General features: G+C 44.1%; 2 protein-coding genes and 2 pseudogenes across 4 annotated transcripts; 2 read left to right on the top strand and 2 right to left on the bottom strand.

Moving 5' to 3' along the window:
• Nucleotides 1-16,897: 16,897 nt before the first annotated feature.
• TUBGCP5 (tubulin gamma complex associated protein 5) lies at nt 16,898-111,507 on the top strand. Of its 3 annotated transcripts, XM_036420126.2 has the most exons (23): nt 16,898-17,081; nt 26,576-26,629; nt 26,741-26,849; nt 43,654-43,750; nt 44,097-44,176; nt 44,542-44,677; nt 59,592-59,709; nt 64,704-64,793; nt 65,737-65,830; nt 66,307-66,553; nt 71,157-71,359; nt 75,081-75,196; nt 76,372-76,640; nt 84,808-85,006; nt 86,303-86,491; nt 87,592-87,774; nt 94,231-94,315; nt 94,411-94,531; nt 94,965-95,134; nt 96,967-97,092; nt 97,698-97,786; nt 109,998-110,098; nt 111,115-111,507. In XM_036420126.2, the coding sequence occupies exons 1-23, from the start codon at nt 16,942-16,944 to the stop codon at nt 111,159-111,161; spliced, it is 3,063 nt and encodes a 1,020-aa protein (XP_036276019.1). In that variant the 5' UTR covers nt 16,898-16,941; the 3' UTR covers nt 111,162-111,507. The 3 variants fall into 3 exon arrangements, with proteins under 3 accessions (XP_036276019.1, XP_036276020.1, XP_036276023.1); XM_036420127.2 differs by lacking the exons at nt 43,654-43,750; nt 44,097-44,176; XM_036420130.2 differs by lacking the exons at nt 71,157-71,359; nt 75,081-75,196; nt 76,372-76,640 and having other exon boundaries at nt 16,899-17,081.
• LOC118708708 lies at nt 53,110-53,606 on the bottom strand (annotated as a pseudogene).
• LOC118708706 lies at nt 71,370-72,163 on the top strand (annotated as a pseudogene).
• On the bottom strand, nt 91,101-91,852 carry LOC118708707 (transcription initiation factor IIA subunit 2-like). Its single transcript, XM_036420131.2, has one exon. The coding sequence runs from the start codon at nt 91,708-91,710 to the stop codon at nt 91,381-91,383; it is 330 nt and encodes a 109-aa protein (XP_036276024.1). The 5' UTR covers nt 91,711-91,852; the 3' UTR covers nt 91,101-91,380.
• Nucleotides 111,508-113,443: the final 1,936 nt, after the last annotated feature.

Below are 113,443 nucleotides of genomic sequence, written 5' to 3'. Positions count from 1 at the left end.
TAAGGTCCAGGTCCCACAGCAATGAAGACATGGGTCGCCATGATAACCAGTCCCTACAGCACAAGGGGCGGCCCAGCTCCTGACCTGAAGGAAATGGGGACCTTTGGAAACTGGATGCTAGGAGGACTCTCAGGGGAGAAGCAGTGTGCCTTCTGGGACCCAGGTCCTGTTGAATCCCAGGGGTGCTGGAGTATGGAGCAACTGGTCACCTATACTCACCCTGCAGCCGTCCTGCATGCTGGAGGAGGTATGGGGCACCTGTGCCTCCTGCAGGGGCATCGAGTTAAGGACCCTATCTGTCAGGTCCGGTCTATTCTCCTGTGTGGAGCTCTGTAAAGACAGTTCCCAGTCAGCAGGGGAAAGCCTCAGAGCCCCGTCTTGCTGGTTCTGTGACTCCTGTGACCCTTCAATCCAGACACACACACACACACACACACACACACACACACACACACACACACAGTGTGATCTACTTAGACCTCCACTGGTGAGGAAAAGGCATGACAGCCTGAGGGCCTAGGATTCCCATTGGCACACATAAAAGACCCCCTCTGGACCCATCTCCAATTACCTGCCCTGCCCTTCCCTGCTATTGGGTGTGATCACAGCAGGCCCTCTAGGTTATCCACTGACCTGAAAGCTATACCTGTCCTGGGATTCTCCTTTCATGTCCCTCTTCCCATCACATGAAGGGGAACGGATGTGGGCTGCACAGGGATGGCACCCAGAGCAGGCTGGCCTGGTGTGAATGGGTCTGACCCAGGCCACCTTCTCTTACCTGAGGGGATCTTCTTGAAAATGGCCAGAGATGTCGGGCACGAGTGTTGAACCGTCTACACAGTCTGGAACACCTCTCACTGCAGGGTCTCTGGGAACCAGAGCCCTGATGACTGGGAACACAGCAAGAGAACATGATGAACTGTCAACCGTCTCTTGCCAAGTGAGTGGCAGTTGGGCAGTTGCTCGAAAGTGGGTGCCTGGCTACATGGATTCCAAGTTCTATTAGGAAGTGACATCACTTCTTGGAATTGCCCCCTGCCCTGAATCCCCTCACATAACAGATAGTTAGTCCTGTGGCCTGCTGACTGCTCACCCACTTTCTCCATGGAATATCCAACAGGGTACACAGTGACCCCACCACACCCTCTCCACAGCCCCTAAAAGGTCTTGCTGCAGCCAGGGTCTTAGATTTGAGGAGATAAACCTAAGCTCAGACTCAACCCCTAGTTCTTACCTCCACTTGATCCTGGATAAGTCACTGTACCTGTCAGGGCCTGCCTCTTCCCTGCCTGCACATTGGGTTATTGCAGCATTTGCTTCTTAGCGATGTTCAGGCTCATGAGGGGGAGTAGCTGGCAAGTAAAACGAGGACTGTCACAGGCAAAAGTGCCTTAAACCTTCTTTTAATTTCTATTGTCACATCTTCTGTGTCTGATTTTCTTCTATTCTCACACAAAATCACTGGATCTAGCTTGTGTGTGTGTGTTCACATGCGTGCACACTATTGCTAGGTTGTATTGTGTTGACAGAGCCCTGAATCTCAGTGGTTTAAAGCGGCAAAGTCTAATTTCATAGCCAGGTGACTTCAGTGATCTGATGGATCTAAATAGAGTTCCTGTCTTTTGGATTGCTCATCGTTTTTCTTATTGTAAGGGTGAGAGTAAGGACTTCCAAGCTCTTATATGTCTGAGTGGAAATCAGAAGTTGCCATTTTATTTGACAATGGACTGTGGTGGACATGCCTTCTATTTCCCCCTTTCTAACAGCTGCCAATTTCCACATCCAGGTGGTTCTGGAAAGTATGGTTTGGGCCTCAGAGTGGAGGTATGAGCACATCTACCTGGCTTAGCCACAATGATGATGGTTGCATGTGGACATGTGACTTCAGTGAGTTTAATAAAATTATTTCTATTAGTCACAAGAGAAAGAATTTTGTTTGCATATGTCTCTTGGCCTATTGAAAACATGCTTAAAGTCACTAATCATCCCAGAGATGAAAATCAAAACCACAATGAGGGCGCTAGCCGGTTTGGCTCAGTTGATAGAGTAGAGTGTTGGCCTGAGGACTACAGTAAGGTCGTGGGTTCTATTCCAGTCAGAGGCACATGCCCAGGTTGGCGGATTTATGTACAATAGGAGTCATGCAGGAGGCAGCCAATCAATGATTCTCTCATCATTGATGCTTCTATCTCTCTCTCTGAAATCAATTAAAAAAAATATATTTTTAAAAACACAATGAGATACTATCTCTCACACCTTCTGAAAGGCTATCATCAACAAGTCAACAAAGGACAAATGATGGTGAGGACCTGGAAGAAAAAAAACTCTTGTGCACTGCTGGTGGGAACACAGACTGGTGCAGCCAATGTGGAAAACAGTATGGTGTTTGTTTAAAAAATTAAACATGGAACTCCCCCAAGAAATCAGAAACACCCATCAGAAAGGATATATGCACCCCTATATTCACAGCAGCACAAAAGCTAAGATTTGGAAACAGCCTAAGTGCCTATCAGCAGATGAGTGGATTAAAACACTGCAGTACATATGCACGATGGCATACTACGCTGCTGTAAAAAGGAAAGAACTCTTACCATTCACAACAGCCAGGTTTTATCTCTGGGATCAGAGATAATCCACGTTAACATGTCTTGCTATTTCTCCTTTGCACAAATTTATGACCTCGTCCCAGGAGATCTAGGGACCAAACTCCTACCATGTCTGCTAGCTCTGTGCCTAGGTGCCCAGGGCAGGAGTAGACACCCATTAGGTATCAATAAATGCCTGTGGGTCAAAAGTGATCGCTTAAATCCTTGATTGAGGGCAAGGACCTTGTGATTTCCCTCCACATTTTTCTTCAAGTGCCCAGAGAAGCACATGGCATGCTCTGCCAAACATTTGTCACTTGGTATTCACAGAGTTTGCTGTGTTGGTGCCTTTCTTCCCCTGTCTGGCCCTGAGAGACAAAATCCCAGTGGATAGAATAGAGTGGATGCTGGCTTTACCCAGTGGCATGCTGCTCTGAGGTGCTCCAGAACCACCTTCTGAGACACTGTTCAAGAAAACCTGACACCCAATCTTACTTACTGAGCAAGCTCGTTGCAGGGGTTGTAGTTTCTTAGTGATTCTTATCTGAGGGAGGAGCTTAGCGGGGACCCAAACCTTGCTGGAGGCTTAGCCACATGATTTCCCTTTAGGCCGACAGTACTTAGGTCTTCTGTGCCCCAAGATCTTGACTCTGCTTTTGGAACATTGAGGGGAAAGAGTGATTCTTACCCAGAAGTCCTGGGTCTCAATCCACTGAGAAACAAAAGTAAAATCACCCGGAATCCCATCACCCGGGGATAATTACATGCAAGGTACAGTATCGGAGTATTTGCCTGTAGTATTTTCCTGTGCATGTTGAAATAGTTTCTGTCTTGTTTTCATTATCTCACAAGAAATGTCTGTTGCCCGTAAACGGCTGCATAATATTTTACCTGTTTAGGTTCCATCATGTGCTTAAGCATTGCCTATCCCATGGGTATTTAGGCTGTTTTATTTTTAAAAAGCATACATAATGCTGTGATGGATATCTATCTTCATAAAATGTATCTATTTGAATGATTTATTCGGATCATTATCCATAGAAGTAGAATTATGGAGCCAAATTATATAAACAATAGATATTTTAATATCTTGTTTAAAAACGAAATTCCCAATCTTAATGATTTGGTAATGCACTTGCAGGTTTTTCTGGTGACATAGAAACACACATATGTAATAAAAATCAGAATCACACAAACTTGTGCTTTTAATTTAAACTTCATCATGGAAAATTGTTTTCATATCTGTCTTAAGATAACACGACACATTTCTACAACTGCATAAGTATTCATTAGGTATGCACAATAATGTATTTTACTCAGATGTGTACTCATAGATGGTGCAGTAATTCCAAATGTTTATGTTGACAATGTTGTCATAAATTTACTAGTACTCATACATTTTCAATTTTACACTCTTTCTTGAATTCCTATAAAATAAGTTCAAAGAGGAGAGTTGTGTCAAAAGACTGAACATTTTTTTATTTTTTTATTATATTTTATTGATTTTTTACAGAGAGGAAGGAAGAGAGATAGAGATAGAAACATTGATGAGAGAGAAACATCGACCAGCTGCCTCTTGCACACCCCCTACCGGGGATGTGCCTGCAACCAATGTACATGCACTTGACAGGAATCGAACCTGGGACCTTTCAGTCCGCAGACAGACTCTCTACCACTGAGCAAAAGCAGTTTCAGCAAAAGATTGAACACTTTCATTTGTCCGGATACCCTCAATTATTCTCTAGTAAGGTTTTCCCAATAAAATAATTCCCTAAAACATATGAGTGGCTATTTTATTACACTCTTTCCAGTACTCAGCTTTTCCTATTGCTCATCTGCAAGTGGAAATAATTTTTCTGAACTTTTCAAGGGAAAGTATGGTTAAAATTGTTTCCCTGGCTTCATAACAAAAGAGCTCCCTACTTAGCTGATTTGATGTAGGATTCAAAGTGTGGTAACATTTTATGTCTCAGTTTTCCTTCCCCAATTTTACCTGTACTGCGACTTTCCTTTGCCCTGTTTCCCTGTCCTACTCAATTCGGATTCTATTACCACTAACTTCCTCTCTTCCAAATTACACCACCATCCAAGACTTCCCATGCATCTAAATACCCTCTTGCCATCTCCCCTGCTCACCACTCAGGAGTTCAAACTCTTCCCCACATTAACCCTTTATGCACCTTCTGGAGGGCGCCTGGTCTGAAATGAAAGGTCATCATTGATTTGACCGTGCACTGGGCCTCTAGTACACGAATAAAACTAGATGATTTTAATCTCCTGGGCCCAGTCCACCATTGACATTTCATGATTTCAACTACAAGTGGAGTTACTTCTTTTCCTACCTTTCCTGTTCTTGTCCTAGTTCAGGCCACCCTCCCCACCTGTTGGGCCACTGCTCTCTCTGCTTCTCATCTTGTCCTGTCTTCAGCCTGTTCCCTCCCTGCAACAAGGGTGATCCATTCAACTTCAAACCAGCCATCTCCCTCATACCTGCTTAAGACACTTTAATGACTTCACATTGTCTTTAAAACACAAAACAGAACGACTCACTGGCTTGTTGTGCCCGGTAGCCCTCCCAACCTCAACTAGTGCCTCTCACAACTTCACTCACAAACACCTCCTTTCAGTCCTCGATGCACACTTCTGTGCCTTTGCAGATGTTCTTCCTTCTCTTTGCAAATCTCTTTTCCCAACTCGCTGAGTGTCAGGTGCTCTCAGCAGACTGACTCAGCTTAAATATCTCTCTGAGCAAACCTCCCTGACCATGGAGCCTAAGATGTTGCCCTTTCATCCCCACCCCCCATGACTCTCTATTTCAGATTACTGATTCCTTGCAGCATTTATCAGTTTCTGGTTATTTTGTCCTGTCTGCTTGCTTTGAGGAGCTCTCTCCGGTCCTGGTCTACAAACTCCATGAGGAGAAGGGAAGCAATCATATCCATCCATCCATAGTGGAATCCCCAGCACCTAGCCCCATGCCTGCCATCTAGATAATTATATTTTTAAGATAAATTTCTAGAACCAGAATTTGTCTAATCAAAAACATGTCCAATTATTTGTTTGTTTGTTTGTTTGTCTGTTTATTAAAGTCACAAAATGACAATGTTGACTATACACTTTTCTCCTTTTTGGTGTGTGAGGGAAAACAATAATAGGGAGACAGAATTTTTAGAGAGAGAACTTGAGGATCAGCGAAACCAAGATGGTGGCATAGGTAAATGCCTAACTGCAGCCTGGCATAACAATTTCAAAATATACAACTAAAATACAAAACGGACATTATCTAGAACTACGGGAAAGTTGACTGACTGGAAATTGTACAATTAGAAGGAAAGAGAAATCCAGAAGGAAAATCAGAGGAGCTGTAAAAGCCTAAGATACAGAGACACAGTGTGTGTGTGGAAAGAGGATGGAGCTGAAGAGGAGGGGGTGGCTGAGTGCCTGACTGGCATTCCCTAGAGGGAAGGAGATAAAAGCACTGGACTGTGCTGAGCCCCAGTTGCGACTGCACTGAACCCCAGTTCTGGGTGAGACCCTGGGGACCCAGGCTCATACAGAGGGAATCTGGGCTGTAAGGTGGAAACTCAGGGGAGTGGCGAAAGGCAGAGTCCCGGAGGTGCCCATGTTGCATGCAGAGGACTGACTGTTGACTGTGCCGCTGGATTGCTCTAGCAGGAAGGAGACAAAAGCTCCAGACTGCACTGGACCTCAGTTCCAACCCCACTTCCATCTGCGCTAACCCCATTTCTAGGCTCATTTTGGGAGAGAGTAGACTATCTGGTAGTGGGCAAAACTTGAGGGTACCTTTCTCTCAGAGGTGCTTGTCTCAAAGGACACTGAGGAACACTGAGACTCAAGAACCTCATAGGGCGGGGTATAGGCTCCACTCTGAAACTCCGCCCCATGCAAGCTGAGCACAGAGGCTTTTGCAATTTTCCAAGTCTAGTCGAATAAGGCAGTCTCCCGGCATAGACACAGCTGATTCTCACAGCCAATTGGCCTGGAGGTTAGTTCCTCCCAGTGATACCAACAATAATCAAGACTTACCTACAATAAGGCTGTACACACAGTCCACAAGGGAGTGCACCAAGAGTGTCCACCTCAGGTAATTGGGAGGGTGACCCACTGAACCATATAGGACAACTTAGCATACAAAGCTACCCTACCAACACAGAGAAGCTGCAAAAATGCCGACACAAGGAAATAGATCACAAATAGGAAAAAAAATGGAGGACAACAAGCAACTGGATATAGTGTTCAAAACCACGGTTATAAGGTTTTTCAAGAAATTCTTAGAAAAGGCTAATAAAATAAACTAGACCTATGAGGATATGAAAAGGGATCAATTAGAAATAAAGAATACATTGCCTGAAATAAAAAATATTATACAGAGTCAAAAAAACAGAATGGAAGATCACAAGAATCAAGTCAAAGATTTGTAACATAAAGAGCCAGAAGACACTCCTCCACAGAAGCAAGAAGACAAAAGAATCCAGAAAGTTGAAGATAATGTAAGAAACCTCTGGGACAACTTCAAGCAAACAAACATCAGAATTATGGGGGTCCCAGAAGAAGAGAGAGAGCAAGATACCGAAAATTTATTGGAAGAAATAGTGACAGAAAACTTTCCCCACCTGGGGAAAGATTTAGACTTACAAGTCCAGGAAGCGCACAGAAACCCAAACAAAAGAAATCCAAAGAGGACCACACCAAGACACATCATAATTAAAATTCCAAGAGCAAAAGACAAAGAGAGAATATTAAAAGCAGCAAGAAAAAGCAGAGAGTTACCTATAAAGGAGCACCCATATGATTGTCTGCTGATTTCTCAATAGAAACCATGCAGGCCAGAAGGAAATGGCAAGAAATATTCAAGGTGATGAATGGCAAGAACCTACAGCCAAAAATACTCTACCCAGCAAAGCTATCACTCAGAATTGAAGGCCAGATAAAGAGCTTCACAAATAAAAAATAAAAAAGCCAAAGGCATTCATCACCACCAAGCCAGAATTATATGAGTTGCTAAAGCGGGATGTTTAGGAAGAGGAAGAAAATAAAGATAAAAATTATGAACAACAAATACGTAACTATCAACAAGTGAATAAAAAAGCCCAAGGGAATTAAAAAATCTGATGAACAATATTAACTGGTGAATATAATAGAATCAGAGCTATGGAAGGGGAGTGAACTGACGATTCCTGGGGGAAAGGGGTGTGAGGGGTGCGGGAAGACACTGAACATAAACTGTGCACCTATGGATGAGGACAATGGGGGCAGGGAAAGTGCAGAGGGTGGGGTAGGAACATGGTGGAGGGGAGCAATGGAGGGGGGAAAAATGATGAACATTTGTAATAATATGAACAATGAAGATTTATTTAAAAATAAAAATAAATAAAACTAACTAAATAACTAAATAAATAAAATTTAAAGAAAAGAATAACACTTGGAGGGAGAGAGACAAAGAGAGAGAGAGGAGAGAGAATTAACTGGGAAGCATAATTCCAAGCCATTCAAGAAATATGAAAATAAATTTACAAAAAACTGGAAGAACAATTATAAGCAGTTTGGTATTTGCTTCAGTATCTAGTCCTATCCCAATGATTTCTAGCATAAAAACAAATAGTTTCTGGGTCTCACATATCTGCAATAATTGTCAGTATAATTTATGATTGTTATCCTTGCTTCTTGGAGAGATGCCTTTCTCAATATTTGTGATTTAGCTCCAAAAAGTTCCTTTTGATATTTCCTTAAGGTAATGAATTAATGAGGAAAAAATCTTGTTCATGTTCCCTTGATTTACCAGTAAGGAGTGCACAACAACTTCAAAAACAACAACTAAAATCAAAACGGACTTCATCCAAAAACACAGGAAAGCTCGCGGACTGGAAATTTACAACTAGAAAGAAGGAGAGAGGCTCCGCAAAGCGCTCAGGTAGGGAGACACTCAGGCACACAGAGGAAGTGCAGCCGAATGCCTGGATGGCAGGAGGAGAAAGGAATTCCTGATTGCACTCAACCCTTTCCGACTGTACTGAACCACAACACCAGCCAAAGGCCAAAAAAAACCCGTGGACCCAGGCTCATATGGGTGGTGTTTGGACTGTAGAGAAAGGCACCCAGAGACTCAGAGACTGTGAGGCTGGGGGAGCTGGGAGCTGCAGCGGGCAGGGTCTACAGTTGCGCTCCAGTGAGTAAGCGCTGAGGTCTGACCGTGTAGGTTGCCACTGCCTGTCCATAGTGGAAGGAGTCAGAAGCTTCAGACTACAGAGACCCATCCCAATTCTGGGCGAGCCCCTGCAGCACCCACGCTCTTGCAAGGGGAATCTGGGACAGTCAGGCGGAAACTCAGGAGAGCCACAGAAGGCAGAGGTCAGGCAGAAACTCAGGCTCTCGCACAAGGGCAGGGCTGATGGGAAGCCAAGACTGTCAGCTCAGCCCTGAGATTTGGCCCCATCCAAGCTGAGCACAGAGGCTTCTGCAATTTTACAAGTCTGATCCTATAAGACTGTCTCCAACACAGAAGGTATCCCACAGTAGACACAGCCAATACCCACATCCAATTGGCCTGAAGGTCAATTCCTCCCAGGGGTACCAACAACAATAAAAACTTAGCTACAACAAGGCCATGCACGAAGTCCACAAAGGGGAGCACCAAGAGTGTCTACCTCAGGTAACTGAGGAGGCTGACCCACTGGGCCATAAAGGACACCAAACACACAAAGCCATCCTACCAACTCTGGGAAGCAGCAAAAATGCAGAGACAAGGAAAAAGATCTCAAAAGAAAGAGCTGGAGGAGAACAAAAGACTGGATATAGAGTTCAAAACCACAGTTATAAGGTTTTCCAAGAATTTCTTAGAAAAGGCCCATACATTTATTGAGACCCAAAGGACACTCCTCTGGAGAAACAAGAAGAAAAGAGAATCCAGAAAGTTGAAGATAGTGTAAGGAGCCTCTGGGGCAACTTCAAGCGTGCCAACATCAGAATTTTGGGGGTGCCAGAAGAAGAGAGAGTGCAAGATACTGAAAACATATTGGAAGAAATAATATCAGAAAACTTCCCCCACCTGGTGAAATATTTAGTTTTACAAGTACAGGAAGCGTACAGAATCACATACAAGAGGAATCCAAAGAGGAACACACCAAGACACATAATTAAAATTCAAGAGCAAAATACAAAAAGAAGATCTTACAAACAGCAAAAGAAAGGCAGCTGGTTACCTATGAGGGAGCACCCATACAACTATCAGCTGATTTCTCAACAGAAACTATATAGGCCAGAAGGGAATAGCAAGAAATATTCAAAGTGATGAATAGCAAGAACCTACAACCAAGATTACTGTGTCCAGCAAAGTTATCATTCAGAATTGAAGGGCAGAAAAAGAGCTTCACAGATAACAAAAAGTTAAAGGAGTTCATCACCACCAAACCATTATTATATGAAATCCTAAAAGGTATTGTTTAAGAAGAGGAAGAAGTTCAATTGAATTAACAATCTGAGAAACAGAGTAAACTGGTGAATATAATAGAATCAGGGGCAAAAAAAGGGAGTGGATTGGTAATTTTCAGGGGGAAAGGGGTATGTGGGGTACAGAAGGAGACTGGATTAAAATTGTGGAGCAATGAATGAGGACAATGGCAGTGGGTAAGGGCAGTGGGAGGAAGTAAGGGCAGAGGGTGGGGCAGGAACCCGGTTGAAGGGAGCCATGAGGGAAAAAAGGAGAAACAATTGTAATAATCTGAGTAATAAAGATTAAAGAAAAAAAAAAGACCTGGGATGATTTTTACCACCTTTATGGTTTATGTTTCATGATGTTAAAGAAAATTCAACAAAAGCCAAATAGTAGAAAATAAACATATGTGAAATAAGTTTAATATGGAAGTTAATGCAACAGATATCATAATGAAAAGTAAGTTTGGCACATACAAAAAAACCCAGCTGTGGACCAACTTATTAATAAATATGACTACAAAAGACTAATTAAACATTAGCATATCTACTTTGTAGTTTATACTGGAACACAACATATTGGAAGAAATAATATCAGAAAACTTTTATATCATGAGAGCTATTAAACGTGATATGATGGCAAAGGGATCCAACACAACATCCATGATTTGGTTCTAAATAATGTCTAGCCCAGCCAGAGGGGTTGAGCATCATTCTGGGCACTGACAGATTGCTGTTTGGTTCCTGGGCAACCAATTGATGCTTCTCTAACATTAACGTTTCTCTCTCTCTCTCTCTCTCTCTCTCTCTCTCTCTCTCTCTCTCTCTCCCTCCCTCCCCCCCATCCCCCGTTCTCACTCTCTCTCTCGCTCTTGCTCTCTCTCTCCCTGAATTTTTGGGGAAATATTAAACATTTTAAAGCAAGTTCATTTCATTTATTTTTAAATCTTTATTGTTAAAAGTGTTACATATGTCCTCTTTTTACCCCATTGACCACTTCTAGCCAATCCCTGCCCCTTCCCCAGGCCTTCACCACCCTATTGACTGTGTCCCAGGGTTATGCATATGTGCATACAAGTTCATTGGTTGATCTCTTCTCACTTCAAATGTTTTTTTGCTTTTTTTTTAAGGTTGATGCCTACCCACTTGCTCACTCTGATCTGTTCTCTCTCTCACTCAGGTCACAGGGAGGAATAAGCCTCTGTGCTGTGAGCTGCTATCTGCAGAGACCCACATGGCCTAGAACTGAATGAGACCAACAGAGGGCAAGTCAGGCCTTCCATGCAAACTGAATCCCAAAGTCCCTCGGGCTCAGCTCAGACCCTCAGTGACACAGATCCTGCCTCAGGTGAGACCACGGTAGCCCCAGCTGAGCCATGCTGATTCCTTGTCACAGATGTGTGAGCTAATAACTGTACTTGTTCAGTCTGTAGTGTGGGGGGACTCTAAGCAATATATCACTAGCACAGTCATCCCACACCCGGCGCTGGCTCTGCCCCCCTTTCTTCCTCATTTTTCTCCTTCTACCTCCCTCCAGCCATCACCCCTTCACTTCTAACACACTCTGCCTCCCATTTCAAGGATGGCTGTGAAACTTAGGAAAGGACCTGGAAAGTAGAACCAAACTGAAAAGTGTAATTTGTAATAGGAACCAGCATGTGTTGAGACCACAGTTCTGAGCTTCCAAAGTAAGGAGATGCACCACCCAAGGTGTGTGGCTGCCCCTCCAGGCCCATTGCTAGTGCACACAAATGCACTAACCATCATCATGGACCTCTAAGGTAGACCGGCCCCCTTGATTTTCAGACCTCCATTTATTTCACACAGCTTTCATAGGCTGTCATGGTGAAATCAGGATTAAGAGGAAAGACAAGTACTTATTCATCTTTCTTGTTTAGGAATCGCATCCTAAAGAAAGTTTGTACAATGTTCCCATGTTGGGCTCACGTTCTCAGTGCTAAGGTCCCCAGGGTCAATGGTAGGACTCATCACACTCCATTAGAATTTCCTTTCTATCCACATCAACCAACGGGGCTGATCTCCTTGAAAGCGGGGAGCTTGGGTGTGGTCCAAAGGTAATACCCATTTGCCCTGAGACAGTACAGCTTGAGCCATGGCAGGGTGCCAGACAAGGCTGTTAGTCTATCCTCACCAGCATGGTTCAGAGCAAAGAAGAGACCTGATGTAAAGGGAGAAGCCAGGCTGCCTTCACAACCTCATTCAGCCTCGGGGCATGAGAAAGAATTGCTGACCTTAGAGGAGATTTGGAAGCGGTGCCTGGGGAGGAGGTGAATGTGGACCCCGGGCCCTGGGACATTCCCTGTCCCCTTTTCAGCAGATGGCCTTCTGCTCACAGGATGCCTCCCATCCAGGGGCCAGGTCCAAAGAATGGGGAGACCAGCCCCTCCTTTCAGAGAACCATGAGCCTACATGAGCCCCAGGGGACCCATCGCCCCCACCATGGGGCATCTCACAATGCAGTGTCCCGCAACCCCTACAGCCCTGTCTATGGGCCAGGTCCACAGGAATGGGGAGACCAGCCCCCGTTTCGGACAGCCATGGGCTTCCATGAGCCCTGGGGGCCCCCATTGCCACCACCACAGGGCATCTCACAATGGAGAGACCCGCGACCCCCACGGCCCTGTCTATAGGCTTTGACATCGGGGAGAGAGCGGTGTGAAGTCCCCGAAAATCACTTTCCACTCTGGGGGCACTGACCCGCCCCTCCTGAGGTACTTACTGGTTGCTGGGCCCTGAGGGCCAGCTTTCTGCCCCATTCACGGCGAACGCCCTTCCTTGAGGACAAGGGACCTTCTTGCTGGCATCCAGTCTGGACCACGGAAAGGTGGGGCTTTTGTGACCACTCGGGACCCCTGTCCTCATTCACAAGGCCCCATGGCCTTTTCCACTGGACCACTTCCAGGTGTTGCCCCTGGCCCCTACCCATTCTTGGCTTGGCCGCTTCTGGCTGATCATCTAGCCTGCCCCCCAAAACTCCCAGCCCCCTTGTTTAGGTCCCTGTTTTGGCAGCTGTCCTCACAGCCAGCAGGCCTTTTCCCCATGTCCCTGGCGACCAGCCCTTCTCGTGCTTAGGTCACAATTGCTGGCTCTTCACCTGGCCCACCCCCTTGTTGCCATGACTGCCTTCAGCTGTTCATTTAGCCCCTCCCCCTGGTTGACTTGACCTCCTTCAGCTCTTGGCCTGGCCCCGCCCCCTTGTTCCATAAACCTCCCCATCTTTCATTGGACCAATGAGCGAGCAGCACTGGCCAGGCTGCCCTGCTCCTCACACATGGGAGCCTACCGCCCCCCCCTTCTGGAAGTGGTATTTGGTGCCTAAAAGCCTAAGGGCAGATGGCCTTTTGATCACAGGTTGCCTCCCACCCAGGGGCCAGGTCCACAGCATGGGAAGACCAGCCTCTTCTTTCAGACAGCCATGGCCTCCATGAGCCTCGGAGGCCCCCATTGCCACCACCTCGAGGCATCTCCCAAGGGAGAGGCCTGAGACCCCCCAGGGCCCTGTCTATGGGCTTTGACATCGGGGAGGGAGCTGTGTGAAGTCCCCGAAAATCACTTTCCACTCTGGGGGCACTGACCCGCCCCTCCTGAGGTACTTTTCTGCCCCATTCACGGGGAACGCCCTTCCTTGAGGACAAGAGATCTTCTTGCTGGCATCCAGTCTGGACCTCGTGAAGGTGGGGCTTTTGTGGCCACTCAGAACCCCCATCCTCATTCACAGGGCTCCACGTCCTTATCCCCTGGACCACTTCCAGGTGTTGCCCCTGGCCCCAACCCATTCTCGGTTTGGTGGCTTCTGGCTGATCACCTAGCCTGCCCCCCAAAACTCCCAGCCCCCTTGTTTAGGTCGCTGCTGCCTTTTCCCCATGTCTCTGGCAACCAGCCTTTCTCATGCTTAGGTCACAATTTCAGGCTCTTCACCTGGCCCCGCCCCCTGGTTGACTTGACAGCCTGCAGCGCTCTTGGCATGGCCCCTTCCCCTCGTTCTAGAAACCCCGCCCCCTCGTTCATCCGACCAATGAGCGAGCAGCACTGGCCAGGCTGCCCTGCTCCTCACACACTAGGGCCTACCGCACCCCTTCTGGAAGTGGTGTTCGGTGCCTAAAAGCCCCACTGCAGATGGCCTTCTGCTCACAGGGTGCCTCCCACCCAGGGCCCAGGTCCACAACCATGGGCAGACCAGCCCCCGTTTCGGACAGCCATGGCCTCCATGAGCCCCGGGGGGCCCCCATCGCCACCACCACAGGGAATCTCACAATGGAGTGACCCGCGACCTCCACGGCCCTGTCTATGGGCTTTGACATCGGGGAGGGAGCTGTGTGAAGTCCCCGAAAATCACTTTCCACTCTGGGAGCACTGACCCTCCCCTCCTGAGGTACTTTTTGGTCACCGGACCCTGAGTGCGGGCTTTCTACCCCATTCACGGGGAACGCCCTTCCTTGAGGACAAGGGACCTTCTTGCTGGCATCCAGTCTGGACCACGGAAAGGTGGGGCTTTTGCTGCCACTCGGGATCCCCATCCTCATTCACAGGGCCCCATGGCCTTATCCACTGGACCACTTCCAGGTGGTGCCCCTGGCCCCTACCCATTCTTGGCTTGGCATCTTCTGGCTTATCATCTAGCCTGCCCCCCAAAACTCCCAGCCCCCTTGTTTAGGTCCCTGTTGTCGAGCGGCTGTCCTCACAGCCAGCAGGCCTTTTCCCCATGTCCCTGGCGACCAGCCCTTCTCCTGCTTAGGTCACAATTGTTGGCTCTTCACCTGGCCCGCCCCCTTGTTGCCATGACTACCTTCAGCTGTTCACCTGGACCCGCCCCCTCGTTGTCTAACTGCCTTCAGCTCTTGGCCTGGCCCCGCCCCCTTGTTCCAGAAACCCCTCATCACCCCCACCATGGGACATCTCACAACGGAGTGTCCTGCAACCCCCACTGCCCTGTCTATGGGCTTTGACATCGGGGAGAGAGCTGTGTCAAGTCCCTGAAAATCACTTTCCACTCTGGGAGCACTGCCCTGCCTCCTCCAAGGGTACTTACTGGTTATTGGCTGTGATGAAAGTATGGACATTGGAGGTGTAGCTCAGTTAGCTGTGCTTCTTCGTGTATGCCACACGGATTTCAACATGTCTGAGGAATTATTGGAACTAGTACTGATGCATAGCACTAGCACAGGGCAAGATGTATTTAATTATGTTTTTAAACTTCTGCAAAAATACAATCTAACTCTCTCAAAATTAACTTCTTCTATAGCTACAGATAGAGCTCCTTTGATGGCCAGAAAAAACAATGGTTTCATGGCATTATGCAAAAAAAAAAAAAAAAGTGAAATTTATGGATCCAAGATTCAGCATACACATGCTTTATACATCAAGATTTATTATGCGTGAAGATAATAAACATGGAAAATGTGATGACATATACCAAAAATGTGTCAATTTCATAAGATTTCAAAGTTTAAATCAGCGACAGTTCTCTACTTTCTTAAGCGAATTAGCGAATATTCTGGCTCGTCCTATAATATTCCTTCAAAAATTATTTAATATAACTTATTTTGAAAATACTCAAAAATTTGCATATGAAATTATTTCCATGTTTGGAAGTACTTATCAGTGTGAGCAGTTATTACAATTATGAAAGGGAATAAGCCTCCTGTCAGGTCCAGAATTATCGATGCTCGCCTGGGGTCAGTTTGGAAAGTAATCACTGTGAACAAGATTTCCCCCCAAGTAGGAAAGATAGTCGCAGAGAAGACATGCCAAGTTTTCAGAAAGAAAACATTAATTTTATCATTGCTCTTGTCCTTTTTGTTTATACAGTATACTTATGTTTCTATGAAAATTGGAGCTTTTTTTTTCTTTTGCAGTCCACATAAACTTAAACCTTGCTTATTTGGCCCGTTAGCCTTTGAGTTTGCCGTGCTTGGTTTAGACTGTCTCAGGATTTTTATCTTGTCACATTACTACAGGAACGCAGTGTAATAAACCACAACTAAACCTAGCTCCCTAAAAGAAAAAATAAAGGTCTATGTCATAGGTTTCAGAATGGTTATGAGCAATAATTAACAAAATTTAAAGGTACAATTTTAATTACGAACCACAAAGAGACCGTTTTGGCCAGGGGAGAATAAGTCCTTTTCCGGCCACCAGGCGGCGCAGCGCTCGGCCGGGCCGCCACGCTGGCTGCAGGTTCAGGATCCCTCGGAGGTCACGCCAGGAGAAGATGCTCCGAGAGGGCATCTTGCATCGTATTAGTCTTTTATTGTATAGGTTATTGTATGGGTTATTGTATGGGTTATTGTGTAGGTTTTGTATAGGGTTGTTAGATAGGTTATTGTGTGGGGTTATTGTATGGGTTATTGTGTAGGTTATTGTATAGGGAGGTTGTGTAGGTTATTGTATAGGGTTGTTAGGTTATTGTGTGGGGTTATTGTATGGGTTATTGTGTAGGCTTATTGTTAAGTTATTGTATAGGGTTTTTATATAGGTTATGCAGTGCTTCACATCCCTGTGGCTATTTCACAGCTGCACTCTAAGGCGCCTGAGGGGGCAGGCGGGTTCACTATGATAAGGAAACAGCTGCTGTCAGAGCACCAGTAGTTACACCAGCCCCGCCCCCAGGGCGTGGTTTTAATCTGATGAACAAAACGTCTACCTCTCCGAGGACGCTCCTAGATTTCAAAAGGCAGACTCTGCCGCCAGCCAGATCCGCCCGGCTATCGCGAGAGCAACCTAAGCCTTTCCCCCACACAAAACGCAGTGGAACTCTCGCGAGAACAGCCTCTAAAGCGGATCGCGGTAACAGAGAGAACTCTCGCGAGAGCGAGAGCGACACCTCCCCCCACACACACACACACACCCCCCCCCCAGAGTACTTGGCGGCTGGGAGCCGAGAAACATGGCGGAGCCGTCCTGGCGCCGGCTGAACCCGCACCTGGAGCGCGATGTGCGGGAGCTCGTCCGCCACGTGGCGGGCCTCCGGGACGATGCAGACCCCAACTTCCAGCTCTGCCTGCACTTCGCCTGGTCCAACTTCAGGTGGGGGGCGCGGCGGCACGGGGCGCGGGCTGTGCGGTTCTCCTCGTCCCTCCCCGGCGTCTCCCGTTTTTTCTACAAATTGAATGAGTGGGTTTTTTTTTTTGCTTTTATTTTTTATTGATCGTATTGGGGTGACATTAGTTAATAAACTAATGTAGGTTTCAGGTGTACAATTCTATACTACACCGCCCCAAGTCAAGTCTCCTTCCATCACCATTTATGTCCCCTATGTCCTTTTCTTCCTCCCCCAACTTATTTTTATTTTTCAATTACAGGTGACATTCAATATTATTTTATTAGTTTCAAGTGTACAGCATACTAGTAGTGATTAGGTATTTATGAAATTTCCTAAGCCATCTCCCTGTAAGTTTAGTTCCCACCTAGCACCATACGTACAATAGTTTTTGCAATGTTATTGACTATACTGGAGGCCCAGACCCGGAGGGGTCCCTCGGCCTGACCTGCACCCTCTCACAGTCTGGGAGCCCCCAGGGGATGTCTTGACAGAATCTGTGGGGGAGGTGAGAGAGGCTCCTGCCACTGCCAGTAAGCCTGGCAGCCATGAGCCCTGTTCCTGCATTGAGCATCTGCCCCCTGATGCACAGTCACATAATAGCAACCGGTTGTTGTGGTTGATTTGCATATTAACCTTTTATTATATAGGATTCCTATGCAGCACTTTACATCCCCGAGACTATTTCATAACTGCCAATTTGTGCTTCTTAATCTCTTTCACCTTTTTCACCCAGTCTTCCTCTGGCAAACATCAGTTTGTTCTCTGAGTTTGTTTCTATTTTGTTTGTTCATTTTGCTCTTTAGATTCCAAATATAAGTGAAATCATATGGCATTTGTCTTTGTCTGTCTGACTTTTTCACTTTGCATAATACATTCTAGGGCCATTGCTATTGTCACAAATGGTAAGATTTCATTCTTTTATTTTACTGGGGTTTTTTTTAAGAGAGAAACATTGCTTTATTGTCCTACTTATTTATGCATTTACTAGTTGCTTCTTTTTATTTCTTTTATTATTTTTTTAATAAATCTTTATTGTTCATATTATGACAAATGTTCCTCATTTTTTTCCCCCTCCATTGCTCCCCTCCACCAGGTTCCCACCCCACGCTCTGCCCTTTCCCCACCCCCATTGTCCTCATCCATAGGTGCACAGTTTATGTTCAGTCTCTTCCTGCATCCCCCTCTCCCCTTTTCCCCCAAGAATCGTCAGTCCACTTCCCTTCCATACCTCTGATTCTGTTATATTGACTAGTTAATATTGTTCATCGGGTTTTTTAATTCCCTTGGTTTTTAGATTCACTTGTTGATAGTTACGTTATTTGTTGACCATAATTTTTATCTATATCTTCTTCCTCTTCCTAAAAAACCCCTTTCAGCAACTCATATAATTCTGGTTTGGCGGTGATGAACTCCTTTAGCTTTTTTTTTTTTTTTTTTGTGAAGCTCTTTATCTGGCCTTCAATTCTGAGTGATAGCTTTGCTGGGTAGAGTATTTTTGGCTGTAGGTTCCTGCTATTCATCACCTTGAATATTTCTTGCCTTTCCCGTCTGGCCTGCATGGTTTCTGTTGAGAAATCAGTTGACAATAGTATGGGTGCTCCTTTATAGGTAACTCCCTGCTTTGCTCTTGCTGCTTTTAATATTCTCTCTTTGTCTTTTGCTCTTGGAATTTTAATAATGATGTGTCTCAGTGTGGTCCTCTTTGGGTCCCTTTTGTTTGGGGTTCTGTGCTCTTCCTGGACTTGTAAGTCTAATTCTTTCCCCAGGTGGGGGAAGTTTTCTGTCACTATTTCTTCCAGTATTCTTTCGGTATCTTGGTCTTTCTCTTCTTCTGGGACCCCCATAATTCTGATGTTGGTTCATTTGAAATTGTCCCAGAGGTTTCTTACACTATCTTCAACTTTCTGGATTCTCTTATCTTCTTGCTTCTGGGGAGGAGTGTCCTCTGGCCCTGTTTTCCAAATCTTTGACTTGATTCTTGCGATCTTCCATTCTGTTTTTAGGACTCTGTATAATATTTTTTATTTCAGACAATGTATTCTTTATTTCTAGTTGATCCCTTTTCATATCCTCATAGGTCTCGTTTATTTTATCAGCCTTTTCTAGGAAATTCTTGAAAAACCTTATAAGCGTGGTTTTGAACTCTATATCCAGTCGCTTCTTGTCTTCCATTTCTTTTGTTTGTGATCTGTTTCCTTGTCTCGGCATTTTCACAGCTTCCCTGAGTTGATAGGGTGGCTTTGTGTGCTAAGGGGTCCTATATGGTTGAGTGGGTCAGCCTCCCAGTTACCTGAGGTGGACAGTCTTGGTGTAGCCCTTTATGGGCTGTGTGTGCAGTCTTGCTGTTAAGCCTTGTTTGTTGTTGGTATCACTGGGAAGCGTCGATCTCCAAGCCAATTAGCTACGAGGATTAGAAGTGTCTCAGCTTGGATGGGGCAGAGTCTCAGGGTGGCACAGCCAAGCTTTGGTGAATCCTACAAGATTGGTTGCAGGCACACGCACCTCTTTGGTATAGGCACAGACAAGCTCCAAAGCTGTCTGTCCTTCCCAAGGAGAGTCCTATTCGCTGCGAACAACAAAGCTAGCCACTGGAAGTGCTTCTGTGCTTTGCTTGGATGGGGCAGAGTCTTGGGTGGTGCAGACAAACTATATTCAGCCCCTCCCTACGAGGGTCTGGTTTCTGAGTCCCGCAGTAATGGCCGCTGGCTTCACACACCTCCGAGAGATCTCTGCCCACTGCCTGACAGTCTGGCCTCTCCCTGTCTGGGACCGTCTGTCAGAGCAATAGGCTGGTTCTCTTTTCCTCCTGAACAAGAAAGCTAGCCACCGCACATTAGCTGTCCGCCCTCTCCGCGGGCGCAGGGAGTAAGCCGGTAGCAAACTCGGCCTGCCCTCTCCGCGCTCCGCAAGCAAGCCAGCAGCGAAGTCTGGCAGCCGCCTTTTCACGCGCACAGTTCTCCACACCTTCACAGTTCCTGAGGTTAAGCGTGCCTTCTCCTTTCCAGATGGTAGAGCCTCCTCTCTGCCAGCCAGCCTGCGCTTCAGGGCCCTGTTTCCCGTTTTCCAGCTCTAAATTCAAATTTGTTGTGGTAGGCTGCATTCGTGTGTCTACCCTATGCCGCCATCATGGTTTCTCTCCTACCACCCTGTTTCCCCAAAAATAAGACAGTGTCTTATATTAATTTTTGCTCCCAAAGATGCACTAGGTCTTATTTTCAGGGGATGTCTTATTTTTCCATGAAGAAGAATACGGTATACATTTATTGTTAAATGAAAATAAAGGAAATTTATTACCTGTATACGGTACGGTAGTACGGTAATTGTTAACACAAACCAGACAAACTGTGAATCCTACAGTATCAAGAATTTACTCATTTATTCAGTGACAATCATACCATCATCTTCTGGAACATCATCATAACAATCCAATTCCTGAATTTCCTGGTGAATTTCTTGTGACTCCATTTTTTTCAGAATCAGTGCACCACATCTCTCATGATTAGCAATAGCACTGTCTTTAAATGAGTACTTCTTGTCAAGGTGGCCTGCTCGCAGTGCATTTGCAATGCAACTGTCAGTGATTTTCTCCCAGGAATTCTTCACCCAAGTCACAACTTCTTGCAGTTTAGGTTTCACAAAGTTTCCACGCTGATTTCTCTCCATTCTATTTTCAATGTAGTCATTAATTTCCGCGCGCAAATTGTCTTTGAATGGCTTGTTTATTGCAATATCAAGAGTCTGGAGATAGGTCGTCATTCCTGCGGGAACCATTATCTGATCTATTTTTCTTTCGTGAAGAAATGTCTTTATGTCTTTAGTGTGGTGAGTGCTGGCTGCATCCCAGACTAGCAGGCCTCTTTGGCTCCCTCGCATAACAAGCAGCAGCATTAAATCGACCCACTTCCTTATAACTGGTTGTGTGGCCCAGGCTTTTTCAGTTTCAAGAATAAAAACGCCCAAAACATGTTCAATCTTTTCCTTCTTGCCCTTAGAAATGATTAAAGGAGGAATTTTAGTGCCATCCAGACGAATTGCCAAAATACAGGAAACACATGCACTTTCATAAGCAGTGGAGGGAATGTACACTAAGGAGGCACCCCGCTGTTCAATTGTTGTTTGAGTGATTGGCCCATAAACACTGCAGTTTCATCTATAGCACATGTGTCAAACACAAGGCCCGTGGGCCAAATCCGTCCCGCCAGGCCTTGCAATGTGGCCTGCACCACGCTGTCATCACTGCACTCCGCTGCGTTTCCATCACAATGACAGTTTATGACTGTTCAGTAAATGATTTGGCCCTCGATTTAGGCTGGATTTTAGATTTTGGCCCCTTCTCTGATTGAGTTCGACACCCCTAATCTATAGCAATCATGTTGGAAAGACTGTATTTAGAGAAGTCAGCATCATCAATAAAGGACTTGAATGCAAGTGCTCGCTTAATAACTTGAGTATCTTCCAACCTAAACAATGTTGTAGATCTTCTTAAAGACAGTTCACTTCGCTGAAGGAAATTATCCAGCCACTGTTGTGATGCTTTGAAGTCTTCGGGGGCTATGTCAAACTGTGCTGCCATTGCAAGGGCAAATTCTTGAATCTCAGCCCTATTCACAACCAAAGCCTTTGCTCTCCTGTCAACAACCCACTCACAGATCAGGTCTTCCAGCTCGGAAAATAATGGTTGCCGACCTGATCCACACTTGCACTTTTTAGCATTTCCTTTGTCCATTTCTTCAATGAGGTTACCATACTCTGCTCGCCATTTTCAGACCAGTCGGATACTCAGCATCTTCTCTTTGCAGAAAGCAGTAAGATTTTGGCACCAAGAGTCTTCCATGATTTCTTTCTTGTACTCCACGGAGTAGCTTTTTCTTTTTGTGCTCATTTCTAGGGGTAAAAAAAAGGAATTGGGGTATCAAGGTGGGGGGAGGGGGATCACTTAAAATGACACAGGGGGGATCAGAGAGGGAATTACCATTTTAGTAGCCCCTTTTGATCCTCCTGTGTCATTTTGATTGCCCCCTCTGATCCTCCTGTGTCATTTTAAGTGATCCCCCTCCCCCCACCCCTGTGCCACTGAACACCTTCACCAGACATCCCCCCTACCCCTTTATCAGACATTTACCCCCTGGGGCCTGCCTGGGGACTGTCACTGGGCTTGCTGGGGCCTGGATCTGGGCTGGAGCAGGGTCTGCCACTGACTGAGAACCTTCAGTCATCATGAGGGCGGCCGTGAGCATCAGGTAGTGTCACCAGAGACAGACCAGCACTCACCACCTTCGCCGTGTCCCGTCCGCTCTAATCCTCCTGTTCTTCTACATGCATCTGCGAAAGTCTCCTCCTCTCTCCCGCCCCGCGCTCACCGCTCACTCCGACCTCCGCTCCGCCTCCACACAGCAGTGACGTCAGGACTCCGAGTAATGTCACTGGTTGCTAGACGCCAGTCGGGGCAGCCCTAGCAACCAGTTTATGGTAAATTAATTTTCATTCTGAGACAGAACCTGGGGGGCCTTATTTTCGGGGGGATGCCTTATATTTCACTCAGAAAGAAACCTGTAAGTAGGTCTTATTTTCGGAGGATGTTTTATTTTCGGGGAAACACGGTAATTGCTTCTTATATGTGATCAGAGATTGAACTCACATCCTTACTCTAACTAACTGAGCTACCTGGCCAGGGCAAGATTTCTTTCTCTTTATGGCCGAGTAATATACCATTCTATATATGTATTACGTCTTTCTCTAATCATCTATCCATGGGCATTTGGGTTGCTTCCATATCCTGGCTACTGCAAGGACAGAAACTAAAATGTGTATATAAAGTAATTTTTCTATTAATCTTTTTAAATGGCAGTAAGTAGATGGACAACATAATTTCAGAGTTGGAAAAGGACTAAGAAGTTACTGCTTCCTTTTATACAGTGAGCAACTAAATTATAGTAGGTGAATTATGTTCCAATCAGCTATTTAGGGGGTAGAATTAATGTTATTTAGAAGTGTAATTTACTTCAAGGTTCAGATTGTAGGCTTTGATACTAAAAAAAAGGAAAACAAAAGTCAATGAGCTATTCTATCTATATCCTCCCATCTAACAAAAGAGTAATATGCAAATAGACCATCACTCCAAAACACAAGATTGCCTCCCCCAGGGGTCAAAGATGGCTGCCCCCATGTGGACACAAGGTAGCCACCTCAAATTGGCCTGCAGGGGAGGGCAGTTAAGAGTGACCAGCCCTGCAGGGGAGGGCAGTTATGGGCAATCAGGCCATCAGGGCAGGGCAGTTGAGAGAGACCAGGCTTGCAGGGGGAGGGCAGTTGGGGTGGACCAGGCCTAGAGGTGAGGGCAGTTGGGGGAGACCAGGCATGCAGGTGAGGACAGTTAGGGGTGACCAGGCTGGCAGAGGAGCAGTTAGGCATCAATCAGGCTGGCAGGGGAATGGTTAGGGTTGATCAGGCTGGCAGGCAGAAGCGGTTAGGGGCAATCAGCAGGCAGCCAGGTGAGCAGTTGGGAGCCAGCAGTCCTGGATTGTGAGAGGAATGTCCGACTGCCCATTTATGGCTGACCCAGTCAGACATCCCTCAAGGGGTCCCAGATTAGAGAGGTTGCAGGCTGGGCTGAGGGACACACACATCCCTGTGCATGAATTTTGTGCACCGGGCCTCTAGTGTATATATAAAAGTCTAAGTGACCAGCCAACTAGCTGGCAGGTATGATGTGCACTGACCATCAGGGGGCAGATGCTCGACACAGGAGCTGCCAGGTGACAGCAATTTTGCAGACTTCCCTCTTACACTCCAGGACCTCTCGGGGGATGTTGGACTGCCAGTTTTGGCCTGTTCCCCACAGGCCACGCCGAGGGACCCCACCTGCTGGAAGGATCCTGCTCACTCTGCAAACACTCTTTGAGCCATGGCCCCAGGTGTGGCCAGCCAGGAAGGGACCATGGGAGGTTGGCTCCAGGGCATGTCCAACCCTTCTCGCTCCTCTAGCCACCTTCTAATTAATTTCCTTTCAACAAATACGGATCTGTGCACTGGGCCTATAGTAATTTAAGATTCTTTAATCCACCAGGAAAATGAACAATTTGCATTTGCTTTTTTAGAATTGTGGCCATGTTGTAGGCCCTAGAACTTCAGAGAGAGTGAAATGTGGTCTCTGTCCTTGAGGAAGAAAGAGATGAAAGTTAATTATATATGATGATGATAGGGATTCTTAACATGAGGGCCTGAAGATAGAATTCAGGTGTTCTAAATTTGAACAAGAAAAAGTTCACCTTAACCTTTAACTAAAAGGTAGCATTTCTTTCGATTATGAATGAAAGCAACAAGCTTACCTATGAGTGTGTCACTATTAGAAATCACATTTCATATCCTATCTAATAAAAGTAACATGCAAATTGACCATACCTCTGCTATACCCCCCAAGCCCCACCCACCAGCCAATCAGGAGTAAGTATGCAAATTAACCCAACCAAGATGTCTGTGGTCACTGAGCAAGCAGGAGGCTTGGGTTTCCCCAGCAATGGAGGAAGCCAAACTTCCAGCACATCGTGGCAGGCCCTGGCCTCCACTCAAGGCTACAAAGTTTCAATTATAGAAGATAAATAAATCCCAACAAAAATGGCTGTGGCCATGGAGCAAGCAGGAGGCTTGGCTCCGCTCCAGGCTACAAAGTTTCAATTATAAAAGATAAATAAATCCCAGATACCAGGGCCTCCACTAGGGCCGCCAGGGGGCGTGGCTGGCTTGCAAACCACCACAGACCCCTCACTCAGGCCGCCCCACTCCTCAATGGAACCCCTACCCTGATCCGGGACACCTTTGGGGCAAACCAGCCAGGCCTCTAGTCTATCTATTAAAAGAGTAATATGCAAATTGACCATCACTCCAACACACAAGATGGCTGCCCCCATGTGGTCAAAAATGGCTTCTCCCATGTGGACACAATATGGCCAGCAGGGGAGGGACCAGGCCTGCATGGGAGAGCAGTTAGGGGCAAACAGGCTGGCAGGGGAGTTGTTAGTGGTGATCAGACTGGCAGACAGACGCGGTTAGGGGCAATCAGGAAGGCAGGCAGACAAGCAGTTGGGGGCCAGCAGTCCTGGATTGTGAGAGGGTTTTCCCATATCCAAGAGGGTGCAGGCTAGGCTGAGGGACACACACTGTCATTACCCCCCCCACCCCCATGCATGAATTTCTTGCACTGGGTCTCTAGTCATATTACAGTTGCAGATACTTCTAATATTGTTTATGTCTCGTTTTAATGTTAGTATGGATCCACTGCTATATCTTTTTTTTTACATTTTTTTATTAAATTATTATCTGTGTACATATTTTAACATTGCCCCTCCCTCCCCAGAGTTTTGTGTCCATTGGTTGTACTTACACGCATGTATACAAGTCCTTCGGTTGATCTATTATCTCCCCCAGATCTCCCTACCCTCCCTGCTGTATTTTGACAGTCTGCTTGTTGATTTACTGACTCTTATCTATCTTTTGGTTCATCAGTTTATAATGATCTTTATTATCCAGAAATGAATGAGGTCATGTGGTGTTTCTGTCTTATTTCACTCAGCATGATGTTCTCTAGTTCTATCCAGGTTGCTGCAAATGATGAAAATTCCTTCTTTTTTATGGTAGCATAGTATTCCATTGTATAGATGTACCATAAGTTTTGGATCCAATCATCTGCTGACGGACACCTAGGCTGTTTCCAAATCCTAGCTATTGTAGATTGTGCTTCTATGAACATAGGGGCGCATATATCCTTTCTGATTGGTGTTTCTAGTTTCTTGGGATATATTCCTAGGAGTGGGATTACTGGGTCAAATGGGAGTTCCATTTTCAGTTTTTTGAGGAAACTCCACACTGTTCTCCACAGTGGTTGCACCAGTCTGCATTCCCACCAGCAGTGCACGAGGGTTCCTTTTTCTCCACAACCTCGCCAACACTTGTCGTTTGTTGATTTGTTGATGTTGGCTATTCTGACAGGTGTGAGATGGTACTGCATTGTTGTTTTGATTTGCATCTCTCTCCACTGCTATATCTTAATGCTTTAAAAAGGAATGTTTCTTACTTATCACAAACTTAAAAATACTTCACAACTGTATTTCAGTATACTTGGTTTCCTTTGTATTTCATTTTATGATTTAAGAGAGAGGAATCCTGACTCTTCACTGGGCTTTATTAGGCCATAAAAAAAAAATTAGGAACAGTATAGGATGTGCTATGCTGGGCTTAAATACAGGCCATTATGGGAAGTCAGAGAATCCAGAGGACAGGTACCCCCACCTGCGTCCTGAAAGGCCCCTTGAGCGCTCCCTGAGATGCATGGTGGTTTGCCTGGATGACGGGGGGTGAAAGAGCGAGCGGAGCACTGTTGAGCATAGCTGAGTGTAGGGTGTTTGGAGACATGAAGGGCAGTGATACTGGTCTGCTGAGGTAGATGACAAGATTGATGTAAGAATTGTATTTTGTCCTCTAGATTTCATCGTTTCTTGGATGTCAACAGTCATAAAGTAGAAAAGACAGTAGAAGGGTAAGTCAGTTTATATGTGTGTGTATATGTAATTATTCAAAATATGTGTATTTTTATAGATATTTTTGTTAATTTAACTTTCTTTCAGTACATTTTTTAAATATATTTTAGAATTTATGAAAAATTCATCATTCATTCTGATCTCGGTAAAGCTGCCAGTTGGAAGCGATTAACTGAGGAATTTCTAAATGCTTCGCTCCCGAACATACAGGAAATAAAGGTAGGCGTTATATTGTGAGAGCTCTCTTGTGTATTTTGCCATTTCCAGTCTGATTATTGTCAACTACTTTCTGTTGATTAAACATTAATTCTCTTAGTATTGTTCACGGGCTAGAGAGGAATATGCTGGAAACTGACTTAAGTATTGTCATGAAGCCCAGTGTGCTTCAGGCTTGAAATAAAAGAAGAAGCTTGTGTTTGTTGAATCATCTCAGCCCCAGCCTGCTGTGAAAATTGAGATAAGAGCCCTGGCTGGTGTGGTTCAGGGGATAGAGCGTCAGCCTGCGGACTAAAGGGTCCCAGGTTCGATTCCAGCCAGGGACACATGTCTGGATTGTGGGTTCAATTCCCCCAGTAGGGGACGTGGAGGAGGCAGCCAATCAATGATTCTCTCTCATAATTGATGTTTTTATCTCTCCATCTCCCTTCCTCTCTGAAATTAAAAAAAATATGTGTGTTGTTTTTTTTTAGAAAATTGAGATAAGAAATTGACATAAATAATAGCACTGTTTAGCTATCTCAGGTCTTTTAAATGCTTCTCAGCACTTGGCAATAGGAACTTCCTGTAGAATGCTCATTAGATGCCAAGTACTGTTGTGAGCACTTTCAGTCGTGTGTCCCCAAGATCACCTTTAGGCTTGATGATGCCCTAGAGAAATTCACAAAACTTTAAAAAAAAACTGCTCTTCTCACAGTTACGATTTATTACAGTGAAAGCATCCAGTCAGCAATGAGCAAAGGGAAAGATGCCTACGGTGAGGCCCAGGAGAAACCAGTCACAAACTTGAACATAATCCTTTCCAGTGAGTTTCATGGGAATGTCCTAATTCACCCAGTGGCTGTGTTAACAACACATGCAAAGTGTTGCGAACCAGGGAAGCTCACCTGAGCCTTGGTGTCCAGGGTTTATATTGGGGTGACTTGTTGCATGGATGTACAGTGCCCATGAGGCTGGCCTTAGCAACTCAGTCTCCAGCCCCACAGCAGTCAAATGAGACCTCTGGCATAGGAAACAGGCATGTGCTATAACTCCCATTGTTAGCATACATGGTCTGGTGTACGGCCAAAGCCTCTAGCATACAAAAACCCTTTTCTCTGCAGGATAGTCCACAGGCTCAGGTTCTCTCTTAGGAGCCAGGCGTAAGCCGTCCTGCAGGCTTTTGAGGTGTTCACAGTTTAGGCAGTCTGTGCCTCCTGCAGTAACTTGTTTAATCTTCATGGTAACCTCTGTTATTATTGTTTTTAATATATTTTTATTGATTTCTGAGAGACAGGGAAAGAGATATAGAAACATCAATGTTGAGAGAGAATCATGGATTGGCTACCTGCTGCCTGCCCCCTTCTGGGGATTGAGCCCACAACCCAGACACGTGCCCTTGATCGGAATTGAGCCATGACCCGTTAGTCCCCAGGCCGACATTCTGTGTACTGAGCCAAACCGGCCAGGGCAGTGCCCTCTGTTGATGCTCATAGGCTTTCCCTTTGTCTGCACAAAGGTGTGGACCTTCTTAGGACTAGGAAGAGGGCTTTAGACATTTTAAGGAAGGGCTATGAGGTATTTCTGGAAAAGAGAGAGCTGCAGTCTCTGAGTCCATGCTGTGAGGGTGAGCAGCACACCTCATGTATTGTTCCTGCAAAAGAAGAAAGCCACATCTGTTTTATATCTCTTGATTCATTTTGTATAGCTTCCTGGTAGCCTGTAAAATTTAATAAACAGACCCTATGGGACACCGTAATAGTAATAAGAAAAATAATGGCAAATGCTTTTACAGCACTTATTACATGCCAGGCACTGTTACTTTCATAACCACCACAATCAATAGATACTGGTACAGGAATCATTTTGGGAAGGCTTTATATAACCTCTGTTTCATATGTACCAATGAAAATACCTATGTTTTGCAAATAATTAAATGAAACAGTGAGTGTCACTTGTGATTTTTTACCGTGACCTTTTCATGGCCATCCCCGATCATTCTTCTGTGTACCCAGCAGTAGGGCTCCCTGAATACTGGGACCACATCCCCAGCCCTGCAGTGGCCCATGCTGGGTGCTGCACTGCAGAGCCCTCTCCCTCCTCCCCCGGTGAGCCACCCCGTCCTTTAATATTCATTCCAGGCGCCTGAACAAAGAAGATAATCAATATTTGTTGAAGAAATAAATCTGTGTGACCCTTTCTGCAACACTGTCCCTCATACAAGTTCTTCATCAGTATAATGATTAACAAATATATTTCTCCAGTTTCTATTTATCTTCTCAGTAAAAGTGTTTTTTAATATTTATTGTGGTCAGTGTTACAGATGTCCCCCATTCCCAAACCTTCCCCATACTATGTCCATGGGCTATGCATATTTGCATATTATAACACTAGAGGCCCAGTCCACAAAATTCGTGCATGGGGGGTGTCCCTCAGCTCAGCCTGCACCCTCTCCAATCTGGGACCCCTTGAGGGATGTCTGACTGCCTGTTTAGGCCCAATCACAATCCAGGAATACTGGCTCTCAACCGCTCACCTGCCTCTGCCTGATTGCCCCTAACCACTTCTACCTGCCAGCCTGATCACTCCCTAACCACTCCCCTGCTAGCCTGATCAATGCCTAACTTTTCCCCGACCAGCCCCATTGCCCCTAACTGCCCTCTGTTGCTGGCCTGGTCACCCATAACTGCCCTCCCCTGCTAGTCTGGTTGCCCCTAACTGTCCTTCCCTGCAGGCCTGTCTTCCCCCACAACTGCCCTCCCCTGCAGGCCTGGCTGTCCCCAATGGCCCTTCCCTGCTGGCCTGGTCACCCCTAACTGCCCTCCCTGCTAGCCTGATCACCCAAAACTGTCCTCCTCTGCTGGCCTGGTCCCCCCAACTGCTCTCCTCTATAGGCCTGGGTTCCTCCCCCAAAACTGTCCTCCCCTGCTGGCCTGGTCTCCCCCCAATTGCCCTCCCCTGCTGGCCCAGTCACTCCTAACTGCCCTTCCTGCTGGCCTGATCACCATTACTGCCTTCCCCTGCAGGCCTGGTCCTCCCCAACTGCCTTCTCCTGTAGGCCTGGTTCTCCTCCCCAACTGCTCTCCTCTGCTGGCCTGGTCACCCTTAACTGCCCCCCCTGCTTGCCTGATGATCCACAACTGCCCTCCCCTGCAGGCCTGGGTTCCCCACAATTGCCCTTTGCCAGCCTGGTCACCCCTAACTGCCCACAACTGCCCTTCCCTGCAGGCCATCTTGTGTCTTGCAATGATGGCCAATTTGCATATTACTCTTTTATTAGATAGGACTAGAGGCCCGGTGCACGAAATTCATGCACATGGGGGGTATCCCTCAGCCCAGCCTGCACCCTCTCCAATCTGTGATCCCTTAAGAGATCAAGCCTAAACAGGCAGTTGGACATCCCTCTCACAATTCAGGACTGTTGGCTCCCAACCGCTCACCTGCCTCTGCCTAATTGTCCCTAACTGCTTTTGCCTTCCAGCCTGATAACTCCCTAACCACTCCCCTGCCAACCTGATCACGCATAACTGCCTTCCCCTTGCTGGCCTGGTCTCCCCCAATTGCCCTCCTTTGCTGGCCTGGTCACACCCAGCTGCCTTCCTCTGCTGGCCTGGTCACCCCTAACTGCTCACAACTGCCCTCCCCTGCAGGCAACCTTGTGTCCACATGAGGGCAGCCATCTTTGACCTCATGGGGCGGCCATCTTGTGTCTTATAGTGATGGTCAATTTACATATTACTCTTATTAAATAGAATGTTCTTTGGTTATCTCTGCCCTTCTACCTCCTACTCCTCTTCAGTCATTCTGTCCCATGTTTCTATGCTGTTGGATATATATTATTCATCAGTTTACTTTGTTTGTCAAATTCCACATATTAGTGAGATTGTATGGTATTGGTCTTTTTCTTTTTAAAAAAAATATATTTTATTGATTTTTTTTTTTTTTTTTTTTTTTTTTTACAGAGAGGAAGAGAGAGGGATAGAGAGTTAGAAACATCGATGAGAGAGAATCATCGATCAGCTGCCTCCTGCACAACCCCTTCTGGGGATATGCCCGCAACCCAGGTACATGCCCTTGACCGGAATCAAACCTGGGACCCTTGAGTCTGCAGGCCGACGCTCTGTCCACTGAGCCAAACCAGTTTTGACGGTATTGGTCTTTTTCTAACTGGCTTATTTCACTTAGCATAATATTCTCCAGGTCCATCCAAGCTGTTCCTTTTGTACATTCCTATAGTATTCCATTGTGTAAACGTACCACAGTTTTCTTACCCATTTATCTATTGACTACAAGCCCAGTGCATGAAATTCATGCATAGGTAAGATCCCTAGGCCTGGCCAGCGGATCGGGGGCCTCTCTTGGTGGTTAGGGAACATCATAGTGAGTGATCGAACTCTCAGTCGAACTCCGGAGGGGACTTGGCACATGAGCCTTTTAAAGAGATAGGGATAGAGACAGAGACAGAGACAGAGACAGAGACAGAGACATAGGCAGTTGGGCTGTTTATATTGTAGATCTTAGCTATTGTAATTAATGCTGCTATGAACATAAGGTTGCATATTCTTTCTGATTGTGTTTTGGGATTTTTAGGATATATTCATAGAAGTGGGATTGCTATGTCAACAGGCAGTTCCATTTTTTATTTTTATTTTTTAATAAACTCCATACTTTTTTTCATAGTGGCTGCACCAGTCTGCATTCCCATCAACAGCATATAAGGCTACCTTTTCTCCACATGCTCACCATGAGCACTTGTGGCTTGTTAATTTATTGATGATAGTCATTCTGGCAGGTGTAGGGTGATATATTATGTAGTTTTAATTTACATCCCTCTGATGATTAGCAACTTTGAGCATCTCTTCATAATTCTATTGGCCATCTGTATGTTGTCTTTGGAAGTGTCTATTCAGATCTTTTGCCCAATTTTAATTGCATTGTTTGTCTTCCTGGTGTTGAGTTGTGAGTTCTTTGTATATTCTGGAAATTAACCCCTTATCATATGTATCATTGGCAAATATGTTCTCCCATACATTAAATTCCCTTTTAATTTTGTTGGTGGTTTGTTTTGCTGTGTAGAAGCTTTTTAGTTTGCTGTGGTCCCATTTGTTTATTTTTTCTTTTGTTTCTCTAGTCATAGGAGATATATCAGTGAAAATACCACTACATGAGATGTCTTAGATTTTAAGGTTTGGTGACACATTTAAGTCTTTTATTCATTTTGAGTTTATTCTTGTGTATGGTGTAAGTTGGTGATCTAGTTTCTTTTCTTTTTTTCTTTTTTCTTTTTTTTTGTATGTGTCTGACCAATTTTCCTAACACCATTTATCAAAAAGACTATCTTTACTCCATTGTATTCTCTTGACTCCATTGTCAAATACTAATTGATATTCATCTGGGTTCATTTCTGAGGTCTCTTTTCTGTTCCATTAATCTACATGCCAGTTCTTGTGCCAATACTGTTTTGATTACAATGGCTTTGTAATATAGTTTGATATCCAATATTGTGATATCCAATATTTGTTCTTCTTTCTCAAAATTGCTATGACTATATGGGGTCTTTTTGGTTTCATATAAATTTTTGGAATACTTTTTCTAGATCTGTGAAACATGTCATTGGTATTTTAATAGAGATTGCATTGAATCTGTAATATTGCTTTGGTAGTATAGACATTTTAATGATACTAATTCTTCCAATCCATGAACACAGTATTTGCTTCCACTTGTTTGTATCTTCCTCTATTTCCTTTTTTCAATGTCCTATTGTTTTCCTAGTGCTGGTCCTTTAACACCTTATTTCCAAATATCTTATTTTTTTGTTGAAATGGTATACATATAAGATTGTCTTAGTTTCTCTCTCTGAGAGTTCATTATTGGTGCATAAAAATGCCATGGATTTTGGGGTGTTAATTTTGTATTCATAAATTCTGAATTCATTTATTAAATTGGTAGGTTTTAATGGAGTCTTTAGGGTATTCTATGTATAATATCATGTGAATAATGAGTTTTTCTTCCTCCTTCCAATTTGAATATCTTCTATTTCTTCTTATGTTTGATTGCTATCACTAGGACTTGCAGTACTATCTTCTTAACACTAGAAGTTGACATGAGGTTTTCTGTATATTGTCCAAGAACTTGGTTTTCTGATGTTAGCTTCAGATTTTCTTTCTTCACTGCAGAGAGGTCTTGAAGTGTATGTTGGAGTTCCAACACTTGATTAATAAGTCGTGTTTTTTCCTCCAGTTCCACCTGATTTTCAGGATCAACTGCATCCATGTCAGCATTCATCATCCTGGGTAACAAACTTTTGGACCTCGGATACAAAATCCTTGGTAACTGGTCTGCCGATCCAGGCGCCGGGAGGGGTAGGTACCTGGCGGATGCTACAGGCCCCGACACTGGGAGCGATGTCAATTTTGAATGATATCTTTGCTGGATAGAGTATTCTTGGATTCAGTCCCTTGCTTTTCATCACTTTGTAACTTCATGCCACTCTCTTCTGGCCTGATGTGTTTCTGTTGAGAAATCAGTTGATAATCTAATGGGAGATCCCTTGTAGGTAGTTTTCTGTCTCTCTCTTATAGCCTTTAATAGTCTTTCTTTGTCTTTTACATTTGCCAATTTAATTATATGTTTTGGAGTAAGTCTTTTTGGATTCATCTTGATTGGGACTCTGTAATTCCTGGTCTTTTGTGACTTTTTTCTCCACAAAGTTAGGGAAGTTTTCTCTCATTATTTCTTCAAACAGATTTCCTATTTCTTGCTCAGTATCCTCTCCTTCTGGCACCCCTATGGTGAAGATGTTGTTTTGATTTGTGTTGTGCCAAAGCTCCTTTAAACTCTCTGACTTTATTCATTTTTTTTTCAGTTGCTGCTGTGCTTGGTGTCTTTTTCTACCTTGTCTTCTAACTTGCTAATTTGGTCCTGAACTTCTTCTAGTCTACTGTTGAAACCTTCCATCGTGGTCTTCATTGCCTGCATTCTTCATTTTCTCTTGATTCTTTTCATGTTGGTGTATTTCTCATTCAGCTCCTTATAATTCTCATTGAGCTGCTTGTATTTCACATTCAGCTGTTTGTGCATCCTTATAACCATTACTCTAAATTCGTTCTTTCTTTCATTTACAAGTTGTTTCTTTGTATTCCATTCCTTTATATTTATTTCTATGTATTAGATCAAGCTGCTATGCCACCCAGATTTTTGGTGTTGGTCAAATGTTTTTTGGGACCAGTGGAACAGTGTCTCAATCTCCTGGCCTCCTGAGCTGGGCTTCCCCCACTCAAGATATTTGGGTTGCCCTGTTGTGGTTGTCTCTTGAATGTTGTCCGTTTGTGGATGGAGTATCCTCTCAGGGTGTCTGATTATGTGTCTCATTCCCTACCATGTTGTGCCAGCCATTGAGAAGATGCTGTCTGAATAGCACAAAATACAACAAGATAAGACACAACACAGAAGGAAGAGAACAAGAATGTATACAAACCCCAATAGCCCCATGACCACGAGAGAAAAGAGAATTAAGAAAGAGAAAAGAGCAAGAATGATGGGACAAAAAGAAAAAATATATGGAGGAACATAACAAAAGAAAAACAAATAAAGCAAAAGGCACAAACAAAAAACATCCAGAAAAGTTGGGTAGGGGCAGAATCTATAGATATAGAGCTTAAATAAAGAAAATAAGTTTTGGAATCAGGTAATCTAAGTCCTTTTACTTTTTCTTTTTCAAAATTGTTTTGTTTATTATGAACCCTTTGAATTTCCAGACACCTTTTAGTATCAGCTAAATTTCTGTAAAAAGCAATTCATATAATTCTGGTTTGGTGGTGATGAACTCCTTTAGCTTTTTTTTTATTAGTGAAGCTCTTTATCTGACCTTCGAATCTGAGTGATAGCTTTGCTGGATAGATTATCTTTGGCTGTAGGTTCTTGCTATTCATCACCTTGAATATTTCTTGCCATTCCCGTCTGGCCTGCATGGTTTCTGTTGAGAAGTCAGCTGACAATCGTATGGGTGCTCCTTAATAGGTAACTTCCTTCTTTGCTCTTGCTTCTTTTAATATTCTCTCTTTGTCTTTTGCTCTTGGAATCTTAATTATGATTTGTCTTGGTGTGGTTCTCTTTGGATTCCTTTTGTTTGGAGTTCTGTGCGCTTCCTGAACTTGTAAGTCTAATTCTTTCACCAGGTGGGGAAAGTTTTCTGTCACTATTTCTTTCAGTATGTTTTCGATATCTTGCTCTCTCTCATCTTCAGGGACCCCCATAATTCTGTTGTTGGTTCGCTTGAAGTTGTCCCAGAGGTTTCTTACATTATCTTCAACTTTCTGGATTCTCTGGCCTTCTTGCGTCTGCGGAGGAGTGTCTTCTGGCTCTTTATGTTCCAAATCTTTGACTTGATTCTTGCGATCTTCCATTCTGTTTTTAGGACTCTGTATAATATTTTTTATTTCAGACAATGTATTCTTTATTTCTTGTTGATCCCTTATTATTTCTAGTTGATCTCTTTTCGTATCCTCATAGGTCTTGTTTATTTTATTGGCCTTTTCTAGGAGATTCTTGAACAACCTTATAAGTGTGGTTTTGAACTCTATATCCAGTCACTTTTTGTCCTCCATTTATTTCGTTTGTGATCTATTTGGTTTAGGCATTTTCACAGGCAGCTTTCCTGATGGGGCGGGGTTTCAGGGTGGAGCCTACAGCCTTGGCTTCCGTCAGCCCCGCCCTATGTGACTCCTGAGACTCAGGGTCCTTCAGTACTTGTTGCGAGCGCCTCTGAGAGAAAGGTGCCCTCGATTTTCTCCTGCTGCCAAACTGTCTATGCTCTCCCCCAATGAGTCCGGTATTGGGGTTCAGTTCAGTTGGTAGTGGGATTGGAGGTGGCGTTCAGAAAAGTCTGGAGCCCCTGTCTCCTTCCCATCAGGGCAATCTCGCGGCACAGCCGGCCGGCCCTTCTCTGCGCGCAGTGTGCGTGCCTCCGGGACCTCCTTTCGCCGCTTCCCCGGAGTCCCGCCTTACAGCCCGGCTCCCTATGGATGAGCCTGGGTCCCCGGGGTCTGGCCTAGAATTGGGGTTCAGAGCAGTTGGAGCTGGGCCCAGCACAGTCGGAGCTTTTCTCTCCTTCCCGCTTGGAACCGCCAGCCAGGCACTCGGCCTCCCTCCTCTCTGGCTCTGTCCTCTCCGCGCGCCGCGTGTCTCCGTACCTTGGGCTTTTACAGCTCCTCCGCGCTTCCTTCTGGTTTTCTCCTTGCTTCTTGTTGTAGAATTTCCAGTCAGTTGACTTTCCTGTAGTTCTGGGTAATGTCCATTTTATATTTTAGTTGTATTTTGTTGAAATTGTTGTGTGCGGCTGCGGCTAGTTGCCTACCCGAGCAGCCATCTTGGATTCTCTCTCTGGAATGCTTTTTCTCTCCTTATAGTTTCTTCATCACAGGAACAAAACTTGCTTTATAGCCAGTTGAAAACATTTGCACTTTAACCAATATCTGTGAAGTGTTTTCCCATGCCTCATCTCATTTGATCCTCACAAAAGTCCTGGGGTAGGTATAGAAGATTCAATGGAATCCTATTTTCCTTCTTTCTTTATTTATTTCTTTATTGATTAAGATCTTAAAAATAGGTCATTATTCCCCATTACCCCCCACCTTCCATTCATATTCCCAGCCTCCCTGTTGTCTGTGTTCTTTGGTTAGGCTTATATGCATGCATCTAAGTCCTTTAGTTGACCTTTCCCTCTTACTCCCACTCTCCCCTACCTTCCCTGAGGTTTGACATTCTGATTAATGTTTCTCTGTCTCTGGATCTATTTTTGTTCATAAATTTATTTTGTTCATTATATTCCTCAAATGACTGAGATCCTGTGATATTTATCTTTCTCTGCCTAGCTTATTTCACTTAGCATAATGCTCTACATCTTCATCCATGTTGTTGCAAATGGTAAGCATAGTATTCCATTGTGTAGATGTACTAGAGTTTTTTAATCCACTCATCTGATCTTAGCTATGGTGAATTGTGCTGCTATGAACATAGGGGTGTATATATCCTTTCTGATTTATATTTCTAGTTTCTTGGGATATATTCCTAGGAGTGGGATCACTGGGTCAAATGGGAGTTCTATTTTTAATTTTTTGAGGAAACTCAAGTAAAATAGAGAAAATAAAATGACACTTAAAAGAAAAAGTAAAATAGTAGTAGTAATAATACTGATTGAAAATTAAAATGTAATTAAAAAGGTAAAATCAAGTGAGGAAAAAAGAAAAAAATTAGTTTCTGAAGTAAAAGATTTTAAAAAATTAAAATAATAAAAATAAAATGTGCAGTAGTGAAGGTCATTCACTTCCTCTACTGTTCTGTTTGGCACGCCTGTTTCTCAGTCAGGACAGTATTGCAGTTCCCTGCGTTCCACCGCTCCTCAGTGTTGTAAGCCAGCCCTGATTTTTAAGCAGGCAGTGTGTCTTACTTTCTTAAATTCCTTTATTTATGATTACACAAGAGGCAGTTTGTGATTCAGCCCCCGTGGCAGTGTTTCTGGATTGGCCTCCGGGTCTGTAGATCCTCTCTAGCCTGTGCTTAGGTCTGCTTTCCCTGTGACACTCAATGCTGGTCTGTGGGAGTGGGCCGCCCCCGAGCTGGTTCTCCGACAGTCACTCCCCGCTCTGACCCCCAGGTTCCAGAAAAACAACTTTCCCCTGCAGTCTCCTAGGGTGTCCCCAACTGGGCAATCTCATGCATTGGGTCTAGCATTCAGAAGCAAGGATTCAAAGAGGAAAAAGCGGAAGTGTGCAAACTCTGGGCCACGTGCAAGTCTGCACAGTCCCCTTTTCCCCGTGTCCAAGCAGCTGGCACACTTCCAAACCTTCAGGCTGTCCTGTGTCAGATCTGAATGGGTTGGTTTTTAGAGATCCCCTCTGTTAGCAGCTCTGAGGACCCCCTTCCACATTCACAGATCACGCCATCCCCAACAGCCACGGATTTTTCTAGGTGCAGACTTCCCCGGTCCTCCAGCTCCCACAGTGTGCGCTTTTCTCTGTCCTGCCGGGATCAGAGACCTCACCTTATCCCAGGCGACATCTGACCTTTCTTGTGGTGGAGTGTAGAGCTCCTCTGAATCGCGTGTTCGCGCCAATTGGGGACGGGTGCTCCGGGGTTCGCAGCTGGTGGGTGCCGCAGTTGTAGATTTTCAGGCTTCCGATAACATCCACTTTCCCCTTCAAGATGGCGCGCTCTCTGCATCTGAGCCATTGGCTCCGGGAGAGAACCTAGCAGCAGTAGAGGCTACCTGGACAGGGGCGCCCTGTCCTGCAGTCCCCCACCTTTTCCTGTAGTTTAGCTGTCCCTTAACTCACCAATAGACACTCCCCGTGAGACCCTCAGCTTTCCTATCTGCTCCAGGATAAGACTCGGAACATGTCTGTCTCTTCCATCGCTATTTTTTTTTCTGTCAGAATCCTATTTTCTTTTCATTAGCTGGAAAACAGAGATTTAGAAAGCCTAGAAACTTGACTCAGCTGAAAAGAAGTAAGAAATGGTGGACCTAGAAAATGACTTTAGGTTTTTTGTCACTGCACAGAATATAGTCAAACACTGCTGCAGTTAAATATTTCACTCTTTGTTCTCCCTGCATGATCTACAATAATAATCTGCTTTGTGTTGATTTTTACTGCTGTGTTGTGAACAATTACCTGAAAGAGAAGTTTGGGTGCTTCACTGGGTTGGAAAACGTTTAGCTACATCAGAAAGCAGGTCTAATTAAGCAAGTTCATTCTATATGTATAAAAGACTAAGTTGATTGGCAAATGTGCAATACATATAAAGCTCTCTGGCACCAATCGCACGTGTGTTTTGATGTGTCATTGTCGATCATGAATTTGGTTGATACTTCTATTATAAGGGGTGAATAGTGATATTAAAATATTTCTTCTAATTAATTTCCTCTCAGTGTGCATGAATTCCTGCACCAGGCCACTAGTTTTCTATAACCATGTCATCGCTGATTAAAGTCACTCCTTCCTTTCTGGTCTAGAGTAGTTTTTGTTTTTCAGCTTACTGTATTGCTGGAAACTTCGGGAAAATACTGAGCAAAAGCCAGAGTGCACATCTGTGCCTGGTTACCGGCCTTGGAGGGAAAGCTTCAGATATGGCAATTAATTATTATATTACTTGTAGGTTTCCACTGAATTCCCTTCAGCGTCTTGTGCATGTTCCGTTTTATTCCCAGTGTGTTGAGAGCAAGTGTTGAATTTTTGTCAGATATCTTTCTGCATCTTTGAGATGATAATGTTTTTTTGCTTTGTATTCTATTAATGTGATGTCTTCTTCAGCTGGAGCTGCCATAACAAAATACCAAGGACTTAAAAACAGAAATTTCCTTTCATAAGCTGAGGAGGCTAGAAGGTCTAAGGTCAGTGTGCCGGCCAGTTTGGTTGCTGGTGAGGACCCACTTGACTGGTAAAAGGCCACCTTCTCTCCAAGTCCTCACATGGCCGGGAGAGCTCTTTGCTATCTCCTTTTGTTGTTGCTGTTAATTCTCACCTGAGGATATTTTATCCCATTGAGTTTTAGAAAGAATGGAAGGGAGAGAAAAGAGAGGGGGGGAAAAAATCGAAGTTTCTTGATTGATTGCCTCCTGCACGTTCCCTGACAGGGTTTGAGGATTAAACCTGCAACCCAAACATGTGCCCTTGAACAGGAATCGAACATGTGCATGAGCCACACTGGCCAGGGCTCTGCTGTCTTTTTTTATCCCATCAGATCAGGACTCCAACCTCATGACCTAATAACTTCCCAAAGACCCCACCTCCAAATACCATCAAATTGGGGATTCGAGTTTAAACATGTGAATTTGACATTCAGTCCATGACATATGGTATATAACTTCAAATGATTTGGGGTATTCATCTGCTTTATTTGTGTGTGGACTGAGAAGTACATGCATACTTAAGTCCACTTTCAAGTCTGTCCTTGCTTGTACTTTGTTAGTTCTCATCTCCTCTGTGCACGAGCTCCACTCCCTTAGCCAGCAACGCGTGAGAGGCATGGGTCCACTCGGCCTGCTGTGCATATTACAGCCTCTCGTCAGTCCCAGACATGTGGAGAGTTTAGCAACCCCCTGTCTGGCCCCCAGGAGCTGCTTGGTGAACCCTCAGCTGTCCTGCCGGCCCACTACTTGCTCCACACGGCCAGCAGTCACTGGCTCCCCTGCTCACTTGCCACTGCAGTTGCCACTTTAACAGACAGCTCTCAGGATCAAGTAAACCTCCTTGGAGAACAGCAACAAGGCTGCTTGTTTTCACTCTCTGTCCAGTCCTAGTTGAACTGCCACTTTGATGGAGCTGGAGGGAGGCGGGGAGATGGTCCCAGGCAGATGTGCCACAAACTCACACTATTCGTTAACAGACTCTGCGGCCCATCAGACGTGATCAGGAGTTTGCATCCAAGAAAGAGAGGCTTTATTAGTTCAGGAAATGGTGCCAAGCCCAGAGTCATGGGTAAGCAATGCTCAAAGACCTGGCTCGCTGATGGCTTCCAGGGAATGTATATGGGGGACAATCATTAATCATGGTATGGTAGCTAACAGAGTTGTGATCATGCTCTCTGCTGATTGGTTGGGACCAGAGGAGGAAGTAGTTGGTTTTTGTATCATGTCCTGATACAATCATGGCATTGTTCTGTCTGGTTTCTTGAGGATGTGGTCCGTGGGGTTATTCAGGGTTTCATGGGTCTAGGACAAATACAACTGAAGTTACGGTTTTATCTTTACCTTGACGAAAACTGTTTCCGAGGTCCACAGACCTGAGGCTTGTTCTTAAGACGGTTTGTTTTTTAAATATATATTTTATTGATTTTTTACAGAGAGGAAGGGAGAGGGATAGAGAGTTAGGAAGATTGATGAGAGAAAAACATCGATCAGCTGCCTCCTGCACATGCCCTACTGGGAATGTACCTGAAACCAAGGTACATACCCTTGATCAGAATCGAACCTGAGACCCTTCAGTCCACAGGCTGACACTGTATCCACTGAGCCAAACTGGTTAGGGCATCTAAGACAGTTTGATGTTGACCAGACTCTGATGTCCTAAGAGGGAGTGAATGGGACAGAAAAGAGAATGGGTCATGTTTAAGAAATAGAGTTTCTGAGTGGTCACAAGGTCATTTTTATGGATTAACACTTCCTGTGCTTGAAGCAGAGCACTGAAATGGTTGTCGTGGCAATTTTGTGCAGCTTTATAATTAGTTTTTGGGGACAGGGTTTTAAGACTACTACCCTCCATTATTCCATAGTCCATACATCTTTCCTCACTCACTGATAAGTTTCACCTCTTTCAGGTGCACAAACCCTCCACACACACCCCCCAAATCCAATCTGACAGTAATTGTTAATAAATAATAGATTCATATAGTGAGAGTTACTTTCTTCAAGCGCAGTTGACCCCTTGAACAATGTGGGTTTAACCTGCATGGATCCAGTTATATGCAGTGACCCACTTCAATTGAGTTACAGCACTCAAACCCAAGTCATTCAAGGGTCAGCTGGCAGTTGGGAATCTGTGTATGTACATTTTTCATTGTGTGCATGGTCAGCATCTCAAATCCCTGCATTGTTCAAGGGTCAACTGTATTTCCATTTTAGATTATTTTTTTCTGGGGAATAAAAATTCTCTGTGAAGGAATCTCACACATTTTTAAGCAGATGAGAAATTACCAATAAAAAGGAAGCCCTTGCAACCTTCTTAGTGAGCTTTATGTTTCCAGGAAAGTTTACCAAGTTTGTATTCTATCTCTAGCATCATACTAAGTGGTGGAAATACAGAGTAAAAAAGACATGGTACCACCAAATAGTTATCTTAACTATTATTATTATTACTAGAGGCCTGGTGCATGAAATTCGTGCACTAGTAGGGAGCCTAGGCTTGGCCAGTGATCAGGGCCCATCTGAGGCAATCAGAGAGGCCCCCTGCTGGCACCCGCCTTGGCTGGCCTGGGGCCTGTGGGCTTTGGACAGCGCCTGCATTGAGCATCTGCCACCTGTTGATCAGTGCACATTATAGTGACCAAGTCGTTCTGTCATTTGGTCGATTTGCATATTAGGTTTTTATTATATAGGGTGATTTAACACAATGGAGATGGACAGAAGGTGCTCTGGACAACAGAATAGGGAGTTGGTCCCTAATCTATAGGTATTAGACCTTCCCATCCCTCCCTTGAATTTAACCCACCTCTCTCCTTTCCATGCATAGTTTTGATTTTTAACAAATTTGGAGCATTTTTATTTTGATAACTTTTTAAATATAATTTAAGTTTTAAAGAAATATAAAGAAAAGTTAAAGAATAGTAAAAGGAACTCCTGTGCTCCCTTGCTCAGTTTCAGCAATTGCGTCTAACCTGGAATAGATGCCTTTCTTTTTCTTGACCTGTGCAGGCCAATTATTGGTAACTTGTCTCTCTCAATTTAGATGTGTCTGATGATTCCTCATTATGATTTAGGTAATGCATTTTGGACAGATTCCTTATGTATGCACATTTGAAGTATAAAATATGGGGTGGTACATACATGATGGACAAGTCCTTGGCCACTAAAAGCATGGACTCCTACCACATGGATAGACCTAAAGGGTGTTATGCTGAGTGAAATAAGTCAGGCAGAGAAAGACAAATGCCATCTTATTTCGCTTGTACGTGGAATCTAAAGGACAAAATAAACAAACAAAACAGAAACAAGCTCATAGATACAAGAGAAGAGACTGGTGGTTGCCAGAGGAGTTGAGGTTTAAAGGACTAGGTGATAAAGGTGAAGGGATTAAGAAGTGCAAATTGGCAGTTACAGAATAGTCAGGGATATAAAGTATGGCATAGGGAATGTAGTCAATAATATTGTAATAATTATGTATGGTGCCAGGTGAGTAATTGAAATATTGGAGGAAATCACTTTATACCTGAAACTAATGCAAAATGATATTGAACGTAAAGTGTACTCAAAAAGTAAAATTTCTAAGGATAATTTAGAGGTTAGGTTTTATTTATAATAGGTAACTGGTGCACTGATTTGTGCACACTGAAAGGAAAAATAATTAGAAGAAATATTTTAAAATTACAATTTGACATTTCACCCTCGGATCCTGGGAGCAGGATGGTGGCCCCACCGCCTGCTACCCATGTTGGTTCCTGCCTGCAGGGGCCCGATCGCCCTGCCAACCATGCCACTGCCTGGTTCCCAGGCACTGAAGGAGCCTGGCGGCAGCCCCTCCCCCACCACTACCGCCCCAGTGCCACCCGGTTCCCAGGTTCTGAGGGAGCAAGGCAGTGGCTCCATCCCCACTGCCCTGGCTGGTCACTGCCTGCAGGGGCCTAGTCACCCCACTGATCCAATCCCAGGGTGACTAATAACGGCGAAGCAATCGGCCCCCACCTGGTAACCAGTGGCTTGCACCTGCCTTGGTGACCAGTGGCTTGCAGGTGCCACTCCCCTACTCCACCATCCTGCCCTGGTCCTTCTCTTGTCGGGGCCCATCAGGACCTGCAGCACTTCCACTGCTGCCCGCTGCCAGCGCTGTGTCATCAACACCCACCAAGTTCTGCTCCACCCCCTGGTGGTTAGCATACATCATAGCAAGCTGTCAAACTCCCAGCAGAACTCCCAGTTGAGGGGACAATCTGCATATTAGGCTTTTATTAAATAGGATAATTCATGTTTTCTCAAACTAGAAAAAAAATCAAGTACATAGCAGTCATGGGATTATCTTTTCTTTACTCAAGCTAATTTTAAAAGGCTCTTGCCAACCTCGGTGGCTCATACTCTTTTTTTGTTTTGTTTTGTGTTTTTGTTTGTTTGTTTGTTTTAAAGACAGATGTGCACTATTCCATATTGTCACTTCTCCTATGTCTTTCTGACTCGCCTTCAAGCAGCAATTACGTGGAAATACCAAGAGATAAAGAAGTGGGTATGTTATCAGATACTCCATTATACAACAACAAAAAATATTTTAATGCTTAATTGTTTTTTATAAACTTTGTAAAAATTTATGAAACTAAAATATTTCTGTTGCCTTGTATACAATTACAATTGCAAATTTTCATTTAAAATATGATTCTGACTTTGTAAGTTGAACTAATCTCAATTATATGAAGGGAAAAATTATTTTTGATAAAGAAATTTAAATGTATTAGAAACATTTTCAAGTGCATTTTATTTTGAGTTTTGGTAGACTTTTTCCTTATAGGTTTGGGGTGGATTTTTCCCCCACACATATTTAATAAAACTGATAAGATCCTTCTTTTACATTTTAGAAAAGAAAGATGATTTTGACTGGGGGAAATACTTGATGGAAGGTGAAGAAATTGACCTTAGTCCGAATATAGACACACCGGTAAGTGTTCAGTAGTTTTTCTATTGAAAATACAAATCCCTTCCAAGTGATATATATGACTTTTATGGGTCCTTCTGTCTTGCAGCAACTTCACTCTTTAATGAACTAGAGTAGTGTATTATGGGAGATTCATTAAGATTTTATATAAAATCTTTAGTTCTAGGAAATTGAATGCAAAGTATCCTTTAAAGAACTTTAACTTGGGATTTTTGCCACTGAAAATAATTCCATACATTCAAGACATTTAGAAAAAGTTTTATTTGATATAGTTTCTGCTTTTCCTCTGAAATTTTCCTAATCTTTTAATATAAGTAGCTTCCATTGTTACACCTTCTAAGGATATGTGTTTTTCCTTTCTTCATCAGAATTGGTCTGAAGATAGTGAGGATGAAGATGATCCTCAGCCCTGGAGCAGAGAGGACTCTGGGATTCAGGTGGACAGGACACCATTAGAGGAGCAAGATAACAACAGAAAGCTGGGGCCATGTGTCAGCTGGAAAGGTATTGTGTTCTTGGATGTCGGCATCTTTCTCTAATGGAAGAATTCTCTAGAAGGAAAGACCAGCTTTGAGACTCACCTATGTCATTTAAAATATTGGCAAGCTCTGCTATCCTTATAAAACACATCTTTTTATCGTTAGATCTATAATTCTCTAAGAAGTAGCGCTATAGAATTAATGTTGAAAGGGGATTTAGACTGCAATTTTGTTATTTTCTTATAGTTCTGAGAATTGTGTTGGTCCTGAATATTTTTAGTTTATTTTTATTGGAGAAGGATTTCCTTTGCTAAAGTTGGTAACTAAAAGGAAAAGATCTATACCATTTAATTTTCAATTTGGGTGTCTGCTTTTTAGTGTTCATTGAAGAACTGTGAACTCATAGAATCTAGAAAGAGCTGGAAACAACCTTATAGATTAGGTTTTTGAATCCTACTTCTCATTTTGTAGATAAGGAAGCAGCAGCCTGGCTACATGGTTTTGCCATGGCTGCACTGCTGAGACACAAGCCCCAGAGGCTGGCATCTGTGCCCAGGCCTGTGCGCTGTACTTGAACCTTGCCCAGTGAACACAATGGAGTTAAAGCTGATTTTAGCTTCCTAATGATTTTCTCTTTCCTTCCCTTACTTTCTAATTCTTAATGGGGACATTCAGGGCAGAGCGAAGATTAAAGAGCACACTGTCACTGGTGTATTCAGGGCCCTCTGCATATTTCTTCTCTTTGTGTCTTTCATTCTCCCTTGTCCCCTAGATATAGACACCTGTTCGGATGGAGTAGGTTTGTGTGTTCTCACATGTTAATTTCTTATAAAGTACACTAGAGGCCCGGTACACAAAATTCATGCACGGGGGGTGGGGAGGGCAGGGGGAAAGTGTCCCTCAGCCCAGCCTGCACCCTTTCCAATCTGGGACCCCTCAAGGGATATCCGACTGTTTGTTTAAATGGGCAGTTGAACATCTCTCTCACAATCCAGGACTGTTGGCTCCCAACTGCTCACCTGCCTGCCTTCCTGATTGCCCCTAACTGCTTCTGCCTGCCAGCCTGATCACCCCCTAACCACTCCCATGTCAGCCTGATTGATGTCTAATGCTCCCCTGCCAGCCTGTTTGCCCTCTACTTCCCTCTGCCGACCTGGTCACCCCTAACTGCCCTCCCCTGCAGGGTTGATCGCCCCCAACTGCTTCCTTGCAGGCCTGGTCCCTCTCAACTGCCCTCCCCTTCAGGCCTGGTCCCCCCAACTGTTCTCCCCTGCTGGCCATCTTGTACCTACATGGGAGCAGCCATCTTTTGTGTTGGAGTGATGGTCAATCTGCATATTACTCTTTTATTAGATAGGATTATGTTGGTGGGTGGGTTCTGATTTTAAACTAGATGCAACTGTGATACTATGTGTAAACTTTGTTTCTCTTTGCATTGAACTCTGGGTGAAATCTGCCCATATCATTCTGTGAACATTTCTCCTGTTGCTCCCAACAACTGTGGGGGATGCTGTGCTTTGTACCCCCACATTTTTCTTAGTGGTGTCCTGAGCTGCCTGGCCTTTCCTGCCTATACCCCACCCATTATGAACCTGGTCCTACTTTGTAAAATCCTCTCCTCTGTTTGGAGTCTGTTTTCATTTGCATTTGTGTGAGGATACAAGTGTTTGTGATTCCTAAGGTCCCTCAGTATAGCCCCTTCTATGACATCTTTTGCTTGTTTTTCTTTTTCAATTACAGTTTACATTCAGTATTATTTTGTATGAGTTTCAGGTGTACAGCATATCAGTTAGACAATCATATACTTTACAAAGTGGTCCCTTCTGATATTTCTAGTACCACCTGGCCTGTACATAGTTATTACTCATTTGCTTGTTTTTTTGAGTATCATGTCCTATCTGCCCAACCTGACCCTTCAGACCTTTTTGGATGTCTAGATATTAATTCCTAAGTTTTAGACATTATAATGATCTTTTCTTAGTCACCTGATATTAACATTTTGCATAATATCCTTCAAATAATGTCCTTTTTTATTGACTTTTTACAGAGAGGAAGGAAGAGGGATAGAGAGTTAAAAACATCGATGAGAGAGAAACATTGATCAGCTGCCTCCCCCAACCCCCACTGGGAATGTGCCCGCAATCAAGGTACATGCCCTTGACTAGAATTAAACCTGGGACCCTTCAGTCTGCAGGCCGATGCTCTATCCACTGAGCCAACCCGATCAGGGCACACTATTGGGTTTTGTAAATAGTTCTTAATATCCAACATTGCTGGACTCTCGTCTGTCATAATAATAAAAGGCCAGAGGCGTCATGACTGAAATGACCAAAAGACCAGTCACCATGAGGTTCATGGAGCACCTCTTGGGCCCTCCCCGCAACCCCACCCCTTGGCAGCATCCGCGGAGTGTGCAAGGTGTCTTGGGGCAGCAGAAATGGCCCTTATGGCAGCTAGGCCTCCTGGACCCTACACATACACAATGCTGGGTCTCTAGTCCTATATAAAAAAGCCCAGTGACCAAAATGACAGAACGACTGCTTGGCCAATCACTGTGAGGTGTACTGACCACCTCTCAATCCCTTTCCCAGGCCGGCTGGCTCCCGTCTCCTGCTGGCAGACAGAGACCTGGGGGTGCATAGCGAGGAGTGTGCGAAGCAACAGGAAAAGGCCCCTGCCTTGCTGGTCACCCCACACACACAGGGTGACCCGTAGCGGGACAGGGCCACAAGCAGGCGGGACCGGCTGACCGCTCGGTCCCTCCTCCCCTGGCCTTCAGGCTCCAATCGCCTGATATAGCAAACTAGGCACCAGGGTGTGTGGCAGCGGGGAGGGACGCTGGCAGCTGGGGAAGATGGCCCTGATCACAGATTACACTTAGGGACAGTACCCGTCCACAAACTTCATGCACTGGGCCTCCAATCCTATGTAATAAAGAGGTAATATGCAAAGTGACCATCACATCCTCGCACAAGATCACAAGATGGCTGGCAGGGGAGGGCAGTTAGGAGCAACTAGGCCGGCAGGAAAGGGCAGTTGGGGGGAACCAGTCCTGCAGGGGAGGGCAGTTGGGGGTGACCAGGCCTGCAGGGGAGGGCAGTTGGGGGGACCAGACCTGTAGGGGAGGGCAGGTAGAGGTGATTGGGCTGGCTGGGGAGGGCAGTGGGGGTGATCAGACCAGCAGGGGAGGGCAGTTAGGTGTTGATCATGCTGGAAGGGGAGTGGTCAGGGGGTGATCAGGCTGGCAGGCAGAAGCGGTTAGGAGCAGTCAGGCATGCAGCAGACAAGCAGTTGGGAGCTAGCAGTCCCAATTGTGGAAGGGATCCCAGATTGAAGAGGTGCTGGGCTGAGGAACATCCCCCCCCCCCCCCCACACACACACACACACACACACCCCAGTGCATGAATTTCATGCACTGGCCTCTAATATATAAATAAAAGCCTAAGCAACTGAAAGACCAATTGCTATGATGCACACTGACCACCAGGGGCCAGACACTTAATGCAGGGACGCCACTCAGCTGACCGACAGGCGCCAGACACTGGGCTCACAGCTGGCAAGTACAGCTGCAGCGGCATAAGCCTCTTCCACCTCCGCATTAGCATGCTACCAAGCGGCAGCGGTAACAGCAGGTGCAGTAGAGCTAGGAGAAAGGGGGGGAAGCGCAGTGCCCACACCCAGTACTACATCTTCTGAGGGGTTCTGGATTGAGAGAGGGAGCAGGCCAGGCTGAGGGACCCCACCAGCGCACACCGCCTACAAATATTGACAATTTTATCTCCTTCTGCTGGTTCTTATATGTTATGTTTTCTTCAAGACATGTTAACCACCCAGCTGGTGTCACTCAGTGGTTGAGCATTGACCCATGAACCAAGAGGTTGCTGGTTTGATTCCTGGGCAGGACACATGCTTGAGTTGTGAGCTCTATTCCCAGGAAGGGTGTGCAGGAGACGACAGATCAGTGATTCTCATTGTTGTTTCTATCTCTCCCTCCTTCTCTCTTCCTCTCTTTCTCAAATCAATAAAAATATAAAAAATAAATAAATAAAAAGACATGTTAACAGTGTCTTTTTTTTGGCCAGCCCTCTAGTCTGCAGAGGAAGCAAGGGCAGTAGAAGTTGATGGGTTTCATCCTTAGAAGGCTGCATCTGAAATTCTTTCATGAAGTATGATGGGCTTGGCTTATAGGTTCTGGGACCTTTATCAAATTGAGACAATTTCCTTTTATTTTTCTAGACGTCTTTAATCATGACTAGATAGATATTGAACTCTATCAAATGCTATTCTTTATTTGAGAGATAATCCTGTAATTTTTCTCTTTTACTTTACTATTGCATTGATAGATTTTTTGATAGTGAATCATTCTTGAATTCCTGAACTGTAATTCCTTGATCATGCTGTTTGTTTTTACTTCATTATTGGATTGGGTTAGCTGTTCAAAATTTTGTTACTCGGGTATATAGCATAGTGGTTAGACATGTATATAACTTTACAGAGATCCCCCATATGGTTTTCTTAAATCTTTATTGTTGAGAGTTTACAGGTGTCTCCTTTTTCCCCCCATTGCCCCACTCCACCTGGTTCCCTCGCTGCCACAGGCATTATCACCCATTTTTTCTGTCAATAGGTAATGCATATCCTATCTAATAAAAGAGTAATATGCAAATTAACCATCGCTCTGCTACACCCACAAGCCATGCCCATAAGCCAATCAGAGTGAGTATGCAAATAAACCCAACTAAGATGGCTACAGCCACAGAGAGCAGGAGGGAGGCTTGGGTTTCCCAGGCAATGGAAGAATCCAAGCTTTCTGCCTGCCCTTGCTGGCCTAGGCCTCCACTCAGGGCTACAGAGTTTCACTTATAGAAGGAAAGTAAACAAATCCAAACAAATGGCAGCAGCCACAGAACTGGAAAGAGCAGGAGACTAGGGTTGCTCGAGCAATGGAGGAAGCCAAGCTTTCCACACACCCTGGCCTGCCCTGGTCTCCACTGAAGGCTACAAAGTTTCAATTATGGAAGATATATAATCCCCAGCAGAAATGGCTGCTGCCACGGAGCAAGCAGGGGGCTTGGCTCCGCTCTAGGCTACAAAATTTCAATTGTAGAAGATAAATAAACCCCAGATACCAGAGCCTCTGCTTGGGTCACCAAGGGGTGTGGCTGGCATGCAAACTACCACAGGCCCCTCGCCCAGGCTGCCCTACGCCCCAAGGGAACCCCACCCTGATCCAGGACACCCTTCAGGGCAAACCAGCTGGCCCCACCCATGCGCCAGGCCTCTATCCTATCTAATAAAAGATAATATGCAGATTGACCATCACTCCAACACACAAGATTGCTGTCCCCATGTGGTCAAAGATCCTGCCCCCATGTGGACACATATGGCCAGCAGGGGAGGGCAATTGGGAGGGACCAGGACAACAGAGGAGGGAAGTTGGGGGTGACCGGGCCTGCAGGGAAGGGCAGTTAGGGGCAACCAGGTGTCAAGGGAGGGCAGTTAGGGGTGACCAGGCAAGCAGGAGAGGGCAGTTGGGGCAACCAGACCTGCAAGGGAGTACAGTTAGGGGCAACCAGGCCAGCAGGGGAGGGCAGTTAGGGGCAACCAGGATCGCAAAAGAGGGCAGTTGGGGTGACCTGGCCTGCAGGAGAGGACAGTTAGGGCCAAGCCAGTAAGGGAGGAGAATTAGAGGTGACCAGGCTAGCAGGGGAAGGCAGTTTGGGGCGGTCAGACTGGCAAGGGGGGGACAGTCAGGGATGACTAGGGCAGCAGGGAAGGGCAGTTAGGGGCGACCAGGATGGCAAAAGAGGGCAGTTAGGGGTGACCAGGCCAGCAGGTGAGGGCAGTTGGGGGTGACCAAGCCTGCAGGGGAGCAGTTAGGCGTTGATCAGGTTGGCAAGGGAGTGGTTAGGGCAGGGGTCCTCAAACTTTTTAAAGTGGGGGCCAGATCACGGTCCCTCAGAGAGCTGGAGGGCCGGACTATATGAACTACTAATTCCTACTGTAACACCTCGGCTGCGCTCACTGCCCAAAAAACCTGGCGGGCCGGATCAGACTCCTCTGCGGGCCGCATGTGTCCCGCGGGCCGTAGTTTGAAGACGCCTGGGTTAGGGGGTGATCAGGCAGGCAGGCGGGCGAGCAATTGGGAGCCAGCAATCCTGGATTGTGAGAGGGATGTCCAACTGCCCGTTTAGGCACAATTGTAAACAGGCAGTTGGACATACCTCAAGGGGTCCACATTGGAGAGAGTACAGGCTGGGCTGAGAAACACCCCTCCCATGCATGAATTTCGTGCACCAGGCCTCTAGTCCTATAAAAGAGTAATATGTAGCCGAAACCGGTTTGGCTCAGCGGATAGAGCGTCTACCTGCGGACTGAAAGGTCCCAGGTTCGAATCTGGTCAAGGGCATGTACCTTGGTTGCGGGCACATCCCCGGTGGGGGGGTGTGCAGGAGGCAGCTGGTCGATGTATCTCTCTCATCGATGTTTCTAGCTCTCTATTTCTCTCCCTTCCTCTCTGTGAAAAATCAATAAAATATTTTTTTTTTTTTTTTTAAAGAGTAATATGTAAATTAACCATCACTCCGGTCCACAAGCCACGACCACCAGGCAATTAGCGTGTACGCAAATTAACCCCAACCAAGATGGCTTGAGTTCCTATTGACTATGGAAGTAGCCAAGCTTTCCGCCTTCCTTAGCAGCCCTAAGCCTCCATCCAGGCTACAAAGTTTCAATTATACAAGATACATAAATCCCAAACAGAAATGGCTGCCGCCATGGAGCAAACGGGGGCTTGGCTCCTCTCCAGGCTACAAAGTTTCAATTGTAGAAGATAAATAAATCCCAGATACCAGGGCCTCTCCTTGGATTACCAGGGGGCTGTGGCCGGCCTGAAAACCACCACAGGCCCCTCACTCAGGCCGCCCCACGCCCCAAGGGAACCCCCACCCTGATCCAGGACACCCTTCAGGGCAAACCAGCTGGCCCCCTCCCATGCACCAGGCCTCTATCCTATCTAATAAAAGAGTAATATGCAGATTGACCATTACTCCAACATGAAATAGCTGCCCCCATGTGGACACAAGATGGCAACCACAAGATGGCCAGCAGGGGAGGGCAGTTGGGAGGCACCAGGCCTGCAAGGGAGGATAGTTGGAGGTGATCAAACCTGCAGGGGAGGGCAATTAGGGGTGACCAGGCTGGCAGAAGTGGGAAGTTCGGGGCAAACAGGCTGGCGGGGAGCAGTTAGACATCAATCAGGCTGGCATGGGAGTGGTTAGGGGTGATCAGGCTGGCAGGCAGAAGTGGTTAGGGGCAATCAGGAAGGCAGGCAGGTGAGCAGTTGGGAGCCAGCAGTCCTGGATTGTGAGAGGGATGTCCCAGATTGGAGAGGCTGAGGGACAACCCCCCCTCCCCGCCCCCGTGCACGAATTTCGTGCACTGGGCCTCTAGTATACATATAAAATCTTTGATTAATCTCTCCCCAACTCCCCTCACTTCTTCCCTCTGAATTTTGTCATTCTGTTCCCATGCCTCTGCTTCTATTTTATTCATCAATTCATTTTTTTTCATTAGATTTCTTGGTTGTATATTTTGATTTTTAGATTCAGTTGTTGATAGATATCTATTTTTTGTCATCTTATTGTTCATATTTTTCTGTTTCTTCCTCTCTCCTTTCTTCTTTCTTCAATACCCTTCAACATTTCATATAATACTGGTTTGGTGGTGATGAACTCCTTTAGCTTTTTCTTGTTTGTGAAGCTCTTCATCTGGCCTTTGATCTAAATGAGAGCTTTGCTGGGTAGAGTAATCTCAGTTGTATGTCCTTGCTATTCATCACTTTGAATATTTCTTGCCACTCCCTCTAGCCTGCATAGTTTCTGCTGAGAAATCAGCTGACAGTCATATGGGAGTTCCCCTGTAGGTAACTAACTGCTTCTCTTTTTGTCTTTAGCCCTTGGCATTTTAATTATGATGTGTCTTGCTGTGGGCCTCTTTTGGGTTCTTCTTGTTTGGGACTTTCTGCAGTTTCTGGACTTGTAAGTCTCTTTCTTTTCCCAGAAAGAGGAAGTTTTCTGTTGTTATTTCTTCAAATATATTTTCGTTATCTTTCTCCTCTCTCCCTCTCCCTTCTACCCCTCCCCTCCCCCCCCCTCTCTCTCTCTCTTCCCCTTCCTCCCCTCTCCCTCTCTCCCTCCCTTTCTCTCCCTTCCTTCTGGTACCCCTATTAATGCGAATATTGGTGTGCTTGAAGTTGTCCGAGAGGCTCCTTATACTATCCTCATACTTTTTTTTTTTTTCAAAAAGGCCTAATTTTAGTAATCCTAATAACCAATTAAATAAAATCTTTTTAAATGAAGGAATCCAAATGACTTTGAGGTATTATAGACGATGCTATCAAATAATAAATTAGGTATAAGATAAAATAACAATGAGGGAATGAAAGCACTGACTGGAATTATCTTCCTTTACATTCATGTGAAAATAAAGAACACTTTTTCCAATTCAAAGTTCTAAGCATGAAATCCAGGTATGTCATGTCATGGACTTGCTTCTTTAATTGGAGATGAACTCGGAGCTGATGAAAAGAATCCACAGCAGCAAACTATAAAGCAGTTGTCCCCCTAAGGAAGCCAGGAACTGTGCCTCGACTTTTCCAGCATGGTTCATGCCTGAATGTTCAGGATTCGGATTCCCAAAGTCTTTCTTTAGCATTTAACTAATTCTTTGTTGGTGGAAGGGGCTGGGACTGTTTCTCCACACATAACTGCTCTTTGTCATAAATCACTTTTATAATGAGAGAGCAGCTAGGACACGTCGCCACGTCTTCCCCGTTCTCCGTCTTCCTTAGCGATGCAGAAGTTACCACCGCAAGGACAGGGGGTAGAAATACGTCTCCAGGTCCTCGTCACTGGAAGGCCTCGATTTCCACCTCGTCGTGAAACACCGCCATCGTTCTGGGGCCTGATAGGGGAGACACACACACACACACACACACCGCCGGTCGAAACCGACCCGGGTCGGCCTAACTTCGAGGGCCCCGGCCCCAGCCGGGTGTAGCCACCACGCCCCCTATCCTCATACTTTTATATTCATGATGTTCTGATTGGATCTTTTTTGGTTCTTCATGTTCCAAATTATTGATTTGATTCTGAGAATCCTCTATTGTAAATGATTTGTTATTAGTGCTATATCATTCTTTATAGTTATCTTCATAAATATCTTTTCTCATGCTGTTGAGCATCTTTGCCATCATTATTCTGAACCCTATGATACATTTCTTATTTCCATTCCATTTAGCTCTTCTTCTGGAAGATTCTCTTGTTCTTTCATTTGGGGCTTGTTTTATTATATCTCCCCATTTTGGCTGCCTGTTTGGGTTTGTGTCTGTGAATTAGGTAGACCTGCTATGCCTCCCAATCTCTAGTGCAGGACCGGGTCAGACGCTGTGTGACTGGCCCTAATTCCCCTGTTTGGAGCTATCAGCAATCCATAGGTTGTGGCTCCTCTGCTGAGGCTGGGTGCCTTTGGGAAGGACCAAGATGTACATGAAGGTCTGGTTTTCTGAGCCCCGAGTCCAAAATCATATCAGGCAAAATCTCAATTCCTTCAGAGACCTTCCACTGCCTACAGTCTGGTTGTATTCATTCTTTTTTTTTTTTTTTAATAAATCTTTATTGTTCAGATTATTACAAATGTTCCTCTTCTCCCCCCCCCCCCCCCAATTGTTCCTCTCCACCAGGTTCCCATCCTCTGCCCTTTCCCACCCCCCATTGTCCTCATCCATGGGTGCACAGTTTTTGTTCAGGCTCTTCCTGCACCCCCCACTCCCCTTTTCCCTGAGAATCGTCAGTCCACTCCCCTTCCATACCTCTGATTTCTAATATTATATTCACTAGTTAATATTGTTCATCAGGATTTTTAATTCCCTTGGCTTTTAGTTTCACTTGTTGATAGTTACGTATTTGTTGATTATAATTTTTATCTTTATCTTCTTCCTCTTCCTAAAGAACCCCCTTCATAAGTGCATATAATTCTGGTTTGGCGGTGATAAACTCCTTTAGCTTTTTTTTATTTGTGAAGCTCTTTATCTGTTCTTCGATTCTGAGTTATAACTTTGCTGGGTAGAGTATTTTTGGCTGTAGTTTCTTGCTATTCATCACCTTGAATATTTCTTGCCATTCCCATCTGGCCTGCATGGTTTCTGTTGAGAAATCAGCTGACAATAGTATGGGTGCTCCTTTATATTATAGGTAACTCCCTGCTTTGCTCTTGCTGCTTTTAATATTCTCTCTTGGTCTTTTGCTCTTGGCATTTTAATTATGATATGTCTTGGTGTGGTCCTCTTTGGGTTCCTTTTGTTTGGGGTTCTGTGTGCTTCCTGGACTTGTAAGTCTAAATCTTTCCCCAGGTGGGGGAAGTTTTCTGTCACTATTTCTTCCAGTATTCTTTCGATATCTTGGTCTTTCTCTTCTTCTGGGACCCTCATAATTCTGATGTTGGTTCATTTGAAATTGTCTCAGAGGTTTCTTACACTATCTTCAACTTTCTGGATTCTCTTATCTTCTTGCTTCTGTGGAGGACTGCCCTCTGGCCCTTTGTTTTCCAAATCTTTGATTTGATTCTTGCGATATTCCATTCTGTTTTTAGGACTCTGTATAATATTTTTTATTTCAGACAATGTACCGTATTTTTCGGACCATAAGACGCACTTTTTCCCCCCCAGAAGTGGGGGGGAAAAGTTCCTGCGTCTTATGGTCCAAATATAGCCTACACATATACTTTTAAAAAAAAGTTTTTTTACTTGCCCGGCTCTGTGTGGTCTCTGTGTGCTTGCCCGGCTCTAAAATGGTTCTAAATGCTGCTGTTTACTTTACAGGGTTGATTACATGTGTTTATGACTGTGATGTTGGGTTTTAATGCACATAAAATATTTTAGGACACTATTTGTTTCAGAATCTTTTTTTCTTCATTTCCCTTCTCTAAAAACTGGTGCGTCTTGTGGTCCGGAGCGTCTTGTGGTCCGAAAAATACGGTATTCTTTATTTCTAGTTGATCCCTTTTCATATCCTCATAGGTCTCGTTTATTTTATCAGCCTTTTCTAGGAAATTCTTGAAAAACCTTATAAGCGTGGTTTTGAACTCTATATCCAGTCGCTTCTTGTCCTTCATTTCTTTCATTTGTGATCTGTTTCCTTGTCTCGGCATTTTCACTGCTTCCCTGCGTTAGCAGGGTGGCTTTGTGTGCTAAGATGTCCTATATGGTTCAATGAGTCAGCCTCCCAATTACCTGAGGTGGACAGTCTTGGTGTAGCCCCTTGTGGGCTGTGTGTGCAGTCTCATTGTTAAGCCTTGTTTGTTGTTGGTATCACTGGGAAGCGTTGATCTCCAAGCCAATTGGCCATGAGGATCAGAAGTGTCTCAGCTAGGAGGGTTTCTGTATTCTGCTTGAATGGGGCGGAGTCTCGGGGTGGCACAGACAAACTTTGTTGAATCCCGCAAGATTGGTTGCAGGCTCGCGCACACCTCTTTGGTATAGGCGCAGACAAGCTTTGGATTCCTGTCTGTTCCTCCCTAGGAGAGTCCTATTCGCGGCAAATGAGAAAGCTTGCCACTGGAAGAGCTTCTGTGCTCCTCTTGGATGGGGCGGAGTCTCAGGTGGTGCAGACAAACTATAATCAGCCCCTCCCTACGAGGGTCTGGTTTCTTAGTCCCACAGTAATGGCTGCTGGCTTCACACACCGCCGAGAAATCTCTGCCCACTGCCTGACAGTCTGGCCTCTCCCTGTGTGGGGCCGTCTTTCAGAGCAATAGGGTGGTTCAGTTTTCCTCCCGAACAAGAAAGCTAGCTGCGCATTAGCTGTCTGCCCTCTCCACGCGCAGGGAGTAAGCCAGTAGGGAACTCAGCCTGGCCCGCCCTCTCTGTGCTCCGCAAGCCTGCCAGCAGTGAAGTGGGGCGGCCGCCTTTTCTCACGCACAGTTCTCCGCACCTTCACAGTTCCTGAGGTTCAGTGTGCCTTCTCTCTCCTTCCCAGATGGCAGAGCCTCCTCTCAGGCAGCCGTCTGGCACTTCAGGGCAATGTTTCCCCTGTTTTCCAGTTCTAAATTCAAATTTGTTCTGGTAGGCTGCATTCGGGTGTCTACCCTATGCCACCATTGGTTTCTCCTCCTGTATTCATTCTTTTTTTTTTTTAAACTTTTTTTTTAATATATTTTATTGATTTTTTACAGAGAGAAAGAGAGAGATAGAGAGCTAGAAACATCGATGAGAGAGAAACATCAACCAGCTGCCTCTTGCACACCCCCTTCTGGGGATGTGCCCACAACCAGTGTACATGCCCCTGACCGGAATCGAACCTGGGACCTTTCAGTCCGCAGGCCGATGCTCTACCACTGAGCCAAACTGGCTTCGGCCTGTATTCATTCTTGATTAATCTCAGACTGTGGATCACAGGGCACAAGCAAGATGTCTTCCCGACGGTGGGGCAATTGCTTCTGCCTGCATGCTGATAGTTATTTTCAGTCTTGCAATGGGCCTCAGAAATTCCACAGAGTGGGCAAAGGGTTTTCCAATAGATAGGGCAACTGCCTTCCCACCCACCATCACCCCCCAGGCAAAAATAGCAATGGTCTGCTAGAGAAAGATGACCCCCGCAGCATGAGGAAATGAGACTCAGCACAGGAAACCAGAGTGTCTGCCTTCTGAGGTCTAGCCACAGAGCCCCAGCCCTGGCTTCTGCTCACTCAGCTCCAGGCAACTCTGCCCCCCTCTGCCAGAGCCCAAGGTGAGTGGCTGCACACAGGATTTTGTGTGTTGGCCCTTTAAGAGGGTGCCTGCATTTCCAGCTGCCTCTCCCTGCAGACAGCAATCCTGTTGCTTTTCACGGCCAGATGTTATGTGGGCACCCTTCTCAGTTGTGGTCTGTGCGTAGGGGAGCCCAGCTTAGGGTCTAGACCCCAGAGTTCTCAGTGGCAACCCCTCTCCCCCAGCTGAGATCTCTCTCCAGACCTTCGGCTGCTGTCTGTGGGAGCCCGGCCTGCCCCCTCCTGCCTGTCTCTGTGGTCTCCACTCTCTGTCCTTGGGGATCAGGGTTCTCTCCAGCTGTCCTCAGTTGATTATTCAGGAAGTTATTCTCTATTTTAGTTGTAATTTCAATTTGGTCCCGGGAGCATGTCCATGAGTATTCACCTACTCTGCCACCATTTTAGAATCTGCCCCTCATAAGTTTTGAACACATTTGACCCCATAATACAATACATAGTCAATACAATATTTGTTTTAATTTCTTTATTGATTAAGGTATCACATATTTGTCCTCAACCCCCCATTCCAATCTCCCACCCCACCCCCACTCATGCCCCCACCTCCCCTATTGTCCTTGACCACTGGTTAGGCTCACATAAGTTCAAAAGTTCTTTGGTTGATCTAATACCATATGTTTTACTGTATTTCCTGTGCTGTGCTTTAAACTCCCTGCGACTATTTTGTAATTGCTAATTTCTACTTCTTAATCCCTTTCCATCTGGCTACCATCACCCTGTTCTCTGTATCTATGAGTCTGGTTTTTGTTTTGTTCATTTTCTTTGTTTTCTAGATTCCACATATAAGTGAAATCATATGATGTTTGTATGACTTACTCCATTTAGCATATTGCCACCCATGTTGTCAAAAATGGTAGGATTTCATTCTTTTTTTATGGCTTAGAACTATTTCATTGTATATATCTGTACCACTATATATATATATATAAATATATATATATATATTTTTTTTGTTTGTTTGTTTGTTTGTTTGTTTTTGTTTTTTTGTTTTGTTTTTTTGTTTTGTTTTTTGTTTTTTGTTTTTTAACAGAGAGGAGGAAGGGAAAGGGATAGAGAGCCAGAAACATCAATGAGAGAAAAACATCGATCAGCTGCCTCCTGCACATCCCCTACTGGGTACATGCCCTTGACCAGAATCGAACCCGGGACCCTTCAGTGCCCAGGCTGACGCTCTATCCACAGAGCCAAACTGGCAGGGCATCTGTACCACTTCTTTATCCAGTTGTCTATAAGTGGACAACTTAGGGTGCTTCTGTATCTTGGCAAGTGAGTCTATGCATAGGTTCTTTAAGTGGGTGCCTTGTATTCTAGTAGGCTCTCATCTTACCTGGAAGGACAGAATCCCCGCTAGTTTTCATAGCCAGACATTGTAAGGTCTCCTCTTCCTGGCGATGGAACCCTGGGCTGGGGAGCCGGGTGGGGAGCTGGGACTCCTTGACCTCGGGGAATCTCTGCCTCAGATATCCCATGATTTTCAGCTGCCACGTGTGGGTTTCTTGTCTCCGCTGCTCTTGCCAGTCTTAAAGTGACTTCTTCTTTCTTAGGGCTTCTGTTCCTCTAGATGTCAGGCAGTTCTCAATGATGGCTGTTCTGTACATTTAGTTGTAATTTTAATATGGTTGGTGGAGGATATTAGCACAGTGTTTACCTACTTCGCCATCTTGACCTGAACTAGGGTTAGCTATGTTTTAATATTTATGGTTTGAAATAAATAATTATATATACAAATGTCAGGTAGCTGCTATGTTTTTTGTCACCTGAGAATATGTTTTATTGATTTTGGAGAGAGGAAGGGAGGGAGAGAATGAGAGGGAGAGAGAGGCAGTGAGGGGGAGGGAGAAGGAGAGAGAAGGAGAAACATCAATGTGAGAGAGATACATTGATCCATTGCCTTTTGTATGGATTTTGTCTGTTAGGATTGAACCCACAGCCTAGCTATGTGCTTTGACTGGGAATGGAGCCTGCCATCTCAACAGCCAAGGTGGTAGTTGTTATTTTAAAGAGCCTTTTTCTGTTGAATATTTGAAGGGACTTGTAAGTTCAGGTATTGTGACAAAGTTAATCAAGTGTTGTTGTTTTGTTAGCTCATAACTTAAATATATTACATTTCCTTTAGTGGATGAGCCAGATGCCCGAAGCTGGCTGGAGCAGCACGTGGTCTGTCAATACTGGACAGCTCAGTCCTCGAGGTTTCCTCATAGTTTGCATTTGCACTCCAATTTAGCTGCTGTCTGGTAAGAAACACCATTTATCACTTAATGTGTTAATAGAAAAAAATTTGATTATGCATTGCCAGATTTAAATCTCTGTTGATATCCAGTTTAGGTCTGTGTTGGAATTGGCACAGTAAAGATGCAGAAGGAGCCACACCTTCCCTAGTGTGGCTGGAACCTTCTCCCTACCACACCCTCTGTACCAAGTGGCTGTTGGAATCTGTGTGGTAGCGGTCAGATGGGGCACTCCTGCACTAGACCCCAGCTTGAGTGGCTGCAGCTGAGCTGGCTCCCTCTGGCTTTTCAAGGCCCTTGTGCTACCCCAGTGAAGGCTTCTGCTCCACTGCTGTGCACTCAGGCCAATAACTGACCTCACCTGGGAGGGGACAGAGGCATTCTAGTAGCTTCCAGTAAGATGCTATTGAGTTGTGGGAGCTGGATAAGAAGGAGACACTCCTTGTCAACAGGTTTTGTGAGATGCACACAATGGCATAGTACTCCTGTGCATGTCCTAGCTCTGGCACACACGCTGTCGGGGATGGCAAAGACTTCTGTATCAAGGCTTGGCACCTCGCTCAGCAGATGGCACTGAATTCATATGCTCTCTGAGCATATCATCTGTATTGCTGCCTCCCCCAGAGGACTCTGTATGTCTTACATGCCGTGAGGACAGTAGGATTTTGCTCTGGGATATCCCCTGTCCGGAGCCAGCATCACAGAGGGGCTGTCCTGCCTCTGGCTACCTTTCTGCCTCACTGGCTGGCACCTTTAGCAGAGTACAGTTTTTTACTTTGGTGATAGGAATTGGGCTGTGTTGTGCCCCTAGCTCCTGGGCTGATGTTCTGCAGACACAGTGTTCCCTTCCGGGCTGTCAGCACTGCCCCTCCTGTGCTGCTCCAGGCTTTGTGGGGCTTTGAAAAGCTGCACCCACAGAGACTGAGAAATGCTTCTTGTCCCCATTCCATCGCTCCCTCTTGCCACAGGGGTGAGCAGAACCTGGACCTAACAGTGTGGCCAATTAGATTGCATTTCAGACAAAAAGGCAATTCGCCTTGAGTAGCCACTTTTTCCCTGCCTTCTCTGAGACAGTACAGAAGCTTTATATGTGTTGCTGCGTCAGCTCTGTGCAGTGCAGGACTGTCTCAGCCTGGGGTGACTGCATTCTGAGATTCTGTGGTCATAGGCAATAAAATTTGCTTAAAAATAGACATGTGGCCAAAAACTGGTTTGGCTCAGTGGATGGAGCATCGGCCTGTGAACTGAAGGGTCCCGGGTTCGATTCTGGTCAAGGGCACGTACCTTGGTTACGGGCACATCCCCAATAGGGGGTGTGCAAGAGGCAGCTGATCAATGATTCTCTCTCATAGATGTTTCTGGCTCTCTATCCCTCTCTCTTCCTCTCTGTAAAGAATCAATAAAATATATGGTAAAAAAAAAATAGACTTGTGTGTGTAGATAGATAATTTTGCTGGTGAGAAATAAATCCATCACACAACTTTCCTAAATTCCTCCTTCAAAAAAGAGTTCACAAAGGGTTTTGTGCTTCTCATGTAGCTGTGCATGAAGAGCTGTGGGTGTGGGCCTTCCTGGATTCTAGGAGCAGCTCACATACCACTAAGAGAGGAAAGAGTTTTTGATAGAGCTTAATTCATCTTGATCATATGCAGCACCTCCATTCACAAATATCCAGCCCAGGGGAAAACCAAGATGGCAGCCTAGGAAAGCACCTAAACTACTGCCTCGCACAACAATTTTTTTTTCTTTTTAAAATACATTTTATTGATTTTTTACAGAGAGGAAGGGAGAGGGATTGAGAACTAGAAACATCAATGAGAGAGAAACATCTATCAGTTGCCTCCTGCACACCCCCTACTGGGGATGTGCCTGCAACCAGAGTACGTGCCCTTGACCAGAATCAAACCTGGGACCCTTCAGTCTGCAGGCTGACGCTCTATCCACTGAGCCAAACCGGTTTCGGCTCGCACAACAATTTCAAAACAACAAATAAAAGAACGGACATCATCCAAAACCATAGGAAAGCTTGCTGAGTGAGAAATCTACAACTAGAAAGAAGAGAGGCTTACGGATTAGAGGAGCCGCAAAGCACTGTGGTAGGGAGATGTGTGCACAGAGAGGAAGGGCAGCTGAGTGCCAGGCTGGCAGGAGGGGAAAGGAAGCCCCCGACTGCACTGCACCCCAGTTCCGACTGCACTGAACCCCAGACCCAGCCAAAACCCTGTGGACCCAAGTGGTGGAATCTGGAATGTAGAGAAAGGTACCTGGAGACTCAGAGACTGGGAGGCTCAGGGAAGCCGGGAGCCGCAGCGGGTAAGGTCTAGAGATGCACACCAGTAAGTGCGCAGAGAGGTCTGACTGGAGGTTGCTGCAGCCTCTCCATAGCAGAAGGAGTCGGAAACTCCTGACTGCACTGAACCCCAGTTCCCCAGTTCAATGCGAGCCCCTGGGGCACCCACACTTACAAGGGGAATCTGGACTGTCAGGCGGAAACTCAGAGGATCCGTGGAAGGCAGAGCTCTGAGGCATGCACACAAGGGCAGGGCTGACGGGAAGCCAAGACTGTTGGCTCAGCCCTGCGGCTCCACCCCATTCAAGCTGAGTGCAGAGGCTTTTGCAAGTCTGATCCTATAAGGCTGTCTCCAAAACAGAAGTATCCTGGTGTAGACACAGCTACATTCAATTGGCCTGGAGGTCAGTTCCTCCCAGTGATACCAAAAGCAATCAAAACTTAACTACAACAATGCTGTACACACAGTCCACAAAGGGGAACACCAAGAGTGTCTACCTCAGGTAACTAGGGAGGCTGACCCACTGGCCCATATAAGATACCAAACACACAAAGCCACCCTACCAACTCAGGGAAGCAGCGAAAATGGGGAGACAAGGAAACAGATCTCAAACAAAAGAAATGGAGAACAAAAGACTGGATATAGAGTTCAAAACCACAATTATACGGTTTTTCGAGAATTTCCGAGAAAAGGCCGATAAATTTAGTGAGACCCTCGACAATATGAAAAAGAAATTAAACCAACTAGAAATTAAACATACATTGACTGACTGAAATAAAAAATATTATACAGAGACCCAATAGCAGACTAGAGGAACGCAAGATTCAAGTCAATGATTTTGACTATAAAGAGGCAAAGGACACTCCTCCAGGGAAGCCAGAAGAGAAGAGAATCCAGAAAGTTGAAGATAGCGTAAGGAGCCTCTTTTACAACTTCACGCATACCAACATCAGAATTATGGCAGTGCCAGAAGAAGAGAGAGAGCAAGATACTGAAAACCTATTTGAAGAAATAATGACAGAAAACTTTCCCCACCTGATGAAAGAAATAGACTTATTAAGTCCAGGAAATGCACAGAAACCCAAACAAAAGGAATCCAAACAGGACCACACCAAGAGACATAATTAAAATGCCAAGGGCAAAAGACAAAGAATCTTACAAGCAGCAAGAGAAAAACAGTTAGTTACCTATAAGGGATCACCCATATGACTATAAGCCGATTTCTCAACAGAAACTATGAAGGCCAGACAACAGTGGCAAGAAATATTCAAAATGATGAATAGTAAGAATCTACAACTAAGATTACTCTACCCAGCAAAGTTATTCAGAATTGAAGGGCAGATAAAGAGCTTCACAGATAAGAAAAAGCTAAAGGAAGCCAAACCATGAAATGCTGAAAGGTATTCTTTAAGAAAAGGAAGAAGAAGAAAAAAGTAAAGATAAAAATTATGATCAATAAATACATTTATATCAAGAAGTGAATCTAAAAATCAAGTGAATTAAAAATGAGGAACAGAATAAACTGGTGAATATAATAGAATTAGGGGCAAAGAAAGGGAGTGGATTGATAATTATCAGGGGGAAAGTGGCATGGGATGCAGGAAGAGACTGGACTAAAATCATACACCTATGGATGAGGACAGTGGGAGGGGGAGTAAGGGCTGAGGGTGGGATGGGAACTGGGTGGAAGGGAGCTATGGGGGGAAAAGAAACAAATGTAATAATCTGAGCAATAAAGATTTATTAAATTAAAAATATATATATATATATCCAGCCCAGCTTACCCTGAGGGGGACCCAGGACACTCACCACAGGTTTGTGCATCTTCTTGTCATTCACTGAGACAGAAATCCATTCTCTGGCTGAATAAGAAGTTTGGCCAGCCCTGCCTGGTATGGCTCAGTTGGTTGAGCATCATTCCACATACTGAAACAATGCAGGTTCCAGTTCTGGTCAAGGCACATGTGCCCAGGTTGTGGGCTCAATCTCTAGTCAGTGTGCACGCAGGAGGCAGCCTATTGAAGTCTCTGTCTCTGCTCTATCTCTGTCTCTCTTTCTCTCTCTTACTCACTCCCGCCTTCCTCTCTCTAAACATGTCCTCAAAATAAATAGGTAGGTAGGTAGGTAGGTAGGTAGGTAGGTAGGTAGATAGGTAGGTAGATAGATGAATAAATAACCAATTCAAAAAGAAGAAGCTTGGCTAGAGCTATGTAACAGACCAGCAGAGAAATGTACTGTCAGCACATAGCCTGAGGCTGACCTCTGCTCCCTCTGTTCCCTGGAAGAAGGAAGTCTGAATGCTATTTGTGTGGACCTCGAAGATTTTAAATTGCAACGTCAGGCTGGCTGGTGAAATAAAGTTTAGGCTTTGTTGACCTGTGTTTTGGAAAATAATTATTTTTAAAAACTTGGATGTTAATAAAAGTACCATTGCCATTTTGACCAAAAAACCCCACAAACAATGCATACTTTAAATATTTGGTTAAATCAGCAATAAACGTAACAATTGGGATTGCTCTGAAAGTGCTTCTTCAAGAGTATTTTAGTTGATTTATGAAAATTAATATGGAGGGCATTTACAGCTTATAATGTGTTTACTTGTTTATTGATCACTGATTAAATTACCACTAAATTGCATATATTCTTTGAGAGGTAATTTTACTAAATGAGAAACTTTTTCATTGACATTTGCTGTTTGCTTTCTAATAGGGACCAGCACTTGTACAGCAGTGACCCGTTGTATGTTCCAGATGACAGAGTTTTTGTTACTGAGACACAGGTTATTCGGGAAACGCTATGGTGAGTTCTGTTCACCCAGTTAATAGTCTAAAAGACTTTATTAGTGAGAAGCGAAATGTTGCACTTTTGAAGAAAAGTGTTCCAGGTTTTTTCATCTGTGACCTAGAAGCAGGCCGTTAGATATGAATCCTGAAGAGTCCTCACTGGACAACTGGACTCGGGAAACCCACACTGCCTTTTCAGCCATGGAGATGATGGTTTTGATGTATTCTTTTTTATTTTGAATAGCTTACTATCTGATTTAATTAGGATAAGCCATCACTTTTCTAATATCGGAGTTCAAAGCAAGGTTCCTACTTTGCTGCTTACCGCTTTTAACAGGCAGAGGATCAGTGAAAGCTCGCCTGTGCCTCAGGCCTGCACACCAGGAACCTGAGAAATCCGATGGTGTCACACCAACAGATGAAAGCTCAGCAGTAGCACAGTCGCTGCGGAGATCTCCAGTGCTCCCTCTGCAGAGGGGGATGCTGGCCTTCTCAAAGCAGGAAGAGGGTCGGACCTCTCCTCCCGGAGGAAAGGCTTGGATAACAGTTTTGAACTTCTCTCTAAGACAGTAGTATTGAGATTATCTTGAGTGATAAGGTAGTCATATTAAAAGAGTGATGTCTTCTGTTTTCCAGTTATCTGACCTCTGCTTCCCCCACCCAATTCTGAGTCTTTTGTTAATTTTTTTTATTATTACTGTGTGCCGCTGGGGAACCGCTGTCTGAAGGCCATATAAGGCCTGAGAAATCATTCTGTCTGGCCCTACCTAGGCAATAAGGGAGAGCTAATTAAACGTTTGACCAAATAGAACAGGCTAATGTTTAAGATGATAATTACCGTATGTATGGCTGCAAATGATGTTATAAATATCCAAATGGTCCCTGGCTGAAGGAATGTCCACCACCAGCTGGAGTGAATGTTTTCTACACTAAAATACTTTTTTTTAATTTCATTTCAGGTTACTTTCAGGAGTCAAAAAGCTCTTTATATTTCAGTTGATAGATGGGAAGATAACTGTGAGAAACAATATAATAGTGACCCATTTGACACATGTAAGTGATTTGTATTTGTTATAGTTACAATTAAATGATAGGATTTATATAGATCATTTTTATATAACTTTAGAACATTTTTCATTATTAAAACTACTAAATATATTTAAGATCTAAAAGGCAAATTTAAGTGCATCTTAACAGTGCTTAGAGAATTCTTTAGTATTGTTTATGATATTACATTTAGTTTTAATTTGTGTTTTCTCTTTTTTATTTGTCATTGTGTATTGGGAAAGCTGTATACTGCAATTTTTTGGTTAGTGTTGCATTTACCAGAAATGTGTTTTTAAAAAGTAGAAGCCATAATTCTATGTTTTGTAGAAATTAATGCTCACAGTATCCTCTGAATCTAAATATTTACTTTATTAGTTTGTCATGAAAGAAATATTTTACAGTGAGGGGGATATGAATTTGAGTGCTTACAGAGACTGACTTTAATAATTGCAGTTTTTAATTCTCATTTCATCTGACTACAGAGCTGTTTGCGGTCAGTGCTGGAGCAGATAGCAGCATATGGCCAGGTTGTGTTCCAACTCCAGGAGTTCATCGATGAAGTCATGGGGCACAGCTCCGAGCACACGCTTCCTGGGAATGGATCCATCCTTAAGAAGCTGACAGAAGCTCCCTTTCGAACTTACCAGGCTTTCATGTGGGCTCTATACAAATACTTTATTACTTTCAAAGAAGAACTTACAGAAATTGAGAAGTGTATCATCAATAACGGTATTTAAATGTTCTTCCCTTTGACACACAAGATACTTTGAATGCCATTTAAGTTGTTAATTGATACAAAGTTCCAAAATTACATGGCAAATAAATAATTGTTATTAGTACATTCATTTTTTTAATTATTTTACATTTATATTTAAGCTGTTCATATCTTTAAAAATACAAACAGTAACGAAAAACTGAAAATTTTTCCTCCTGTTCCAATTGTCCAGATGAGTACTCAGTTCCTCTCCCCAGAGGCAGCCAAGTGATCAGTGTCTGGTGCACCCTCCCTGAGAGAACTTAGACACATGCAGTCCATGCCTGTTTGTATGTTTATACCTAGACGTCTATTAACTGCCCCTTCAAATCATTTCTTATTTAAATTTTTAGGGTTGCTAGCTTACGCCAAGCCAGCATGGCTCAGTGGTTGAGCATCAGCCTATGAACCAGGAGGTCACAGTTCGATTCCCAGTCAGGGCACATGCCCAGGTTGTGGGCTTGATCCCATTAAGGGAGTACAGGGGGAAGCCAATGATTCTTTCTCATCATTGATGTTTCTATCTTTCTCTCCCTTCCTTCCTCTCTCTGAAATAAAAAATATATAAATTTAAGAAAAAAGATTGCTACCTTATCTATCCTATGTGATAAAAGGATAATATGTAAATTGACCACACCACTGCTACACCAACCAGCTACGCCCACCAGCCAATCAGGAGCAAGTATGCAAATTAACCCAATCAACATGGCTGCAGCCAAGAAGTGAGCAGGAGGTTTGGGTTTCCCCTGCAATTAAGGAAGCGAAGCTTTCTGCACACCCTGGCTGGCCCAGGCCTCCAGTTAAGGCTACAAAGTTTCAATTGTAGATAAATAAATCCCAGATACCAGGGCCTCTGCTTGGGTCGCCGAGGGATGTGGCTAGCCCACAAACCACTATAGGCCCCTCACCCAGGCCACCCCATGCCCCAAGGGAACCCCCAACCTGATCCAGGACATCCTTGAGGGCAAACCAGCTGGCTCCCACCCGTGAACTAGGCCTCTATCCTATCTAATAAAAGAGTAATATGCAGATTGACCATCACTCCAACACAAAAGATGGCTGCCCCCATGTGGTCAAAGATCCTGCTTCCATGTGAACACAAGATGGCCAGCAGGGGAGGCAGTTGGGGTGACCAGGCCTCCAGGGCAGGGCAGTTAAGGGCAAATAGGCTGACAGGGGAGTGATTAGGAGTGATCAGGCTGGCAGGCAAAAGCAGTTAGGAGCGATCAGGAAAGCAGGCAGGCGAGCAGTTGGGAGCCAGCAGTCCTGGTTATGAGAGGGATGTCCGACTGTTAGTTTAGGCACAATCCTTATAAGATCGGCCCTAAATGGGCAGTTGGACATCTCCCTTGAGGGGTCTCAGATCAGAGAGGGTGTAGGCTGGGCAGAGGGACACACACACCCCCTGTGCACGAATTTCATGCACCAAGTCTCTAGTGTGTGTTTGTGTGTGTGTGTGTGTGTGTGTGTATACCTAAGTGACCGGATACATATAACCATTCAATCAATAGCTATAATGCACACTGACCACCAGAAAGCAGACTTTCAATGCAGAAGCTGCCGAGCTACAGTGACTTGGCAGCTGCAGTTCTCAGATGACGCATGCAGAACCAGAGAGGAGAGAGCCCGATTCCAGGGTGCATCACCCGAGAATGCCCTCTCACAATCCAGGACCCCTTGCGGGATGTTTGAGAGCTGGTTTAGGCCGGAGAGACCCCACCTGTCCATGAATCCATGTACTGAACTTCTAGTAAGTATATAAAGAGCCTCCTCATTTTTATTTTTACTTTTTTTTAATATATATTGATTTGAGAGAGAGGGAGGGAAAGGGAAAGAGAGAGAGAAACATTAATTTGCTGTTCAGCCATCCATGCATTTGTTGGTTGCTTCTTATATATGCCCTGACTAGGGATTGAACTGTAATGTTGGTGTATCAGGAAAATGCTCTAACCCAGTGTTTTTCAACCTTTTTTGGGCAAAGGCACACTTGTTTCATGAAAAAAATCACGAGGCACACCACCATTAGAAAATGTTAAAAAATTTAACTCTGTGCCTATATTGACTATATATAAAGTAATTCTCTTGAATAGGAATCAAATAAACACAAAGAAAGTATTTTATAATTACTTTATTATGAAATATTAAGTAAACAAAATAGTGAAAAATTATAAAATTCTTGTCTTGTCTGCACCTACAGCACACCAGGCAACATGTGCCGCAGAACAGCGGTTGAAAAACGCTGCTCTAACCAACTGAGCTACTAGCCAAGGCCCCTTTTGGTAGGCATTTAGGTTGTTTCTGATCTTTTGCTATTGCCAACTGCTGCAGTGTTAACCTCTTATGCGTAATTCACAGTGCACGTGTGCAGCAAGTTATCTATGCATTGCACGCGTGCAGCATAAATTCTTAATGTATTGCAGACGGATCATGGAAATTCTCGTGTTTTCATATTACACAGTGTTTTACAAAGTATCATACTTGAAAAAGATATTAGCTTGTAAGAACATGTAATCAAAAACTTCAAAATGCAATGGATATTTAATTTTTTAAAGCTTGCCTTTAACTTTTATGTAAAACTAGAGGCCCAGTGCATGAAATTCATGCACAGGGGGATGTTCCCTCAGCCCGGCCTGCATCCTCTCCAATTCATGACCCCTTGGGGTATGTCCAACTGCCTCTTGCAATCTGGGACCTCTGACTCCTAACTTCTTGCCTGCCTGATCACCCCTAACCACCTCTGCCTGCGTGACTGATCCCCCTACCGGCCTGATCACCCCTAACTGCTCCCCTGCTGACCTGATCCCCCTAACCACCTCTGCCTCACCCTGCACCCGGGACCCATGCTTCTCTCCTTCTGGCTGGCTGCAGGCACCCAGGACCCAGGCCTGCTTCACCCAGCCCAGGCCACAGCTGCAAGTGCCCAAGGCCAGGGGATGGGCTGCTTGTTCCCCTCTCAGGATGCAGGCTGGCTGGTACCCCATTCCTCTCTCAGAAGCTCATTAGTGTCTGGGTAGTCCCCATTCTGCTCTGCCCAGCTCATTTGTGCGTGGCTGGTCCCTAATCCTCGCTCCCCATTGTTAAATGTCTGAGCAGTTCTAGCACGAGGGCATGAAGGTATGATGACCATTTGCATTTTAGCTCTTTATTATATAGGATGTTTTTTGTACTCTTCAGTAGAAACTTATCTGGCCACTAGGCAAAGTTAGCAATAAAATTACTGGTCTACAATGTGTAAGAGTGGAAGTGCTGGGCCAAGGAGGAGTGATGGCATGTGTAATTTTGATAGATTCTGCCATCACAATGTTCGATAGGTACAGACTTCATTCTTGCAGGCAGTGTATATGAATATCCATTTCCTCAAAGTCTTGCCAATGGTGTGTTCTCAAACTTTTACCCACCAATGTGACAGGTGTGAAATGGTAATCTAACCCAGTGCTGGTTTCCTCCTCAATTTTACTTACAACTACTGACAAAGTAATGCTGAATCCTGTGTTCCCATCACCCCACATCCCCAATGGATTACATAGCTACATCTGTTACCAAACTAGGAAATTGACATGGCATATTGATTAACTAGTCTACAGACCTGATGTGGGTTTCACCAGTTTTGCAGGTACTTGCTGTTTTGTTGGGACGGGGAGAGGGCAAGTAATACCTGTGTGCAGATAGGTGACATTTTGTCACATGTGCAGATTCACGAAATCACCTCCATGTTGGGGACTCAGAGTTGTGCCATTCCCCAACAAAGGAACTTGCTCTTGCTCCCCCTTTGTAGTCAGTCAGTCCCCCTCCCCTCATTGAAATAGTAGCCCATTGTAGTCTGGGATTTTTTCTCCCACCATGTAGTTTTTGTGAGTTTGTTTTTTTAAAATATATTTTATTGATTTTTTACAGAAAGAAAGAGAGAGGGATAGAGAGTTAGATGAGAGCCGAAACCGGTTTGGCTCAGCGGTAGAGCATCGGTCTGTGGACTGAAAGGTCCCAGGTTTGATTCCGGTCAAGGGCATGTATGTTGGTTGCGACCAGGCAGCTGGTCGATGTTTCTCTCTCATCGACGTTTCTAGCTCTCTATCTCTCTCCCTTCCTCTCTGTAAAAAAAAAAAAAGCAATAAAATATATTTAAAAAAAAAAAAAAAAAGAAAGAAAGAAAGAAACATCGATGAGAGAGAATCATCGATCAGCTGCCTATTGCACACCCCCTACTGGGGATGTGCCCGCAACCAAAGTACATGCCCTTGACCGGAATCGAACCCGGGACCCTGACTCTCTATCCACTGAGCCAAACCGGTTTCGGCCCACCATGTAGTTTTAATTTGCATTATTTTATTACAAGTGAGATCGAGTATCTTTCTATATGTTTAAGAATCACTTGTGTTTCTTTTTCTGTCAGTTCCTTTATACATTATTTTCCTGCTTTTTCTTTCCCTTTAGGAAGTACTTTCTTTAGGAATATGAATCCTTTGTGATATAAGATGAAAACCCAGCATCCTCTGTTGGCTCTGCCTTACCCTAAGTGGCTGAACTCATTTGAAAGCATATTTTTCCTGGCTAATGAGTTTGATTTCTTGATATTTGCAGATACGACAATAACTCTTGCCATAGTAGTGGACAAGTTGTCGCCTCGACTGGCTCAGCTGAAGGTTCTGCACAAAGTCTTTAGCACTGGGATAGCAGAAGTCCCACCAGACACTCGGAATGTTGTGCGGGCATCTCACCTGCTTAACACCCTGTACAAGGCCATTCTTGAATATGACGATGTTGGAGAAGCCTCTGAGCAAACCGTAAGTGGGCCCTCATCTAGTCTAAAGTGTGTGACTCCATTCTGCCCAGCTAAAGGAGTGGTGCACAGCTGTCGTAGCTTTTGTAAAAACAGTGCTTAAGTCAGGCTATGCCAGACACTTCAGGGTTTTTAAATGAGGATCTAAATTATAACTGCATGATCACCAAAAGGATGAGGAAAGGACAAAGCAAAACATAAAGCAAGATGTGAGAAATGTCCTCTGGGCTTGGAGCTAATATGGCTGAAGCGTCCAGAAAGGACTAAAGATCAGATTGTAGAAAAAGTAGAAGCAATGTTTCTAATACCTGTATTGCAGGTGTTTCATAAACTTGTAAGACATGAGTCTGAAGTAGCAAGCAGCTTGGTTATGGAAAGATCTCTGAATCATGTGCAGTTATTGGGTCGAGTTGGTCAGGATCTTGTCATGAGACAAGTGGAAGGGAAAAACCCAGTCACAAATGAGATGTGGAAATCAGGAGACAGTGAAACATACCAAGTGGATGACGTCAGTCAAAAGGCAACATGGCACAGGATTTCAGTATTCCGACCAGGCCTCAGAAATGTGGCATATCAGTATGTGAAAAAGGAAATTAGACTATGGTGAATATATGGATAAAAATAATGTGAGGCGACAAGCAACAATCATTGCTGATAACATTATATTTCTGAGTGACCAGACAAAAGAGAAGGCATAGAGCAGACCATTCTTCTTTGGCCAGTGTTTGGTATAGTCTCATTTCCAAATCATGTATAGTCTTTATAGTTTCTAAGTACAAAAATTAAAATATTCTTTTATATAAAATGATTTTAAAAAAAGCAAGATGTGAAAAATACCTAGCTGACTTACATCAGTATTTGCAACAGCCCTTTCTTTTTTCATCTTTATTGTTGAAAGTATTACATGTCCTTTTTTTCCCTCATTGACCTCCTCCAGCCCACCTCTGTCCCCCACCCCAGGCCTTCACCAATCTATTGTCTGTCCATGGGCCATGCGTATATGCATACACCATCCTTGGTTGGTATGCAAAATCCTCTACGCACAACTTGGGTGGGACAGGGTCTCAGGGAATTAACAGAACAGAGCAAGCAGCTATGACTGATCCTTGGCCCTGCCCTAAGAAGCCCCCTGGGTCTCAGTGTCCCTCAGTAATTGCTGCAAGCACCTCTGAGAGAAAGCCGCCCTCAAGTTCCACCCAATGCCAGACAGTCCAGTTTCTCCCCATATGAGTTTGGGTCCCCAGAGTTCAGAGCAGTTGGGAGCTTGTGTCTCCCTCCCAATTGAGAAAGATAGCTGCCTGCGTACTCAGTTGCAGCCCTCTCCTCGCATGCGCCTCCATACCTTTGCATTTTATTTCTGCAGCTCTTCTAAGTCGCAGTGAGCTTTTCTCTTTCCTTTTAGTTGTAGAATTTCCACTCAGCCAGCTTTCCAGTGGTTCTGGATGATGTCTGTTTTGTCTTTAAGTTGTAGTTTTGAAGTGGTTGTGCAAGGCAGCGATTTCAGGTGTTTACCTATGCCACCATCTTGGTTTCTCCCAGATAAGTTTCTTAATATATTTTATTGGTTTTTTAGAAAGGGATAGACAGTTAGAAACATCTATGAGAGAGAAACATGGATTAGCTGCCTCTTGCACACTCCCTACTGGAGATGTGCCTGCAACCAAGGTACATGCCCTTGACCAGAATTGAACCTGGGACCCTTGAGTCTGCAGGCCGAAGCTTTATCCACTGAACCAAACCAGTTAGGGCCCAGATAAGTTTCTTATCTCCATTTCAATTATCTTTTCTTCTGGAGAATTCTCTTATTCTTTCACTTGGGGGTTGTTTTTCAGACTCCCTATTAGGGCTGCCTGTTTAGGTTTGTGACTATGTATGAGGTATATCTGCTACGCCTCTCAGTCTCTTGTGCAGGACAGTGTCAGATGCTATTTCTGACTAGTTAGATCAGACAAAGATGCAAAGCCTCCAGAGACTTCTCTGCTTGCAGACTGATTGGGTTCAGCCTTGAGTAGCCCTCAGTCAGTCACCAGAGGTGGGACGAGAGGTTTCTCAACAAGGTGGGGCAATTGCTTCTGCCTGGAGGCTTATTGTTATTCTCAGTCTCATAATGGACCTCGGAAACTCCACACATGGGGCATGGTGTTTTCCAATAGCAAAACTATTGAATAGCAAAGGTCCGCTGGGAACGATGACCTCCACAGCATGAGGGGATGACTCAGCACAGCAAGCCAGGGTGTCTGCCTTCCCAGCTCTAACCCCTAAGCCCCCAACCCTGGCTTCTGCTCACAAAGCTCTAATCCACTCTGTCCTCCCTGTGCTGGAGCGCAAGGTGAGTGGCTGCACATGGAATTTTGTGTGCTAGCCCTTTAAGAGGGTGTCTGCATTTCCAGCCATATCTCCCTGATAGATAACAACCCCTCTCCTTTTCACAGTTGGATGTTATGTGGGCACCTTTCTTAGTTCCGGTGCTCTCTGCTGGGGCCCAGCTTGAGGTAAACCCAGAGTTCTCAGTGGCAACCCCCCCACAGCTGAGATATCTCTCCAGACCTTCAGCTGTTCTCTGTGGGAGCCTGGCGAGGCCTTTTGCCCCTTGGGCCTTCCTACCAGTCTCTATGTGGTCTCCACTTTCTATCCTCGGTTATCAGGGTCCTCTCCAGCTGCTCTTCTATTGATTATTCAGGGTGATCTCTTTTTTTTACTTTAGTTGTAATTCCAGTATGGTCCTAGGAGCATATCAGTGTAGCACCCATTTAACTCTGCCACCATTTTTTATCTTGCATAATCCTTTCTAAATAAAATTGCAGCCCAGCTCACATGGCTCAGTGGGTGTATGTCGATCTATAAACCTGGAGCACTTAGTTCAACTCCTGATCAGAGTACCTGCCTGTGTTCTGGGCTCCATCCCGAGTCAGGAGCATGCAAGAGATAGCCAGTGAATAGCTCTTTCTCATCATTGATGTTTCTGTTTCTCTTCCTTCCTCTCTGAAGTTTTTTTTTTTTTTTAATATTTTTTCAGAAATGCAAATCTATAATATCAGGCACCTAGAACAGTCAGATTCTTAGAAACAGAAAGTAGGATGGTAGTACATATTTTAGGTATATTTCCTAGTTTGTTGGTATACCGTTTTCTCAACATATTTGTGCTGCAGTTTAATGCAAAGGCAATTTATTTCTTTCTGCTATGCAATTTTTTGTATAGTAAAATGAAATCTTTCCTCATTTTTTATATATACATGGTGTGTGTGTGTTTTAATTTATTTCAGAGCGTAAGGGAGAGGGAAGAGAGATAGAAACATCAATAATGAGAGAGGATCATCGATTGGCTGCCTCCTGGACGTCCCCTACTGCGGACCACGCCCTCACCTGGGCATGTGCCCTTGACTGGAATCGAACATGGCACCCTTCAGTCCACAAACCGATTCTCTCCACCGAGCAAACCAGCTAGGGCACTTCCTCATTCTTAATGGGCATCTTTCTAATTGCCCTATTTAGGTAGGGGAACTGTATCCCTATGGTCCCTGGTAGCCATCACTCCGGAGGGTCCGGTATGGACTAAAGATATGTGCTCATCTCACATGTAGGTGAGTTTTTTGTCATATGTTTCTAATTTTTTATTTTTTATTTCAAAAAATAGAAATTTCGTGATTTTAAAAACAGTGTTTCAGAAATGTTTGCAACTCATTTCATGCCGAGGTGAGTGTGGGCTGTGCACGCTGTCTCCACAGGTCTCACTGCTCTTCTCTCTCTGGGTGGAAACCGTGAGACCGTACCTGCAGATTGTGGACGAGTGGATTGTGCACGGACACCTATGCGACTGCGCCCGGGAATTCATCATCCAGAGGTGACTGCAGCTATCGCAGGGTCAGCCCCAGCCCCAAAATGTATTTTTCCAAGTTTATGTCAGTTCACAGCTTTTCTTTGCAAATCACATTTTTTGAGTAATAGTGTGTTCATGAAGGGCTAAATGAGTTCAGCTAACAACCAGTAGGCTTAGGTCATTCCAATAGAAGTCATCAGTAAGAAAAGTATGACAATATTACAGAATTGGCCTCTAATATATTTATTTCTCCAAATTAGCTACCCTTCAATTAATTGGTTTTTCTAAATAGAATCTGCCAGGTGGAACCGTCCGCATCTCAACTCTGAAGTTGTGCACTGTGCTTAGGTTTGATTGACAGCTGTCCATTTCCCTGGGCAGGAAGGGCAACTGTGATTCCTCAGAGCTCTGGAATAGTGGCCTGTTTCCAGTGCCAAGATAAAGGAGCCAGCCTTCCTCATGTCCCTTCTGTCCTGTATCATCTTTCTTACTTGACAATTTTTGTTAAAATGCGACTATTAGATGATGATGAGTATCTGTCATTTCATTATTAAAAGCCATCCAGCCATAGCCGGTTTGGCTTAGTGGGTAGAGCATTGGCCTGTGGACTAAAGAGTCCTGGGTTTGATTCCAGTTAAGGGCCCGTACCTCCACTGCAGGCTTCCAGCTTTAGTCTGAGGGCCTGCAGGAGGCAACCATTGATGTGTCTCTCTCTCTCTCATCAGTGTATCTCTGTCTCTCCCCCATCAATGTTTCTTTCTGTCTCTTCCCCTCTCCCTTCAATTTTCTCTAAAAATCAATAGAAAATATATTCTTGGGTGAGTATTGAAAAAAAATTTTTTAAAGCTCAGTTAAGAATCTATGTGGGGGAAAAAGATGTGGAATCTGAAGATTACTCTCACAGGAGATTAACAAATTCATCATAGTTTGTTTAGTTCTAATTCAGGAAACTTTCTACTTAGTTATATTTTACCTCAGCCATTCAGTGTATTTATCCACTTTTCCATATTAAACTGAAGTCAGGTAAAATACCCCTTGTTATTCATGGACATTACTTCATTTTAGCTATAATTGCTATTACTATGTTTTAAAATGTCTGGATGATATTACTAAGCTAGAACAGACATACTGGTTTTTTTTGTGTGTGTGTTTTTTGGGAGGGGGGGAATTAACATTTAAATTATTTTGAATCTCTATAGAAATAAAAATGTTCCAGTAAATCACAGAGACTTTTGGTATGCAACGTACACACTATACAGTATATCAGAAAGGACAGAAAATGAAGAAAAGATGAGTGATAATGCCAGTGCAAGTTCTGGCAGTGACCAAGGGCCCTCCAGCCGACAGCACACCATGGTGTCCTTCCTCAGACCCGTCCTGAAGCAGATCATCATGGCTGGCAAGTCCATGCAGCTGCTCAGACACCTGCAGGCTGGGGACAGCACCATGTCCCAGGCCACGGCCAGAGGTGGGGCCCTTTCCTTGTACCTCTCTTGCAACATTGGGGTTGTTTTCTTGATTCTTGTCATCCGAGATACATAATGGTGTAGTTTCAAAATCATCAAAGATTTTTAGTTACATGGAAATTTTCAGCATGATCAAGTGAACAGATTATGCTACTCCTGATTGAATAAAGTTTGTCCTCATTGGGAATTGTTTTATTGTTTTTAAATCTTTATTCTTGAGATAATTATAGATGTCCCTGTTTTTACCCCATTGCCCCACTCCACCCAGTTCCCACCCTACCGCAGGCCTTCACCACATTACTGTCTGTGTCCGTAGGTAAGATCTTTGATTAATCTCTTGCCCTACCTCCATTCCCTCTGAGATTTGTCAGTCTGTTCCATGCTTCCCTACCTGTGATTTTTTTTTATTCCCTAATTTATTTTGTTCCTTAGATTTCTTGTTCATTTATTTTGATTTTTAGATTCAATTGTTGATAGATATGTATTTGTTGCCATATTATTGTTCATATTTTTCATCTCTTCCTATTCTTCCTTCTCTTCCTCTTCTTTTTTTGTTTTTTCAGAGAGGAAGGGAGAGGAATAGAGAGATAGAGACATCAATAATGAGAGAATCATTGATCAGCTGCCTCCTGACGCTTCTCAGAGGGAAGAGGGGAGTGGGATGATGCAGGAAGAAATTAGACATAGATCTTATATGCATGTATAGACAATAAGGTGGGGAGGACCTGGGATGGAGAGGAACTACTGGGGAATGGGAGGACATCTGTAATAATCTCAACAATAAATTTTTTTTTCCTCATTAAACTTTGTTATTTTAATCGGTCTCAAAATTCTGTGTTCAGATTTTTGGTCATGTTGTTTCCATTAAAAAGTACTGGTTTTAAAAAGTAATGACTTAAAAACTGCCACACACACAAAAAAAACAAATGGTCCACAAAACATTCTCCTTTCCTTGTGAAGGATTTATGATGCATTATAGTCATTAACCAGACTTTTTTTTTTTTAATATATTTTATTGATTTTGTACAGAGAGAGGAAGGGAGAGAGATACAGAGTTAGAAACATCGATGAGAGAGAGTCATCGATCAGCTGCCTCTTGCACACCCCCCACCGGGGATGTGCCCGCAACCAAGGTACATGCCCTTGACCGGAATCGAACCCGGGACCTTTCAGTCCACAGACCGACGCTCTACCACTGAGCCAAACCGGCTTCGGCCAGACTTTTACTATTAAACTTAAATAGCCAATTGAGACAAACAGTTCTGAGACCTTCTTCCACCACTGAGTAAGGCTGGGATGGCATGTGTTGGGATTAATACTAATTTAACTTCTGAGCTTTCTGGGCAGGCTTGGTGACTTTGCCAGCTCCAGATGCCTTCTTGTCCACTGCTTTTTGATACCCACAGCAACTGCCTGTCTCATGTCACAGATAGCAAAATGGCCCAGAGGAGGGTAGTCAGAGAAGCTCTCAACACACAGGGCCTTGCCAGGAACCATCGATGGAAGCATCACCAGTTTCAAAAACTTGGGGCCATCTTCCAGCTTTTTTCCAGAATGATAATCGATCTTTTCCTTCGGCTCAGCAAATCTGCAAGCAATGGGAGCTGTGTGCCAGTCCAGCACAGGTGCATATCCAGCCTGACATAGCCTGGATGATCACCTGAGCTATGAAGCCAGCTGCTCCCATGAGTGGGTCATTTTTGCAGTCACCAGCCACACTGCCACAGCAAACATCTTTGACAAACACGTTCTTGACGTTGAAGGCCACATTGTCCCCAGGAAGAGCTTCACCCAAAGCTTCATGGTGCATTTCAACAGACTTCACTTCAGTTGTAACGTTGACTGGAGCAAAGGTGACCACCATGCCGAGCTTGCGAACACCAGTCCCCACTGTGCCCACAGGGACAGTTCCAATACCACTAATTTTGTAGACATCCTGGAGAGGCAGAGTCAGGGGCTTGTCAGATGGATGAGTTGGTGGCAGGATGCAATCCAGAGCTTCAAGCAGCGTGGTTCCACTGGCACTGCCATCTTTACGGGTGACCTTCAATCTCTTGAACCAAGGCAAATTACCATTTGTAATGTCAGCATGTCACCATTCCAACCAGAAATTGGCACAAATGCTACAGTGTCAGTTGTAGCCAATTTTCTTAATATAGGTGCTGACTTCTTTAACAATTTCCTCATATCTTCTGGCTGTAGGGTGGCTCATTGGAATCCATTTTGTTAACATCAACAATCGGCTGTCTCACACCCAGTATGTAGGCCAGGAGGGCATGCTCACGGGTCTGCCCATTCTTGGAGATGCCTGTTTCAAATTCACTAGCATCAGCAGCAACTAATCAGGACAGCAGTCAGCCTGAGATGTGCCTGTAATCATGTTTTTTATGAAATCTCTGTGTCCTGGTCATCAGTGATGGTCCCATAATACTTGCTGGTCTCAAATTTCCACAGGAGATATCAATGGTGATCCCTCACTCCCGTTCAGCTTTCAGTTTATCCCAGACACGGGCATACTTGAAGGAGCCCTTCCATCTCAGCAGCCTCCTCAAATTTCTCGATAGTTCTTTTGTCGATCCCACCACATTTATATCAGATGGCCAGTAGTTGTCATCTATATGTCCCGGAATCTATGTGTCCAGTGACGACAATGTTGATGTGAGTCTCTTCCTTTCACATCTTGGGTTTGAGTTAATGGTTTTCACAACACCTGTGTTCTGGCAGCAAACCTGTTGCGGAAAAAAGAAGTTTGTTTATTTTTTAAATGCCCTTCAACATTTCATGTACCTCTCGTTTGGTGGTGGTTCACTCTTTTAGTCTTTTCTTGTTTGGGAAGCAATTTATTTGACCCTCAATTCTTTTTCTTTTTTTTTTTAATTTAATAAATCTTCATTGTTCAGATTATTACAATTGTTCCTCTTTTTATCCCCCATAGTTCCCCTCCACCCGATTCCCACCCCATCCTCTGCCCTTACCCCCCGCCACTGTCCTCATCCATAAGTGTACAGTTTTTGTCCAGTCTCTTCCTGCACCCCCCACATCCCTTCCCCCCTGAGAATTTTCAGTCCACTCCCTTTCTATGCCACTGATTCTATTATATTTACCAATTTCTTCTGTACATCGGATTTTTTAAAATATATTTTATTGCTTTTTTATAGAGAAGAAGGGAGAGGGATAGAGAGTTAGAAAGATCGATGAGAGAGAAACATTGACCAGCTGCCTCCTGCACGCCTCCCACTGAAGATGTGCCCACAACCAAGGTACATGCTCCTGACCGGAATTGAATCTGGGACCTTTCAGTCTGCAGGTTGACGCTCTGTCCACTGAGCCAAACCAGTTAGGGCTTAATTCACTTGATTTTTAAATTCTTAATTCACTTGATTTTTATTTTTTTTATTTTTTTTATCATGTATAATCTTTTTTTTTATTAAATTATTGTCTGTGTACATATTTTAACATTGCCCCCCCCATACATACCCTCCCTCCCTAGAGTTTTGTGTCCATTGGGTGTACTTCTATGCATGTATACAAGTCCTTCGGTTGATCTCTTATCTCCCCCAGATCTCCCTACCCTCCCAGCTATAATTTGACAGTCTGCTTGTTGCTTTACTGTCTTTATATCTGTCTTTTGGTTCATCAGTTTATAATGTTCTTTAATATCCATAAATGAGTGAGGTCATGTGGTATTTCTCTTTCATTGACTGGCTTATTTCACTCAGCATGATGTTCTCTAATTCTATCCAGGTTGCTGAAAATGATGAGAATTCCTTCTTTTTTATGGCAGCATAGTATTCCATTGTGTAGATGTACCATAGTTTTTTGATCCAATCATCTGCTGGTGGGCACCTAGGCTGTTTCCAAATTCTAGCTATTGTAGATTGTGTCACTTGATTTTTAGATTTCACTTGTTGATTGATATGTATTTGTTCATAATTTTTATCTTTACCTTTTTCTTCTTCCTCTTCTTAAAGAATACCTTTCAGCATTTCATATAGTACTAGTTTGGTGTTGAACTCCTTTAACTTTTTCTTATCTATGAAGCTCTTTATCTGACCTTCATTTCTGAATGATAGCTTTACTGGGTAGAGTAATCTTGCTTGTAGGTTCTTACTATTCATCACTTTAAATATTTCTTACCACTCCCATATGGCCTGCCTAGTTTCTGTTTGAGAAATCAGCTGACAATCATATGGGTACTCCCTTGTAGGTAACTAACTTTTTCTCTTGCTGCTTTTAAGATTCTCTCTGACTTTTGCTCTTGGCATTTTAATAATGATGTGTCTTGGTGTGGTCCTGTTTGGATTCCTTTTGTTTGGGGTTCTCTGCACTTCCTGGACTTGTAAGTCTATTTTTTTTATGAGGGAAGTTTTCTGTCATTATTTTTGAAATAGGTTTTCAGTATCTTGCTCACTCTGTTCTGGCACCCCCATTATTCTGATGTTGGTATGCTTGAAGTTGTCCCAGTTTTTTTTTTAATTCTTTTTTCTTTTATGCTTTAACCATTGAGTGTTTTTTGCTTCTTTGTATTTCAAATCTTTGACTTGATTCTTGTGTTCCTCTGGTCTGTTTTTGGGTCTCTGTATATTTTTTATTCCAGGCAGTGTATGTTTAATTTTTAGTTGGTCTTTTTTTATATCCTTGAGGGTCTCGCTAATTTGTCGACCTTTTCTAGGAAATTCTTGAAAAACATTATAACCATGATTTTGAACTCTATATCCAGTCATTTGTTTTCCTCCATTTCTTTCATTTGTGATCTGTTTCTTTGTATCCACATTTTCGTTGCTTCCCTGAGTTGGTAGGGTAGCTTTGTGTGCTGTGTGTCCTATACGGGTCCGAGGCTCAGCCTCCCCATTTACCTGAGGTGGACATTCTTGGTGCCCCCTTTGTGGACCGTGTATACAGCCTTGTTATAGTTAAGTCTTGATTATTGTTGGTATCACTGGGAGGAATTGACCTCCAGGCCAATTGGTTGTGAGGATCACCTGTGTCTACACCAGGAGAACTTCTGTGATGGAGACAGCCTTATGGCACCAGACTTGCAAAATTGCAAAAGCCTCTGTGCTCAGCTTGGATGGGGCAGAGCCTCAGGGCTGAGCAGATAGTCTTGGCCTAGCAGCATCCCTGCCCTAGGATCTCAGTGTCCCTTGGTAATTACTGCAAGCACCTCTAAGAGTAATCTGCCCTCAAGTTTCACCTACTGCCAGACGGTCCAGTTTCTCCCTCAATGAATTTGGATTCCCAGATTCTCTCCTGGAAATGGAATTCAACACAGTGGAGAGTTTCTGTTTCTCACCCACTAGAGAAAGCCAGCAGCGCACTCGGCAGTCAGCCCTCTCTGCATGCATTCAAGCACGTGCCTCCAGACCTCTGCCTTTCGCGGCTCCCCTTTAAGCCTGGGTCCCCCGCGTCTTGCCTGGAACTGGGGTTCAGTACAGTCAGAACTGGGGTTCAGCGCTGTCTCCTTTCCACTGGAGAAAGCCAGCCAGGTACTCAGCCACCCACACATGTGTCTCTGTACCTCAGCCTTTTGCAGCTCCTCTGATTCTCCGTGTGCTTTCCTCTTTCCTTCTAGTTGTAGAATTTACACTCAGCCAGCTTTCCTATGGTTCTGGATGATGTTTGTTTTGTCTTTTAGTTGTAGTTTTGAAATTGATGTGCGAGGCAGCCATCTTGGTTTCTCCTTTTGACCCTCAATTCTAAATGAGAGTTTTGCTGGGTAGAGTAATTTTGGTTGTTGGTCCTTACTGTTCATCACTTTGAATATCTCTTGCCACTCTCTCTGGTCTGCAAAGTTTCTGTTGAGAAATCAGCTGACAGTATTTTGGGAGTTCCCTTGTAGGAAACTAACTGAATTTCTCTTTCAGTTTTTAAGATTTTTCTCTGTCTTTAACCCTTGGCATTCTAATTATGGTGTGTTTTGGTGTGGCCCTCTTTGGGTTCCTCTTGTTTGGGACTCTGCTTCCTGGACTTTTTTTTATATCTATATACAAGTAGGGGGAATCTTTTGCCATTTCTTCAAATAGGTTTTCAATATCTTGCTCTGTCTCATCTTCTGGCACCCCCTTATGTGAATGTTGGTAGGCTTGAAGTTGTCCCACGGGCTCTTTAACACTATCTTCATATTTTTGGATTCTTTTTTCTTTTTGCTCTTCAGATTGGGAGTTTTTGCTTCCACATATTCCAAATTGTTTATTTAATTCTTGGAATCTTCTACTCTAAGGTTGAATCCATGTAAATTATTCTTTATTTCAATGAGTGTATGCTTCATTTCTGATTGGTCCTTTTTCATGTGTTTGACATTCTCACTATGAGCCTTGAAAGTCTGATAAAAATCCTTGACTAACCTTATAACTGTGGTTTTGAACTCTGTTTTCAGTAGGTTCCTTGTTTTTGTTACATATTTCTTTGTATCTGCATTTTGGCTGCTTCCCTGTGTTTGTTTCTATGTATTAGGTAGAGCTGCTATGTCTCCTGGAATTGGTGGAGTGGCCTTGTGTAGTAGGTGTCCTTAGGGACCAGTGGCTCAGCCTCCCCAGTCACCTGAGCTGGGCACTCTAGGTAGGCACTCCCTGTAGTTAAGCCTTGATTGTTGTTGGCATCACTGGGAGGAGTTGACCTCCTTCCAGGCCTATAGGCTCTGAGGACCAGCTGCAGTTACAGTGGGAGAGCTGCTGTGTAGGAGGCACCCTAAGGAGCAGGACTTGCTTCAGTGGAGCTTTGGTGCTCACTGAGTCTGCCCCTTGAGTGTGTCACTCGTAGATGTGTGGAGTTGTAATCTGCTATGGTCTGAAGCTGTCCACTGTAGGATGCACTGGCTCTGGGCCTCCAGGGAAGTGCAAAGTCAGCTACTGCCTATGCTCTTCCTAGGACCACCTGGCATGAGCTGTGGAGTGATCTGCAGATGGCTGCTAGTGCCAGGCCTGGGACCTGTTATTGAGAGGTATGGGACATGCTGCTGCTTGTTTGGGAGATTTTAGCAAAGTCTGAGCCAATAGAGCCTATTCATATGATAAGACCACTGCAACAGCTTGGGTTCAGGCTGCAAATTGTGTGGGGTCGGATCTCAGGGAGTCACCAGAGTAGGCGAAGAGTGTGAGCCAGATTGATGGAAACTCAGATATGGCGCCTACCTGCAGGCTCTGGGGGAGGGCCCAGCAAAGGAACAATGACAGTACCCCTCTCTAGGAGAATGCTGCCCCCCAGTTCTCACCCTGATACCAGACAGTTCAGTTCCTCCCTATATTCCCTGCACCTTTCAAGCTACTGCCCCAGCACAGGAGCTAAGAGGCAGCAAGTCAGTTTAAGTTCATGTGCTGAACCTTTAGGAGGAACACCTGTGATACCAGCAGCCTCTGTGTCACTCAGCCTCAATCTCCAATGGCTTTACAGCCTGAAGTTTCAGGGATGCTCTTCCCAGCTCTGGAACCCTTGGCTGAGGGCCCTGGTGTGGGCCTGGGACCCCTGGCTTCTCACATAGACCTCCACAACCAAAATATCCCTCCTGATTAAAAGAATACCACACATGGGTGTTCTGTGGCTCTGTCCCTCCTACCAGCCTCAATGTGCTTTCTTTTATCCTCTTGTAGGACTTCCATGTAGCCAGATTTCAGGTGGTTCTGAATGATGGTGATTCTGTATTTTAGTTGTAATTTTTATGTGGTTGTGGGAGACAACAAGTACTGTATTTACCAGCATCTTGACCAGAAATCTCATATCTTTTATGTCCTTTAATAGAATTTTCACTTTATAATATTTCTCCTTTGAATGAGTAGCAAAATGTCTTGAGCTTTTTAGAGTCACTGTTAGAAGTGTTTTTTCCAGTGAAATTAAGACTTCCCTTAATGTTATTATCAAAGTGCTGTACGGTATCATGGTAACTTAATTATCAAGCATCCTGCTTAGAGGTATTACCTTGTTCAGAAAAAAAATAGATTATACTTTAATGTTTCACCAGGTATCTTGCAGTTGTCTGACAAGATGTAAAAATGCTTAGTGGCACTCACTGTATTTTAAAGGTAACAAAACAGGAATAGACCCTCATAATCCAAAGGAAAAATACCAGTCTGTATTTAGATAAAATAACATAATAATTCTGAATGCTACTTAATATTATTTACTAGAACATGTGGCTAATGACATTAAGTAACTTGACATATTTCTTTGTTTTAGATGCAGGAAGAAAAGGCTTGTATAGCCTCTTTCTGGAATCTGTGCAGTCACGCCTTCGACATGGAGAAGAAGCCCAAACACAGCCCCTCACCAAGCAGCAGGCAGCCCGAGGGACCTTCATTAGGATGCAGTCCATTGCGGAAAGACACCTGGAGCTGGATGATGCTCACGACCCCCTGCTGGCAGTCAACTTTGCTAGGTGAAATCCCACTGCAATATCGTTGATGGTAGAAGCAGCAGGATCTGTGCAGTATTCAGTAATGTTTATTTCTGGCAGGTGGGGCTTTTCAGCCTTAAAGAAAACTGTAGCCTCTCCTACATGATGGGATGCAGGATACTGTGTTCACTTATTTCAGGTGTCTTATTTGGCCTCCATGTTGGTGCAAGTCCACAGATTATCACATGCCCTAGGCCTAGGAGTGCTGCCACTGGAACTGGAGATGCTCTGAAAAGTCGGGGTTCTGGCTGAAACCAGTTTGGCTCTGTGGATAGAGTGTGGGCCTGAGGACTGAAAGGTCCCAGGTTTGATTCTGGTGAAGAGCTTGTGTGCACATCCTCAGTAGGGGGTGTGCAGGAGGCAGCTGATCGATGATTCTCTCTCATCGATGTTTCTGACTCTCTGTCCCTCTCTCTTCCTCTCTGTAAAAAGTCAATAAAATATATTAAAAAGAAAAAAAAAAAGGTTCTGCATAGCGAGAGGCTGTTGATTGAGCATTGTACTGTGCACAGAAAGGTTGCCGGTTCGATTCCCAGTCAGGGCATGTTTGGAAGGCAACCCATTGATGTTTCTCTCATATCAGTGGTTCCCTCCCACTGCCTTCCTCTATGCATGTCCTTGGGTGAGAATGAAATTAAATTTTTTTTAAGTCTGGGTTGTGGACAGACATCAGACATATTGAGTCAGGCCTTCCTTATGTGCAGAATGCACCCTGACCCTTTGAAGCATTTAGGTGTTAAACCAACACAGTGCCCTCATCATCTGATGGCCATCACTCACTACCAGCAGCCAAATGGCTGCAAGTACTTGATCCAAAAGACAAAAGTGACTTTGAAAACTGATCCACCCAAAGCATTTCATTTTGTTTTGTTTATCCTCACCCAAGGATATTTTTTCCGATGATTTTTTTCTTTTCTTTTTTTTTTTTAGAGAGAGAGAGTGAAATGGAGGGGGAGAGAGAAAAAAACATGGATGTGAGAAAGACATATTGGTTGTCTCCTGCACAAGTCTGGATCAGGGCCCGGGATCGAGCCCACAACTGAGGCACATGCCCTTGACTGGAATCGAACCTTCAACTCTGCAGTCCATGGGTCCACACTCTAATCATTGAGCTACCAGCTAGGGCCACTCAAAGTATATTTTGAGGAAAAAGATTTTCTCTTTCTGTAATAGTTGGTAATTTAAAGACTTAACTATTAAAATGGTACTCTGGAATTTAAGAGAATTCTGTTGACGATTGCTCTTAAAAAGAAGGCTCATTTTTTTGTGTGTGGAAAGGTTGTATTTGGAACAGAGTGACTTTCACGAGAAGTTTGCTGGTGGAGAGGTGTATATGGCTAGATCATCGGAATCTGTGACGTGCCAGACGTTTGAGTTAACGCTGAGATCTTGCCTCTACCCCCATATTGACAAGCAGTATCTAGATTGCTGTGGAGACCTCATGCAAACGCTGAAAACAGATTACAGGTATGAAAGAGTTCAGTTCAGAAGTAGTCTGTAGTTTATTGTACTTAAGAACAGTTGAGGCTATTTTAAAACCTGTATTTCAAGTTAAGTTCTATTAGAGTTGGAAATAACTATGCAGTAAACAATTTTCTTTTGGAAGAATCAATTAACCATTGTTTTCTTAACTATGTTGTGAAATTTAATTTTTGTTTCTGAGATGCTATCCCAAAAGAAAGATAACGTTTGTTACACAAAATGCCCATCATAAAATTTGCTATCAGAGTGAAAAACATAAAATTACCAGGTCTTTATATTATGACATATCTATAAATATGCCATATTCATATCATGTGTGTATTTTGTAAAGTTCATACAAATAATGTTTATACAGAATATTTAATAACATAGTTTGTTCTTAAAATTTAAAAAGCAGGATATCTATAATAATAAAAGCATAATATGCAAATCATCCAAATGGCCAAACAGCAAAACATCTGGACCACCTTCCGGACAAAGCCGGGACTGCGAGGAGCTACTCTTGTGCGAATTTCATGCATTGGGCCTCTAGTCTTATATAATAAGGACTATGTTTTTTTAATGCATAGAAAAAAGACTGGGAAGAAACACCCCAAATATTAACAGTGGAAATTCACTATGAATAGTAGGATTTGGATTCGCTTTTTTTTTTTTTTTTGCTTTTTTTTTTTTTAATTTTCACCCAAGGATATGTTTTCATTGATTTTTTTAGATGAGGAAGGGAGAGAGAAAGACACAAAGAGAGAGAGAAACATTGATTGGTTGCCTCTTGTATGTGCCCCAAATGGTGATCAAACCTGCACCCCTTCAGTGTATGGGATGATGCCACTCCAGTCAGGGCTGGACTCACTGTTTTTTATTACACTTTTGTGACTGCCGAGTGTTCTACATGATCGAAAAATAACTTTCTGACCATTTAAATAAAGCACCTGCTATTTTTATTATTAACAATGTGCTTAAGAAGTGTTAGTTTTTCTGATTTTAGTCATTGTGGGATGTAAGCCTGTTTCACTGAAAGTGGCAGGGTACAAACCTGTTACTGATGGAGAATCCTGGCTCAAGTTGCTTATTTTCTCTCCATTCAGGTTGGTGGAGTACCTGCAGGCCATGAGAAATTTTTTTTTAATGGAGGGTGGAGATACCATGTATGACTTCTACACATCAATTTTTGACAAAATAAGAGAGAAGGAAACCTGGCAAAATGTGTCTTTTCTTAACGTCCAGCTCCAAGAAGCAGTAGGACAGCGTTATCCTGAAGACAGTTCACGGTAAAATATAAGAGGCACCTTTCATTTTCAGTATTACAAAGTAAACCACGTGCCATGAACCCTTCTGTGAATTTTTGTGTGTATTATTTAATTTTCACACTAACCCTACTGTTATTTTACTACTGTTATTTTACATATTGGAAAACCAAGGCAGCAGGAAACGAAGTGACTTGCCCATTAAACAAATGGGGATGATAAGATGGGACTGTTCGGCTGTCAGGCTGTGCTGCTGTGGGCTGTGCCACCTCCCTGCCGAGTGGCTGTCCCTCCAGCCGTCTGCCCTGGCCTCCTCCATGACAGTCTCAGGGGGTCTATGGGAGCTCCGGCCTCATGGTCCTCACTCCTGCCTCACGCTGCTCGGGCCAAATCACAGGCCAGCCCGGCTCAGGATGAGAAGGAGATGCCATCACTGATGAGCAGAGTTCTGTGTTTCAGCTCTTCCTTCCTGCGGAGCAGCTAGGCCAGGTCTGGGGGTCAGTGCCGCCAGGTCTTCGTAGCACAGGGATCCCATCCACCCATCGTGCTTAGTCCCTTTCTCACTCCCTTTGAAATAAAAAACGCTAATGGTTAACATGGGCTGCGGGTCACTTTTAAGGCATTATTTTTCTCACAGCCATGCTGGTTACTGACCACCTATTGCTGGTAGTAGATGGAATAATTCCTTTTGTTTTTATTTCATTCTCTTATTACCTTTGATCCTTCCATAAAAACAGCTGGGACCGGTTTGGCTCAGTGGATAGAGCGTTGGCTTGGGGACTGAAGGGCCCCGGGTTCGATTCCGGTCAAGGGCATGTACCTTGGTTGCATGCAGGCATATCCCCAGTAGGGGGTGTGCAAGAGGCAGCTGATCGATGACTCTCTCATTGATGTTTCTAACTCTCTATCTTTCTCCCTTCCTCTCTATACAAAAATCAATAAAATATATTTAAATAAATAAATAAAAAAAACAGGATTTCTTCAGTAATGTAGTTAGTAAAAGCAGGATAACTGCTCAGTTCTTTTCCAGATGAGAAATTAGTGCCCAGCACCCCCAGAGAAGTTTATGTTTTTTAATATCAGTAGAAACCCATGAATTTTGCTATTTTTAATAACTTTTTATCTATGACATTCATTTTTTTAAATATTTGTAGACAGGAAAGAAGAAGAAGAGAGAAACATTGATGTTAGAGCGAAATGTTGACCCTGCACACCCCCTATGGGGATCGAGCTCAACACTGGGCCTGTGCCCTGTGTACGGGATGCCGCGCTTCGGAAGCCTCAGCTGGGGCTGGAGCACATGGGCCGGCCTGGGCGGTCACCACTCTGGGCTCAGGGTGGACAGCGCTAGGAGACACGTGGAATGAGAAAAGCTCTTACCAGTATTTTCAGTGTTTGCTAAGATGACAGATTTCGTTTTTATTTCCTTTGAATGGCAGTAACGCATTACGGGGACAGGCCTTGGTTTTGTTCTATAATAAATAGTAATAGTTCCAAAGTAACAACAAGCCCCCCAAAACATGCTTGGATTGTTTTCTTGTACTTCCAGCCATCTGCATTTCAAGGTCGATTGGAATAGCTCTTCCTGTGATTAGACCAGCATTGACAGAGGGTTACAGTTTATTTTCTACTTCCAGGAATTGCTTTCTCCCACTTTAGTTCCTTTTTTTGTTTTTTGTTTTTGTTAATTCTCACCCAAGGATATTTTTTTCATTGATTTTTAGAGAGAGTGGAAGGAGGGAGAAGGGTAGCGGGGGAGAGAGAGAAACATCCATGCAAAGATACATCAATGGGCCAGGGCCAGGAATCAAACCTGCAACACAGGTATGTGCCCTTGGCTGGGAATCAAACCGGTGACCCTTCAGTGTGTATTCCGACACTAATCGTTGAGCAACACCAGCCAGGGCAGTTCCATTTTGTTTTTGAATTAGGTATTATAAAACAGCTATGCGTTCTTAAATTGAAATCACTGGTGCAAAGTTACTTTTAGGGACACCTGGCTTCTGTGTCTGCCTTCCCTGTAGGTAATCATTTTTATTAGATTTTCTTTTATCCTTGTTATGTTTACTTTTTGGACCAAAAACGTGTGTATGTATTCCTTTTCCTCTTTGCATGTTACATGAAAGGCAGCACAGCCCACACCCTCACACCTGCTTGGTGTTTCTTACGTAAACAACACGTTGCAGGCTCAGTCCTCCACACAGGCCAGTCCTTTCCCACAGGCTGGTGTCTGGCTTCGCGTGTCCATCAGCCCTGCGCCATGGGGGCCGGGTTCTGATTCTCGCTGTGCGTGTGGGGGGCCGGCCTTGCACAGTTCCCCTCAGTGTGACTCTGAGATAGATTTCTAGAATGGGATTGTGGCAAAGAGTAAATGTGTGTGTGATTCTGCTGGTCCCACCAGGCCCTCCTCCCGCAGGCTGCCCCCTCGGTTCCCGCAGTGCGCACAGCGGCTTTCCCACAGCTTCGCCCTCACAATGTGTCATCGCTTTTGCCATCTGACAGTGAGAAATGGTATCTCAGTGTAGTTTTAATTCACATTTTTAAAATATGAGTGAGCTTTGTCATCTTTCCAAATGTTTATTTTTGCGTTTCTCTTAGAACAGCTGTTCATGTCTTTAACACGATTTCTATCAGCATCCTGTTGTCGGTCTTTATCATCTTGTTCTACATTTAGGAGCTCTTCAGTTTGGTTTCCCACTGTTTGTTTGTTTGTTTGTTTGTTTTAATAAAAAAATCTTTATTCTTCAGATTATTACAGGTGTTCTTCTTTTTCCCCCCATAGCTCCCCTCTAACTGACTCCCTACCCCATGCCCTTCCCCCTGCCACTGTCCTCATCCATAGGTGTAAGATTTTTGTCCAGTCTCTTCCCACACTCCTCAGACCCCCTTCCCCCTGAGAATTGTCAGTCCACTCCCTTCCTATGTCCATGATTCTATTATATTCACCAGTCCTTTCTGTTTTTCAGATTTTTTATTCACTTGATTTTTAGATTCACTTGTTGGTAGGTATGTATTTGATGTCTTTTTGTTGTTCATAGTTTTTACCTTTAACTTTTTCTTTTTCTTCCTCTTCTTAAAGAATACCCTTCAGCATTTCATGTAATCCTGGTTTGGTGGTCATGAACTCCTTTAGCTTTTTCTTATCTGTGAAGCTCTTTATCTGACCTTCAATTCTGAATGATAGCTTTGCTGAGTAGAGTAATCTTGGTTGTAGATTCTTGCTATTCATCACTTTGAATATTTCTTGCCACTCCCTTCTGACCTGCATAGTTTCTGTTGAGAAATCTGCTGACTGTCGTATGGGTATTCCCTTGTAGGTTACTAACTGTTTTTCTTTTTCTTTTTTTTTCTTTTTTTTTTTTGAGTTTTAAAATGAATTTATTAAAGAATATTATTAGGAAGGCAACAACGTTTGATTTGTCATTAAAAAAAAGTCTGTTTCTTTATGCTGCAGAATATATGTAATGTAAGAGGCTACAGAGTTACAAGCATCTTGCTACTGGATTCTCTGATGGCATAGCACAGTGTAGTCGTTTCTGCAATGCTAGAATAAGTAAGGTCTCTTCTATGCTTCTCTTTAAAAAGTGATGAATAATAACAGAAGATGGCATAAAAGAGCCATTTTTCTATTCATTCTGTAGGATTGGAACCAGTGTTTTTACCATCACAGGCTACAACTTTCACTTTATCCACTTTAATAAATTCTGTCACCTCTCTGAATTTATCATCATTCAATACAAAAGTCCACACATTATCGCAGAATCTGTATGTATTTAGAGAGCCCCTGAAATTGACTCTGTTCCTGACCCTTTGAGCCAATGCTGAATTTATAGCCTTATCAAACTGAAGTAGAACTTGAAGGGCAAGTTGGGGGGTGATCTGTGGAGACTGTATGAGCTCCTCGAGGCGTTCCTGAAGACTGGTTCCCAAAGTGGTATTTCTATAGAACTGATATGCCATGGCTTAGAAGAAAGGAACTTTTTCTTATTCAGTCTTGCATTGATGTCCTGTGGGCAAGGCGCTTCCCACCGCGGAGCAGACAGGATCAGCACTGCCAGGAGCCCAGGAGGAGGCTCCCACCCCCTCCCAGAAACCGCAGAACTAGGCCAACAACCCGGAAGTGCTCACAGAACCTGGAAGTCACTAACTGTTTTCTCTTGCTGCTTGTAAGATTTTCTCTTTGTCTTTTGCCCTTGACATTTTAATTATGATGTGTCTTGGTGTGGTCCTCTTTGGATTCCTCTTGTTTGGGGTTCTGTGCACTTCCTGAACTTATAAGTCTATTTCTTTCACCAGGTAGGGAAAGTTTTCTATCATTTTTTCCAATAAGCCTTCAATATCCTGCTCTCTCTCTTCTGGCACCCCAAAAATCTGGATGTTGTTTTGCTGAAAGCCATCCCAGAGGCTCCTTACACTATCCTCACACTTTTGGATTCTTTTTTCTTTCTGCCTCTCTGGTTGGGTGTTTTTTGTTTCCTCATATTCCAGATCTTTGGTTTGACTCTTGGGTACGTTGATCTAGAGTTGAGTTTCTATATATTCTTTATTTCAGTCAGTGTATACTTAATTTCTGACTGGTCCTTTTCCATTTTTTTGGTATTCTCATTAAGGTCCTTGAAGGTCTCTTCAAGTTTCTCAGCTGTTTTCAGAAGATTCTTGAGTATAGGAACCTTATGAATGTGATTCTGAACTCTTGTGTTGTCCAGTACTTTACTCCATCTCTCCCATTTGTGACATGCTTCTGTGTGTCTGCATTTTGGCTGCCTCCCTGTGTTGATGGAGTGGCTTTGTGTGGTAGGTGACTTATAGGGGCCAGTAGCTCAGCTTCCCCAATCACCCGAGGTGGTTGCTCTTGGTAAACCCCTTTGTGGGCTAAGTGCAATGTCTTGGTGTAGTTAAGCCTTGATTGCGTTGATACACTGGGAGAGATTGACCACCAGGCCAATTGGCTGTGAGGACCCGCTGTGTCTATAATGAAAGAACTGCGCTGGAGACACGCTTATGCTGCAGGCCTTGTTTCAGTGGGGCTTTGGTGCTCACTGAGTCCGCCTCCTGAATGTGTCATTTATGGATGTGAGGAGTTGAAATCTGGTGTCCAACACTGACCATTAGATTCACTGGCTTCTGGATCTCCAATGGGGTGCAGTTCAGCTACTGTCTGAGGCCACCCTGCAGGAGCTACAGCGAGAACCACAGTCCTCTCTTCCCGCTTGGAGCATGGAGGCCTCGGAGCTGTCTGCACCGGGTTGCAAGTTTGCTAAGTTAAACTCAGTTTTTCAGCGCTTGTTTCCTTTCTCTTCAGTCTTGTTGTAGAGATTCCACTCAGCCAGCTTTCCCGTGGTTCTGGGTGATAGACATTTTGTCTTTTAGTTGTAGTTTTGAAATTGTTGTGCTTGGCAGCAGTTTAGGTGTGTTTGCCTAATCCACCATCTTGGATTCGTGGTCTCCCACTTTGACATTGGTCTTTTTTTTCTGCTTGTCATATAATCATTTTTGTTGCATATAGTCATGCAGATTTTTTATTTTATTTTATTTTATTTTATTTTATTTTATTTTTTTAGTTTTAGTTTTAGTTTTATAACGTAACAGTCTTTCTCTTATTACTCCTGGGTTTTGAGTCATAGTTAAGAAGGTTTTACTCCCTTCCAATTATATTTAAATTCACCCTGTTCCAATGTTTGAATTGTTTTTTTACATTTATATATTGATTCATTTGGAAGTTATCCAGCTAAATAGGATAAATAGATCCAGCTTAATCTTTTTTCCAAATAACTGGTTGGTTCTCATCACTTATTTCTTTAAAAAAAAATGCAAAATGAATCTTTCTCTCATTTATTTGATGTACCCTTTTATCTTTAAATATTCATATGTATTTGGGCCTCTTTCTAGATTTTTCATTCTATTTCATTGTTCTTTTTATTTATGTGCCCATTGCATTTTGTTTTAATAGGATTTTTCTGGCTATTCTTGCTTATTTATTTTTCTAAATGCACTTTATCTTCAAGTGTCTGGCTCTACAAAAAACATAAACCTAGATGCCATTTTTTAAGTTGATTTCAGAGAGGAAGGGAGATGGAAAGGGAGAAACATCAATGGTGAGAGAGAATCATTGATTGGCTGCCTCCTGCATGTCCCCTGGAACCCTTCAGTGCGCAGGCCAAAGCTCTATCCCCTGAGCCAAACCGGCTAGGGCATTTTTCTTTTTTTGAGATTGCATTTATTCATAGGTTAACTCAAGGCAAGGAGCCGCCCACCCTTCTTGCACTTTTCCCTCTTATTTCCAAAGCCAAATACCTATTCTGGAATATATGTCAGAAAATCCTTTCTTGGAATATTTGCACTCCTTTTATGAAATACTTTTATTCTTTTTTTGCAATAAAATGTAAATAAAATAAATGTTAAAGTGATAAGGATTTTTTTAAAGACCATTTTTATATGCGTAATATTTTCACAAACTAAAACTAAATTTCTTTCATCTAGTCTGTCTATAGCTTTTGAAAATGTGGACACAGCCAAGAAGAAACTCCCCGTTCACATTTTAGACGGCCTGACGCTGAGCTATAAGGTAGCTGGTCCTCCTTGTGAGACATTGCTTTCTGTTGATGAGAGCACACCTCTTAAAACACTTTATGTCCTAATGTTCTGCTCTTGTTTTTGCAGGTCCCGTGGCCTGTGGACATTGTTATAAGTTCAGAATGTCAAAAAATTTATAACCAGGTGTTCCTTCTCTTACTGCAAATAAAATGGGCAAAATACAGTCTGGATGTTTTACTATTTGGTGGTAAGATTTGTTTTCAGCAGATAAAATATCATTTAATTTTAGCCCTGAAAAGTGGTTGATATATACAAGTACTAAAATGACATGTATTTATAGCAACATTTTAACAGATGTCAGAATTAATGTCCCTGAATGAAATACCAGATATATATATACAGTTAACCTGAAATACAACAATTTGACTTGGAAGTTAGCCAGAATAATAGTTCATCTTAGGTAATGTGAAAATTCTAATGGCAAGTTCATGGGACTTTGCATGTACATTTTTGATAACAGCAATCATCCAGGTGATACGGAAACTTCTCAGAGCTTAAGAGACTCTGAAAGGGGGTCCCTGCCGTGCACATGGTGACCACGGGCCAAGGACCTGCCCTGAGCAGGTGGGTCAGCTTAGAGTGGAGCTCGTATCCCACACTGCTCTTTGAATCCTTTACAGAACTAGCTGGACAGCCACCACTGCAGGACGGGCTTTTGTGTGGACAGGAAATGGCTGCCCAGTTTGGACCACAGAAGAAACGAATGAGGCAGCAGATTCATCGTATGTTCCTCTTGCGTGTGAAGCTCATGCACTTTGTAAACAGCTTACACAACTACATCATGACCAGGGTTCGTATCTGTTTATAGAGAACTAAGGCCTTCTGCATGACATTTGTGCACGGGGGGGGGGGAGGGTGTCTCTCAGCCAGGTCTGCACTCTCATAGTCTGGGAGCCCCGGGGATCTCTGACTGACGGCTTAGGCCCACTCCCCATAGTCGAACATCCTTAGCACTGCCCTGGAGGCAGGCTGCTGCACTCTAGCCATCAGCCCCGCTTATGGCTGAGGAAGGAGTACACTGACCACCAGTGGGTAACTCCTGCGTTGAGTATCTGCCCCCGGTGGTCAGTGTGTGTCAATAGCAGCCAGTCTTTCTGCCGTTCAGTTAATTTGCATGTTACCCGTTTATTACATAGGATTAGAAGCCCGTTGCACAGAGATTTGTGCAATAGGTCTTCCTTCCCTTGGCTTCCAGCACCGGTTTTCCTCTGGCACCCGGAACCCAGGCCTTTGCTCCGGCCAGAGTCTGCCTCCTTCATCTTCACTGCAGACTCCGGTTGGAGTCTGCAGTCTTGTGTTCGCTGCAGCACTCCACTCCTATAGATCCCTTCGAGTGCGCCCCCACACCCCCATCCCACCCCACCCCACCCCCACCCCCACCCTTCCTCTCATAGCAGGCGTCCTGTCTTGTGCCTGAAGCATCTGGGCAACTGCCATCTTTGGCCTTTAATTTGCATACTCACTCTGATTGGCTGTAGGAGTAACCGAGGTACAGTCAATTTACATGTTTATTATTAGGTAAGATTCTTCCAACAGTCATACACCCAAAGGAGCCCCCACATACTCATAGACTGTAAATGTAGAAATAGCCTCTAGAAAAACTTTGGTCATGAAACTGTGGCAGTGGGGTAGGGAGGGGCTGTTTTGGAGACGTGTGTGCCTTTGGCCCTCCTGTCCCCCAGGACGAGCACAGCCAGCGCCCTCTTTGGGAGTTGCCTCCTAACTGCTGCAGGAGCCTCTGAACTTGACAGTGTTGACAGCAGCCCCTGGAAATTGCTTCACCTTTGGAGTCTGTCAGGCCAGAGTCTGTCAGGCCAGTGTGGAGTGTCAGGAGAAAGAAACCACCAGATCACATCCTCTTTTCTTTTCTTCAAAACAAGAAACTTAGCCACAGTGCAAATGTTCCTTACACGTCTTAGAACCATTTCAAGAGGAAGAGTGAGGCCTCAGCTGTTTGAACGACGGCTGTATCAGGTGGTTGCCAAAAACACTTCTAGTCACACTATCTCTAGTTCTAAACCCACTCTGGGGGAAGTGAGTCCTCCCAGCCTCCATGTCAGACCTGCTGCACTCGCTGCCTCCTGGGCCTGCAGCGTGGCCTTCCGTGCACTGGCCTCAGCCTCCATGCTGAGAAGGCGGCAGGAATGGGTCAGGTGTGCAGATGAGAGTACAGAAAGCAGTTTATTCCTGTATTATTATTTATTAATTATTATAGCATTTATTTGTAATACAACTGTAAACTTACTTTGCCCATCTCTATATAGACAATAGAACTTAGAAAAACTTGTTCAATTTACTGATAAAAAAATTTTTAATTTTTATATTTCAAAAAATTAGTGCATCCCTAGCCACTTTGGCTCAGAGGATAGAATATCGGCCTGTGCACTGAAGGGTCCCAGGTTAGATTCCAGGTAAGGACATGTGTCCAGGTTGCAGGCTTTATCCCCAGTAGGGGGCGTGTAGGAGGTAGCCAATCAAGAGGACTCATGAGATGTTTCTATCTCTCCTTTTCCCTTCTTCTCTGAAACCAATAATATTTTTTAAATAAAAGAAAGTTTTGTGTGGAGTTACACAAGTTTTCCAAGAAGAAGTCTGATTATACTTTCATCTTTCTCTTCCAAGATTCTTCATAGTACAGGATTGGAATTTCAACATCAAATCGAGGAAGCCAAGGATTTAGATCAATTGATTAAAATTCACTATAGATATTTGTCAACCATCCATGATCGATGTCTGCTGAGAGAAAAGGTACGTGAGACAGGAAGTCACGTGTAATACTGTCCACTGAGGCGGGAATGAAGCTGGGCAAGGGAGGTTGCCTCTTGGCTTTGGAATGTTCTAGTTATTAGGTTTCTGTTCTGTAGAATATTCTTTAAGGAAAGACCAGACCACATGAGGTTACAGATTTAGAGAAACCGTGAGAATTCTGTTGCCAGCCCGGCCTCACCTGCTCTGCGCATAGAGTCAGTTGGAAATTTTTATAAAATAAAGACGTAAGAGTGCTTTATTCGGGAGGTGCGCCCACCTTAGTGTGAATATTGGGGTGAGGTCCTCTTACAGCCCTTGGAAATGCTTGCCTCGTTTCGCTGGTGAGTTTCAGTGACTGTCCCAGGAAAGGGGTCGGATTGTGCTGCCGCCACCTGTGCTGCGGGCGCCGTGTGTGGTTCTCTTCTGGCCTGGAGTGTGTGTGTGTGTGGCTGGGCCCAGTGCGCCGTTCCGAGCCAGGCACCTTCTCCTGCGCAGCACGCAGTTGTGCTGAGGGACTTGCTTGGTGACTGAGTGAGGTAAAAGCTTTGGTGTCAGTGTCCAAACGTAGGTACCAAGACAGTGATCTGCCATGTTTTGATCTGCAGGTCAGCTTTGTGAAGGAAGCCATCATGAAGGTGCTGAACTTGGCTCTCATGTTTGCGGATGGCTGGCAGGCCGGCCTTGGGGCGTGGCAGTAAGTATGTGGCTATGGAGCTCTGCGCTGCAGTGTTTTCATTGGCAGCACATCACATACCACATATTTAAGGAAAAAATGAAGAATCTGCTCACCTAAACCAGACAACATCAGGACTGTGTGATTCTTTTGTGAGCAGTAAAGTAATAAGAAAAATTTGAAGTCTTTTAATGAGGACAAATAGCCTTAGATTACATTCATGTTTTTTGTGTAGGTTTGTTAAATGTTTATTGTCGATGCTTAAAGCATACATAGAAGTAGAGAGAAAAGGACATAACGGACCCAAAGCGCCCTCAGCAGGCGCCAGCTGTAACTAGTTCTGCTTACTATTCACCCACTCACACTGAATGGATTTTAAAGCAAATTCTAGAAGCCATGCTACACCATAGTCCCAAGTTGTATTTGAGATGAGCCCTAGAAGAAGGATTCTGAATTCGATATGTGGGGTGTTCATGACTCACGGCAGCACATGGAGGGCAAGCACCCTGTGAGCAAAGGGCGGAGGGCCAGGCGCCCCCCTGTTGGGCGCCCTGCCATGGCCTCACTGTGAGCTCAGATGTACAGCTGAGCAGTGAGTTTTTCTCTGCCTTATTCATAAAATCAGTGTAATACTGCAATTACTTATTTTTCAATTATAGTTGACCTTCAACATTATATTTGTTTCAGGTGTACCACATAATGGTTAGACCTTTGTATACCTTATAAATTGATCGTCCCCAATGTAATGCTGCCACCGTTACTTCCCTAAATGAAAAGTGCAAGTCCCATTGCCTGGTTGTTGTGGTAACAGCTTGTCTTAACTTGTGAGATGAGAGGTTGTTGTAGTGCAGATCCATTTTAAATCTTGGCCTGTGGCTATATCAGAATACTTTGGCTATACAAACTAAGATAGCAAGTAAAATCCATGATCATAGGCATGGAAATGGAAGTCTTACTGGCTTCATTATTGCCATCTCAGAGTATGTAAAGCATATTTCTCTTCCTGTGTAACTGGGGTGGGGGGAAAAATAACACTGCTGCATATGCTTTGCCTAAAATTGAACAGTTTCCATTTCTTCAACCATCCAATTGTAAGAAAAAAACAGAGGTGCCCTGGCTGAGTGGCTCAGTTGGAGCACCATACTGTGTACTGAAAGATTTCGAATGCGATCCCCAATTGGGGGAGCATACAAGAGGGATCTTATCAATGTTCACTCGCTTGTTTGCTGTCTCTCTCTCTCCCCCTTCCTCTCTTTCTCTTGGGCCTGGCTGGTGTGACTCAGTGGTTGAGCATCAACCTATGAACCACTAAGTCACAGTTCAATCCCTGGTCAGGGCACATGTTCTGGTTATGGGCTCGATCCCCAGTAGGGGACATCCGAAGGCAGCCAATCAATGATTCTCTCCCATTGTTTATGTTTCTAACTCTTTCTCCCTCTCTCTTCCTTTCTGAAATCAATTTTTAAAAAAGAGTAGTATTAATTCAGATCCTAGCTTTTCATTACTTTGAATTGTTGTTCCCTTCTGGCCTGTAGTATTTCTGTTGAGAAATCAGCTGATGACATTATGGGATCCCCCGGATAAGTCTCTCTCTTCAATTTATAAGGTATACAATCTTAAGATTTTCTCTTTGTCTTTTTTTCTTTAATATGTTTTTATTGATTTCAGAGACAGAAAAGGACAGGGAGAAAGAGACAGAAACATCAATGATGAGCTCATTGATTAGCAGCCTCCTGCAAACCCCACACTAAGGATCGAGCCCAACACCCAGGCATGTGCCTTGACCGGGAATGGAACTGTGACCTCCTGGTTCATGGGTCCACACACAACCACCGAGCCACATCAACCAGGCCGGGCATTGTTTCTGAGTCTCCCCATGTTAGCGTCCCTCTGTGGGTATTTCTGTTTATTAAATGAACTCCTCTGACGCCCGTCTATGATGTGGCCTTGTGCAGTAAACGTCCTGTGGAACCGGTGGTGTGGTCTCCTTGACCCCTGAATGGATGCTGGGGTGCCCTTTTGTGTGCTCCTGGGCTCGCCTATTGTAATTGAGTCTTGATGTCTCATTCATGGCTCAGATGTCCTTTCAGGCTGGCTGACTAAGAGGCTCAGCCTTGACCATGTTTGTGCTCTCAACACAAAAGAAAACATAAGTTTGCTCTAGCTGGTTTGGCTCAATGGGTAGAGCGTCGGCTTGCAGACTGAGGGGTCCCAGCTTCGATTCCGGTCAGGGGTAAATGCCTGTGTTGTGGGCTTGATTTCCAATAGGAGGCATGCAGAAGGCAGCCAATCAATGATTCTCTCTCATCATTGATGTTTCCATCTCTTTCTCCTTTCCTCTCTGAATTCAACAAAAATGTTTAAAAAATTAAAATTAAAATTAAATAAAAACATTTTTTTTAAAAAAAAAGCTCTATCTGGTTGGCTCAGTGAATAGAGTGCCGGCCTGCAGACTGAAAAGTCCCAGGTTTGATTCTAATCAAGGGCACATACTCAGGTTCCAGGCTCGATCCCCAGGAGGGGGCTTGCAGGAGGCAGCCAATCAATGATTCTCTCTCATCATTGATGTTTCTATCTCTCCCTCTCCTTTCCTCTCTGAAATCAATAAAAATGTACTTAAAATATATGCAAAACAAAAACACACAAAAGTACCCAACAATAACACCAAAATTAACCACAAAAGAAGGGGAATTAGAAAAGAGAAAATGGGACAAGAATAATAAAAGAAAAAATATATAATAGTAAAATAAAAAGAATACTAGAAGAAGCCGAAACCGGTTTGGCTCAATGGATAGAGCGTCGGCTTGGGGACTGAAGGGTTCCAGGTTCGATTCGGTCAAGGGCATGTACCTTGGTTGCGGGCATATCCCCAGTGGGGGGTGTGCAAGAGGCAGCTGATCGATGACTCTCTCTCATCGATGTTTCTAACTCTCTATCTCTCTCCCTTCCTCTCTGTACAAAATCAATAAAAAATATATATATTTAAAAAAATAAAAAGAATACTAGAAGAGAATAGGGGAAGAGAAAAATTATGAAAGTAAAAAAGGAGTCTGGCTGTGTGGCTCAGTAGTTAAGCATCGACCTATGAACCATGAGGTCACGGTTCAATTCTCAGTCAAGGGCACATGTCTGGAGTGCAGGCTCACCCCTCAGTAGGGAGCATGCAGGAGATACAGATTACCTGTCAATGATTCTCTAATCATTGATAGAGTTAAGAAAGGGAAGAGAAAAATAAGAAATGTGAAAGAAACAAGAGAGAAAATCCTATATAATAAAACCCTAATATGCAAATTGACCAAACAGCAGAATGATCAGTCACTATGACACACACTAACCACCAGGGGGAAGACACTCAACATAGAAGCTGCCCCCTGGTGGTCAGTTTACTCCAACAGGGGGAACATCACTCAGCCAGAAGCTGGGCTCACGGGCTGGTGAGCACACTGGCAGTGATAGGAGCCTCTCCGGCCTACACGGAAGCGCTAAGGATGTCCAACTGACAGCTTAGGCAGGGAGCGGGCCTAAACTGTCAGACATCCCCCAAGGGCTCCCACACTCCGAGAGGACAGACACAGATCTGGCTGAGGGTGCTCCTTCCTAAGTGCACAAATTTCATGCACCGGGCCTCTGGTAGAATAAGAACACCACCAAAGCATTAAAAAAGAGAAAATAATGGGAAATAAAAATAAAATAATTGGCGTTCATCTCAGTAGACTTTAGTGCCTGCTAGGATTTCCCTTTGGATCCTGTCCTTATGTTGGGTGAGGCTGTTTTGTATGCCAATTTCAAGCCTTCTGGGTGGTACTTTGGTGTTAGCCAATGCCAGAAGCTGTCAACCTTTGGGTCTCAGCATCTGGTTCAAAATTATGGAAGTAAAAAAGGAGCCTGGCTTTTGATGCAACCCACAGCATGTTGCTGCCTCCATTGGGCTTGTCTGCCCTCAGGAAGGGCCAAGCTGAGCTTCGAGGCCAGCATTTTAGCAGCACAAAGCCAGTGGTGGGTCAGCACATGTTCAGACTTCAGAGAAGATAGTGCGTGTGTTCCCACCATCTGAGTCTGTCCTGGAATATTTCCCTACTTCAGCAGGGTGGATGGAGCCTCTTAGCCAGGCTTGGGGATCTGCCAGAAGCCATGAGATTCAGCTCTCCTGTGAGGGAAGCATCAGCCAGGTTCCCAAAAATGTGGGGGCAATGGCCCCACCTCAAAGCCAGTCACTGTTGCTCCCTGAGCCTGGTGCCTCCTCAGCAGGGATTGAGATGCAGGGTGGGACAAGCAGGACTTGAGAAAGTGGGAGGAGTTGGATTTCTTAGGGTGGGACATTTGCCTTCCCCCAGACTTCTGTTGGGGGGCTGGGGGGGCCTGCACCTCTCAGGAAAAATGTTTGCTGTGACCCAGCACAGGTATCCCAAACCCCCGTGACTCCCCAATTCCTTCCACCCCAGTCCATCCTCAGGCGACTCCAGTCCACATTGCCCTCCCTCCACCAAAACCTAGGGTGAGTGGGTGGGAACGAAAAATCCTATGTGCCAGCCCTTTAAAGAAATTGCAGTGCCCTAACCCAGTGGTTGGCAAACTGCGGCTCATGAGCCACATGCTGCTCTTTGGCCCCTTGAGTGTGGCTCTTCCACAAAACACCATGGCCTGGGTGAGTACTTAGCATTAGAAGTGTAAGTTTAAAAAATACAGCTTTCAAAAGAAATTTCAGTCGTCATACTGTTGATATTTGACTCTATTGACTAATGAGTTTGCCGACCACTGCCCAAACCAGTTGGCTCAGTGGCTAGAGCGTCAACCTAGGGACTGAAGGGTCCCAGGTTCAATTCCGGTCAAGGGCATGTACCGTTTGTGAGCACATCCCCAGTAGGAGGTATGAAGGAGGCAGCTGATCGATGTTTCTAACTCAATCCCTCTCCCTTCCTCTCTGTAAAAAATCAATAAAATATATTTTTTTAAAGGAAGAAATTGTCTCCAGGAGGCTCAGCTCCGCCAAGCAGATAGAAGCCCTGCTGTGGGATGCAGCATGGATGGCTGTTCCCTGCGTTGGCTGTCCTTGCTGGGAGCCTTGCCTAGAGCCTAGGCCTCTCTCCTCGCAGGGGAGCCCCTGGCAGCCAAGATAACCCTCCTTACCTTTGGCCTGCTTCTTCTGGGCGCTTGGTCAGCCCCTCTCTTGACCCCGCCCTCCCAGTCTCCAGGTGGTTTCTGCTCTTAAGTTGTTAAATCATTTTTAAATTTAGGGTTTTATATCTTTAATGTGTTATTTCAAAAGGAAGCCATGTTTGTGAAAAGTCAAAATACAGAAGTGAATAATAGGAAAAGGAATTTCCTGTGACCGCAGATCTAGAACTCGGTAGTACTATCCTGAAGCACGATTATGTCGAGCCTGACAGGAGTGGCTCAGTGGTTGAGCATCAGCCCATGAACCAGAGGTCACGAATTCAATTCTCAGAGTACATGTCTGGGTTGCAGGCTCCATCCCTGGTAGGAGGCAGTTGATCAATAGTTCTCTGTCACCATTGATGTTTCTAAATCTTTTTCCCTCTCCCTTCCTCTCTGAAATTAATAAAAATATATTTAAAAAACGTGCCCTAACTGGTTTGGCTCAGTGGATAGAGCATCAGCCCAGGGACTGAAGGCCCCCAGGTTCAATTCTGGTCAAGGACATGTACCTTGGTTGCAGGCTCAGTCACCAGAAGGGTCCATGCAAGAGGCAATGGTGGACGTTTCTCTCTCATCGATGTTTCTAACACTCTATCCCTCTCCCTTCCTTTCTATAAAATTAATAAGATACATTTTTTAAAAACAACAGCAATAAGATTTATGTGAAAATGACTCTTTGGAAGTTTTATTTTAAAGAAGGGCAGGAGGACTTCCTGTCAAGATGGCAGCATAGGTAAATGCATTATTTGAACCCTCCCACAACCACATCAAAATTACAACTCAACTACAGAAGAGCCATCATTCAAAACTGCTCGAAATATAGCTGAATGCAAGCCCTGCAACTCGGGCCTAAAAAACTGAGGCTGGTAGGAGACCCAGAACAGGCTGGTGCCACACACATGGTGGCAGATAAAAACGGATTCCTCTCCTGTTGACACCCCCCACCCCTATCTTCCCCTGAGGAGCCAGAATTCACACGCTCACACTAGGCCCCACAGCCCAGGGAAGAAGAGTGCCCATAACTTCTGGTTGTAAAAACCAGCAGGGAGCCAAAACTGGTTTGGCTCAGTGGATAGAACATCAGCCTGCGGACTTAAGGGTCCCAGGTTCGATTCCTGTCAACCTTTGTTGTGAGCACATTCCTGGTAGGAGGTGTGCAGGAACCAGCTGGTCGATGTTTCTCATCGATGTTTCTAGCTCTCTATCCCTCTGGGTAAAAAAATCAAAATATTAAAAAATAAAAAACAGCAGGGAGTATGGCTGTGTGAAACAGAGACACCCCACCCAATTTCTGGGTCCATCCAAGCTGTTTACAGTCACTTTTCTTTTTTGTTGTTAATCCTCATCCAAGGATAACTTTCTTTTTTTTCTTTTTTTTTTTTAAGAGACTTTATTTTTTTTTTATTTAATAAATCTTTATTACTCAAATTATTACAATTGTTTCTCCTTTTTGCCCCCCATAGGTCCCTTCCACCTGGTTCCCACCTCACCCTCTGCACAATTTTAGTCTAGTTTCTTCCTGCACCCCCCACACCACTTTCCCCCTGATAATTATCAATCCACTGCCTTTCTTTGCCCCTGATTCTATTATATTCACCAGTTTATTCTGTTCCTCAGATTTTTAATTCACTTGATTTTTAGATTCACTTGTTGATATATAAGTATTTGTTGATCATAATTTTTATCTTTACCTTTTTCTTCTTCCTCTTCTTAAAGAATATCTTTCAGCATTTCATATAATACTGGTTTGATGGTGATGAACTCCTTTAGCTTTTTCTTATCTGTGAAGCTCTTTATCTGATCTTCAATTCTGAATGATAGCTTTGCTGGGTAGAATAATCTTGGTTGTAGTCTTGCTACTCATCACTTTGAATATTTCTTGCCACTCCCATTTGGCCTGCATAGTTTCTGTTGAGAAATCAGCTGATAGTCATATGGGTGCTCCCTTACAGGTAACTAACTGTTTTTCTCTTGCTGCTTATAAGATTCTCTCTTTGTCTTTTGCCTTGGCATTTTAATTAGGATGTGTCTTGGTGTGGTCCTCTTTGGATTCCTTTTGTTTGAGGTTCTGTGACTTCCTGGATTTGTAGGTCTATTTCTTTCACCAGGTGGGGGAAGTTTTCTGACATTATTTCTTCAAATGGGTTTTCAGTATCTTGCTCTCTTCTTCTGGCACCCCCATAATTCTGATGTTGGTATGCTTGAAGTTGTCCCAGAGGCTCCTTCAACTTTCTGGATTCTCTTCTCTTCTTGCTTCTCTGGAGAAGTGTTCTCTACCTCTTTGTATTCCAAATCTTTGACTTGATTCCTGCGTTCCTCTAGTCTTTTGTTGGGTCTCTGAATAATTTTTTTTTTCAGTCAGTGTATGTTTAATTTCTAGTTGGTCCTTTTCCGTATCCTGGAGGTTGTCACTAAATTTATCAGCCTTTTCTAAGAAATTCTTGAAAAACCTTATAACCGTGGTTTTGAACTCTATATCCAGTCTTTTATTCTCCATTTCTTTCATTTGAGATCTGTTTTTTTGTCTCCCCATTTTCGCTGCTTCCCTGAGTTGGTAGGGTGGCTTTGTGTGCTAGGTGTCCTATATGGTCTGGTGGCTCAGCCTCCCCAGTTACCTGAAGTAGACACACTTGGTGCTCCCCTTTGTGTACTGCCTTGTTGTAGTTAAGTCTTTTTTTATTATTATTAATATATCAATATTTTATTGATTTTTCACAGAGAGGAAGAGAGAGGGATAGAGAGTTAGAAACTTCGATGAGAGAGAATTATCGATCAGCTTCCTCTTGCACACTCCCTACTGGGAATGTGCCCGAAATCATGGAACATGCCCTTGACCAGAATCGAACCTGGGACCTTTCATTCCGCAGTCCGATGCTCCATCCATTGAGCCAAACCGGTTTAGGCTGTAGTTAAGTCTTGATTGTTGTTGGTATCACTGGGAGGAACTGACTTCCAGGCCAATTGGATGTGAGTGTCAGCTGGTGTCTATGCCAGGATATCTTCTGTATTGGAGACAGTCTTATAGGATCAGACTTGCAAAATTGCAAAAGCCTCTGCACTCAGCTTGTATGAGACGGAGCCGCAGGGCTGAGCCAACAGTCTTGGCTTCCCGTCAGCCCTGCCCTTGTGCGCATGCCTCAGAGCTCTGCCTTCCATGGATCCTCTGAGTTTCCGCCTGACAGTCCAGATTCCCCTTGTAAGAGCGTGGGTCCTCCAGGGACTCACCCTGAACTGGGTTTTAGTGCTCAGTGCAGTCGGAACTGGAGTTCAGTGCAGTCGGGCGCTTCTGACTCCTTCTGCTATGGAGAGGCTGCAGCAGCCTCCCGTCAGACCTCTCTGTGCTCACTGGCAAATGACTCTAGACCCTGCCTGCTGCAGCTCCCCGCTTCCCTGAGCCTCACAGTCTCTGAGTCTCCAGGTGCCTTTCTCTACATTCCAAACTCCACCCATATGAGCCTGGGTCCACAGGATTTCGGTCAGGGTTGGGGTTCAGTGCAGTCGGAACTGGGGTGCAGTCCAGTCGGGGGCTTCCTTTCCCCTCCCGCCAGCCCGGCACTCGGCCGCCCTTCCTCTCTGCGCACGTCTTCCTCTCTCAGTGCTTTGTGCTCCCCTGATCCGTGAGCCTCTCTCCTTCTTTCTGGCTGTGGATTTCCCACTCCGCCAGCTCTCCTGTGGTTTTGGATGATGTCCGTTCTGTCTCTTATTTGTTGTTTTGAAATTGTTGTGTTAGGCAGTAGTTTAGGCGCTTACCTAGGCCACCATCTTTGTTCTCCCCGAGAATACTTTTCCATTGATTTTTAGAGATTGTAGAAGGAAGGGGGAGAGACAGAGAGAAACATTGATGTTAAAGACACATCTATTGGTTGCCTCCTACATGTGCCCTGACCAGGGCCAGGGATTGAGCCTGCAACTGAGGTATGTGCCCTTACCTAAATCAAACTTGGGACCTTTCAGTCTAAAGGCCAACACTCTATCCATTGAGCCAAACAGGCAGTGGCTTTCCCATACTACCTGTCAATCTTGGCTCCTGCTGCAGACTTTATTGAAATTTCTCAAAGGTTCACAAATTGCAAACAAGCAGCATTTGGGCTCAGCACGCCCCATACCTCTTGTTAAGTGGCCTCAGGCACAGCACTAGTGGCAGCCAGCCTTGGTTTGCACCCTGGCCTCTCCTTGGCACTTCCAAACCCAGTACAAATGGTAGCCATCTGCAGATTTCTCTGTAGCTCCTGCTAGGTGACCCCAGGCAGGGCACAGGTGGTGACTGACCTTGCAATTCCTGGGAGATCCCAGAGGCAGTGCACCTAGTCAACAGCTTCAGACCTTGCCAGATTACAACTCTACGATCTCCATGAGTGACAGTCAAGGGCAGACTCAGTGAGCACCAAAGCCCCCCTGAAGCAAGTCCTGCTCCATAAGGGTGTCTCCCACACAGCAGCTCCTCCACTGTAGTCACAGCTGCTCCTCACAGCCAGTTGGGCCTGGGTGTCAATCTCTCCCTCCGACACCAACAACAATTAAAGCTCAACTACAACAGGGCAGTGCATACAGGGATGTACCTGGAATGCCCAGCTCAGGTGACTGGGGAGGCTCAGCCATTGTCCCTACAGGACACCTACTGTACAAGGCCACTCTACCAATTTCGGGAGACATAACAGCTCTATCTAATACATAGAAACAAACACAGGGAAGCAGCCAAAATGCAGACAAAAACAAAAGCTGTCCCAAATGAAATAACACGAGAAAGCTCCCCCCAAAAAAAGAACTAAATGAAATGTAGGCAACAAACTAGCAAATACAGAGTTCAAAACAATGGTTATAAGAATGCTCAAGGACTCAGTAAGGACTTCAACAGCATGGAAAAAGGTCATAGAAATCATAAAAGGAACCAATCAGAGATGATGCACACACTAACTGAAATGAATAATTTACAGGGAGTCAACAGAGTAGATGAAGCTGAGAATCAAATGAGTGATTTGGAATTAAGGAAGTGAAAAACACCCAATCAGAAAGCAGAAAGAAAAAGGATTTTAAAAAAAATGAAGATAGTGTAAGGAGCCTCTGGGACAACTTCAGGCATACCAACATTTGCATCATGAGGATGCCATATGGAGAATGGAGAGCAAGAAATGGAAAACCTATTTGAAAATATAATAATAGGAAACTTCCCTAACCTGGTAAAGGAAATAAACACCCAAGCCCAGAAAGCACAGAGAGTCTCAAACAAAACAAACCCAAAGAGGCCCAAACCAAGACACATCATAATTAAAATGCCAAAGACATTTAATTAAAAACAAAGAATCTTAAAAGCAAAGAAAAGCAATTAGTTACCTACAAGGGAGCACCCATACAATTGTTGATAATTTTCAACAGAAACTTTTCAGGCCAGAGGAAGTGGCAGAGAATATGCAAAGTGGTGAAAAGCAGGACCTACAACGAAGATTATTCAGCAAGGCTCTCTTTCAGAACTGAAGGACACACAAAGAGCTTCCCAGACAAGAAAAAGCTAAAGTGGTTGATCACTATCAAACTAGTATCATATGAAATATGACAGGGTCTTCTTTAAGGATGATAAGAAAAAAATGGGTTAAAAATATGAACAATAGCCGAAACTGGTTTGGCTCAGTGGATAGAGCTTTGGCCTGCAGACTGAAGGGTCCCAGGTTTGATTCTGGTCAAGGACATGTACCTTGGTTGTGGGCCCATCCCCAGTAGGGAGTGTGCAGGAGGCAACTGATCGATGTTTCTCTCTCATCGATGTTTCCAACTATCCCTCTTCCTTCCTTTCTGTAAAAATTCAATAAAATATATTTTTTTAAATGTGAACAATAAAATGACAACAAATACATATCAACAATTGAATCTAAAAATCAAAATAAACGAACAAGTGGAACAGAAACAGACTTATACAATAATAACAGAACATTTTGACGGTTGCTTGATGGGGTTGGGGATCTGGACAAAAAAATTAAAGGATTAAGAAGTATGAATGGTCATTTCTTACAAGGGTATTTCTTGGATCACATGATCTCACACATCTAGAGGAAATAATGAACAACATAAACTGATGAACAAAAACAGACCCAGAGAAAGAGAAGCAGCAACCAGACTTTCAAACCTCAGAGGGAAAGTAGGAGAGGGTGGGGGTAAGGGGAAGAGATCAACCAAAGGACTTGTGTGCATGCATATGGGCCTAGCCAGTAGCCATGGACAACAGGGGATGGGGGCATATGTGGGGAGTGGTTTGGGATGGGAATGGGGGGATGAGGACAATTATGTGATACCATAATCAAAAAAAAAAGAAAAAGAAAAATTGGCAAAAAAAATAGTATAAAGAATATATTATCTTCAATTGTGTTATCAAAATTTTAATATTTAGCATGGAATTTATTGTCTCTATAAATTTAATAACTATAATAAATGCTAAAAATGATTTTTTTAAAAGTACAAATGGGTTGGAGAATCATGGAGTAACGGACAGCATAGGGAATACAGTCAGTATTCTAAGGTGTTGTGTCAGATGGGTACAAGACTTATTGGGATGACCACTTAGTAAGTTCTAAAATGCCTAATCACTGGACTGTACATCTGAAACATACAACATTGTATGTCAATTGTGATTGAAAAATAAAAAAAAAAGGATTAAATGGCAAAAAAAATAAAAATATTCTTTAAAAAGTGAGGCAAGAAATTTTATATTTTCTGTCTTTATACTTGAGATTCTAGGGAGAGATAATAGATCAACTGAAGGACTTGTATACATGCATATAAGTACAACCAATGGACTTTTGTGTCCATTGGTTGTACTTATATGTATGGGAGGAGGGGGGCAATGGTAAGATATGTACCATTGGACTTATATGTATGGGGGGGGCAATGGTAAGATATGTACCAGGGTATGTATGGGGGGTTGGGGGGAGGGCAATGGTAAGATATGTACCATTGGACTTATATGTATTGGGGGAGGGGGGGGGGGGCAATGGTAAGATATATACACAGATAATTTAATAAAAATAAAGAAAAAGAAATTATTTCAAATGCACTTAGTTAAGTTGAAATGTACTTTCTTTCCTAGGATGGAATCTATAGAGAAAATGGAGTCTGATTTTAAAAACTGCCATATGTTTCTTGTCACCATTTTAAACAAAGCCGTCTGTAGGGGTTCCTTTCCACATCGTGAGTATACATGCTAAAATCTTACTGCTTTTCTATTTCCTTGTATAAAAGCTCCTACTTTGATACTGATCTCATGACGAATTATTTCAACCTGGAAAGTCTGTCAGCAGCTGGACCATGCTTTCAATTGTGGGTGTGTGTGTGTGTGTGTGTGTGTGTGTGTGTTGTTTTCAGAATTATTATGGGATGAATGAATATCAAATATCAAACACGGTTACTAAAGATTTTGCTTTCTAGTATGTCATTTGTTACACTGGTGGATTCTGAAAAGCAGAAAACAAAATGGATTTGTCACACTTTTCTTTTTTTAATATATTTTTCTTGATTTCAGAGAGGAAGGGAGAAACAGAGAGAGATAGAAACATCAATATGAGATTAAATTCTTGATTGGCTGCCTCCTGTACACCCTTCCCTGGGGATCAAGCTCTCAACCCAGGCCTGTGCCCTGACCAGGAATCAAGTTGGTCCAAAGGTTGTGGGTTATTGTTAAGCTGATTAACATTTGTCCATTTTTTAATTGGGTGGTTGTAGGTTAGAACTTGGCATTTTGTTATGAACGGACTTCAAAGTTTCTGACATGTGGAACAAATACGATTTATTTCATGAAATGTCCAGATTTGTTTATTTTCAAAATTAAAATGAAGTGAATAAAAATAAATCATACTTTTTAAGATTTATATTTAATAAATGAAGATTATCTTTATTATACGTTAAAAAATAATCACCATTTTAGTTAAAAATGGAAAATGTGTCCCTAGCAGGTTTGGCTCAATGGATAGTGGGTTCTGTTCAGGTCTAGAGCACATGGCTGGGTTTCAGGCTCAATTCCCAGTAGCATGTGTGCAGGAGGCAGCCAGTAATTCTCTCTCATTGTTTATGTTTCCATCTCCCTTCCTCTCTGCAATCAATAAAAAAGGAAAATGTCTTTAAGTATTTTTCATTTTTGAATTGATTAAAGCCTTACTCATACATTATCAAATACTTAAACCAATTTTTTAACTTGATTCTTCCCACAGTGGAGTCTCTAGCACTGTCCCTCATGGCTGGCATGGAGCAAAGTTAAATATCTTCTTGTGATAAATACCTCGGACTTCATCTCCATGCATGTACAGCTCCATCACATGCAGCTAAGAAATAAGAATCATTTGTTTTTGCCTCTTAATAAAAAACTATTCTCTGCTATCCAGACAAGTGGGTTTGTAGATGTTTTCTCTGAAGCTTATTGGGTATTGTATAGGGTTATGTGTATAAAATTGTATCAATAATGCAAAGTGTACATAGGCTATTTACATCTGTATTTCCTACTGTAAGCTATAGATATATGGCATTGTTACCTTTAGATGTGAATGATATTTTTGAAAATATAATCAATATTAAAAATACAGCATTTTACACTTCTTATTTTTCTTTTGCTGTCATTTTTTTTGTAAGTTTATGTCCACTTTTAACAAAAAAAAATACAGTGTACTAAAAGACAAAAAAAATCAGAGCATCATCAGACATAGACTGGGCAGCAATGTTGGAATTACCAGGCTGGGAATTTAAACAACTAGGAATCTAATGTAGACAGTGGACACATGAGAGAACAGCTGGGCGATGTGAGCAGGGAGACAAGCTCAGCAAGGACATGGCTGAACTGAACATCAAATTGACATTCCTAAATTATTTCAAAGTATATGCCTCAAGCTTACAGAACATTCCTCAAGAAAGCCACATTTTTAGGCCATAAAACACACCGTGACAATTTCTTAAAGATGGAAGTTATACAGAGTATGATCTCAGACCACAGGCACTGGAGGGGGGGAAAAGCTTGTGACCAGAGGCTGGAGTAAGCCCTGGTTTCCACAGGAGGATGTGATTGGCTTGCTTGGGTAACGCTGAGGGCCGGCAGGAGGACAACCTGTGAGATGGAGGATGTTTGGGGAACTAGCGGGATGGGGACATATCTGGAGAACCGAGCTGGGGGCAAATGTAACCTACACAAGAAACATTCTTAGTGTACTATGTGCATGTGACCAGTGACACTATGTCACAGGGTACCACTGCATGTCTACTGTGTAAGTCCACCCTATTAAGGCTAGCAGATATACCTAATACACAGCAACAACAAAACAGAGAGGCAACCAAAATGGGGAGACTGAGAAACATGCCCCAAACCAAATAGCAAGAAATCTCCAGAAAAAAAAACCTAAATGTAATGGAAGCAAGCTATCTACCAGAGAGTTCAAAGCAATGGTTAAAATGGTTAATGAGAACCAATAGCCTGTAAAAGGACATGGATACCATAAGAAAAGAATCAAAAATAAAGAATACAATATCCACTCTAACTGGTTTGGCTCAGTGAATAGAGCATTGACCCACAGACTGAAGGATTTCAGTCAAGGGCATATACCTTGGTTTCAGGCTCAATCCCCAGTCCTGATCAGGGTGCATATGCAGGAGGCAACCAATTGATGTGCCCCTCTCACATCAATGTTTCTCTCTGTGTCTCACTCACCTTTCCACTCTCTAAAAATCAATGGACAGAGAGAAACCAAGATGGCAGCATAGGTAAACACCTGAAATTATTGCCTCACACCACCACTTCAAAACAATAAGACAAAACAGACATCATCCAGAACCACAGGAAGGCTGGCTGAGTGGAAATTCTATAACTAGAAGGAAAGAGAAAAGCACATTGAGACTCAGAAGAGCTGCGGAAGTAAAGTGCAGAGGTACAGAGGTGCACACAAGGAGAGGCAAGTGAGTAATTTTGCTGCTGTCTTTTTCATTTGGGAGGGAGACACAAGCTCCCGACTGCTCTGACCTCCAGTTCTGGGCGAGAATCTGGGGACTCATACTCATTCTGGGAGAAACTGGACTGTCTGGCATAGGGCAGAACTCAAGGGCAGCTTTCACTCAGAGATGCTTGCAGTGGTTAGTGAGGGACACTGAGACCCAGGGGCCTCTTAGGGCAGGGCAGATGGCCAGCCATTGCTGTTTGCTCTGCCCTGAGACCCACCCGCACCCAAGCTGTGCACAGAGGTTTTTGCATATGAATAGCCTGGTCCTTTGAAATCTAAAATTACCTAACAAACTGCAGCTGAATCAGAGAGACCCAGAACATCCAAAAGAAGGCCCAAGGCCCCGTAGTAGCTTGCATTGCTTCACAGCTGGGCCTCATTTGGACACCTCCAAACCCAAAACAAAGAGGAGGAATCTGCAGATCTCTGTGAAGCCCCTGCTTGGTGATCTCAGGCAGAGACTAAATTAGCGCCTCCTTGGAGATACAAGAGCCAGCGTACCCAGTGATCAGAGTGGGACCATCCAGATTACAGTTCCTCAGATCTATAAAGGACACACTCA

Source organism: Pipistrellus kuhlii, unplaced genomic scaffold (assembly GCF_014108245.1).
Source record: "Pipistrellus kuhlii isolate mPipKuh1 unplaced genomic scaffold, mPipKuh1.p scaffold_m20_p_62, whole genome shotgun sequence".
Lineage (NCBI taxonomy): Eukaryota > Metazoa > Chordata > Mammalia > Chiroptera > Vespertilionidae > Pipistrellus > Pipistrellus kuhlii.
Note: the sequence above shows the minus strand (reverse complement) of the source record. Positions and strands in the feature narration are given on the sequence as shown.

What these genes read in the sequence shown, in the direction of transcription:
- TUBGCP5 (XM_036420126.2), top strand. Translation starts at nt 16,942, where the DNA reads ATGGCGGAGCCGTCCTGGCGCCGGCTGAACCCGCACCTGGAGCGCGAT. An exon ending in GTTATTCGGGAAACGCTATG is followed by an intron (nt 64,794 to 65,736) that starts GTGAGTTCTGTT and finishes ATTTCATTTCAG; the next exon opens with GTTACTTTCAGGAGTCAAAA. An exon ending in GAGAAGCCTCTGAGCAAACC is followed by an intron (nt 71,360 to 75,080) that starts GTAAGTGGGCCC and finishes CTGTCTCCACAG; the next exon opens with GTCTCACTGCTCTTCTCTCT.
- LOC118708707 (XM_036420131.2), bottom strand. Translation starts at nt 91,710, where the DNA reads ATGGCATATCAGTTCTATAGAAATACCACTTTGGGAACCAGTCTTCAG.